The 141893-nt window shown below is 39.8% G+C and overlaps 12 protein-coding genes, 1 long non-coding RNA gene, 4 other non-coding genes and 1 pseudogene across 17 annotated transcripts; 10 read left to right on the top strand and 8 right to left on the bottom strand.

Annotated features, from left to right (window-relative positions):
* Positions 1–6936: 6936 nt before the first annotated feature.
* Positions 6937–7993, bottom strand: LOC104728152 (uncharacterized). Its single transcript, XM_010447181.2, has 4 exons — positions 7840–7993; positions 7608–7731; positions 7284–7496; positions 6937–7203 (listed from the first exon to the last, which is right to left on the bottom strand). The coding sequence occupies exons 2-4, from the start codon at positions 7725–7727 to the stop codon at positions 6937–6939; spliced, it is 600 nt and encodes a 199-aa protein (XP_010445483.2). The 5' UTR covers positions 7728–7731; positions 7840–7993.
* A 12494-nt stretch (positions 7994–20487) lies between these two features.
* On the top strand, positions 20488–20594 carry LOC147934255 (small nucleolar RNA R71). The gene has a single exon (XR_015573353.1). It is a non-coding gene; the product is annotated as a small nucleolar RNA R71 (small nucleolar RNA).
* Positions 20595–30997: 10403 nt separating this feature from the next.
* LOC104728151 (uncharacterized) lies at positions 30998–31469 on the top strand. Its single transcript, XM_010447180.1, has 2 exons — positions 30998–31144; positions 31230–31469. The coding sequence occupies exons 1-2, from the start codon at positions 30998–31000 to the stop codon at positions 31467–31469; spliced, it is 387 nt and encodes a 128-aa protein (XP_010445482.1).
* A 14819-nt stretch (positions 31470–46288) lies between these two features.
* LOC104723892 (glutamate--cysteine ligase, chloroplastic-like) lies at positions 46289–49109 on the top strand. The gene is made up of 8 exons (XM_087471305.1): positions 46289–46923; positions 47520–47764; positions 47857–48007; positions 48094–48294; positions 48393–48545; positions 48639–48709; positions 48797–48865; positions 48951–49109. Exons 2-8 carry the CDS (start codon positions 47529–47531, stop codon positions 49072–49074), a joined length of 1005 nt encoding a protein of 334 aa, XP_087327431.1. The 5' UTR covers positions 46289–46923; positions 47520–47528; the 3' UTR covers positions 49075–49109.
* A 2428-nt stretch (positions 49110–51537) lies between these two features.
* Positions 51538–53826, top strand: LOC104728150 (uncharacterized). Its single transcript, XM_010447179.2, has 4 exons — positions 51538–52017; positions 52147–52488; positions 52531–52863; positions 52981–53826. The coding sequence occupies exons 1-4, from the start codon at positions 51538–51540 to the stop codon at positions 53824–53826; spliced, it is 2001 nt and encodes a 666-aa protein (XP_010445481.2).
* Positions 52057–52163, bottom strand: LOC147934256 (small nucleolar RNA R71). Its single transcript, XR_015573364.1, has one exon. It is a non-coding gene; the product is annotated as a small nucleolar RNA R71 (small nucleolar RNA).
* A 5006-nt stretch (positions 53827–58832) lies between the features above and the next one.
* LOC104723891 (early nodulin-like protein 19) lies at positions 58833–59815 on the top strand. The gene is made up of 2 exons (XM_010442329.3): positions 58833–59230; positions 59428–59815. The coding sequence occupies exons 1-2, from the start codon at positions 59056–59058 to the stop codon at positions 59658–59660; spliced, it is 408 nt and encodes a 135-aa protein (XP_010440631.1). The 5' UTR covers positions 58833–59055; the 3' UTR covers positions 59661–59815.
* A 335-nt stretch (positions 59816–60150) lies between these two features.
* LOC104723890 (gamma-interferon-responsive lysosomal thiol protein-like) lies at positions 60151–61346 on the bottom strand. The gene is made up of 5 exons (XM_010442328.2): positions 61050–61346; positions 60891–60956; positions 60658–60783; positions 60478–60570; positions 60151–60373 (listed from the first exon to the last, which is right to left on the bottom strand). The coding sequence occupies exons 1-5, from the start codon at positions 61308–61310 to the stop codon at positions 60227–60229; spliced, it is 693 nt and encodes a 230-aa protein (XP_010440630.1). The 5' UTR covers positions 61311–61346; the 3' UTR covers positions 60151–60226.
* Positions 61347–73833: 12487 nt separating this feature from the next.
* Positions 73834–74730, top strand: LOC104723888 (calmodulin-like protein 2). Its single transcript, XM_010442327.2, has one exon. The coding sequence runs from the start codon at positions 74023–74025 to the stop codon at positions 74479–74481; it is 459 nt and encodes a 152-aa protein (XP_010440629.1). The 5' UTR covers positions 73834–74022; the 3' UTR covers positions 74482–74730.
* A 1402-nt stretch (positions 74731–76132) lies between these two features.
* LOC104728148 (uncharacterized) lies at positions 76133–78663 on the bottom strand (annotated as a pseudogene).
* Positions 78664–79412: 749 nt separating this feature from the next.
* Positions 79413–82684, top strand: LOC104723886 (uncharacterized). The gene is made up of 14 exons (XM_010442325.3): positions 79413–79679; positions 80127–80249; positions 80342–80401; positions 80505–80606; positions 80700–80774; positions 80860–80978; positions 81047–81148; positions 81247–81363; positions 81465–81530; positions 81634–81700; positions 81801–81854; positions 81943–82062; positions 82150–82182; positions 82308–82684. Exons 1-14 carry the CDS (start codon positions 79650–79652, stop codon positions 82404–82406), a joined length of 1167 nt encoding a protein of 388 aa, XP_010440627.1. The 5' UTR covers positions 79413–79649; the 3' UTR covers positions 82407–82684.
* LOC104723887 (uncharacterized) lies at positions 82533–85043 on the bottom strand. Its single transcript, XM_010442326.3, has 12 exons — positions 84697–85043; positions 84490–84600; positions 84302–84402; positions 84135–84204; positions 83984–84053; positions 83850–83906; positions 83698–83765; positions 83538–83618; positions 83386–83463; positions 83161–83316; positions 82917–83069; positions 82533–82823 (listed from the first exon to the last, which is right to left on the bottom strand). The coding sequence occupies exons 1-12, from the start codon at positions 84850–84852 to the stop codon at positions 82740–82742; spliced, it is 1185 nt and encodes a 394-aa protein (XP_010440628.1). The 5' UTR covers positions 84853–85043; the 3' UTR covers positions 82533–82739.
* Positions 85044–99829: 14786 nt separating this feature from the next.
* Positions 99830–99936, bottom strand: LOC147934257 (small nucleolar RNA R71). The gene has a single exon (XR_015573452.1). It is a non-coding gene; the product is annotated as a small nucleolar RNA R71 (small nucleolar RNA).
* Positions 99937–100477: 541 nt separating this feature from the next.
* LOC147934258 (uncharacterized) lies at positions 100478–101602 on the top strand. Its single transcript, XM_087472559.1, has 2 exons — positions 100478–101335; positions 101489–101602. The coding sequence occupies exons 1-2, from the start codon at positions 100478–100480 to the stop codon at positions 101600–101602; spliced, it is 972 nt and encodes a 323-aa protein (XP_087328685.1).
* Positions 101603–105798: 4196 nt separating this feature from the next.
* On the top strand, positions 105799–106197 carry LOC147934259 (uncharacterized). The gene has a single exon (XM_087472560.1). The coding sequence runs from the start codon at positions 105799–105801 to the stop codon at positions 106195–106197; it is 399 nt and encodes a 132-aa protein (XP_087328686.1).
* A 14137-nt stretch (positions 106198–120334) lies between these two features.
* Positions 120335–120440, top strand: LOC147934260 (small nucleolar RNA R71). The gene has a single exon (XR_015573419.1). It is a non-coding gene; the product is annotated as a small nucleolar RNA R71 (small nucleolar RNA).
* A 6793-nt stretch (positions 120441–127233) lies between these two features.
* LOC147934261 (uncharacterized) lies at positions 127234–129349 on the bottom strand. Its single transcript, XR_015571298.1, has 2 exons — positions 128640–129349; positions 127234–128070 (listed from the first exon to the last, which is right to left on the bottom strand). It is a non-coding gene; the product is annotated as an uncharacterized LOC147934261 (long non-coding RNA).
* A 1518-nt stretch (positions 129350–130867) lies between these two features.
* Positions 130868–132214, bottom strand: LOC104728145 (uncharacterized). Its single transcript, XM_010447174.3, has 2 exons — positions 132179–132214; positions 130868–131465 (listed from the first exon to the last, which is right to left on the bottom strand). The coding sequence occupies exons 1-2, from the start codon at positions 132212–132214 to the stop codon at positions 131016–131018; spliced, it is 486 nt and encodes a 161-aa protein (XP_010445476.1). The 3' UTR covers positions 130868–131015.
* Positions 132215–141893: the final 9679 nt, after the last annotated feature.

The following is a 141893-nucleotide window of genomic DNA, read 5'->3' on the forward strand; positions in this document are numbered from 1 at the left end:
AATACAAAAACGAATACATCATCAACACAATAACCTCCCTAACCATTCTATCCATCAACCTAGCATATCTCTACACAAGGTTCCAATAACATAACCAACATCACACAAACGAGACTCTAGATCATCCTCCTCCTCATTGCCATGATTCCACGTCACATACCTGCACACCACAAACAACAATTGAGATGCGTAAGTATTATCACAAATACTTAGTGAGGCAATCCTCCCATCTACTGGGTTATACACACAAGCAACTGAGATCCAATGTTTAACATACAACAAATAAACACAACCAACCAGGAAACCACATGCAACACACAAGTTGGTGTCGACCGACACCAGAGAGGTGTCAATCGACACTGGCCCAAACATGGTGTCGAACGACACCACCCTGGTGTCGATCGACACCGACTCCGCAAACGCGTTCTGCTCGAAGCCGATCGTCGAATCCAGTTTCCAATCATCTCCAATCCGTCCCAAACTCACCCAAAAGCTTTAGGAAACTATAATAACCAGAACACAACCACCACAAGCAGAACAACACCACAAAACATAACAAATCAAGCAAACAAAGGACTCTCAGACTTAGATAAGCCATGGTCATGCACTCACCTCTTTTGCAGGAAGATTGGGTTGAGAAACAGTGGAAACAACTCCTTAGGAAGATTCTCCTTCGTTCCCAGCAGCACACTCCTTCTCACAGTAACAGATCACACCCAAAACCACCAAGAACAAGCCAAAATCTCTCAAGAACACAAACTCTCACTTTTCTCTCTTTTCTTTTGCAAACGGTGACAAAACATCCAAAATCCAAACCAATTAACCCAGACAACCCAAAACCGCGAATTAAAAAAATCTGGTCGAACCAGAAAAGCTGGTGTCGGTCGACACCCATCCCCAAATTCCACTTTTTGGTTTGCGGATGTTACAATTCTCCCCCACCAAAAAGGATTCGTCCTCGAATCCCGTAGCACCGTCCATCCGCTAAGGACTCCCGTGCCACCGTCAACACGGCCCGCACGTCCTCCAATCGGACTGAACACCGTCAGCCAAGGTTTCCTGTGCAACTATCGCAACAGCCCGCACACCTCCGACTGAACCCTGAGGTCTCCCTCTAGTCAATATACTCACATCCAAGACGTTATTTGCTAACAACTCAGTGCTCCCCCCGTCCGTGGTCGAACAAACGAATCATGCCGGCTCGCTATCAGGTTAACCACCTTAAGCGACAGCATCCAGGAAGTCACTCACACACACTCCCCCCGCTCTCAGGTCGAAACCCTCGAGACATACCGGCTCACTGTCGAGCCACGACTCACCGCTACGGTATTCAGGGAGTCTCAAAATCCCGCTCTTGGGTCGTCATCCTAAAGCGCACTCTCGGATTGTCATCCAAAGCAAACATACCACTCCCACTCTCTGGCCACAAAGTCCATCGAGCTATCGGTATCACATGAGTTGGGCCCACACGGCCTTGAGCAAACAAGTCTGATCCCATCGAGTATCTCCCGACAAGATCTACCTCAACACTTCCGCAAGAACATCGCAATGTCCTACGGCCAACACTCGCCACAAAGGCTACCGAGACGTCACAAAGACCCTAAACACGTCACAAAGACTCCTAACACGTCACAAAGGCCACACCAACGTCCCGCAGGACCGCCACTAGGTCACGAAAATGTCCAAAAGAACCGCCACAAAGGCAACAAACGTCACCGGGACCACCGACATTATATCCGGCATCACTAAAACCACCACTAAGGTACACAACCCGTAGGATCATCACAATTTCCACAAAAACCTTTCCATTTTTAAAAACTTTCTAATTATAGAAACCCGAGCTACCTCTCTTAGCACCGTGAACTCACCAATCAAAAATCCTAGAGAAATGATCATCTCATCAGTGACCACTCTTCTGGTCATTCCCTCAACATTCCCGCTACCTCGGCATTTCACATCCTCTTCCCAAAATAGACAAGTCCTAACTATTCTTAGAACTTTCTATTTATGGAAACTTTCCTTTTCTGGAACTTCCTATTTAACGAAACTTTCCATTTCCAGAATTCCCAAGCTATTTCCTTTCCACACGACACAAGAGTCAAAAATCCAAACAAACTCCATTTGCAAAACATCCACTCCCACAAATCACCGCCAACAGTATTTCCCGATACCGGCGTGATCCACCACTTTCCAACAGCTTTTCAATAGCGAACTGCACTTCCCGCACAAAAGCTAAAAACACTACACATCTAACAACATACAAAACAACTTACCGTGGAATCTCATTGAAGGCTCGAAGAGGATGATACTTGGACTCCATACCACAAACAAATTGACTAACTACTCATAATCAATTTTCATCACACAAAATCATGCATCAACCAACATATAGATCAATTCAACCAATTAAATCCCTAAACCGCTCTAAACCATCCTAGAACCGTAAGGGCTCTGATACCAAAATGAAACAACCCGACCCGTTTTTTTTATATATAATAATAATATATAACTAAGCATCTCATACTATTTATTAAACGAACCAAAACACAATACCTCATTAAACCAGCAAATACCATAAAACACAGCGGAAACATACCAATAATACAAAAACCAATACATCATCAACACAATAACCCCCCTAACCATTCTATCCATCACCCTAGCATATCTCTACACAAGGTTCCAATAACATAACCAACATCACACAAACGAGACTCTAGATCATCCTCCTCCTCATTGCCATGATTCCACGTCACATACCTGCACACCACAAACAACAATTGAGATGCGTAAGTATTATCACAAATACTTAGTGAGGCAATCCTCCCATCTATTGGGTTATACACACAAGCAACTGAGATCCAATGTTTAACATACAACAAATAAACACAACCAACCAGGAAACCACATGCAACACACAAGTTGGTGTCGACCGACACCAGAGAGGTGTCAATCGACACTGGCCCAAACATGGTGTCGAACGACACCACCCTGGTGTCGATCGACACCGACTTTGCAAACGCGTTCTGCTCGAAGCCGATCGTCGAATCCAGTTTCCAATCATCTCCAATCCGTCCCAAACTCACCCAAAAGCTTTAGGAACCTATAATAACCAGAACACAACCACCACAAGCAGAACAACACCACAATACATAACAAATCAAGCAAACAAAGGATTCTCAGACTTAGATAAGCCATGGTCATGCACTCACCTCTTTTGCAGGAAGATTGGGTTGAGAAACAGTGGAAACAACTCCTTATGAAGCTTCTCCTTCGTTCCCAGCAGCACACTCCTTCGCATAGTAACAGATCTCACCCAAAACCACCAAGAACAAGCCAAAATCTCTCAAGAACACAAACTCTCACTTTTCTCTCTTTTCTTTTGCAAACGGCGACAAAACATCCAAAACCCTCGACCTGGGTCGCCTCTCCCCTTATATACTCGGTTTAGACAAACCAATTAACCCAAACAAACCCAAAACCGCTAATTAAAACAATCTGGTCGAACCAGAAAAGCTGGTGTCGATCGACACCCATCCCCAAATTCCACTTTTTGGTTCGCGAATGTTACAAAGATAATCTGGGGTTTAAAAACAAATCCTAAGTTGTTAATTTAACAATCAGAATAACATGCTTATTTGTTGGCTTAAAAAATAATTGATACCTGATTTCTTTGGTTTTGGTGTTGAACAATTTATATTTTTTTGCAAACGTGGCCAACCTCTTTTCTTTGGTTGAGGGATATTCTGATTTTCTGCTGCCTTTTCAATTGTTTTCTGCAACATTTGATCCACTTTAGCCATGAATTTTATATGTTCTTCACTTCTGGCCCTCTGATGTGATATATCTATGAGTTGTACTATAGCTCTCTGGATTTCTATATTAACTAGGCTTGGTATTTCAGTATCTTCATCAGTGTATTGATTAGTTTCATCGTCAGTAGTACTGATATAATAGGTCCGTTCCACTTCAGTTTCACTATCACTACAACTCTCATCATTTACAAGGTCCATGCTTTCATCATCAGTACTATATCTTGTAATGGTTCTTTCATAGAAGCAGAAGTTTGACCTATTTGACACCTTTAATAATTATCATGGTGTCGCATCATGGCTTATATAAAACATCATATAGTTTTAATAGCTATAAGAAAAAGTTATGTATATATAGATTACCTTCCATAAAAGTAGTGACAGATGCATTTTTAAATTCTTCCTGCAAATTTCTGATTGGAAACATATCCGCTTGGATGCCATGCTTAGATTGTTTCTGGCTGCTTATGCATGAAGTAGAAACAGCACAGTGGTTCACTTTATAACAAAGATCAATTGAGTTAATATATATGTATGAGTATGTACTGTAGTTAAGATTTGAGATATACATTAACCTTTTCGTTTATTGTCGGTATTAGCATAAGGAAGTGTCTTTGTGGGAGGAACCCCGCCACGTAGATTGGTGATGTTCGTGAGTATATCTATTGAAGATTTCTGAGTCAATCCGGAGCTGGTATTTCCAATTGAAAGCATGCCCGAGAAAGCACTTGAACCTGGTAATGACATTAGTTTACAGCTTTTAGTATATGGTTGTTGCAATGAAAAAAAATGCTAGTTTATTTTAAAAATAATACAAAAGTATGTGAGTTGTAATTCACCTAGAGCGTGTGGTGTTTGCTTTGCAAGAATGGATTGTTGAAGAGAATTTGGTGTCCTAAAATTACCAGTAGAGGAATTACCAAGGTTGGTAATATCATTTAAAACCCTACTAAAAAGTTGTACTTAGAAGAACATAACCATTAATATTAGATGCATTTGCTTGAGTAATCTGACTATGAGGAGTAGAACTTTGAATCAAACGAGTTTTTTTGGATGGGTTAGAATTAGAATCAAATTCCGACAGAGAAGGGTCCTGTTTCTTTTTCATGGTTGGCTTATATTTTTCTCGAAACAGGTTTTAGATGATCAGCTGTCGATGATAAGAGGATGTTTATTTCTGTAACATCTCGAACCCAATTTTGGGTGGGTGTCGATCGACATCAAGGAGAGTGTCGGTCGACACCACTAAATTGATGGTTATTCGACACCACTAAGTCTCGTTTTAAAGGGGCACGAGCAGCCTCTCTTGGGAAAAGGGGGGGTGGTCTTTGGTCGCTTCTAGGAGAGAAGGAGAAAGAGAGAGATAGAGAGAGATTGTGAGTTTGATCCTAAGAGCAAAGGGAGCCTTGAGGAGGGTCAAGAGGAGCAGAGGGATCTGATTTGGTGGTTCTAGAGGAGAGAAGGGGAGAGAGTTGTGGTGCTCTCACTTGGAAGGAGGAGAAAGGAGATCAAGAGGCTCTTGATGTGTAATGAGAAGGATTTGAGCTTGGTGGTGGATTAGGAGAGACAATCAGGCTTTCTCATGGCTGTTATCCAGGTAAGTCGTGTTGTTTTAGTGTTAGATTGAGTAGAGAATCAATGATTGTAGCGGATTAGAGATTTGTGGCGAGAAGGAGCTTGAAGGAAGGCTTCAATCGTGATTTCTAGGCTGGTGTCTTTTGACGGTATGTGGTAAGCTTGGGGTGTCGGGCGACACCAGCATGTTGTTGTATGTTTGGTTCCTAGGAGGAAAGCTGGAGTTAGGTTTGGATGAGGAGAGATCGATGGAAGTGATGTCGTGGTTGTTGGTGTCAACCGACACTATGAGAGTGTCGACGACACAATGAGTGTTGGTTCGCAAGTGGTGCGATGGGTGACATTCGACACTAGGTGGAAGTGTTGTTCGACACTAAAGGAGTGTTGGATAGTGAAATGAAGTGTTTGTGGGGAAGTGTTGTCCATAGCTGGACGAAATCAAATATTCTAGCCCACTTCTCTTGTTACTCGGTCGCTAGGGATGATTGGTTGTGCGACTCAGTAACTAGATGAGGTGGGGTTTGGTGTATTTGTGGGTGTTTTTGTAAGGAAAAATTTCTACGCCGGTTGTCTCGTCGGAATTATGAGGTTGCGATGAGATTGTTTCTCGGGGATCCTATGTGAGAATTGAGAATCCGGGTGCAGTTGTTTCAATTTCAGTTTTAAACAGGTTGGTTCTATTTATCAATATTTGTCTACTAAAGAGAGTTACGATTGCGTAGTTATAACAAAATATTTGATTGCTTAGTAAATATAGATAGGTTGTTTCAATGACAAGTAAAATGGAGCCAGTTATGAGATACAAATATTTTTTGAATTTGAGTTGAGGTCAAATTAGTTATTTGGTCAAATTTGATAATTTTATTTTACAGATTTCATGTTTTTCACGATTTATTCTGCTGATTGAGTATTAGCAAAATTAAATAATTAACCATCCTTTCCATATACTAACTGGTTAATCCGTTTTGCAAAAAGTAGATTTGGACATGTCAATTACTAATGTTTTAAATGGAATGGAGTACGATAGTGTTTTTTCTCTGAAAACATGTAAAGCTTCTATTTTACTATATATATATGGTTTATTATTTTACATAAATCGAAATTTAAGTGAGGGATGTTTTTAATTTTGTCTTATACGGAAACTTTTGTGTTTATGTCAGGAGGATTTCCCACATGGTGAGATCATGATTTCTTCGAAACATGCAGTAAGCAATAAATAAACAGAGGTCAGTTCTCTATGTATTTTTAGCATATTATATAGGTAGGATGTAAAGTTTCTATGATAGATAGAAATGGTTCATTATGTAGTTAGAATGCAATCGAAAAAGTTATTATGAATCAGAAATAGAAATTTTTTATTGAAGCAACTGAATAATTATAAAAAAGATCTAGAAAACAACACTTATTTGCGGCCAACCATGTGGCTAAGCTAAGAAATAACAAACTTCGAAAGTTTTAACATGAGAATGGAATAAAAGTAAAAAGCAAAGGCACAAATCATTCCTTCTTTTCAACCTTGCTCTTAACTCCGACCATTTTCTCTTTTCCCTCAAATGACTGAGTTGTCCACAACATTTCCATTATAGACACCCTTCTGTTTTCCAACCCAATCTTTGTCGTTTGATCCTTCAGCTTTTTCATGAAGTCCTACAACTCCAAATTCTGGATTAGACTTTTCTACGTCTATTGGTTCAATACAAAACTTTTTGGAAGTTGAGTTTTGATCAGAAATCCCTCCATTAGCAGGATAAACACGCTTGGAAGATGGAGTAATAGAGTCGGTAGTATCCGGACTGTTTTCTAACATGAAAGGTCCCTAAAAACAGCAAGTACATAGTTTTGAAAATTAAATATAAGCAATAATATTACTACCAGATTAAGGTGTCGATCAATTACCTGGTCACCAGATAAAATAGACGCTGCATTGACGTTCTCAAATGAATTCTCCAACAGTTGTTCTTCGATTAGGCCATCTTTCAAGAGGACTTTCGAGACCTTATAGGTGTCTTTACCATCCCATATGTTTGCTTTCTCAACATTCACCAGAAAGAGATAAGCCTTTCCAAGAAGATTTATCACAGGATAAGGCAAATTTTCTGGGTCTATGATCTACACAACAATTAAAATCAAATGATATTAGTGGATTGGGTTATCAAAACTAACAAAAATATTATCTTATGATACAAAATTAACGACAATATTATCTTTTGATTAGCATACCTCATCAATTGAGCCACCAAGAACTGATGGGGCAGACTCCTCAATAATCTCAGAGCAAATTGAATCAAACAACAGTAATTTTGCCTCACCAGTATTGTCCATGACATTAGCATAAAACATAAACCTTAATAATGATTAAATACAGTAATCAATAACAATAGTATTTTTTTTAACATCTATATACATGTTTAAAATAGATTTGGTCATAAATTGAGTGTAAACATTTCATTACCTTGCAATCACATTAGTGACAACAGTACTGCAAGTCTCACACCAAAACCTTGTGTTTTTTTCCCTTTGTTATTCACCCCATCGTGGATATAGGTAACTTTCTTATTGCAAGAACGACAACTAATTTAGTACCAAGTCCAGTCGGTGTCAATGGCGTAGACCATGCAATGAATCCTTGCCTTTCCAATCTATAGATACATGGTTTTTATAGATGAGTACCATAACTGTCAGAAAGTAAACCAAGCTTTACATACCTCAACATAATTCTTCAACTCTTTAACTCTTCAATTGTTTTCCTAGGAAAATCTTGGTAATTTTCATTTTGAGCAGCAACCATCTCCCATCTTGATTGTCTCTCAAAGGAAAGTTTCCTGAAGTGGAAGTTTGTATGTGGAAAATTTCTAGAAATGGAAAGTGCTAAAAATAGAAATTTTTATGAGAATTAGATTTTGTCTATTCTTAGTGGTTGCAAGCCCTGTCAGGACTGGTGGGGCCTTTCTTGCGGACTTTTGAGTCATTGCGTACCCCATGTGTTGCAGTCTTGCGAGACGTGTATGGCCTTTGTGGCAGGCTGTTTAGCCAATTGAGTGGTCTTTGTTGCGGGCAGTTTATCCAATTGTGTGGCATTTGTGACGGGCTGTTTTGCTAAGTGTGTGTCAGACTGTTTAGCCAATGTTGCCTGTTTAGGCGGCCTTCGAGATGTATGGTCTTCGTGACAGTCCTTCGGGACGTGTAGCCTGTTTAGGCGATCCTTCGGGATTTGTGGACTTCGTGATGGTCCTTCGGGATGATTGGACTTTGTGACGGTCCTTCGGGACAAGTGGTCTTTGTGATGATCCTTCGGGATGTGTGGCCTTGGTGGCGGTCCTTGTTTAGGACATTTGTTGGCCTTTGTTATGGTCCTGTTTAGGATATTTGCTTGGCCTTGGTGGCGGTTTGTTTAGACATTTCGGCCTTTGTGGTGGTTCTATTTAGGACAATTGTTAGCCTTAGTGGCGGCCCTTTTGGCATGTTGATGATCCTTGTGTGGTCATGAGGTATTCCAGTCAGGGAATATGTGTTTAGTATGACATTTTGATGATTTACGCAAACCACGGGAGGGAGACCTGGTTAGGAGATAGGACTCAGACGTCTTCAAAAATGTTTGCTCTAAGGACGGTTTGTCCTGAACGACTCTTGGAGGATTTTGGTTCTCCTAGTATCGTCATACTAAGAGACTTTGTGGCTTGAGAGTATGGCTGGTATATCGACTTCGGATGACGATCCGAGGCACGCTGTAGGGTAGCAACGCGAGAGACGAATATTAGACTTCCTTTTTATATCATGGCACATGATACTAGGATTTTTGTATGTCCTAGCAGGTTCAGTTAACCTTATGCAGTTGTAATACTTAAGGTGTCAATCCAGTTGGGAAACTTTACTAACAATTAAGATGCAATCAAGAAATTACAAGTTAAGCCAATTCAATAAGAGTGTTTTTATCTAACAGTCCTAGAATGATCAGAATGCAAAACAGAAATGTGTTCTAGAACTAGAAACGAGAATGTATGACGAGAAGCGAAAATGAATGAAAACAAAAACGAGTCTAAGCATGAACTGAACAACAAGAATCAAAACAGTCTCAGGAATGCAATACAAATCAGAAAGAAATAAGTCCTAAGGATGGGGGTAATTGATGTCGGTGGAGTATCCTAGTCTATAGAGTGTTTAACATGCCACAAGCAAACTATCCCTAAACAATGAACATCACGACTTAGCTAATTCAATCTCTTGACAGAAGCTACTCAGACTCAACCACTTCCAAACCTAGCTCTCGCTAGAGAAACATGATCAAGTGTGGCATGACAAACAAGTTCATTCACGTTAACAAACATCCTAGACAACTAATCTCTTAGGCTAGGAACGTGAGTCTCTGGCACTAATTGGTCAGACATTTCATCGAACACCTTTTGGGTGCGGAAATGTCTAAGACCTAGTTCCAATTGATCAAAGAAAAACTAGTATTTCTAACTCTAGTCCAGAAGGGATCATACAAATCAAAGCTTAAACACTCTACATCCTAAGATCCTCCACCTAATCTATCCCATCCTCAAGAACTACCACACTACTCAGATCCAAAAATCATCATCAAGGATGCAAACCCAAAAAACATTGAAACAAGCATTCTTAGATAGATAAAAATGAGATGAACAAGTTTGTAGAAGAAATCAAATGCAAAAACTCAATGAATTAAAAGATATCTGGATATAAAATCTCAGAACGATTTTGGAGGCTAGGTAAAACCTTAAAAACAAAATGAGATAAAAGATAAGATGTCCCCCGGGACAAAGACTTAACAAAATGTATTTATAGTAAAAAGAACATGTAAATCCCTAAAACTTAAAACGACAAGATAGAACGTCGGTTCGAGAATATCCTGAAGCGTGTAAGATGGAGCACCTTCCTGACATGCGCGATTTGGTCGGTGAGCAACCAGTGGCTCGATTGGCGATTCGAGAATGGCTCGAGTGATGTGTTCCCGACTAGTGACCTGAGAATGGCTCGGGTGATACGTTCCCGACTGGTGACCTGAGAATGGCTCGGGTTATGTGTTCCCGACTGGTGACCTGAGAATGGCTCGGGTGATGCATTCCCGACTGGTGACCTGAGAATGGCTCGGATGATGCGTTTCCGACTGGTGACTTGAGAATAGCTCGATTGAGTGTTCCCGACTGGGTACTTAAGAGTGGCTTGATTGAGTTTTCCCGACTGGTGACTTCAGAGTGGCTCGATTGAGTGGCTCGATTGCGTGGCTCGATTGCGTGTTTGAGAGTCTACGTTTCCGACGTCTCCTAGAAACCTGAAATACTCCGAGATGCACAATGTATGCAAGGATGATGCAAAAACTTCCTAAACATGAAAAGTGTATAAAAAAGGTTCTAAAATGATGCAAAACGACTAGTTATCCTAGCTAAATGTATGACAAATGCATGCTAAGGAGATGCAAAATATAGACATATCAACTCCCCCAAACTTATTCTTTGCTTGCCCTCAAGCAAATAATCAGGAACAAAGTATGGAAGAGAGGTGTGAAGATGGGGTCTCAGAACCTAAAACATGCTGAAAAGAGTAGTTAGAATCAAGGTCCTTGTTTTTAGTTCTATGATGCATGGTGAAGGAACTTTAATTATTTAATCTACACATGCAATCCTATCTATCATTCCCTTTAACATTCATTAACAGAGAACCGTGAATCAAGCTAAGCAATGTCATTGAACTCATTTGGCTAGGGCGAAAGGCCAAAGATGAAGATTTTCTCCTTCTCAAGTGGTTTTGTCAATACAGAATAAGGTTCTGTCACGAAAAAGAGTTGAGCTCAAAAGAAGGCTAAAGGTCGAAACCAACTGATACGTACAAGAGCAGCGCCCTGTCTACCCAAAGAACATTCCAAACTGAAGTTGATCCTATCTCTACCCTTCATCAGAAACTTCATCTCAAACCCATTCTTTCATTCTTTAGACTTGGTCTTAGGAGGAGTTCACTTATTATCATTCTAGCGGATTGGGAAATTTTTATTATTAGTAAGGTTCTTTTTTTTCTTCTTCTAAGGACTCTAGACATCTTAAACATTTTACTTTCTTTTCTTTGTCTAATCTTTTCGGTTTATGCCCAGAACCAGTAACTCAGTATTTTGCTCAACCCAAATCCTTTACTAGACTTGTAAACTTTGAGAACACATCCCCCTCCTAAAGACTTTCTACCCTTTACTTTATTTTTACTCTATCACTTTTCTTCGCAAATCCATACCCAATGCCCAAAATCGAGTTCTCACCTAGTCCTACTAGTCCGGATAACGCAAACTAGAACTACACAGGATCCTACTCTTGTCGGTTAGAACCTAACACTTTTTAACAAGCTCAACTCGGAAAAAGGCCTGACACTCAAGAATACAATTGGCTTGAAAGAAGGGTTGGTTAATGGTGCGGGGAACTGTTCCAAAGATGGGAATCAGCTACTTGGATTAACAAGGGTGGTAAAAAGGAGAAAGATAATCCAAGTATGTATGCGGTATCCATGAGTTCAATTTCAATGCATAACATGATAATTGCAAGTCAGCATTAGGTTCAGGTAGATAGGGAATGATGTCAATTCAAAACATGTTTCAATCTTACAATTTCAAGTTCAATCAACATGCATCAAAGAACTAATAACAAGGGCCCTGATCCTATCCTATTGAATCCAACATGCTAATCATCGACCCCTATGCTAAATGCAACAACCCTATATGAATAAACCTAAACTCAATCCTAATATGCAAGTTCAAACTACATGAACACTCTGTTTTTGTGGAAATTTTCGATTTTTTTTTTTTATGCAAATAGATGAATGCAAATTCAATCATGATATGATGCAAGAATTGGAAATAAGAATCACAAAAAACAACATCAGATACATCATCTCAAACCCTCCCCCAAACTTAAATTACATAGTCTCCTGTGTAAGAAAAATTTGCAGAAGGATTTAAAAATCACAACATAAACAATGCAGGATGAAATGGTATATACAAGGGAAGGTAGGAGTACCTCAATAGTAGAAGAAAGAGTCGGAGCTCGCCCAAGGAGTTGGTGCGTGATACTGGCTCTGTCCTTCACCGTGTGCGGGATCTGTGGGAGTGACCTCAGCTGGTTGGTCGAGTTGCTGCTCAACTGCTTGCGTGTTCTGATACATGTTCGGCTGCTCGTCACACTGCATGTCATCGACTCTTGACTCACCATGATCCGATACCAACACAACAACCTCCGTAGGCTGATAATCACCTTGATGTTCGATTGGTTGCTCAACCTCAAGTTCATGCTCATCTCGAGCTGCAGAACGACGCTCAGATCAACGACTAGAAGACGCTCTGGAACCTTGCGAACCGCGTCTCTATCTCTCCCTAGACTCGTGTGACGAGTGGCGTGAAGGAGCGGGTGAGGGTTGACGCTCCCGAGGCACATATGAAGATTGACGTGCTGGGGAGGGAAGCAGAGTGAGTGTTCTCTGACGAGTTATCTCAAGTGTCACGGAGGCTCGTCCCGGCATGGGTCTGGTGTCCTCGGGGATAGACCTAGGGACGACGGTAGTGGAAGTCGAGCAGCTAAACTTACGCATGAAGTTTGTCATTGTCTTGGTGAAGATGCTGAACGCCTTGTCTCTGGCCTTCCCCCATCGCTGAAGCTTGTTGAGGCGTTCATGAGCTGCTCTAACTCCCTTAGCCATTCTCGGGTCTGAGTACTCTTCGAAGTGAAACTGCTCAGGGCGGTACTCAACTTCGTCCTCCTCCATCGGGTCTGCTCCTGTTTCTGCAATCTCTACCCGCGGCATCTCATCCCCAGACTCGTACAGAGTGTCCGTGGGAGGTATGAACTCTACATTTTCACCCCTCAAGATAGTAGGCAGCTCGATGCAAGGCAGGAGTAATCTCGAGGGACCAACCTCCGGATGCACAAACTTGTAAATCAACCGTCCCTGCCTCAAACCCCGCTCCAGAGTGCGCAACTGCCACAAGTTGTTCGCGTCGATCCAGCATGGTGAGTGTGGCTCGGATAGTAATGGAACACCAGCTTCCTCAAGAAACCAAGTCGCCACGCCGCCCATACACATCACTCCGGGAGAGTTGTTGCTGTTGAGTCTCGAGACCCAAGTCTTGTATGACATCATGTAGTTGAGGAGGTAGAGCGAGATGGAAGTGTTACGTGTCACCTTGCAGCTCGGTGCCATCCATTGCCGTGAATGAGAGTCCCTTAAGTGCTAGATCTATCATCTCGAGCTCGTCTTTCGTGATGTATCCCTTAATCTCTTTGGCATAGAATGCATTGGCCACTGCCTTCTGGAAGTAACGCAACACTAGGCTTCTCAGGTTCGTCGCTTTCGTTTTTGATGAAGTGAATGTGGGCATGCTTCCAATCATCGCCCAGAGTGCTGATATTTCGTTCCTATCGAACTGCGGCGTAGTCCTCGTTCCGCTGGGAAATCCAAAGATCTCTTCGATGGTTCTGTAAGTAAGGGTGTAGAATTGACCATGAATGCGGAATGTAATGTACCCCAGCCCTCCATCAGACATTATGCCTGGCTTAACCGCGTATAAGTGCATCTCCAAAGTAGAGAGGAACTGGATAGTCTCCTCTTTGTACCCATTCTTGGGGGTGTTCATGAGTCGCTCCAGATGGCATCGCCTAAATAAGTACTGAACATCCTCCGCAATCCCGAGCTTCTCCATAGTCTCGACATGAGGGTATCTTGTTCTGCTGAACTCCAACTGCTGAAACAGCTCGTAATACTCCTTGGGAGTCAATTTCATCTCGGTTGATTTCCGTCTTACGGATTTCCTGGGAGCCTGTGCGGAACGCGACTTAGGTTCTTCCTGTTCGTAATCATTGCCTTCCTCTCTAGAGTTAGAAGTTTGTGTCGGTTTCTTCCTGCGACTCTTGCTCTTAGTGAGCGGAATGGCTGGTCTGCTTGACCCCGCCGCTTGGCCTGAACCCCCAACAACTTCGCCGACCATGTTTTTCAGTTCTAAGAAGCGCTTCGCCATAGACTTGGACGATGAGCGTTCTCCAGCCTTACACCCATATGCATCTCTCATCTCCTCTATTAACTCAGTACTCTTTATGCTCCGTTGAGACATGATGAACTCAAAGCTAAGCGCCAATATATTAGTTCACAAGTGACAAAAACAATTATGAAGTTTTAAACGAGAAAGTGCAAAGGGAAGTTAATCCAAACGAGCGTGTGTAGCGGAATTGGCTCGATTGTGGTGGTCGGACAGGCGAGAACAGTGCGGCTCGAGTGGGACACGGATGTGGTTCAAGATGTTGGCTCGAGTGTTCTTGTGAAACAGGCTCGAGAGATGCAGCGTAAGTGGCTCGGTGGAGGCAATGAGATGTCGGTGAGAATGGCGTGTTCGAGCAGCTCGATTGGCGTGGTTGAAGATGACGGTTCGAGCAGGATTTCGAGATTGGCTTGATTGCAGAGTCTCGGACGGGATGTTGGGTAAATGGAGAACGGCTCGATTGACGCTTCCCGGAGACGGCTCGATTGAGGCTTCCCGGAGAGTTGTGCAGCAGACGCGTCGAGTGGTCACGAGATCGGCTAGATTGAGTTGAGCGAATGGCTCATGCGTGTCGGGTGTGCGGTGAAGACGGTGAAGACGATCGGCTCGATTGTAGAGTTGAGAGGGTGCCGGATCGAGTGGTGCTTTGCGGGCTCGAACGGTGGTTGGCTCGAGTTGAGAATCACGGTCGAGTTGCAGAATGATACTGGTTGGTTCGACTAGGTAGAGTGAAACGTTGGCGAGAACGATACCGCGGCGGTGGTTGAGCTTCGACGGTGTGTGATGCAGCTGATCACCTTGTGAAATCGAGCAAAGAGATAGGGAGTGAAAAAAAATGAGTGAAATATTTAAGTGATTGTTGGTGGGTGAGAGTAAAGAGAGAGGTGAGACAACGTCTAAATAGAAAGAGAGTTGTGAGGGTGTAGTGGGTTGATGGGACAAAAAGATGATGTGTTTGGTGAGAGGGAACAAGGATGGGAGAGAGTGATATGATGGGCACATGGGAATTGTGAGGAAAAGAAGATTATAAATGAACGGTTGGGAGGAGTCAAAAATCACTTCTCTTCACTCTCATTTTCATTCTGTCTATACTCGATATTTTATATCTTATTTGCTGTCCTTTCTTTTCTTTCTTATGTTGCCCATACTCCTCTCTATAGATTCATGAACACTAGAAAACTAAAAACAAAAATTAAAAACATAAGGATCCTAAAAAAATATTTACAATGATACCTTTGGGACTTCCTCCCATGTGAGCTTGTTTAAAGTCCCTAACTTGACTTTTCAGCTTTTTATGCTTTTGAGGGTTCATAGAGGAGCACAGAAGACCCTTCTGGGCGGACTTGATCAGTTAAATATTTCTTGACTCTCTGACCATTTATAGTGAACTCACTACCATCCTTGTTCAGAAGAGTTATGGCTCTGTATGGCAGAACTTCCTTGACGTCAAAAGGTCCAGACCACCTAGACTTAAGCTTTCCAGGAAATAACTTAAGTTTGGAGTTGAAAAGCAAAACCTGATCTCCAGCCTTGAGCTCCTTGACAACAATTTTCTTATCATGAAAATTCTTGGTTCTTTCTTTATAGATCTTTGAGCTCTCATAGGCATCAAGTCTGATTTCTTCCAACTCATGTAGATCAAGAATCCTCTTAGCCTGAGCTGTATCAATATCTAAGTTCAGCAACTTGATAGCCCAAAGCGCCTTGTACTCAACCTCTACAGGGAGATGACATGCTTTACCATATACCAGCTGAAATGGTATTCTGCCTATTGGCATCTTGAATGTTGTTCTGTACGCCCAGAGAGTCTCATCCAACTTCACAGACCAATCTTTCTTCGAAACTCCAACAATCCTTGATAGGATACCTTTGATCTGCTTATTCGAGACTTCAACCTGTCCGCTGGTCTGAGGGTGATACGCAGTAGACACCTTGTGCTTGACCCCATACTTTCTCAGCATATTTTCAAATACCTTGTTGATGAAGTGAGTTCCACCATCACTGATCACCGCTCTGGGTATCCCATACCTTGGAAAAATTATACTTTTGAACAGCTTTAGAACAACCTTGTGATCATTGGTAGGACTGGCAATGGCTTCGACCCACTTAGATACATAATCAACTGCCACCAGAATATAGACATTACCATTTGATGGAGGGTTGAAAGGTCCCATGAAGTCTATACCCCAAATATCAAATATCTCTTCTTCCAGGATCGGATTCTGGGGCATCTCGTTCATCCTTGTGATGTTGCCCATCCTCTGACAAGCATCACACTTGGTGATGAAACTGTGAGCATCTTTGAACAAGGTTGGCCACCAGAGACCTGCTTGAAGAACCTTCTGAGCTGTCTTGAATGTGGCGAAGTGACCTCCATAGGTGGAACCGTGACAATGCTCAAGCACTCCCTGCACTTCCCCTTCTGCTATGCACCTTCTGAACAGACCGTCAGAACCTCTCTTGTATAGATAGGGTTCATCCCAGAAGTAGTGGTTAACCTCTCTGAAAAACTTCTTCTTCTTGTAGGGATCCATGTCATCAAGAACTTCTCCACAGACCTTGTAATTCACAAAATCAGCATACTATGGTGCAGAGTCTGAAGTGATCACTATACAATTGATTTTAGGTTTTCAACCCCTGTGTCATGCATCTGCTCACAAACCTGGGCGACCAAAAGTTGTTCCTCACGCATTGAATCATCTATTGGAACAGCATCTTTAATCCTCATTCTGGACAGGTGGTCCCAACTCCATTTTCTATGCCTTTTTTGTCAACAATCTCCATGTCAGACTCCTGAAGAAGCAGAATCCATCTCAACAGTCTTGGCTTGGTATCCTTCTTCGAGTATATGTGTCTCAGAGCAGCATGATCGGTATACACAATGACCTTCGAACCCACAAGATAACTCCTGAATTTTTCGAATGCAAACACAACTGTTAGGAGTTCCTTCTCTGTGGTAGCATACCTTCCTTGAGTCTCGTCCAAGGTGCCACTTGCGTAGTAAATGATATGAAGCTTCTTGTCGATGCGCTGTCCCAGAACAGCCCCAACTGCGAAGTCTGAAGCATCACACATGATCTCAAAAGGGTAATCCCAATTTGGAGCTTGTACTATGGGTGCTGAAACCAAAGCCTCCTTGATCTTGCTGAAGGCTTCCAGACATGCTGCATCAAATTCAAACTCAACCTCCTTGCACAGCAACCTTTTCAATGGTCTTGCAATTTTTGAGAAGTCTCTGATGAATCTCCTGTAAAACCCAGCATGTCCCAGAAAACTTCTTATGTCCTTCACTGTCTTAGGCGGTTGAAGCTGAACCATGACCTCAATCTTTGCCTTGTCAACCTCAATTCCTCTTTCAGAAATTTTGTGTCCCAGAACGATCCCTTCTTCAACCATGAAATGGCACTTCTCCCAGTTCAGCACCAGGTTCGTCTCCTCACATCGCGTCAATACCGTGCACAGATTTAACAAACAAGAGGAGAAAGTGGAACCGTATACAGAGAAGTCATCCATAAACACTTCCACTAACTCCTTAGTTAAATCCGAGAAGATCGAAGTCATACACCTCTGAAAGGTGGCAGGAGCATTGCACAAACCAAATGGCATGCGTCTGTAGGCAAAAGTGCCATAAGGACAAGTAAAGGTTGTCTTTTCCTGATCATTTGGGTGGATAGGGATATGGAAGAATATACCCATAAAGGAAACAATAATAAGGATGACTAGCTAGTCTCTCCAACATTTGATCAATGAAAGGCAGAGGAAAATGATATTTCCTAGAAACAGCATTCAACTTCCTATAATTAATGCACATCCTATGTCCTGTGATGGTCCTAGTTGGGATTAGCTCATTTTTTTCATTTTTGATAATAGTGATTCCTCCCTTTTTAGGTACACAGTGCACTGGAGATACCCAAGTACTATCATAGATAGGATAGATAACTCCAGCATCAAGCAGTTTTAAAATTTCTTTCTTTACTACTTCCTTCAGGTTAGAGTTCAATCTCCTTTGGGGTTCAATGCTAGCATAAGACTCATTTTCAAGATTGATCCTATGTGTGCAAAGACTAGGTGAGATTCCCTTGATATCATCTAAAGAATAACCTATAGCCTTTCTATATTTCTTAAGCTCAGTTACTAGCATCCTCAATTTATCATCACTCAACCTAGCATTCACTATGACAGGATAAGTAGAATTGGTTCCCAGAAAAACATACCTGAGTCCGGAAGGGAGAGTTTTGAGTTCTACCTTTGGAGCTTTCAGTTCCGACCAGTCGTCAGCATGGGAGTCTGGAATGTTCACGGTCGAGTGGGAGGGGTGCGACTCGATCGAGTGGGAGATATCACATTCTGAACTCTCTGTCTCAACTGCACATACCTCCTCTGCATTAGATAGCTGCTCGAATTTCTCTGGTCCATCCGTTTCTCTGTGGGCGTCTAGCAGATTCTTGTAACAAGTGGCTCCTCAAGCAGGAACCCTTCTTCTCCCCTTTTGGTCAAAGCAATCTTGAGATGATCCTCCTCAGCTAATTCCTCCAACAACTCATCAGCCAATTTATCCATCTCTTCAATGTAGAAGAGTTGTCCTCCTATCGTTGGCTTCTTCAAGGTATCCTTGATGTCAAACTTCATAATGAAGTCGTCGCCCAGATTGAGATCAATCTTGCCATTTCTGACATCAATGATGGCTCCAGCAGTCGCCAGGAACGTCCTAAGATCAGAGGATCTTTTGGTTCTTCATCCATCTCCAGAACCACAAAGTCGGTTGGCACTTCCACGTCTCTGATCCTGACGGGTAAGTCTTCTAAAATACCATTTGGAAGTCTCATTGATCTGTCTGCAAGGATGAGAGAGATGTCACAACCCTTGAACCTTGTAAAACCCAACCTCGTAGCAACAGAGAGTGGCATCAGATTAACTGAAGAGCCAAGATCACATAGACACCTATCAAAAGACATAGGGCCAAGGGAGCAAGGTAGAGTGAATGATCCAGTATCTTTGAGCTTCTTGGGTACAACCTTCTTCTGGATGATTGCACTGCACTCAAGACTTAGTACCACCATGCCTTGAATTTCTTTTGATCTCTCCATCACTAAATCCTTGAGAAATTTCTGGTAGTGAGGAACAAGTGCGAATGCATCCAACAATGGCATCCTCAACTCAATCTCCTTGACTTGTTTTTCGAACAAGGCTTTGTACTTCTCAGTAAGCTGCTTCTTGAACCTAACTGGGAATGGTAGAGGAGGCTTGTATGGTGGAGGGATGAACCTCGCAGGTTTGTCATCAGAAACAACAGGTTCCTTAACTGCTTCAGGTTCAGTCTGCTTCACTGGTTCGATTGGATCTTTGACTGCTTCGACTGGATCCTTGATCTGAGCTTCATCTTGAACAAAATCCTCCCCATCTAATTCCTCACTGTCCTCAGTGATGTCTAGAACTCCTTGCCTGGGAGGCAATGTTTCCCCACTTCTCAGTGTAATTGTGTTTGCAAACTCCTTGGGGTTTTGAACAGCCTTCCCTGGGAATTGGCCAGGCTTTGGTGCAGAACTAGAAGCGGATTGGCCTTCCATATACCTTATCTTCGAATTCAGAGCTTCAAATTTGACGTTCAGATCATTGTATGAACATTCCATCCTCTGACTAAGGTCAGCAAACTTATTAGCAGTATCCATAGATCCGCTAGCTTGACCCTGAAGAAGTTGTTGCATCATTTGCTTCAATCTTGATCGGGGGCTGAAGCAGGTTGAACTGGTGAAGGGCGGAATCCTGGAGGTAGTCCTGAGGGAGCTTGGTAACCTTGCTGGATTTGTTGTTTGGGTACGAATCCTTGATTGTAAGGCACAAAAGGTTTTTGCTGACCTTGTTGGTGCTGCTGAGGATGGTACACCTGATCCTGTGGATTTGCAACGTTGGTGCTCCGGTAAGACAAATTGGGGTTCGTCTTATAGGGGTTGTAGCCCTTGTTCCCATCCTTCATCAACGTCTTTGTTGAGGAAATTACCGTTAGAAGCAGTGTCAAGCAGCATGCGAATTTTTAGAAGTACACCACGATATAGAGTACTTAGCAGTGACTCATTGCTGAAACCATGGTGTGGACACTAGCTGTGGTAACCCTTGAAAAGCTCCCAGGCTTCACAGAATGATTCGGAGCTTTTCTGAGTAAAGTTAGAAATCTCATTCCTGAGACGTGTTGTTCTGGAGTTGGAGAAGAACTTGGCCAAGAATGCTTTCTTGCAACCATCCCAGGTGGTGATTGATCCCATGGGAAGGTTTTTCTCCCATTGATGAGCTTTGTCTCCCAGGGAGATAGGAAGAGGCGAAACTTGTAACCATCCTCACTCATGCCGTTGATCTTGGTAAGACTGCACAGACGGTCGAACTCGTCCAAGTGGTCGAGTGGATCCTCCATAGGCAACCCGTGAAACTTGTTTCCTTGGATCATGGAGATCAGACCACTCTTGATTTCGAAATTGTTGTTGTGCACGGCGGGAGGGACGATTCCAGCACGCTGAGTATAAGTGTTCGGTGCATCCCTAGCACCAATGTTTCATGGTCCCGGATTTGGTCCATTCGGTTGTTCCATAGCGATTGGTGCAGGATGATCAGTGAGTTGACGAACTTGTCGTGGTCTTTGTAACCGATTGTTGTCGTCGATAGCAGGAAGGAGATTCTGATGCCCTCTTGATCTGGTGTGCATGCAAGGTCGCAATCAACAGGTTCCTGAGATGCAAAACAAACAAGCAGACAACCTAAACAAGTCAGTACTCAGAGTGATAAGTGTAACAGAACTTAATCTTGCAAAACTTAAAATCTTAAATGTTGAAAAATGAATCCCAAATGGCAACGGCGCCAAATTGATACTAGGATTTTTGTATGTCCTAGCAGGTTTAATTAACCTTATGCAGTTGTAATACTTAAGGTGTCAATCCAGTTGGGAAACGTTACTAACAATTAAGATGCAATCAAGAAATCACAAGTTAAGCCAATTCAATAAGAGTGTTTTTATCTAACAGTCCTAGAATGATCATAATGCAAAACGGAAATGTGTTCTAGAAATAGAAACGAGAATGTATGACGAGAAGCGAAAATGAATGAAAACAAAAACGAGTCTAAGCATGAACTAAACAACAAGAATCAAAACAATCTCCAGAATGCAATAAAATTCAGAAAGAAAGAAGTCCTAAGGATGGGGGTAATTGATGTCGGTGGAGTATCCTAGTCTATAGAGTGTTTAACATGCCACAAGCAAACTATCCCTAAACAATGAACATCACGACTTAGCTAATTCAATCTCTTGACAGAAGCTACTCAGACTCAACCACTTCCAAACCTAGCTCTCGCTAGAGAAACATGATCAAGCGTGGCATGACAAACAAGTTCATTCACGTCAACAAACATCCTAGACAACTAATCTCTTAGGCTAGGAACGTAAGTCTCTGGCACTAGTTGGTCAGATATTTCATCGAACACCTTTTGGGTGCGGAAATGTCTAAGACCTAGTTCCAATTGATCAGAGAGAAACTAGTATTTCTAACTCTAGTCCAGAAGGGATCATACAAATCAAAGCTTAAACACTCTACATCCTAAGATCCTCCACCTAATTTATCCCATCCTCAAGAACTACCACACTACTCAGATCCGAAAATCATCATCAAGGATGCAAACCCAAAACACACATTGAAACAAGCATTCTTAGATAGATAAAAATGAGATGAACAAGTTTGTAGAAGAAATCAAATGGAAAAACTCAATGAATTAAAAGATATCTGGATATAAAGTCTCAGAACGTTTTTGGAGGCTAGGTAAAACCTTTAAAACAAAATGAGGTAAAAGATAAGATGTCCCCCGGGACAAAGACTTAACAAAATGTATTTATAGTAAAAAAAACATGTAAATCCCTAAAACTTAAAACGACAAGATAGAACGTCGGTTTGAGAATCTCCTGAAGCGTGTAAGATGGAGCACCTTCTTGACATGCGCGATTTGGTCGGTGTGCAACCAGTGGCTCGATTGGCGATTCGAGAATGGCTCGAGTGATGTGTTCCCGACTGGTGACCTGAGAATGGCTCGGGTGATACGTTCCCGACTGGTGACCTGAAAATGGCTCGGGTGATGCGTTCCCGACTAGTGACCTGAGAATGGCTTGGATGATGCGTTCCCGACTGGTGACCTGAGAATAGCTCGATTGAGTGTTCCCGACTGGGTACTTGAGAGTGGCTCGATTGAGTGTTCCCGACTGGTGACTTCAGAGTGGCTCGATTGAGTGGCTTAGAATGGCTCGATTGCGTGGCTCGATTGCGTGTCTGAGAGTCTGCATTTCCGACGTCACCTAGACACCTGAAATACTCCGAAATACACAATGTATGCAAGGATGATGCAAAAACTTCCTAAACATGCAAAGTGTATAAAAACGTTCTAAAATGATGCAAAACGACTAGTTATCCTAGCTAAATGTATGACAAATGCATGCTAAGGAGATGCAAAATATAGACATATCAGCATATGGGTTTAGGCCCGATGAGGAGTCAATATTATGGCATGCAGGCTTTAGCCTGATGACAAGCCTATTGAAACTCAAGGTTGAGACCTATGATTAAAGGAAAGTCCAAAAGATGAGAGCAAATAATGCCTGGAACGTGAGTCTATCACCTAGAGGCAACCTTCGAAGATCGGTCCGAGGAAGTGCGGGATATGGAAACATTTGCACGGAAGTTCTTGGTTGATAGTTGTTCAAGATTCGAGGACGAATCTATGTTGGAGGGGGAAAATTGTAACATCAGCTAACCGGAATCCCGGTTTGGGAGGTGCGTCGGTCGATGCAAGGCTAGTTTGTTGTGAGAAGACTTCATTTAAACGCGTGTTTGGCTGCATTTTGGGGTTCGGAAAACCCTTAAATCGAGCTTGTGTCGTCATTAGTGGAGTTTAGCCGCTTTTGAGAGAAAAGAAGTTCTTAAGTGTACTTGAGAGTTTTAGTGATTTGTGGTTGTTCCTGTGGAGATCTGTAGCTGCGATCGTTGTAGGAGCTTGCTAGGAGTGTAGATCTGTTGGTTTTGACTCAGAATCTTCTTTGGCAAAAGTGAGTGCACACCCATGGCTTATCTAAGCTTGATATTTCTCTGATTTTTGTGTTATGTGGTTGATTTCTTAGCTTGTTAGAGTGTTTATGTGTCACTTGAGGCTTCGAGAAGCTTCTTTGTGGCATTGGATTGTGTTTTGGTTGTTTAGGAATGGAGATCCGGCGAGGAGCTTCGGGGAAAATGATGCAATGCAAGGACAGCGCAAATTGACCTAGGAACATCGGTCAATGCCTTTTGGAGGTGTCGATTAATGCAATTAGGGATTTTGTGAAATGTCGAGCATGCATCTGTTGTTATAGTGTTGGTGTCGGTCAATGCAGGTGAGTCTTGCATCGGTCGATGCAAGCTTGTATCGGTTGATGCAATCATAGATGATTACGGCCAATGCATTGGTTGGTGTCGGTCGATGCAGTTCCTGATTTGTTTGTTGATTGTTGTTTTATGGTTAGAGATATCTCAATTGATTGTGTGTATAGCCCAGTTGATGTGAGGATTGCCTCACAGAGTGTTTATAAAATATACTCACACATCTCATATGTGTTGTGGTGCAAGTAAAAGCAAAATGTGATCGTGGAATCAAGGCGAGGAAGAGGAGGATGTTCTAGTGGTTCATTGATGTGGTCTGACTTCTGTTAGGTTGTTAGAGTTGGGTCATTAGAACATTGATAGGTTGTTGGTTTGATGTTTTATGATTCTGTTGGTGGTTTATTATTGCTATTGAATTATTGGATTATTATTTACTGGTTATTGGTTTAATGGTATCTGTTGATTATTTTCCGCTGTTTGGTTTGATTGTGGTAAGGTACCTAGTTGGTATGGGACTACAAGTTGAACTAATATTGTTATAATAATAATAAAAAAAAGGGTCGAGTTGTTTAAAGGATAAGCCGTATGTGGTGTATAGAAATGCTTCCAGAGTTGGTTTGGGGCGTGTGCTGATGCAGGAGGGTAAGGTCATTGCCTATTGATGCGGACATCGATCCTACCAACCATACCATTGAACCAGATCCTGTACCACATCCTGTACCAGAAGTACGAGAAGGCCCTATGACACGATCAAAGGCTAAACAGTTAAGGATGAGGATTAACCTAGCCGTTCAAGACATCGTAAGCTCTCTAGAGCTGAAGGACGTCAACTGGTCTGTACCACCATCATGCCGCCACAACATATATGATCACATTGCCGAGGAAGAGCTTGTTGAAACCTTCACCCAAATGAGCCTTGATCAAACCAGTTCCCCAGGTATGAAACTTTTTTTGGCAGGTCAAGGAACCTCAAGAAGCCAACAGAAGACATTAGAGCTGCAAGAGACGTGTGATACAAGCTACACCTCTAAAAGCGATCAAGATAGTGAAGATCAAGACCAAGACATAGAGGATGTGGACGAGCATCAAGAGACTGATCAAGATACTCTAGAGGAACTCCAGGAAGACCCCTACGTCAATAAACGAGCCAACAAACAAGTACAAGACAAGAACCCTGAAGTAGCTCATGGAGTAGTACAAGAAGTAGTTCAGAGAACGTCTATTAGGCCTAGATCGCATCCAGGTAAGTCCTATTCAATATTTTCGATCCTTGCAGGTTCCACCAACCCCAACAACGGTTAGAAGGCGTGCTCATCAAAAGAGATCAAGTCTTTTTTAGTATTTTCTTTAATTAGTTTATTTACTTTCAAAAAACAATGGTTTGTGTTTGATTTTATTTGCTTTCCTTTGTTACATTATTTTGCATTTATTTTCGGCCTTAGGGCTAGCTGAATGAATCTTATAAAGTCTCCTTGCAGCAGATGTACGATTTTCACCTTTTATATTAATAAAACGCTGAATTTTCTTACTTTTCTCCTTAAGTGTTCTTAAGAGAATAAGCTTGTTCTTTTTCTTGTGTGTGAGATTCCACAAGGCTAAGTTCGTGTACTGTATCAGAGACCAATCATGTCCGCAACGAGGAGGAAGAATCCCTTGACATGGATGACGATGATATTGATCCACCACCAGATCCATTACGGCGTCAACATCAGCGGAGAAAAGATCCTTTGATGCAAAACCGCGCTCTAGAGGTAGAACCACGAGAACAAAACCGAGATGTCAAACTAATACCTCCTACTTTTGCAGGAAAATCTAATCTGGAGGTTTACATGGACTGGGAGAGACGTATGGAATACATATTCCAATGTTATGGCTATGGAGAAGCTTGAAAAGTAGCCCTCGCATCAGCGTAACTCACCGACAATGCCTTGTCATGGTGGGATAGGACGGTAGCCGATATAAGGAGGCAGCTGTTTGCTACCATCAGCAGTTGGGGAGATATGAAGTACCTCTTGAGGTTGAGGTATGTCCCTGATCATTATCAACGAGACTTACAAAAACGTTTTAGAAAATTGTCTTAGGGAACAAGGACTGTGGATGAGTATTTTGAGGATTTTGAGAAGCTCATGAACTCTTTGGAGCTAGAAGAATCAAGCGAGTCCCTAATGGCTCAATTCATTGATGGCTTACAAGAGCGTATAGCCCGAAAGGTGGAGACATCGAACTACAGCAGCCTACATGAACTACTTCACAAGGTTGCAAGTGGAGCAGGAAATCCAGCGTAAGATGTCTTTAAGGAACCGTACTAGAAACAACACGCCTTGGAATGCAAGCAACAGCCGTAGCATGGACAAAGGCAAAACCGTAGACAACGACTCTAGGTTCAAGAACAAGTCTAGTGAGGCACCTAAAACCTCTAAATCCGAACCAGGTAAGTTCCCTAACACTAGTCAATCCCGTACCCGTGACATTATTTGTTTTAAATGTCAAGGCAGGGGACACATGGCGAGAGAATGTTCGAACCAAAGGGTGATGATTGTCACACCTAGTGGAGACTATAAGTCTCAAGATGAGCGAGATGAGTGCCAGACTGATCCGGAGAATGACGTGGAGTATCCCGACGTAGGAGAACTCCTTGTGATCCGGCGTATGCTAAGTGTACTTGTCGACCCCGAGGAGAAAGTAGAAAGGGAAAATATATTCCACACTCGATGCACAATCAAGAACAAGGTATGTAATTTGATTATTGATGGAGGTTCTTGTACTAATGTTGCTAGCAAGTATATGGTGGACAGGTTAGGTCTTCAAAAAACAAAGCACCCGAGGCCATACAAACTTAGGTGGCTTAACGATGACACCGAGCTGAAAATTGCTGAACAAGTTACTGTATCATTCAGCGTCGGGAAATACCAGGATCAAGTCATATGTGATGTAGTTCCAATGAGGGCCGGACATCTTCTTCTTGGAAGACCATGGCAGTTTGATCGAGCTACAAATCTCGACGGCCGAACAAACCATTACACTTTCACGCACAATGACCGTAATTTCAACCTTGCCCCTTTAAGTCCTTCTGAAGTTCATGACTTGCAAAAACACATGAACAAAGAGGTCGAGGTAAGGACTTCTAACCTTTATTTGAGATCCAATGAAATTTGTAAAACCATGAGTGCCCAAGGCACCGTGCTACTAATGTTGTTCAAAGAATGTTTAAGTACAGGTACAAGTGAGCTTGAACTACCCGCTGAAGTACAAGTTGTACTAGATCAATACAAAGACGTGTTTCCGGAAGAGATACCCCCAGGATTACCCCCTATTCGTGGCATTGAACATCAGATTGATCATGTACCAGGTTCTGCTCTACCTAACAAACCAGCTTACAGAATGAATCCAGATGAATCTAAGGAGTTAGAGAAGCAAGTACGTGAACTCATGGATAAAGGGTACATCAGAGAAAGCCTCAGCCCATGTGCGGTACCAGTTCTCTTAGTTCCGAAGAAGGATGGTACATGGAGGATGTTTGTAGACTGTCGAGCAATCAACAACATCACCATCAAGTATCGACACCCCATTCCAAGACTAGACGACATGTTGGACGAGTTAAGTGGTGCAATCGTCTTCTCCAAAATTGACTTGAGGAGCGGCTATCACCAGGTCCGAATGAGGGAAGGAGATGAGTGGAAAACCGCGTTTAAAACCAAGCAAGGTCTCTATGGGTTGCTTGTCATGCCATTTGGGTTAACCAACGCCCCAAGCACATTCATGCGACTAATGAACCAAAGTCATTTATTGGTAAATTTGTTGTTGTTTATTTTGATGACATACTTATTTACAGTAAGTGCCATTCTGATCACATTAAACATCTAGGGTTGATTTTGAAAACGCTTCGGAAGGAAGGCCTTTATGCCAACCTAAAGAAGTGCTCCTTTTGTACTGATAAGTGTGTGTTCTTAGGTTTTGTAGTGAGTAAACAGGGCCTACAGGTGGATGAGGAGAATATTAAAGCAATAAGAGAATGGCCTACTCCAACTTCGATTGGACACGTTCGCAGCTTTCATGGACTCGCAAGCTCCTACAGGAGGTTTGTCAGGGATTTTAGTACAGTGGCTGCACCAATAACTGCCGTGATCAAGAAAAAAGTGCTTTTCTCATGGGAAGAAGCTCAAGAACAGTCCTTCAACAAGTTAAAAGAGAGGCTCACACAAGCACCGGTCTTAGCCCTCCCAGATTTTGAAGTTATGTTCGAAGTAGAGTGTGATGCATTAGGCTTGGGAACTGGAGCTGTACTACATCAGAGAAAAATACTTGTGGCTTTCTTCAGTGAGAAGTTGAGTGGAGCTACGTTGAACTATCCGAGCTATGACAAGGAGCTTGATGCCTTAGTTCGAGCACTGGAAACGTGGCAACATTACTTGTTATCCAAGCAATTCATCATTCACACCGATCATGAAACCCTCAAGCATCTCAAGGGCCAGACTTCACTTAAGAGAAGACATGCGAAGTGGTTGGAGTTCATTGAGACGTTCCCATACGTGATAAAGTATAAGAAAGGCAAAGAGAATGTGGTTGTTGATGATTTGTCAAGGAGGCATGCTCTTATAGCTACTATGGAGGCTAAAGTAATGGGTTTTGAGCATATCAAGGAGTTGTACAAAAATGATCTAGAATTAGGAGAGTGCTACAAGGAGTATGGCAAAGGAGCATATCAAGCATTCTATCTGCAAGATGGGTTTCTATTTCGAGACAAGCGGTTGTGTATTCCCCAAGGTTCCATGCGAGAATTGATACTTACCGAAGCACATGGTGGAGGTTTTATGGGTCACTTTAGTGTCGACAAGACCTTGGCCGTGGTAATGGAACACTTTGTTTGTCCCCATCTCAAGAAAGACGTTGAGAGATTTTGTGCTCGATGCATTGATTGTCACAAAGCAAAATCCAGGTTACATCCTCATGGTCTTTACTTACCATTACCTATTCCTAACGCCTCTTGGGTAGATATTTCTATGGATTTTGTTTTAGGATTGCCAAAGGTTAAACACAAGGAATCAATATTTGTTGTCATGGACCGGTTCTCCAAGATGGCACACTTCATCCCATGTGACAAAACCAATGATGCGACTCAAACCGCAAATTTGTTCTTTAAGGAAGTGGTGCGCCTCCATGGAATTCCAAGGACAATAGTCTCTGATCGTGACACCAAGTTCTTGAGTCACTTTTGGACGACACTTTGGAGAAAGTTAGGTACCAAATTTCTATTCTCTACAACTTGTCATCCCCAAACGGATGGACAAACTGAAGTGGTAATCCGAACTCTCTCTACTTTACTTAGAGCCACTCTTGGTAAAAATATGGCAACATGGGTTGATTGCATTCCTTTTATTGAGTTTGCTTATAATTGTACTGTCCACTCGGATACAAAACTATATCCTTTTGAGATAGTCTATGGAATTAACCCTTTTTCTCCATTAGATTTAGCACCCTTGCCTCAGATAGAACATGTTTGCCAAGATGGGATAAGAAGAGGAGAAATCATCAAGAAGTTGCATGACAAAGCCAAAGCAAATTTGGAAAAGAAGAATGTCGACAACAAACGCAAGGCTGATCGGGGGAGAAAGGAGATGTTGTTCAAACCAGGAGATTCGGTCTGGATGCATATGAGGCCTGAGAGATTTCCAACACAACGAGCCTCTAAGTTATCACCAAGCGGCGATGGTCCATTTAAAGTTCTTGAGAAGATCAATGACAACGCCTACCGTTTGGAGCTACCAAAGGAGGTAAAAATTTCTAACATTTTTAATGTAGCTGACTTGTCTGCTTATGACCCAGGAGATTCAGTTTTGAGAACAAAACCTTCTGAAGAGGGAGGGAATGATGCGGACATCGATCCTACCAACCATATTATTGAACCAGATCCTGTACCACATCCTGTACCAAAAGTACGAGAAGGCCCTATGACACGATCAAAGGCTAAACAGTTAAGGATGAGGATTAACCTAGCCGTTCAAGACATCGTAAGCTCCCTAGAGCTGAAGGACGTCAATTGGTCTGTACCACCATCATGCCACCACAACATATATGATCACATTGCCGAGGAAGAGCTTGCTGAAGCCTTCACCCAAATGAGCCTTGATCAAACCTGTTCCCCAGGTATGAAACCTCTTTTGGCAGGTCAAGGAACCTCAAGAAGCCAAGAGAAGACACTAGAGCTGCAAGAGACGTGTGATACAAGCTACACCTCCGAAAGCGATCAAGATAGTGAAGATCAAGACCAAGACATAGAGGGGGACGAGCATCAAGAGACTGATCAAGATACTCTAGAGGAACTCCAGGAAGATCCCTACTTCAATAAACGAGCCAACAAACAAGTACAAGACAAGAACCCTGAAGTAGCTCATGGAGTAGTACAAGAAGTAGGAAAGAGAATGTCTATTGGGCCTATATCGCATCCAGGTAAGTCCTATTCAATATTTTCGATCCTTGCAGGTTCCACCAACCCCAACAACGGCTAGAAGGCGTGCTCATCAAAAGAGATCAAGTCTACTTTAGTATTTTCTTTAATTAGTTTATTTACTTTCCAAAAACAATGGTTTTGTGTTTGATTTTATTTGCTTTCCTTTGTTGCATTATTTTGCATTTATTTTTGGCCTCAGAGCTAGCTGAAGGACTCTTATAAAGTCCCCCTGCAGCAGTTGTACGATTTTCACCTTTTATATTAATAAAACGCTGAATTTTCTTACTTTTCTCTTTAAGTGTTCTTAAGAGAATAAGCTTGTTCTTTGTCTTGTGTGTGAGATTACACAAGGCTAAGTTCGTGTACTGTATCAGAGACCAATCACATCTCTGTGGTGTACTTTGCTCCGCCAACACTTCCCTTTATCGATCCCAACGAGAGAAGCGACCGCCATCGTGCCAGATCCACATCATCGACCATCTTTCCTTCACAAGAGAGAAGCGACCGCCAGCTTGTGAAGCCATCATCTCTATCCGGTACAAGTCTCACCACCGAGTCTTGTATCACCTATCCTTCGCGGCAGTTGCGGAAACATGAGGTCAACTACTCTAGCCATGACTTAGAGATGGCAGCTGTGATTTTCGTTTTGAAGATTTGGAGGTCTTATCTTTATGGCGGAAAGGTACAGGTGTACACAAATCAAAAGAGGCTGAAGTATATATTCACTATGCCTGAGATGAACATGAGGCAGAGATAGTGGATGGAGTTGGTGGAAGATTATGATCTAGATATAGCTTACCACCTCTGTAAAGCTAACTTTGTGGCGGATGCTCTGAGCAGGAAGCGGGCGGCTTCTTCTCAGGAGCAGGACATGGAGTCTCTAGTGAGTGAGATCAGTACTGGTGAGGTTATGTGCTGTTTCACAAGAGCCACTAGGACTAGAGGAAGATGATAGAGCAGACCTTCTGGGTACAGTGTGGTTGGCTTAAAAGAGTGATGTGGGGCTGGTGGACGCCTCTAAGGCTGCAGGCTCAGAGTATCATGTCTCTGTTAATGGGACTATCTTGGTGCATGGTCAGGTTTGTGTGTCCAACGATGAGGGTCAGAGACAGAAAATTCTTAAAGAGGTTCATTCGAGCAAGTTTTCTGTTTATCAAGGAGCGACCAAAATATACCGTGACCTTAAACGGTATTATCATTGGGCCGGGATGAAGAGGGATGTCGCTAGTTGAGTCTCGAGATGGGATACGTGCCAGCTAGTTAAGGATGAGCATCAGGTACCGGGTGGCCTGTTGTAGAGTTTACCCATTTCAAAGTGGAAGTGGGATATGATCACGATGGACTTCGTGGTTGGTTTGCCTGTGTCACGAACTATGGATGTTATCTGTGTAATTATGGATCGTTTAACCAAGTCTACACATTTTCTGGCCATTAAGAAAACTGATGGAGCAGAAGTTTTGGCTAAAAAATATGTGAGAGAGATTGTGAGGTTGCATGGTGGGCATGTGAGCATAATGTTAGACAGGTATTCAAAGTTTACTTCAACGTTCAGGAGGGCATTTTAGGCAGATTTGGGCACTAAGGTGGACATGAGTACAGCTTACTATCCCAAGACAGATGGGCAGTCAGAAAGGACGATTCAGACTCTAGAGGACTTCCTTAGGATGTGTGTGCTGGACTGGGGTGGTCACTGGGCCGATCACATGAACCTGATAGAGTTTGCTTACAATAACAGCTACCAGGCGAGTATTGGTATGACTCCTTATGACGCGTTGTATGGGAGGTCATGTCGCACACCTTTATACTGGACTCAGGTGGGGGAGAGAAGCAAATTGGATGCAAAAAATTTTCAGGAGACCACATAGAAGATTCGGGTGCTCTAGCTGAACATAAGAGAGACTCAAGATCGACAGAGGAGTTATGCTGATCAGAGAAGAAATGACATTGATTTTTAGGTGGATGACAGGGTGTACCTCAAGATGGCCATGTTGCAGGGTCTGAACAGGTCTATCTCAGAGACTAAGTTGAGTCTGAGGTACATGGGTCTTTTAAAGATTGTGGACCGGGTGGGACCAGTTGCATACAGGTTGGAGTTGCATGAGGTTATGCATGTGTTCCACAAGGTCTTCCATGTGTCGGTGCTGAGAAAGTGTCTTCACAAGGATGACGAGGTGTTGGCTAAGATTCTTGCAGATCTTTAGCCCAATATGACTCTTGAGGCGAGACCGGTGAGGATTCTCGAGAGGCGGATCAAAGAACTATGACGGAAGAAGATTACTTTGATGATAGTCCAGTGGGACTGTGAAGGAGAGTTAGAGGAGACTTGGGAGCCAGAGGAAAGGATGTAGGTAAGGTTCAAGAAGTGGTACGAACCTAACCATTTTGTATAGACTTAATCTATTATATAATTTTGTTTTTGTTGTAAAATCTAAACTCTAATCATTCTTTTAAGAACCCAAACTGATATATAATTTGGTTTTATTGTAAAATCTAAAATCTAATCCTCCTTTATAAACCCAAACCGACATATAAGTTTATTTTAATTGTAAAAGCTAAACCTTAATCTTCCTTTTTTTTAACTGAATATCGATTAAAGTAGAATTTCGGGATTGACAGCCCAAACTGGAGGAAAAGAGTGTACAAAGGTAACTTCAAAGATTGACGACCTGGACGACCGGACAAGACAATCCGCCTTCAGGTTCCCTGAGCGTGGGATCTTCGACAGGACGAAGAGAGGAAAAGTCTCGCAGAGAAGAAGGAAATCATCAAGAAGGTTAGAAAAAGCCGACCAATCTTTGGGTGCATGTACCATCACTACTAGATCTGCGCAATTCGTCTCGAAGTTCTGATAAGCAACACTGCCAGCAAGAATACTCTCCATAGCCCATAATAGAGCTTGATGTTCCGAATGAAGGGGGGATGGACATCGTCTGAGAAATTTAGCTCCCAACAATAAGGTTTGACCCGAATTGTTACAACACCATCATCCCAAATCTGAATAAACATCGGCGACTTTCTAGGACCCATCAATTTGACAACAAAAAGCCTGAGAATTCACGGAATCCAAAAGATCAGAGGTGTCCGGGACATCCTGTGAAAGAACCTATGCCTCCTCCTATCATGATTTTCACATAATGCCTAATCAGTAATATCCTTTGGCTTCAAGTGTGTACCTTAGAAGATTTTTTTGTTCATATCTTTTCAAAGCTACCATAAGATCCAAGGTAGCTGATGACGAGGATCTTCTTTTATAAATTCAAACTGACATATTATTTTATTTTAATTATAAAATTTAAATCCTATTGTTCTATTATAAACTCAAAGACATATAATTTTTGTTTAATTGTAAAATTTAAATTTTAGTGCCATTTATAAACACAAATGATGTATAGTCTCGTTTAATTGTAAAATATATACTTAAATTGATATTTAATCTTGTTTATTTTTTAAAAAAATACAGTTTTTGTTTCATTAATCTGTTTTGTTTTTATGATTTTGATTTATTTTTAAATATAATATGACATAGTCTATTTTCATTGGTTAAACTAATAATAATAGAGTATGACAGATTAAAACCAGATATCTAGATGGGAGAGTTTATATTATAGTAATAAATTCATTATGTATATTATATTTATAAATGTTTTTCAGTTTTTCTATTAAACAGTTTGTTATTATTTACATTATATTAATATAATTCTTTTTCCTCCAGATTAATAATTTTACTGGTCAAATTTCATTAAAAGTTACAAATAAATTCAGTTAAATTTAACAATTTTAGGTAAGATTTTTGTTTGGCTGTTATATAGAGATAATGAATATAATACGACTTTTGAAGAAATTGGAAAAGTGTTTTAAATGTTTTCTTTTTCAATCCTGCAATAATTGATTCAACCGGTGCGCGGTGGGTCGGTCAATCACGTGGTTTTGGAAAAACGTCAGAAAGGTTAGCATTTAGCAATAAAGAGCTACTGTGAAAATTAACTCGCGTCGGTCTATCTCTATATGTTTATTTTTTCACTTTTATTTTTATCTATCTTTATATGTTGGTTAACTTTTAACACTTTTTCAACTGTCAAAACGTGGGCATTATTTAACTTAATCGTATATTATGTAATAATCTTATACACAACCATATGTATTATTAATACAACAACAATTATACAAAACATTTTTTTTATACAACCCTAAAGACAAGACATACTGACTTACTCAGTACCTTGGTGTATGTATTTTGGGAAGCAAATAAAGCACGTTACGTAACTTTTTACTATAGTTCGAAGGGTCGTCTATATGTGCTATATGAGTATCAATTATAACTTTACTTAACACTACATATACGGTTAAAAAAAACAATAAATACGGAAACAACTAATGGTGACAGCTTCAACCTCTTTTTGCAATGTGATTAAACTAGAGGTCCAAAAAAAAAAAAAAAAATAGACGTCCAGTACTGTATAAATGTACAAGACCACTACTTCAACGTGCTATTGCTTCCCGTCTTCGCCAGGTCTAACATAGCCAAATTCAGGTGATTCTTCTTCTTCTTCTTCTTAGCTCTGCATTTTTGTGTTTTTCTTTGTTTATTGCTGAATAATCTTCACATATTTTTGGAGGAATAGTTTTCTTTATTCTTTTTTTGCCATTTTGATCCGTACGTTATTATTTCCTATCATATCTAGAATAAATTAATAAAAATATCATGAACAGTAAAAAACTTTAGTCAAACTGCCACTTTTTCTTTTCTTTTTCCACAATGCCACAACCTCTACTTAAAAAGATATAAATATCTCTCGATGAACACTATGTTATTGATAGACAAGAAACAGATGATGGACAAGATGCAGATGATAGACAAGATGTGAATGATGGAAAAGATGCTGATGATCAACAAGATGCATATGATAAACAATATGCGGATGATAGACAATATGCGAATGATGAACAAGATATGAATGATGGACAAGATGTGGATGATGGACAAGATGCGAATGATGGACAAGATGCGAATGATTGACAAGAAGGATGCCGGCGAGAAACTCAATCCTCCACATCATCTTTTGGTCCACCCTCATCCACATAATCCTCTTTATTCATCATACTCTTTTAAATCATCATTCTCTTTTAATCATCATCCTCGACATCTTCTTTTGATCCACCATCTTCTTTTGGTTCATCATCTTTGATATCTTCTTTTGGCCAACCATCTTTTTTTGGTCCACCATCTCGACAACTTCACTATTTTTGTCTAATTATCTTTCATAGACCACTTATCTTTAATAATATGGATAACTAATTTGAACTCGTGGACAACTTCGTTAATATAATTCTCATAGACAAGTTATAAAAACAAAATCCGTGGACAAGTCTATGACTTACTCTAAAAACTTGTCCATCCATCAGATTTTGTCCACGACAATCACTCTCTTTCCTAAAAAGGTATTTTCGTCTTTTAATCATACGTGAACAGTAAAAATGTGGCATTTTTAGAAAGATAGAAACAAATGTGGCATTCTCCAAAACTTTTATAAAAAATGTGGCATATTTGGTAAAAATCTCTAATATCTATTACCTGTCTACAGTGAAAAATAATCTCACCGAGTCGCCTGGAAGTAATGAAAAGAAAACAATAGTACTTTTAAAAAAAATGAATAAAAATTACTTATTTTTTATGTTTTCTAATTATAAAATGTCAAAACTAATAAACTAATCCATAGACTTCACGTACATAACTATAAAATTATGTTTTTTTATTTATTTATTAGTATAATGACTCACGTACGTCGCACATAGCATCGTGTTCACGTGGTATTGGCAAACATTGTCAATAAGATTTTGATGTTAATATTAGATGAGTAGTGGGTTTTTCTACTTTATTTTGTAAATGTCAGATTATATATATTTTTAATATATTTACAAACAGACGGTGAATTTTTTATATTTATTTTTTTACTATAGGTTTAAATTGTAAAATATTAATCCACATATTCTACTCTAACATATTTTTTTAATGTTAGCCATCTTTTATATATACTAGATTAGGACCCGCACGATGTGCGGGTTTTAAATTGTCAAATAAAAATAAATAAAATGATATATTAATATTTTGGTATAAATAAAAACTACTTTTCGAAAGTAAATATATATAAATATTTTTGGTTAGGGAAAAATCATATTCCCATAGATAAAATTTGTTTTTTCTTTAATTTTACATTAATACACTAATTTATACTTTTATATTTTAAATTTATTATATTAATTATTTAAATAAACTAAAACTAAATTATCAGCAACTAAAAGTTTTGCCAAACATTCATAAACATTCATAAATTTTTGCCAAACATTCATAAAGTTTTGCCAAACATTCAAAATGAATATCATTATTGCCAAATTTCAAAAACATTCCACAGCTTATTCATATAATAATTTACATGCAAACAACTCGTCAAAGCGTCATCTTATTAACATCCATTAACTCTAATTTTTACCATAAAAAATGTGTTCATACAACAAAAAAATATATTATTGTTAAAATATACTCTTTATAACCACCTATACAATGTGTCTATACAGTTTTAGTACAAAGGGTTATCAATCCAAATGGTTGTGTATTGCTAGCAGGAAGGATATGATCAGAACAATGCAAGCCAAGCCAAGCAATTAGGGTTTTGGTTCTAACGTTTCCTAAAATAAACAAAGTAAAAGAATATAAACAAGTAAACCACACGACCTAAGCACTCGATGCAAGCAATCGACTACAGGATCGAGTGGGGTGATCGAGTATGCAAGTGAGATATGAACAACTCAAGGTATTACTCGATACAGGTTATCGTGTACCTGATCGGGTAAGTAGTCGAGTAAGTGAAAGAAATGCAAATAAATAAAATATGAAAGTTCCTAAGGATGGAGGTAATCGAATTCTAAGTGTTCTAGACCAGTACGGATGCCTTAAATGCCTCAAGCAATTATTTCCTAGACAATGAACCTCTAAGACCTTGTCACCACACTTTCGCACTAGAATCAACCTTGAACACATTACCACACTGTCGCACTAGCAATATGAAGAAGCAGGCATTAAGAACGATTCATTATTGTCAGTAGACTTAAACTCATCTAATTTTGTTACTCAAAGTTAAGTAAACCTCTAGCATTGGCTAAATCAAGCATTTTATCTACTCCTTTCGGCCTGTAGCATTTGTAAACGCCCTAGATCTAATTTCAACATTTCGGTCTGTTGACAGCATTAAGAGCATCAATCTAGAAGGAAATCTATCAATCATTTACAATCAACTAAAGCATCCTAACCGATCAAGAACACAAAATCATCTATCTCATCCCTAGAAACTTTACTACACTACTCGGACATAGAAGCGAATAGCAAAGCAATCAAAATGAATGAAAATGGCATTGTATTAAAAGATAGAGTAGAGTAGAGAAAGTAAAGGATAGAAATCTAAGAAAACTACAAAATAAAAATGCAAAACAAGAAGAAAAATGTTGAGTCACCCAGTCCTCTCACAGAAGCTCTCGCTCTCTGGTTTAAGAGTTTGCGGCGTGCTCCTTTGCAAGCTAGGGGAAGAGGGGGTTTATATATGGAAACCCATTTGACCTAGCTTCCCAGACCTGCCCGATGATCTACTCGATGGGGTACACGAGGGTGAAGTCGGGTTACTCCTCGGGTGGATCTTCGGGTTGCTCTTCATGCTCTTGGATCCTCCTCGATCGTGTTGGGGTTCGGACTTGTTCTTGCAGCTCGATGGCTCCTTCGGGTACATGCTCGAGTTGTCCTTGTTTTCCCCCATTTTTGGCTCTTTAGCACTTGTTTTCATCCAAAATATGCAAATGCAGAAATGCAACACCCTAAATGCTCTAAAAGTGAATTCCTACAGTAAATGACCTAAAAATGCTAAGTTAGAGGTATGAACAATGCAAAATATGGACAAAAAAGGATGCTAAAAACATGTAAATTAGAGAGATATAAATAGAAACTAAAAACACTACAACATAATAATTTTTTTTTCAAAAAAATATTACAAAACTTTATTTTAAATCATCACAGATTTCTAATTTGATAATCAAATTGAAGTAAATAATGTAAAATCTAAAAATACTACATTAAAAAATAAAACATATTAAGAAGAAGGAATATAATAAAATACTAATCGTTCAAATCGTTTACAGAAAAAAAAAATTTGAATAAAAACATATAAAATTTTAATTTACATCATCATAGATTTATAATTAATTATGAAATTGAAATAAATAATATAATATTTTAAATTGAATCATGATACATGTTACAAACGTTTATACGTGTTGTAATCTCATATAAAATATTTATAAGAATATATAACATAAAAATAGAATATAGTTCCGATCATGTTAATGAGTTACTTCAAAACAAAGTTTTGTATAAATGTGTTGTTATTACGTTGAGAACATATTTTTGAAAACAAAAATTTATAATTTACATGATGAAATTGTTAGTTTTCCTTTTCTAAACTTTTTGACACGTGTAAAATCTTATCGATAGACTTGGTATAATCATGTTAATAACTAAATTGAAACCAACATTTATATATGTCTTACTTATTATATAAATACAAATAAAAATCTAGCAGAATTAGGTTAATAATAAGAAATTAGTTCAATTTTTTTTATAAATAGTTATTTCTTGTTAATTATGTATAAATTTTCTTTTTATGATAGGTTTAGAACTTTTAATAAGACATATGCTCAATTTACTTACGGTGATAAGTAAATTTTTCTTTTTTTCTTTTGGATTAGTTATTTTTTTGTTTGGTAAATATTTTTTTAACTTTTTTTTTCTAGCGATTGACTTAAACATGAATCAAAATCTAAGATCGTTAATTTGACACATGTCATGATCATGTTAAATAGTAATCTGGACAAATGTAAAAATCATAGATATACAACTAATACGTGTCACGATTTTGTTAATAAATAATTTTGACATCAAGCTTTATATAATAATTTGTTTAATCAGAGCAATAGCTGAAAAGTAACAACGCCTTTCTGGACACGTGTGGGTGTATAAAATATACAGCTACTATTTATCAATACTTCTATTAACTATGCATGCATGCTGAAACAATATGATACGTTTCTTATATATGACATAATTAAGCATCTTAATATATTTAATTAAACTAATCAGGTAAACATTACTAACCAACTACAATACCAATACAAACCAATATCTAATAATATACATAGCGGAAATATAGCTTATAACTAACTCCGATAAAATATTAAAACAATATCATTTCTATCGCCGTAATCTTAGATCATCTTTCCTCCTCATATAAACATAACCACAACACAATAACCAAGACCCTAGATCATCTATGACCCTAGATATAAACATAATATAAACATCCTCTAATGCATAAATATTATTACATCTAACATATAAACATAACCAGAACACAATAAACAAAACCCTAGATCATCATCTTCCTCATCGTCGTGATTCCACGTCAAAAACATGCACACCACAAATGCATAAGTATTATCACAAATACTTAGTGAGGCGATCCTCTCATCTAGTGGGCTATACACACAAGCGAAAAGAAAAATATAAATAACACAAAAACAAGCAAACAACACAATTCTAAATACATGCGTAACTCTGCCACCTTGCATCGGCCGACAACGCACCACTTGCATCGACCGATGCAACATCTTTGCGTCGATCGATGCAACGCCTTTTGCGTCGACCGATGCAACACCTTTTGCGTCGACCGATATACTCCTTCCATTGATCGATGCAACATTGTGTCTCCTCTAAATCTCTAACTGCATCAATCGATGCAATCCTTGTATCTACAGATGCATTCTTTACATCGATCAATGCATTAGCGCGGATCATCGCCGAAAACAATGTCTCTCGACTTCTCCCGACTTTTATCATCCCCACAGCATCCGTGACGCATAAACCAACCTCAACATGCAACAACCTCCACAACAACCAAACACAAACAAGCACACAAGCAGTCAATCACCCAAAATCACACAACCACACATCTAATCGCTTAGATAAGCCATGGTCACGCACTCAGCTCTAAAACAAGCAGATCTGACGAAGAACAATGAGATTAAAGCCTTCTAACAACCCCTAATCGACACCCTCGCTCAGATCTCCTTCTCCATGTTCCAAAAAACACCAAAAATGGACTTAGAAATCTCTAGAAACTCACAAAAACCTCTCAAGAACTTTTCTCCTCTTTCTCTTCTTCGAGAAACGAAAAAAGTGGCTAAAAGAATAAGTGGCGTCAAGTTCTCCCTTTAAACTAAACCGCGTCAAACTGGAGAAATTAGAACTAACTCGAACATCAATCGTGCGGTTGCATCGATCGATGCACTCAATAGCGTCGATCGATGCACAACCAGGATTTCCGGTTCGTGGCTGTTACAATTCTCCCCCACCAACAATGATTCGTCCTCGAATCTCGCAGCACCGTATAACTGCAACATGTTTCCTCTGTCGCAAGGGTTTGTACCACAATGTGATCCAATGGTCCACATAACTGTGACCCCACTGGTCAACACAACCCAAAACCCGAGATCACTCCCGACCTTTGAGGTCTACATCCAGACACCATACTCATATCCATGTTATAGGCATTGTTTGCTCCCTCACTCATCCATTCTCAGGTTACAACCTTCAAACTACACCGCCTGCACTCTCAGATCGTCGTCCTTGAGCCATACCGTCTCACTCTTGGATCGTCACTGTAACACCCCGACCACCACCTTTCAGTGGGCCCCATGTCCACTCCTAGTCCATGGGCACACATTCCTTAATGGGGCTCACATCCTCTCACTAGGCCCGTGAGCCCATCCATATCCTACAGTCGGTTTTCTATGTCCGGAAGGTTTCAAAGACTTGTTACCGTCCCTACAATTCACCACATGATCTTTTCCTGTGTTTCGTCTTCACTCGCACAGTTCTGACAGTCATTTCCCGGAAGGTCACACATCCTGAGACTACTACAACATAAGCACACTTAACTATGAAGTTTTCTCAGGACCTTTGACCAAAAAGATAAGTGCACTTTGGTGACATAGGTGGCCAAATCAATTATATTAAACCTCTACGCAAGTCTCTGAAACCAGGATGTCACAGTCACCCTCGAGATCTCGGAACTAGGAGAACTACTCATCTCCACCGAGGAACTTATCATCCCCTAGGAGAACTAATCATCTCCATTGTCGCTCTCAAGGTCACAACCCGTAGAGCTCGCATTGCACCAGGAAAGCTAATCCCTGAGGAGAACTAATCATCCCCTGAGGAGAACTAATCATCTTCTCCGGAGAACTACTCATCTCCTCTGGAGAACTACTCATCTCCACCGAGGAACTTATCATCCCCTAGGAGAACTAATCATCTCCATTGTCGCTCTCAAGGTCACAACCCGTAGAGCTCGCATTGCACCAGGAAAGCTAATCCCTGAGGAGAACTAATCATCCCCTGAGGAGAACTAATCATCTTCTCCGGAGAACTACTCATCTCCTCTGGAGAACTACTTATCTCGCGAGAAGAACTAACTATCTCCTGATGAGTAAACAAGTCATAACATCATTAAGCATCACCCGACCGGAACTACCTTCCGTGGTTTTCATAAAACATCGGAACGTCCTACAAACCTCCATATTCCCTCACTGGAATATCACCACAACCATGACCACTCGTCAGGCCAACTCTAAAACATCCCAACCACTCGAGTATTTACACATGCTCTTACCGAAATAGACAAGTCATAACTATTCATAAAACTTTTCATTTCCAGAATCGCATAATCATGTTACCCATTACACATCAAGATTCCATAAGAACTAATCATCTTATTAAATCTTCAATTGCAACAATCGTTTACAACTCCAAAATGAAAAAACTTAATAACCATTAAAAACCAAAAAGCTAAACTCCGGGATGAGTGCCCGACCCTTCCTTCGGTTGCACCATTGCCACCGTCGTCGACTGCAACTTAGGACACTAAGGCCTGATATGCCCCACCTCCCTGCATTAGAAGCACATTAAAATGTTTCCTTGCATCCCAATCCTCTTGGGACAGCTCGCCAACCTATGATCCATGCCCCCGCACCTGTAGCATCCCTACCCACCTTGATTTGTCATCGACGTGTCCTCCTGACTCTTCTTATGTCCTTGTACCGACTTGTTGTCCTTTGTCGGAATGCTCGGCTCTAGTGCCTCCTCTATATGAAAGGTTGGACTAACCACCATGACATGTCCTTGATCTCAGCCGCCGTCTCCACCAGTTCTGCCCTCGTGGTGTAGTTCCTCCCTCTGCAGTGGATCTTCAAGTTCTCACGAAGCGCCTTCATGAACCTTCTCACCAGAGCCACCTTAGACTCCATCTCTCCCCCATACACTAAGAGCCAACTGAACTCCACGTCCAGCTAACAAACCAACCGAGTCCTCTGAGACAACTGTAGGAACTGCACCTCCAAAATGAACCCAAGTCATCTCGCTGGGCACCCTTTTGGCAGCCACCGACCTCCACCACAAAGAGCATCGTCTACTAGGTGGTGAACCCCTATGTCCACTCAATACTCTTGAGGACATCTAAGAGACTGGAAGTTTCATTCCAACCTTGTCCTCCACACATTAGCCTTAGTAGGGTTGGCATCACCCAAGAAATGCACCGTACCAATTCTACACATCTCCCTCATCATGGTGACATACTGGGAATGAGCTCTTGCACCAGCAGCCACTGGCTACTACGCCTCCACCACCACAGGTGGCACCACCGGAGCTTGAGCCGGTACAACTCCCGACAACCGCTCCAACAACTACGCCAACAAGCCCGCTAGCTTAACATGTCCACCAGGGGCTTCGCCTACTATGACCCTGCACCCAGAAGTTCAGCACCACCAGCCAATGCGGCATCGACACTGACCACACTGGCGCCTACGGCCCTAATGACACCACCATCGGCCACACTAACGGACCCCTCCTGGAATGCTTGCGACTCCCTGACGCCCACTACCATCACACTCTGATCCACGTTATTACTAGCAACTAGGCCTTTGCCCCTACCACGACCACGTCCGCGTCCACGACCAGGAAAAGCTTCACCTCTATCCATCTGCACTACCAAGACAGAAGGTTAAGCACATAATTCAAACCGCATACCCAAACACACAACTTACCGAGGAATCTCATTGAAGGCTCAAAGATGATGATACTAGGACTCAATACCACATGAAAATTGACTAAGTACTCATAATCAATTCCATTACACAACATCAATCAACAGGAAAATAATTCAACAAATTAAATTCCTAAACTGCTCTAAACCATCCATTAACCCGCCCTAGAATTGTAAGAGCTCTAATACCAAACTAAAACAACGCGACCCATTTTTTTATATATAAAATAAGTAAGCATCCCATAATACTTAATTAAATTATCCACGTAAACATTACTAATCAACCATAATACCAATAATAAACCAATATCCAATAACATGCACAACGGAAACATCACTTATAACAACCTCCAATAAAACATCAACATGATATCATTCCTAACCATTCTATCAAACAACCTAGCCTACTTCTATATAAGGTTCCAACAACATATAAACATTACACAACACAATAACCGAGACCCTGGATCATCCTCCTCCTCATCGCCGTGATTTCATGTCACGAACCTGCACACCATAAACAACAATTGAGATGTGTGATTATTATCACAAATACTCAGTGAGACGATCCTCCCATCTACTAGGGTATACACACAAGTGAAAAGATAAACACAAACAACACAAAAACAAGGAATGGAGACAATTCTGAACACATGCGTAACTCTGCGACCTTGCGTCGACCGATGCACCACTTGCATCGACCGTTGAAACTTCTTTGCAACGACCGACGCACCACTTCGTCGACCGATACAACATTTTTTCGTCTACCGAGGCACTCCTCGCGTTGATCGATGCAACGCATTTTGCGTCGACTGATGCACTCCTTGCATCGATCGATGCATTCACGAGGATCATTGCAGAACACGATCTCTCTTGACTTCTCTCAACTCTAATCATCCCCATATCATTTGTGACGCCAAAACCGATCGATCTCAACATCACACAAAACACACATCTAATCGATTAGATAAGTCATGGTCACACACTCACCTCTAAAACTAGCAGATCTGATGAAGAACATCGAGATTTAAGCCTTCCAACGACCCCTACTGGACACCCTCGCTCAGATCTCCTTCTCCACGTTCCAAAAACACCAAAAACTGACTTAGAAATCTCCAGAAACTCACGAAAACATTTCAAAAACTTTTTAGAACTTTTCTCCTCTTTTTCTTCTTCCAAAAACGAAAAAAGTGGCTAAAAATAAGTGGCGTCGAGTTCTCCCTTTAAATACTTGAACCCTAGGTTTCCATCAACTAAACCGCGTTAAATCGGAGAAAATAAAACTAACCCGAACACCAATTAAGTGATTGCATCGATCGATGTACTCACTTGTGTCGATTGATGTACTCACTGGTGTCGATCGATGCACAACCTGGATTTCCGGTTCGCGGCCGTTACACAAGCTACCAATTATATTTAAAAAAACACACAGTTAGTCGAGTTCTAGATCAATGGTAATTTTTTTTTGAGTGACTAAAACAATGGGACATATAAATATTTTATTTAAAATATATATAAAAAAAGATTTTGATGAGAAAAAAAAATGGCATACACCAACAAAATGACATATTCTGTTTCTGTTAGATAAAAATTCAGGTTACTCTCTTTGTTTTTCTTTTTCTTTTTTTTTTTTTGGTTAAAGGCTCCTTTGTCCCCTTTGTTGTCTCTTCATGTATGCTTTATTTGTTGTTAGAACAGTCTTCACATATTTTTGGAGGAATAGTTTTATTTTAAGAAAATTATATATACCAACATGACATCAACTATAAGTCATGGCATGACATGATCATACATGTCAAGTTAATAAATATACTAAAATATATTAATTATATACATGGCATATATAGATATACCATTTAACATATGAAAATGGTGCTATACTATAAGAAAACACGTTCATTGCGACAAAACTCTTCGACAAAAATATGCCCTTACAAATTTGCTATGGATTTGCGAGTAATTTGCTACGCCATGAGTTATAGTTGATAACATAATAACCATCATATTTTTGGAGGAATAATTTTATTTTAAGAAAATTATATATACCTACATAAGAAAATTATATATACCTACATGATATCAACTATAAGTCATGACATGGCATGATCATACATGTCAAGTTAATATATATACTAAAATATATTAATTATATACATGACATATCTATATATACCAATTAATATATGAGATGGTGTTATACTATAAGAAAACATGTTTATTGCGACAGAGCTCTGTGATGAAAATATGCTTTCATAAATTTATTGTGGATTTTCAAGTAATTTGTTACACCATGACTTATAGTTGATAACATAATAACCATCATATTTTGGTAAATTCATTGAAGACTAATGTTGATCCAGTATTGATACAAATAAATAATAAAAATAGTTAATTGTATTTATAATTTTTTGATTAAGAAAAAATTGAGAAAGTTAATAATACAAAATTTAAAATAACTAAAATTAATAACACCTTAAAATACCGAATACTTTTTAAATTTTCAAGGTTGTAGAGATTAAATTAGTTATAATGGTTTATACCGACAATTTTGCTACACTAAAGATTTTTTGTAATTATCTATTCTATATATGTATAATTTTCTTTTTGAAATCTTCTTTTTTTCATCAATCATATACTGATTTCATTCCAATCGTCAGCATCATGTACTAAAACAGTGACTTCATTATTGCCTATTCTAGCAAAACCACCCTCATGTTTCTTTTGTTCAATATTTCATTTGAAAAAGCAAAATATAGGTGCACTAAAATCCAAAAAAATAACATGATAAATAGAAAAGAAAATAAAAGCTTTGGAAGCAACTTTGAAATCCAAGAAAATAACACGATAAATAGATTGTCTCAAAATCTCGCAAACTTTGAAAATGGTCTCACACTTTTTTTTTTTTGGCTAACAGTCTCACATTTTCACTACCACCTTAAAATGGTCTCACACTTTTTTTTTTCTCGTTCATACTAGATATTTTTTAAATATATATTTTTATTCAAGTGATAAGTCTCGTCTCCTTATTAGTCTTCTTTCTTCAACTAAAGTATCTTTTTTCCGATCAATATTTAATACAGAGTACGCTATTGTAATGACAACTATAATTTATTTTCCGATCAATATTTCCCACTTCTTATTTTGCCGTTACAATGATGAGATCTGAGGATTCTAAGGCTTATTTTTTTTAAGGGAGAGAGCAGCAAAAAAAAAATTGGACCGGATTTGGATATCCACGAATATCGTGGGTTTTCACGGTTATTCGAAAACCCAGATATCCGAGGTAATCGGATCCGGATACAGAGATCAAAACACATATCCGACTAGTGGGTTCGGTTAAAGATGCAGATAGCTCCAAAACCAACTTTTATATATATATAGTAATTAACGCCTTTCCGGACAGCGTGTAGGTGTATAAATGTACACAAGACAGCTACCAATACTTCTACTAACTCTGCAAGCAAAGCCTCCTCTGTTTGACGAAATTCAGGTTACTCTCCTTCTTTATCTCTTTTTTTATTATTTTTTTTTCGTAAAGACTCCTTCGTCGTCTTTCTTGTCTCTTCATTTATGCTTTCTTTGTTTCCGGAACAGTCTCACATATTTTAAAATTGATATCTTTAATTTGAGGTAATAGAGACTAAATTAGTTAAAATGGTTTGTACGGACAATTATGCAACACTAATTTTTTTTAATAATTGTTATTCTATGTATAATTTTTGTTTTGCTTTTTATTCATCAATCATACTGATTTCATTCCCGTAGTCAAAAATGATGTCATTTTTGGTATTTAGTCGCTAGCGATACATAATAACGGTGACATCCCAATTTTTTAAGTCGCTGTCGGAGTGTGTCACAGCGACACCTAAACGAACCATGCATACAAATGGGCAAACAAGTGTGCAGCTTTAGCATTTCTCGTACATACCATATTTTAAAAAAATATATATTAACCATGAAGAATTTAAAAATATAGACAGAAAAATAGTACCTACACGTACTCTTTTCTATATAACAAGACCAATTTTATGTGAAGACACAGATGACTAAAAATAAATATATGGGTTATAATATTGGTGCTGCTAGAAATAAACCATGGCGCTCTCACTCTCGCCTTATGGGGTTGGTGCTGTAATAAACTTGGGTGCTTTGAAAAGCCAAGTTAACTTCTCACCCAAGAGATCCCTTGCTTGTAAAAGAAGCAAGATAGTTGTATACAATCAAGGGAGAAAGGAAATCGCAAACACTTCTTCTGCAATTGAGAAGCCATTGACTAAAGAAGATCTTATTGCCTTTTTTGCTTCTGGATGCAAACCAAAGGAAATGTGGAGGTACCACTAATTAGTATCATCATCTCGTATGTTCTCTCAAACTACTTATTTGTTCTAACTCATTTTTGTATCGTTTTATCTCTTGGATACAGGATAGGTACAGAAAACGAGAAATTGGGTTTCGAGGTGAAGACTTTGTGCCCTATGAAATATGAACAAGTAGCTGCTTTGCTTAGTGGCATTGCTGAGAGATTTGAGTGGGATAAGGTTATGGAGAATGACAAAATTATTGGCTTAAAACAGGTAAATACTCTCTTCTCTTGTTTTAATAAATATCCAATTATGAAAACGAAATTTCAGATTTTTCTGTTTGGCTTTGATTACTACAGGGAATGCAAAGCATATCACTGGAACCAGGAGGTCAACTGGAGCTTAGTGGAGCACCTCTAAAGACATTGCACCAAACTTGTGATGAGCTCCATTCACATCTTTACCAGGTGAAAACTGTTGCTGAAGAATTGGAAATTGGTTTCCTAGGAATTGGCTATGAACCAAAATCTAGTCTTGAGGATGCAACCATTGTGCCCAAGGTTCCTTCCTCTACAAACATATACTCTCATATATTACTTGATGTACGTATCTTACATTAGCTAATTATCTGATGAGTCAAAGTATTTTACATGTGCAGAGAAAGTTTGACTTTGTAAGAGAGTACTTAGCAAGAGCTAGCTCATCAGGACCTGACGTGATGATGAGAACGTGTACGGTTCAGGTCAATCTAGACTATAGTTCGGAAACCGATATGATCAGGAAGTTTCGCGCTAGTCTAGCTTTGCAACCTGTGAGATGATTGATGCCCTCTTTTAATGTTAATGGTTTTTGAATTCATAACCAAAATTTTTTCTCACTTTGTTGTTATTTTGTTATCAAACAGATGGCGACTGCTCTATTCGCAAATTCCCCTTTTAGTAATGGAAAACCAACAGGGTGTTTAAGTTTTAGGAGGTTATTTTATACATTATTACTTGTTGTTACAGTATAATTTTACTTTTTCTTAGTATAATTTTCTCATCTATCAACATGCTGTGACAGTCATTTATACATAGATACTGATAAAGCCCGCACAGGGATGCTACCTTTTGTTTTCGATGACTCATTCGGGTGAGTATAAAATGTTTCTTCTAACTCTATGATCGATCTTTGTCCTTAAAAATATATATGTTCAACCTTCAATATGTTGATATAGGTTTGAGCGGTACGTCGAATATGCACTTGACCTTCCGATGTACTTCTTACATCGAAACAAAAGCTATCTCAACTGTAGAGGAATGACTATTGTAACAATCATTGATAGCTTTCTCATGTCCTGAATTATCTTTACCTTTAATATCGTTTTCGACGCACCTTATGAACCAGTAGTGCGACATCTGCATCCCAACACTATCAAATTTTCAAATTGAAAATTTCTAACAAACATTTTAATAAATATAAAATGACTAAATTCTAAACCATAAATCCCAAATAATAAACCCTATCTCCTAAAAATTATACCTTAAGATAAAGAATCCATTCCCAAAAATTAATTTTAAAAATTAATTTAACATATTGTAATTGTGTGAAAGAGGGTAAAAATGAAAATGTTCAAAAAATGGGATATTTTTGAAAAGGGGTATCTCCAAAATGGCATTTCTAACAAATTCTCATAACAAAAAATAAAAATTGAAGAGAGAAATAACTAATATCTAAATTATGAGATTTTCGGATCGATTCTAAATCAATAATGAACGCATGTGATATGTATATATTTTACCATGATTAACCACTGTTTATTCACATCTTTTGCATAGTTTGCTAGATAGTTTTGTCACTTTCATGTAGTTTAAAGTCTGTTTGTGCATTAAAATAGGATTTGCATTGCATTTGCATTGTTTCTTGTTTAAATAGGTGATTTGGACTCAAGGAGCATGGAAATGGTGCTTAAGAGGAGAGGAGTGCAACCAGTGAAGCAGATAAAGCTGAAACAAGCTGGAAACCAAGGTTTGGAGACCACTCGACCATGACACCCGGAGACACTCGACCGTGTGCTACTCAGGGACTCTACCGTGTGCTAATCAAAGACTCAACCAATAGGAAACAGAAGAATGGACCACTCGACCATAGCCACTCGACCGCTTGTGGTCGAGCACATCGAGCCGAGCACATCGACCCGCCTCTCTATTTTGTCAACTAGCTATTTTAGGCCGTCCCCCTTGTCCTATATATATCCAATGTATCCCATGGCCGCCCATAAGTTTTTTTAGGTCAGAAAACACATCAGCAGCCACAAAAACCTAGTTTTTATCCCTTTTGGGTTTTTAGCACTTTTATAACATTTGCCCCTTTTATTATTGATACTGCTCTTGCTTTTCTCCAGATTTTCATACTTTGTAAGTCTCATAACATTCTGGGTATTGAGAATCTGAGTTTGTTTCTTTACATAAAGTTGTTGTTATCATCTCATAAATCTTATCATGCTAGTTTCATCATTTTCTGGGTTTATGTTCATCATCATGTTTTGTTCATCTGAGTAGTGAGTTAGGATTCTGGAGATGGATTAGGCTGGTTTAGGGTTGTGGTAGTCTGGAATAGTCAAGCTTGATTGTTTAAATATCTCTTCTAGGTTAGATGTGCTCTAAGCTGTTCTTATATCTGAGAGGGTAAGATCAGATCCTAAGCTTCCTTGCATCACATCAATGTTAAGGTTGTTAGATAAAGCTAATACTGGAGATTATCATGCTTATCCCAAGAGATTGGTTGTATAAGGTGATTTTTGACAAGTAATGGTCTGATTCTTAATGCCTGTTTAGTATGGTTTCACCAATGAGAGTTGGGTTAGGATGTTACTTAAACTTGATCACTTCTGCCATGAGAGTGGATTAGTGAGTCATTAAGATCATTGTCTAGAGATAGCTCATGTTTGATTGAGGTTTGTTGACCAGTTTAGATAGCCACAGCTTGAACACCAGCCCATGAATCCATCTCTGGAAGCCTTCTTTGTCATTTGATTGTTTATTACCACATATTATCTTGTTTCATTGCATTTGTTTCTGTTCTAAGTTGTCAAGATTGCATATGTTCTTCGTATTGCATCTGTTTCGGTCAGGTGCTTGATCGAGCACCTTCGAGTTGTTCATTTACTTTCTGTTTCATTTCAGTTTAAATTGTGCATCTTTACTGTTTTGTTTACTGCTTTTGTTTCTGTTGGTTTAATTTCAGTATTGTTTACTTTGTTTCACTTGCATTTAGTTTCTGTTTCAAGCATTTTACTTTCTGCATTTGCTTTTATTTCATCAAACTGTTACATCAAAACCACTTTCATATTTGGCTTAACTTGAATCACTGTTTACATCTTGATTGCATGCATACACACACTTTATGGATTGACACCTCTTATACTACAACTGTATAAGAGAATTGAAACCTCTTGCACCTGATCATCATTGCTTATGTCTTTGTTTGCATGTTATCATACATTCATTGCATAAGTACACTAAAAGAAGCTTGTTTCAATTGGTGTTGTTGCCATTAGTGTGTTGATTTGTGTCATTTGAGATTAACAAAGATTCAAGATTAATTTTTGTTACTAATTGCTCACAACTGTCAAGTTCTTGTTTTGGTTGGTTGTTTTGAGTTTCAGGGTGCACTCGAGCTAGCACTTGGTCGTGTGCCCTTCATCTCATTGATCGAGTACCAACCCAGAAATCAGTCTGTCCTGCGTTTCAGTCAGTCAGTCGACCAGTAGCTCGAGCCAGCACTCGATCGTGTGTCAGTCCGAGCAGGGGTCGAGTTAGTTGATGCAGAAAAAATCAAATGGGAACCAGAACTTACAGAAGTATATAGACCACATAAACCGCCTACCAAGGGACTTGAGACAGCAGAAAACAAGGATCCTTCAAGAACAAGAAGAACAATTGCTGATGGATCCACCAATGCACCAGAATCAAAGGCCAATGCAGATTGGTGCAGGAGATGCTCCCAATACACATACACAGAGAGCTGGCATAGTACCTCCTACAGTGGCCAACAACAATTTTGAAATTAAAAGTTGGCTAATCAGTATGATCCAAGCCAATAAATTCTATGAATTTCCAATGGAGGACCCATTGGATCATCTAGATGAATTTGACAGGCTTTGTGGCCTCACCAAGATCAATGGTGTGAGTGAGGATAGCTTCAAACTCAGATTGTTCCCATTCTCTCTAGGAGACAAGGCTCACTTATGGGAGAAGACACTTCCAACAAATGCTATAACCACATGGGATGGCTGTAAGAAGGTATTCTAGGCAAAATTCTTCACAAATGCCAGAACAGCCAGATTGAGGAATGAGATTTCAGGCTTTGCACAGAAGAACAATGAGACCTTTTGTGAGGATTGGGAGAGATTCAAGGGTTATCAAACTCAGTGTCCACACCATGGGTTCAACAATGAGTCACTGCTCAGCACATTATACAGAGGAGTTCTGCCCAAGATAAAGATGTTGTTAGACACTGCTTCAAATGGAAACTTCCTCAACAAGCATATAGATGATGGTTGGGAGCTAGTGGAGAATTTGGCTCATTCTGATGGCAACTACAATGAGGACTATGATAGAACAGTGAGGTTTGTTGATTCTGCACTAGATGAAAAGTATAAGAAAGACTTGAAGATTGTTAAGGAAAAGTTAGAAAAGATTCTGCTTAGTCAACAGAAGAACATTCACTTTCTTGGTGAGGAGGATACAACAATTCAAGATGGGGAGAATGAGGTAACTGAGTTGTGTTATATGCAAAACCAATGTGGTTTCAAGCCCCACAACCAATTCAAGCCCAACAATCTGTCTTATAGGAGTACAAATGTGGCAAACCCACAAGACCAAGTCTATCCACCACAACAAGCACAGCAGCAACACAATTATGTACCTAAACAGCAGAACCAAGGTTATCAGGCTCAAATGTGTCCCCCACCAGGGTTTCAGACCACCCAAGCCCAGGAATCTGACTTAAGAACACTGATGCATAAGTTGTTGCTTAACCAAGCCACTGGTCAGATGGAAAGCACAAAGAAGTTTGCTGAGATCAACCAGAGGATAGATTCTACCTATAATGACCTGAATATCAAGTTTGAGAGCTTAGAATCAAAGGTTAAGTTCATGGAGAGCAGTATGGCTTCAACTTCTGCTCCTAAGCCTAATCAACTGCCTGACAAAGCTATTTAAAACCCAAGAGAATATACAGCCAAGACTATCTTTGTTACTTAGGAATATGTCACTAAGGACAGTGAAGTTCAAGTTGGGGAGGATATTCAACAAGTTTCAGCTCAGAAAGAAGCAGAGGATCAATCAGAAAAGACAATCGACAGTGTGTTCGATCAAGCACACGATCGAGTGCCTGATCGAGTCACTGTTCGAGTGCTCCCTTCTGAGTCTGATAAGCCCACCAAATACATTCCTCCAGCTTACAAACCACCTATGCCATTCCTAGGACGTTTCAAAGAACAAATGGTTAGGAAGCTCAAGGAAAAGATTGAGAAGCAGGAATTGATGGCCATTCAACATGAAGTGACTGTTGAGGAGACTAAAGAGGCCAGAGGACCAGCTTTGGAGCAGTATGAGCCATATCCACTCTATAAAGGCATGTTACTTGACATATCAAAGCAGAAGGCTAAGAATCAAGCCAAGAAGGATCTAAAAGACATTGGAACTGCTGTGATTCCAACTAAGCTTGAGGATCCAGGCTCATTCAACCTTCCATGCTCATTGAACTACATGCACTTCAACAAGTGTTTGTGTGACCTAGGAGCTTCTGTGAGTGTCATGCCCTTCTCAATAGCAGAGAACCTAGGATATGAAGAGTTCAGACCAAGCAACCTCTACATAAGTCTTGCTGATGGGTCTAGGAAGGATGTTGTTGGCAAGCTGGAGAACTACCCAGTAAAGATTGGCAAAGCCAGGATACCAACTGACTTCAACATCATAGAGATGGAGCAGGAGCAGGAGCTTGATGATCCTATTATCCTTGGAAGACCATTCTTGGCCACTGGTAGAGCTGTGATTGATGTTAAAAAGGTTATGATCAGTGTTCTTCATCGGTTACCTTGTTCTTAAATCTTGGTTGAATAAGACGAAGAAGAAGAAGAAATTGTTCTTAAATCTTAATTAGTGCTGAGTTGAGTGCTCATGACTACTTGCTTGTTGTATTCATTTATAGATAAGATATTTTTGACTTTTGTGTCCCTACTCCCTAGTTATCCTGTTTTAAAAATCTCCGCCTAATACCGATTACGTCCTGTAAAATCGCTAAACTCATCCTCTCCGCTTCGATTAATAACTAATTCTCGCCTAGCATCGATTATCCGATTATGTCTGTCTAATTTGATTGTAACCTGCTGATCCGGCTACTTTCCACTTAATTTTGTGTATATCAATTTCTTTTGAAGCCAAATATAAATCAAATATATATATTTTTTGTTATTTATACATTTAAATTAAGAGTTTACGATGTTTTACAATAACTAATGTACACACTTTTAATGAAAATAAAAAACAAATTTTTAAAATTACGTTTTGATGTGTTTACCGTAATTTTAATGAATACGATAGTTTTATATTTTACTTGATACTTTTCTTTTAACATAAACAGAATTATATATACATTTAGTACTATATATTTTTATTTTATTTTAAATTTCATAAAATAATCCTAAAATTAGTCCACGATTAATCTCCGTTTAATCTCAGATTTTCTTGCTAGGCGCTAAGCCCACCCGACCGCCTGACTAGCGCCTAGCAATTTCTAAAACAGGAGTTATCCATGTCTATTTATTATTAAATAAAAAAATTTACTTTTTTTTATAAGAGTTAATTATGTAGATAGTCAAATTTTCGCTCAAAATTGGTAACAACGAGTGGTAAACTTATTATATGACCACGTTCGAGGGTGATTTTAGGATCTATCTTAACATTTTTGAAGTACATTTTTGTGTCATCTTCTCTTATCTTTGTATCCAAATAAGTCTCAACTAAATTCTCTACAATCCTTACAACCAAACACAATCATTTCTTTATTTGATAATATTAATTTCCTAAAATATATCTATCTAATTTAAATAAATATGTTAAATTAAAATATAATTCTCCTTTCATTTTTATTTAATCTTATATTTAATTATTTTAATTACTATTCAATACATAAAGTTAATAAAATTTTAGATTTTTTTAGCATATAATGTGATTTGAATGTTTATAAACGAATATATATTAAAAATTGTCTTAGAATATTTGTAACCAAACAAGTATATCCACATATAGAGCTCGGAATACATTTTTGGAGTACAATAGGATGCCATCACTTTTTGCCAACTTCGGGTCAGGTTTTTAACTAAAATTATAACCAATTCAATTATCCGGATACTCCTTAAGATTGCCGAATATTTTGGGCCGGTTTTTAATCCATAGCATACTTATTTACATCCAATTAATGCCAATTAATGCCCAATGTATCTTAGGAAATATCTAATTTGCATACCAAATGTTTAGGACCGAGTTTGACAAAAAGAATTGATAACCCAATTTATGTAATCACATCCCTATAATATAACAACTAATTCAAGATGAATACATCTTAGGAAATATCTAATTTGCGTTTAATAAACGATTACATATTTGGTAAGATCTTATTAGCTTTAAATGTACACTATTAATCCAATAATATCAATTGAGAATCATAATAATAATATGCATGATCATTCATTCCTAAATCATAACTAACAAATCGTAAAATGTATATTATCAACTTGCAAATCAAGAGTTTCTACAAAACTCTACTTACAACCGTTAACAGTATATATATCAACAAAATAATAGACCTGTAGTGTACCACGGGGTAAAACCTAGTAATGTATATAAATTGCATGTCATTTTGAACAAAAAATATATAACGGATTAAAGAGAAAAATATTGAAATGTTGAAAAATGTCGTGCACATTTCACCTGCTCATATATATTTTGCAAATTATTTTTCCAATAGCATGTGACAATTTAAATAAAAAAATGAGTTATCTCTGCAAGATATGATAGATTTTTTCAACTAATGGTAAGAAATAAAAGTGGGTATATTTTCTATTTGATGTACACAAAAGAAAACTGGAGGTGATAGATAGGCTGGTTTGGCATTATTCAAAATCTGGGAAATATTCGGTGCGTTCGGAATATGGGTTGGCTAGGGAGATGGTGACTGAGGTTGAAATTGGCCCAACATGTACGACTTTAAGAGCCTAAGCATGGAAACTTCATGCTCCGCCTAAAATTAAATATTTCTTTTGGCAAATTGCCTCTGGTTCTCTCCCAGTGACAGATCATTTGGCTCATCGAGGGGTTAAGTGTGATATTAAGTGTAAAAGATGTGACTTAGAGTGTGAAACAATCAACCATGCTCTTTTTGAGTGTCCTCGATCGCGTCAAATTTTGGAGGCGTCTCCGATTTAGGTTACGCCAGGAGTTTCCCTTATGAGTCTGTGTTTACCAATCTGGATTTCATCTATAGGCGAGGATCCTCTCAATTGGATGCTCAAGATTCTCTTCATCGGTTACCTTGAATTTTATGGTCGCTTTGGAAGGATATGAATAAAAAAATCTTTCAAGGCACGCAGTTAACGCCTGAGGAGGTGATCAATCAGGCTGTAAGTGATCAGATATTTTGGGAGGATGTACATGTTCAGGTAGTGGATCTCGGATTCCCTCGGCTTCTTCGAGTCAGGATCTTTGTTGTCCAATTGATGGTTCGTGGAAAGAATCTGACCCCAACTCAGGCTTGGGGTGGTGGTGTGATAATGTTCATGCTAAGACCCTTTTCTTGGGTGCTCGATGTTTTCGGCGAAGTCCTTCCCTGATTTATGCAGAGTTAGAGGCTCTGATTTGGGCCATAGAGTGCCTCCTTGCAAACGGAGTTGTTTGTCAGTGCTTCGCAACGGGCTGTGCAGAATTAGTAGCGATGATTTAAGCTCCTGAAGATTGGCCCGCATTTTCAAATATTTTAGACGATTTCCAAATGCTTAGGACAGCTTTTCTACTTTTTGCCTTGTCGAAGATTTCACGTTTCTCCAATTTGAGTACAGATTGCCTTGCACGGTCATTTAGATCTTTATTTTCTGAAATTTCTTTTATAAACATTTTCCCATCGGTTTAGATTAATAACCGTGGTGTTCCTTTCTAAATAGTATTTGGTTGACAAAAAATGGTGAAGTAAAGTAAAAGAAAAAAAAATATTATAAAGAGTCGAGTCCATGCTTAGTCGAGTGTCATAATGAACATTTTACACTCACTGACTCGCAATAAGCTATTTGGTTACGTAAAACAATTATATCATTTTTAAGTCACCTACTAATCACCACTACAAGTTAACTCAAGATGCCAACGTATGCAGGCCTGAACGTATGGTGTCATTCGAATTTGAGTCTGGCCACAGACAAAAATTCAAATTACTCCACATTAAAAGCAAAAAAAAATAAATTCAAATCAGTCTCTTCCTCATTTATGAACAATATTTGTCGGATTGCATCTGTTGTCAATTCAAGATGGTTTGATGGTATCTCATTAGTAAGCTTGTTTCTAGCTAGAGCAAAAAAAAAAAAATTGGAAAGTTTAATTCATTTTGTAATTCTAAATTTCGAATTTCTTATGAAGCTGTCCTCCAACTAATAACTTGTAGAAATGGTCTTAACATAGGTCAGTTTAGGTTTTTTTCATTAGAAAGGAAACTAAATATATCAGAAAGAAGGTTCATGAACGCGTAAACATAAAACTAAAGAAAAATAAAAAGTCTTTATTTATCATTCCAGTTATAACATTAAGCTTTTAGTGATCCATCTTAGTAGACTTAGTAATTTTTAGCTTCATCGACATAGGAGACTTGAAGCTTCGACACTTTCCTCTCAGACAGGGTAGAGGAGCTGCAGATTTTTGGGAGAACCTTTCCTTTGTACACTTTGCAGATTTGCTTGGCCAAATTACTGTAGTTCTGCATCCCCCCAATAACAGAAAATGACATTTTTAAATGGTTAAAACATGTAAAACAAAAAAACAAAAAAAAATTGAAATAAAGAGTTAATTATATATACGTCATAGAGTGGTTTGTCGTTGAGTGTGACCCATGGTACATATTCATGTCGTTGAGTGCCACAGTTACTGTAAATGCTTTTTTTTTACTAGTTAATACTTAATAGTAACATTTTTTTTATCATGGGCCGTTTTTTTTTACTTTTGTGTTCATGTTAATGGTATATAACTTAAATGCCAATATCTTACTCATTTCCAGAGTGAGTTGGTAGAGCTGGTAGTGTATTTCAGACTAATTAGTTCTTTTTTTTTCTAGTTCAAGAATATGTATTTAACAATTTAACATATCATTATATATATTGAATATCTAGTTTATAAGTTTTTTAATTTTTTTTTAACGTTTATAAGATGTTTATTAGGAGTATGTTTTAAAATATAATCACACCAGCTGTCGTTTCCTACTTTTACCAGTCTGAGTAGGTCTGATGCGTCTTTCAAACTACTATACTTTTAATAGTTTTGGGAATCTCAATCATTTTTATGTGAGTAAACTAAAGTAGATGGCTAGCTAGAACCAAATAGAGGTCTAATTTTTTTTTTTTTTTTTTGTGCACAAATAAGCACAATAGAGGTCTAATTTCCTAAAGGATTTTCAATAAATTCAACTTTTCGTTTCATCAAAAGAACAATATTGAAACAATAGTAAAAGTACAACGTTCCGGCTAGTAAAACTGTAAAATTATTAAATCTTGATACGAGATTAAAAAGGTTAGAGAGCAAATCATTAGTTTATTATATCCAATTGGAAATGCGTGTCGGTGACATTATAAGTTTTTTTTTATGGTAAAGAAACTCAGGGCATCTCTAATCCTACTCTATTTTAGAGCTAAATCTTTATTATAGAGCAATATTTGTTCAAACCCTACTCTATATTTTACTTTAAAATAGAAAAAATAATATGATTGCTTTATATATAGAGCAATTCTATTTTCATCTCTATTTTTTTACACTAACTCTTTTAGAGTTGAAAATAGAGTAATATATTGAAACAAAACAATGCTATATTTTTTAAAAAAAATAGAGATATACATTGAAGATGGTGTGACATATAAATTAATAGTTTTTTTAATAATTTAACTCAAGTTGCACTATTCTGCTGCCAATCATTTAATGGAACTGCGTGATTTTTTTATGTAGCAAATTAATACCAAAATCACAAACTAGGCAACTACGTCTAGAAAGAGCTGAGAGAGAGAGAGAGTGAGTTTTGTTAGAGAGAAAATGGCGAGATCTACGGTGGTGATTGCGGCGGTTGTACTGGCTTTTCTAGTGGCGGTTCCGGTACCGGAAGTGACGGCCAAGAAATATTTAGTCGGAGACAAAAAGTTCTGGAACCCCAACGTTAACTATGCCGCATGGGTTCAGGGCAAACATTTCTACCTCGGAGACTGGCTATGTAACGTTCTCTCTATCTCTTCTTTCTCAATCTACACTCTCAGATCTGTTAGTATTTGATCTGATCGCAAATGGGTTTCACTTTCAATCTTGTAATAAATTCAGATCTGGTTAGAACACAACTTCTTAAGATCTTGGTTCTTAATCAAGAATATGTCTTATGGAGTTGATGTGTGTGTTTTTTTATTATGGTCTCAGATTTCGTGTTCTACAGAGACCAACACAACATTCTTGAGGTAAGCAAGGCTGACTATGAAAGATGTATCTCGGACCACCCACTACGAAATTATACACGTGGAGCTGGGAGAGATATTGTGCCTCTCAATGAGACCAGAGCTTACTATCTACTTGATGGAAGAGGTGGCTGCTTTCACGGCATGAAGCTTTCTGTTACTGTTGAGACGCCTCCTCCACCACCACCACCAATGTAATAAAAATATATATATTACTCTATGTATCTCTAAGAGTTGTTTTGGATTTGGCTCAATTTGTTGGGCAAATGTCGATTTCGTACTAGAACTTGATTATGTTGCTTTTGTTGTAATGCCATGTTTTCAATATTATAATTAATCTGTTTTTATTATAACTAGTCCTTCGTGAACCGACCACAAAGGTCGTCGGTGGCTTATTTAATTACTCAAAAAAATGAAATTAGGAATGCGAACGGACCGGATAGAGAAGGAAACCAAGAGTGAATGATCTTATGGTCCTAACCTAATAATCCAAATTATGTATGAGCTGTAATTAATTAGTGAGTGGTTAAAGCAATGAATTAAGAAAAGCAAATAATAGTGATTAATTCTGGTCTGATGACATCGATATAGCCTTCATATTAGTTACTTGTAGGAGTGGTCTTACTAGTTAATAAAGTTCCATTTAGGCGTTACTAGTCAGAAGGTTCATGAACACGTAAACATAAAATTCTAGAAAAAGATCTTTATTTAATTATTTCACTGACATAAGCTTTTTAATCCATCTTAGTAGATTGATAATTAACTTAGTACTTGATAGCACCATTGGCATAGGAGAACTGAAGCTTTGACGTAGTCTTCTTCTCAGACAAAGCAGAGGGATTGCATTGTTTGGGGAGTGGAGCCTTTCCTTTGTACGTGTTGCAGACCTGGGACACCAAATCATCTAGCTTCTGCATCCCCCAATAGACAATAATACATACATACAAAAAGACAGTTTTAAATTGGTTCTAAAAATGTAAATATGAGTTATTAAAAGAGTTAGATATATACGTACGTCATAGAGTGGTTTGCCGTTGAGTGTGACCCATGGTACGAATACATGTTTCGGCTTCAAACTCATGGTCTGTTTTGCGTTCTCAAGTATGAGCTGTAATTACAACAACGAATAACCAAAAAAAAAAGTTAGAATGTTTGATAACTATGCAATGTATGTTTTTATTATAATTATGCAAACCTTTTTAGAGAGATCACTGTTGTAACAATCATTGACGTCTTTCTCATCTCTAAAGCCTTGGAAACATTCTTGTTGAAAGTGTTCCGTATTGTTTTCAACGCAACGTATGAACGTGTACTGCGATTTCTGTGTTCCGAAACCATATCACCATTTTACAAAAGTTAGAAAATATTGTAACAATCATCAATTTTCCCTAAATTCACCAAAAAAAAGTTTAGAAATAAATGCAAAACCGGTTTAGTCAAAATCTTTATAGCACAAGCCTCAAAGGCGTTAAGTTTGCATTCCTCTTCACCATGCTTCACAAAATTTCCCAAACAATAGGACGTTAATTAGAAACTGAGTTTAACCATAAAAGTAAGACACAAGAAGAGTGAGAAATTGAAATGAACCTGGCAAGTGACGGTCATGTTATCGGAGACTTTAGCATTACCAAATGGAACGAGCTTCACATCGGTGATCGTCTCGAGATCGGAGTCAAAGAATTTGACTAGGTCATCAACGATGAACATCTGACAACCGGGGCAAAGTGATTCGTAGTAAAGATAGAGCTGAACTTTGTCGGATTCTTCAGCCAAGAGTTTGTCTGAGAATGTGAACAGAACAAAGCTAGCTAAGAAGACAAGCTTAGTTAAAGAAGAAGGAGAAACCATTGTTGAAAATATTTGTATGTACTAAGAGAGTAAGTTAGTGAGTTGAGTGGCACTACGGCCTTTTATAGACAAGATATTCATTTTTTACCGTTTACGTGCTTTTTTACTTTGGTAACATTTTTTCTCGTGGGTCCTTTTATTTTTTGAACGTTTGTGTTCCAACTATATCGTAAGTGGAGCATACACGTTAAAAATTTCAAGGGTCATAATTTATTCATCATTTAAATCAAAATTTATAAAATTTTATAATAAAGGGTTCCAAAACAGTATATAAAACAAATTATTGGTAAAATCGTGATTAAGAGAGAATGTTTACAAATAGCATAGTTAGTATATAAATTTTGCGTCATATTGAAGAAATTATAGCAGGTTAAGAATGAAATATATAGGATCAGCGGAAAAAAAAACATGAAATTATGAAGAATCTCAGACATTTTCATCCACTTGAAGGTATGTTATAAACAAAAATATTCTATAATCATTATTTGGAAACTTGAGTAAAATGTTTAATACCATGTAGTGAAATTATTCAATTTATAATGAGACTCTCATCACATATTTTCTATTATGTGTACACAACATGGTTGATATATAAATTCACTATAAAGAGTCGACTCCATTGCTTTAGTGGAGTCATAATTAACATTTAAACCGTTTAATCTAACACACACATGACTTACATAAGCTTATATGGTGAAGTTTATTGCTAACTAGTTATCTAGATTCGTCATTACAAGTTAACCCAAGATGTCAATGTATGACGTTATTTCTAGAGCGACTCTGATCGCAGTTGTGTTAGTGAAGACAAGATTCTACGCCTAGTTTATAAACTCTGGCAGTGAATCATAATTCTTATTTTAAAAAGGTATAGAATTGTAACAAATAATATAAAATAAAGTGATCTTGAGGATAGTTAGAAGCTACTCGTGCTTCTACTTAAGTAGCTAACTAAGTGATCTTGAGGATAGTTAGAAGCTACTCATGTTTCTACCTAACTAGATCTTGATGCATGCATCTTTCAAATTGCAATATATAGTTACTCAGTTTAATATTGATGGAAAACAATTAATGTCAATATGCGCAAGTGGGTGTCTAGTTTGAGAACCTAATAGAGTCTATTTTCCCTCTTTATATAATATCATCAAAACTAAGATTGAATAAATCCAACTTTCTCGAAAATTATGAGTTTGCTTTACTAATTTTAGTTCATCTTCTTAATTTAGGTAGCAAACTAATTCTTTAAAATGAGATCAATAAAAGACGAATGGTTAGTTCTCACAAGCATTTTCAAACATACTGACTAGTTTATATCTAAAATAAATGAAAAGTATATATGCCGCTGGAGAAATCAGCTAGCCGTTGAAAATATGTAAAATATTTAAATAGCATTAAATTAGTTTTGTAAGTTTCTGTATCTCTCATTGTATATGTTATTGACTATGAATGAGAATTCACTATAATGTTAATAGGGTATTAGAGGACCAAAACATTAGTGGTGTTGCAGAAATAATGGCGCAATGTGGAGGTCCTTAATTTTTTGATCCAACTCTAGTAATGAAGATAAGTTGAGTTATGATAAATTATAATTGGCCAATTTGTGAACATAAACCTGAATGATTTTTGCTGAAAGATAATTACTATGCAGGAAGAAAAATGTGGATGTAAAGACTTTGTAACCATGAAGAAGTATTAAACAAATCAGAATAAGAGAATGACTTAGTTATTCAAATAGTTCATAAAAGTATGTTAATGACTCAAATAGCACATCCAAGAATCTGTTTATATTACTAGAATAACACATAAAAGTTAACAAAATATTATTTAACCTTTTTAATATCTATATTTACAATTCATACCATTTTGATTTAAAAATAAAGAGAACAAAAAGAAATTAAAAAAAAAACCGTAAAGACATAAGAATTTCTTTATTTTTGGTTTGAAAACTGATGACCATTGTTTCGGTGATATATCCAGAAGATCTACTTTCTAGTAGCCAAGACGAATATGCTTGACGAATAGTCAAACTCAAAACCTTTATGACCTTGAAGATATGAGCAATAAGACCACACTTGAAGAAAATTTAAACTGAACACTAATGAACATGAAGATATAACAAATATAAAAGAGGATAGACAATGAAGTTGAACAATGCATATGCATGCATGATTATCAATACCTTTCTTATATTAAAAAGCTACCAATTCGAAAGCAAAACGAATAAGTAATTCATTCATTGATATATCTTTTCTCACATCTTATCTAAAAGAAATCCTTATTTTCCCTTAGCTTTTCATCATTTTTACTCATGTTCAGACCTCTAAAGGCATATTTGCATTGCACTTGTTACTTACAGGTTCATGGAGTGGAGCTCAGAGATTTTGAGGCATTTTGAGCAAAAAAAGAGTAAAAAGAGTTGAATTAGACAATACATATCAATGATGGATCAAGATGTGAACAAATATTGCAAGTAGAAGTGAAGAAAGAGATCATCAAGGGAATAAGCGTGTACAATCAACCAACGGGTCGATGTGGTTGATTGAAGCAAGAGCTGGTCACAGACAAATGGCCAATCGTTCTAGTGATACATTAATCGATTAATACTTAAGGTTTCAGGACGAAATAATCAATCACCAGGTAGGTTGTCGATTGACATACTAGTTGAGCTACGGACTAGGAAGCAATAAGGCTTGTTATCGATCGATTGGATCAGAGAAAGTGAGAAACAATCGAGCAAGTGGTTGAATACAAGACTTCTTCTCATTCAAAACCGGGTTTGACCTATTTTGTTTCGGGTTGTCCCGATTAAGTTTTATTTTCTATTAAATTACACTAAGCCTACTTAGAAAAAGTTTATGCTTTCTTTTAGATCTAAAAACACTATACTAAGGTTTCTTTCTATGTATTTTATATGAAACTCGACAGCTCGGACGCCGAGTTCTTCTGGTGAAGTAGGTCAGTGTTCTTCCTTTCCCTTCTTAGAGCATAACCCCCCCCCCCCCCCCACATGACACCAGCTCCTAGCTTAGCTCATCCAAGCTCCAGAACACCTCATTTCACCCCATATGCATGGATATATGCAAACAATGATGCAAAACTACGTAAATGTGAATTAACTAGAACCTTGAATACTACAACTAGAACACCAAAATATAAGTAACTTGAGCTTTATTAAGAATTTCTCAAACAACTATCTTACAAGCTTGTTTGATCAGTTTTATGCAACACCACAACATGTAGTTTGCCACTGAATCAATCCTAATCTACCCAACCTTACTTATACAACAACAGCTGTGCTCTCTCTCGTTTGTTCACTCACCAATGAAACTCTTGAGCAGAAAGCTTTTCTTTGCTCAAATCTAACCTCACACTTTTCTCTTCCTAAAGTGCTGACCCTAACAAAGAGTGTTTCTTTCTCTTATATAGAGTTCAACCAATGTCTCACACTCCACTTTATTCAGCGGGTTCTTCCATGCTTCATGTCCTTTCACAGAACTTCTCTTTACCCAGCAGATCCTGAGAAGTTCTTCATCATTATGTTGACTTTAGCAACCCACTTGTTGTAGCTTCCAACAAACACTTTTTAGGCTGACACCTTTTTTCGCCCATGCTCCCCATCTCCAAACTCGATGTGTCGCACTGTCTCCAATGTGTTGTGCTGGCAGAAACCACTTGACACTTTCCCACTTTGTCTGAAGTCCTTAAAGTACATTCCGCCACAGCTTGTAACTCTTACAGATACTCTGTTTCTTCAATCTCCCCCTTTTTATCTGAGTGTGTGCCTCAAGCTTCCTATAACAGGTTAGTAGTACAGAAAAATGACAAGAGCAAGACTAAAACCAAGTACCATAAAAATTACTCAAATACTTCAGTGCAGAAATAGGTTCAATACATAACCAAGTAGGAACAAAAGAAAAGAGTTCTGCAGCCATAGGTGCAATACATAACCGTTAGAGAGTTTCAGACTAAAAACAGCCAATAAGTCCTACTCCTACTTATACTACTCTCCCTACATACGAGCATACACTATCAGCCGCTCTCGGTCTCATCACCATCTTCCTCATCTTCTGGGTCACCCTCACCCTCAGAGTAAACAATATCAAGGTAATCTATCCCTGCTTGAGTGCACAGACTCATGTAAAAACTAACGATATGAAAACAAAGAGAGTAAGAGAGTAGAGAGAGACTTACCTGCAAGACGCTCCATCATGAGTTTGGTGAAGTCATGCAAGTGGCGGACGTCCGACAGCAGTGTGAGTGGAGTCTGAGAGGACAGAAGCTCCTTTGGTTCAATCTTGAACTTAGAGGGTGCAGCCGAGGTGACATCAACAAAGAGAGCTGGAACAATGCGCTGAAACCGCAGGAGCTGATCAATCACGTTCGGGAGGATGAGGCGAACATTGGATGAAGCATTCGCAATCACAGAGTTGCAAGCACATATCTCATCGAAGACCAACTTTCCAAAGTTAAACTTACAGCCTTTGAGAATCATGAACAAAAGTGTAAACTGTTCAGCGGACATCGAGCTCGGGTTCATGGTTGGAATCCAGTTTTGGCAACAGATCTTTTGAAGCATTGCCACCGTGTCTCCCATCTCCTTTTTGCTGCAAAGATCCCAAGCATGAATCTGACCATTAGTCGGGAGAGTGACAATGTCATCAAGGCTTTCATGGACTTGGATCGGAGTCGCATTCAGAGGGTACGACTCATTGGGCAGTTGATACATCCGATTAATGATAGATGGAGAGAACTCATACATGGACCCATGAACGAAGACCTTGAGCGTGTCGACCCCTTCCATCTCAGCTTCAGCAAGGTTTGCATAGAATTCCTTGACAATATTCCCAACAAAGGAATCAACTTCAGTGACTGTAGGAAGGAGACCAAAATCGGAGAGGATTTTGTACGCATCACCACCGTGAGGATTATCAGCAGCAAGGAACCCCATCTCATTGAAAAGTCGACCCGAGATAGTTTGGAAGCGGCGGATGGTGAGTTCAGAGATGAACTGAGAGGAAAATGGAGGAGAGGAAGGAGACTTCAATTCAGGGTAGTTTCGGTCACGACTTACCGTCAGACGTTGGTGGAGGGACTTCAGCGACATCCTCTATAGCAAGATCAGACTTGGAGGGAATAGAACCATCAGTGATATCTTCAAACGAGTGGAACCACAGAGAGGCAGGCGATGAGTGGGAGCCGACAGGGGCTTGGTATTTCCCTTAGATCCAGATGCATGAGTACACGATCTCTTAGATGGAGGAAGAGGAGGAGGCTTTCGCTTGGTCTTCTTAGATTGAGAGGCTCCAGGTTCTGTTTTTGTAACAACCGGTTCTGCTGAAAGAGGAACAAGAGCAGCGGAAGAATTTTCAGCAGCAGAAGTGAAGTCGTCAGCACCAAGATCCGAGGAAGGAGGATTGTTGTGGTTCATGGTCACAAGAAGAGAGATCGAAGGGTGAAAGTGTGTTGAGAGCACAAGGAAAGGAGGCGGATGAAAGAGAGAAATGAGATACGACACAAAGGGAAGTGAATTAGGATTTAGGGTGTTACCCTAATAAATAACCACATGCGACACTTAACACACAAATGAGATACGTCTATGGGCCAGAAAAGACATTCAAATAGGCCAAACAAACATATTTCTACTAAAACGACTACAATGAGCAAGGAGAAAGAATTGAGACTATAACACATTCGGTAATATCAATATTCAGTTTAGAACTGTGATAGCAAGAAATGTGAAATCTCATCAAGGCATCCTCAGACCAATCTAAAAAAAAATTTGTTTTTTTTAAAGAGGAACCACACCTCAGTCCTGTGTCTGAGGTCAAACAGACAGATTCCCAAATAAAGGGTTACACAGCTACTGAAGTTTTGATAGGTGAAAGATAGTAACTGCTTAGCTCAAAGAGTTGACAAACAAGCTCAAAGATCTCCTCAGACTAGACTACACTCATCATACTCAACCAGAACTGATCCTCATGATGTGAAGCAATATTCACGGCGAGGGGAGTTGATGGATTGATGTAATGAAGAGTATAAACAGAGACTTATATGCAGAGAATTGTAGCCCCTCCCCCCCCCCCCCCCCCCCCTTTTTTTTTGTTTTTTGTTTTTTTGTTTTTTTTTTCTTTTTGTTTTGAAACATAGACTAGAAGAAAGAACATCAACCCTTTTCCTGCCCCTTTTTTTTTTTTTTTTAATCTTCATGCATCCTTTTTGGAAAAAATTGCAAAGGAAGAGCATGATGAGCAACTGTTTTTCTGAAGAGACTTGCCAGAACAGAAATTTTAAACTGTATATATATAGATAAAAAGAAATAGCTGTGCAAACCTGTACAGGGAACATATTGCATGAGTCTCAAACACACAAACACATTAGTGATCACACAACCCAATTGAAGTTTGCAAGTGTGTGAAACTGTTCAAATCCAAAGGTTTAGTAAAAAATTCAGCAAGTTGCTTGGCTGAGGACACATGAGAGATCTCAATGACCTTGTTCTCAACGAGTTCACGGATAAAATGATGCATAATGTCTATATGCTTAGTGTGTGAGTGTTGAACATGGTTCTTTGAGATATTGATAACACTTTCATTGTCGCAATAGACTAAGAGGGTAGAGGAGACAATACCATAATCAGAAAACATTTGTTTCATCCACATAAGATGAGTGCAGCAACTCCCCATGGCAATGTATTCAGCCTCTGCAATAGACATAGTCACACAGCTTTGCTTCTTGCTATGCCAGGCAATGAGATTGTTCCCAAGAAAGAAACATCCTCAAGATGTACTTCGTCTATCATCGAGATTTCCTGTCCAATCTGAATCACATAAACTTGCAAGATTTGAATTAGTTTGCTTAGGATAGTACAGACCTCGATCAAATGTTCCCTTGACGCATTTGATGATCCTCTTTACAACATTGAGATGAGACATCCTTGGATCAGCTTGATATCGCGCACACACACCAACGCTGAAGCACAAATCTGGTCGAGTGGCAGTGAGATATAGTAAGCTCCCGATCATAGCTCTGTAGAGTCTTTCATCAACCTTTTGACCAGTTGAGTCCTTTGATAGCTTGGTTGTAGCACTCATGGGAGTTCTAGCAGACTTGCTTGTTTGCATTCCAAATCTCTGAACCAAGCTCTTGGCATATGTTGATTATGAGATATGAATCCCATGATCACTCTGTTTGATTTGTAACCCCAGAAAGTAGTTCATCTCACCAACCATGCTCATCTCAAATTCCCTGGTCATTTCTTTGACAAACGTCTTCACAAGCTTTGGATTAGTGCTTCCAAACACACTGTCATCCACATATATCTGAACAATAAGGATATTTGCACCTTCTTCATAGATGAACAATGTCTTTTCTACACTGCCTCTCTTAAATCCATTTTCAAGTAAGAACAGAGTGAGGCGTTCATATCATGCTCGTGGTGCCTGCTTCAATCCATACAAAGCCTTATTGAGTTTGTACACATGATTTGGAAATTTTGGGACTTCAAAACCCCTTTGGCTGAGAGACATACATTTCTTCTTGAATAATCCCATTTAGAAAAGCACTTTTCATATCCATTTGAAACATCTTGATGTTCAGAAGACATGCCATGCCCAGAAGCAATCGAATGGATTCAAGCCGTGCTACAGGTGCAAAAGTTTCATCAAAATCAACTCCTTCAACCTGAGAATAACCTTGAGCAATTAGCCTTGCGCGATTTCGAGTAACATTCCCATCCTCATCAATCATGTTCTTGAAGATCCACTTAGTACCAACAACATTTACTTGAGGAGGCCCAGGAACAAGATCCCAAACCTCATGACGATCAAATTGGTTGATTTTCTCATGGCAGGCTGCAAACCAAAACTCATCTTCTAAGGCTGCAAAGATGTCAGAAGGTTCCAGTGTTGAGACAAAGCATGAGTGTTGCAGCATTTCTCTGAAGTTTATATGGACTCCTCTTGTTTCTTTGACCTCTTAGATTTCCAATCACATCTGATTCTGAGTGATTTTTAGGAACCTGCAAGAGTACTACCCTTGTATCTGCAGCTAATCCTTGAGCGGCTTTTCTTTCTTCTTCTTGAACATTTTCTGTCTTTTCTTGCTCAAGAGTTAATTGGTCTTCATCATCATAAGCAACAAGAAATTCCTGAGTAGGTGTTCTATCATCGAACACCACATTGACAGATTCTTCAACTCTCTTAAGACGTTTGGCCATACTGTTTGTAGCATATCCCAAAAAAATCCCTCATCACTCCTAGAATCAAACTTCCCCAGATGATCTTTGTCATTCAGAATGTAACAGATACACCCAAATGTGTGAAAATAGCATAGATTTGGAGTTTTCCCTTTCCATATTTCATATTGAGTGGTGTTGGTGTTTGGCTTCACATAAACACGATTGATGATGTAGCAAGCAGTGTTTATAGCTTCAGCCCAGAACCTAAGAGACACATTGTTGCCGTGAATCATGGCTCTTGCCATTTCTTGAAGCGTTTTGTTCTTCCTTTCAACAATCCCATCTTGTTGTGGTGTCCTTGGAGCAGAATATTGATGGCGTATCCCCTGTGAGTTGCAAAATTGTTCAAATTCTTCATTCTGAAACTCTCCACCATGATCACTTATGATTTGAACAATGGGTCCTTTTTCAGTCTGAAGTTGCAATGCTAAGATCCTGAAGCTCTCAACAGATTCTAATTTTTCTCTCAAAAATCTAACCCAAGTGAATCTGGAGAAATCATCAACAAGTACAAAAGTGTACCTTTTCCATTCACGCTCCCAGTTTGTACTGGCCCCATAAGGTCCATGTGCACCAGCTCCAAAATCCTTTTCGAACCAATCTCAGTGACTTTCTTGTGTTGTTGTACCTTGATTTGTTTTTCTTTACTGCAGGCATCGCAAATAACATCAGATTTTCCATCATGTTTTGGTACTCCTCTGACAACATTAGCCTTTACAATCTTGATTAAACTCTTAGTGTTGATGTGGCCAAGGCGTCTATGCCACAAATCAAGTTTTGATACTGTAGCCGATAAGCATGTCTCTGACTCTCTCCACATGTAGTAATTGTTTCCTGATCGGACCCCAGACAAAACCTTGTTTCCATTCTCATCATACGCATTGCATTCAATTTTTGTGAATGTGACCATAAGTCCATCATCACAGAGTTGGCTGATGTTGATCAGGTTTGCACGAAGTCCATCAACAAAGTACACATTCGCCAGTTGTGGTTGGTTTGATCTATCAATCATCCATTTTCCTTTGATTTGACCATTTCCTCCATCTCCAAAGGTGACTTTTCCACCTAGAATAGGTGTGAATTCATCCAAAGCAGCTTGATCTCCTGTCATATGTCTTGAGCATCCACTGTCAAAGTACCAAAGTTTACTTCAGATGATCATGTCGATGAGTATGCTACATTGGCTTGAATGTCAATTTCTTCAAACTCGATTAGACTTAGATTGCACCTCAAGTTTATGGACTCAGTGACTTTTTCTTCAGACCCACCAGTGATACTCCTGAGATTGCATCTTGAGTAGATCTCATCATCCTCTTCATACATCTTCTTTAACTCGAGGTTCGATGATTCTGTATTAAAGTCACTATACAGATCTTTCTTTGAGATCCATACAGAGCAGAACTTTGCTGGTTCCAGATAACACTTGTTGAGATTCCACAGCTGATTGACCTTTTTCTTAAAACTGTAGCAGTGTTCTATTCGATGACTGCCTCTACACTGATCACATCCATATGTCCTTCTCCTTATGACCTTCCTGAAATCATCCTTAGGAAGATGATTCTGTCTCTTTTCTGATCTCTTTGCCACTGAACCTTCTTCCTTTGTGTTGGTGGATGTATCTGCTTTTTCTTTTAAACGGCTAGCACTTACAAAGTTGACAGGTTGAACAGTCAGATTACTTGAGACTCCAGAATTTCCTTGATATCCTAGACCTCTATGTGAGACATTTATCCTTCCCATAGACAAGATCTTGTCCAGATCCTTAGTTCCACTGTTCAGCATCCTGATCTGTTTGTGTTTTTCATTTAACTCCTTTTCAAGTACTGTGGCTCTTCCTTTTTCTTTGTAAAACTCTTCTTGTAGGTTGCTCAGCTTCTGAAGAAGTCCTTTAGTTGATTGATCCTTTTCACTAAGAGAAGCATGATTAACCTTTTCAGTTGCATCTTCATAAGATGATTCAAGTTTAGATTCTAAAGTGAGCTTTTCTTAAATAAACTTAAGTTTATCCTTGCTTAGCTGAACCCAACTATCATATAGAATTTTGTATTCCTCCTTAGGATTCACTTCTTCATCACTCTCTGAATCAGAATCAGCTCCAATCTGGACATTTTCACCACTGGCTGTAAAAGCAACAAAGTTGAGAAGCTCTTCTCCTTCTTCATCAGATTCAGAGTCACTGAAGCTCAACAGAGATTTCTCCTTTGACCTGGTTTTATTAGGACATTCAAACTTTGTGTGTCCCATATCTTTGCACTCAAGGCATTTTAACTCATTTCGTTTGGTAACTGGACACTCAGGTTTGATGTGACCATAACCTCCACACTCATAGCATTGAATCTCCTTTCTCTTTGCTGAGTAGTCAGCGTTTGGTTTTGATGCTCTACCACTGGGTTTTTCTCCTTCCGAATTACTCCAACATCGCCCATCTCGGTTGTTGTTTCTCTCAACCTTTTTTAGTGCTTTACCAAAGTTTATGGCCAGCAAGGCCATGCTATCCTTGATTTCCTGAAACTGGTCAGGTTTTTGATCAGCTTGGAACGCAATGCTTTTAGATGTTTTAGCTTTGTCTTCATCAGCTTCCATTTCTTCAGATTTCAGTAAACCAACCAGTTCAGCAAACGTCTTTGATTCAGTATTACCAGCTACCCTCATTACAGCCTTCTCAGCAGCATATTTGGCTGGAAGACACCTCAGTAGTATCTTTACTAGTTTTTGATCCTTTTAGGTCTTACCAAGAACTTCTGCTTCATTGGCTATGGCGCTGATCTTTGAGCTAAACTTCACAATCGTTTCATCAGGAGCCATCTTCAAACATTCAAACTGGGTAGCCAACATATCAAGTCTCGTTCTCATGACACTTGATGTTCCTTCATGAGATTGTTGAAGAATATCCTAAGCTTGCTTTGCAGACTTACACCAGAGAAAATCGCGTTCATGGCTCTTGCGTTGAATTTTGATAGATTCTTCTCGTCAGTAGTCCATCTGGCTTTAGGTTTTGGAATTTTAACTCCATCTTCTGTTATATCGTACGGAGCTTCCCAACCTTCTTCCACCGCTGTCCACACATCTTCTCCTTGGCCTCTGATGAGTTGTGTCATTCGAACTTTCCAATATCCATATCTTTTAGTATCCAACACGATGTTCTTACTTGTACCCAACCCATCAGTATTCGATTCCATAACTTAGAATCTAACCTGTGTAGAGACGACATGCTCAGATCGGTTTCCTGCTCTGATACCAACTGAAATAACTAGAACCTTGAATACTACAACAAGAACACCAAAATATAAGTAACTTGAGCTTTTATTAAGAATTTCTCAAAAAACTATCTTACAAGCTTGTTTGATCAGTTTTATACAACACCACAACATGTGGTTTGCCACTGAATCAATCCTAATCTACCCAACCTTACCTACACAGCGACATCTATGCTCTCTCTCGTTTGTTCACTCACCAATGAAACCCTTGAGCAGAAAGCTTTTCTTTGCTCAAATCTAACCTCACATTTTTCTCTTCCTAAATTGATGACCCTAACAAATAGTGATTCTTTCTCTTATATAGAGTTCAACCAATGTCTCACACTCCACTTTATTCAGCGGGTTCTTCCATGCTTCATGTCCTTTCACAGCACTTCTCTTTACCCAACATGTCCTGAGAAGTTCTTCATCATTATGTTGACTTTAGTAACCCACTTGTTGTAGCTTCCAACAAACACTTTTTAGGCTGACACCTTTTTCGCCCATGCTTCCCATCTCCAAACTCGATGTGCCGCACTGTCTCCAATGTGTTGTGCTGGCAGAAACCACTTGACACTTTCCCGCTTCGTCTGAAGTCCTTCAGGTACATTCCAACACAGCTTGTAACTCTTACAGATACTCTGTTTCTTCAAAATGCACAAAGTAGGAAATAAAGACTCTAAAACTTAAGAAACAGAAGTCCTAACAGAGACCAAATGCAAACTAAAACATGGTAAAATAAAGGAATATCATTAGGTACCTAAAAAATACTTGAGGTTCATAAACGGCCTCCTTTTCCCAATATTACATGGAAAGTTGAATTCAAAAAATTTACAGTTTAAAGGTGCTATTTTGCAAACAAAAAAAAATGCACTAAGTTCTACTTACATTGCTCGGCGAGTGATTATGGTTAATAAGCTTTTGAGGTTCTCCTTAATTGTAAAAAAATTAGATGGTTCACGTAGTCTATTTTAGGGAATATATAACTATTTTTATCCAACGACAAAAATGAAGGATCCAAAAGTATTGAATTTATCAACAGAACCCGTTAAGCTCTCTCTCATCTCATTCTTTTTTTTTTGTTGTAAATTTTATGTCATTTCACGATATCTTTTGCTTAACTTTTTTTTTCTGTTACAAAATTTGACTTGATTAGGGTTTCCTTTTAGAATTTATGTCTAGATCTTAATTTTTCTTCTCCATTAGTTTTTTGGCTTAAAAATTATATAGGTTTTCAATAAACATGGATCGTGGAGAACTAAGTAGAGTATTCCAAATGTTCGATAAGAATGGAGACGGGAAGATTGCAAAGAACGAGCTGAAAGATTTCTTTAAAAGCGTGGGAATCATGGTCCCCGAAAATGAAATCAAGGAAATGATAGAGAAGATGGATGTGAATGGAGACGGGTTCATGGATATTGATGAATTTGGATCGTTGTATCAAGAAATGGTGGAAGAGAAAGAGGAAGAAGAGGACATGAGGGAAGCATTTAGAGTATTTGATCAAAATGGTGATGGATTCATTACAGATGAAGAGCTGAGGTCAGTGCTTGCATCAATGGGGTTGAAGCAAGGAAGAACACTTGAAGATTGCAAGAAAATGATAAGTAAGGTTGACGTTGATGGAGATGGTATGGTTAATTTTAAGGAGTTCAAGCAAATGATGAGGGGTGGTGGGTTTGCTGCTCTTAGCTCCAATTAATGATTCTTCTTCTTAACAAAAAAATTTGTATAGATAACCATCAAAGCCAAGACGTTTTGAATTTATCTAATTAACACTAGTTTCATACCAAAATAATTTAATGTCCTATGTTAGTTTTCTAGATACGTCATATTGTTTGTTAATTGAGAGATCATTACCAGACATGTTTTCTTTAGAGGTATCTAAGATTTTTCTTGTTTATTTTCTTCTTGTGTCAATCTATATATAATATAGAATGAATTGGATCTAGATATGAGCATATATAAAAGAAAAAGGAAAAAAAAATAATGGTTCATATTACAACATTTGATCATACGATTGAGATTCAAGTTTTTTTTTTCCTTCGTTTAATTGATTCCACATCTTCTAATCACCATCATATTATGAGTATGTTTAATATTTTTTTAATATAATTGTAAGATTCCATTGAAGAGAGAAGAAAATAGTGTCTTGGGAGAAAACACTAAAAATATCTCTTTAAGAAGTTTTCTACTCTACATATCACTTTTATATTATTTTAATTATATTTTAATTTATTATATAAGTTTTTAATCTAACTAAAACATGACATTTCTATCATTAATAGAGATGTTCTAAATCATTTTACGAAGAGATCCACAATCAATAAACCTGAAAGTTCGACTACAAATTATATTTTTTATATTATAAATTATGTTTTGGAATCTTTATAAACCAAATTTCGTGTCTCTTTAATTTAAGTGTAAATGAATCTGTTTTCTTAATTAAGACAATTTATTATTCCAGAAATAAATAATTGACAAAGATACTGTTTGTATGATACTAAAAGGTTTGGAAAAAAATGTACTATTTATTATTAAAAAATTGTTCAAAATTTCCAAAAGTTGATTGTAAAAATATGGGACGCCTGTTTTTTCCCCCCTCTACATATCGTATTCTCAGCTTTCCACCCTATACTTTTTGGCTTTGAGAATAACAACTTAAACAAAAAAATTCTACACAGAACAACTTAAACTTTTTTTTTACCCAATTAACTATGCATCCCTTTAAACCAATAATTACGATGTATAAACCGGATTTAATCATGAAATCGCGTTTACTGTATTGCGTTTAGATAAACACGATCATAAACCTTACAACTCGAATTTAAACGACGTTGTTTTGTTTTTGGGTTCAAACTTAAGAAACAAATCGAGAAACAAATCCTGTTTGTTCTCGTGAATTCTATGGTGAGACGACGGAGACGATGGAGACAATGAAGGAGATGGCGGAGCTGAGCGAGAGAATGATGAAGACGTTGATGGAGAGGTTGAAGCGACAGTTACTACGGTAAATCCAAGAAAGAAGAAACAAAATAAAGCAACTGTGGAGAAACCCAGAAAATGAGAAAAAAAAATCTCCGGTGAATGATGATGAAACTGATGAGAGAGAGAATAATGGAGGAAGAGATGATTAAGAAGATTAAGAAGATGTTCATGTGAAGTTGTTGTTGTTTAAATCGTTTTTGTTGCGCAAGACATGTTTTAATTGGGTTGAAACTGAGAATGAATATATATGAAATTTTAAAATTCAAAAACAGAGAGAATGCATCAAGTTTACAACATCCAAAATGAGAGAGAAACCAAAACAGAATTCTGAATTTCATCCAAAGAAAAAAAAAACAACACTTGTTTCACATGCTTCCTTGTGTGAGTGTGAGTGTCTCTGGCTGAGATTTTTGTGTCAATGTGTCTGGTGGCTGAGATGTTTGTGTGACAGTCTCGGGTCCCTGAATAGTAGATCCACCAGCCTGAAACACAAAGAGAAATATATGACCAAACACAAAGAGAAATATATGACCAAATAACTCAACCAAACATCATTTAAAAACTTACCTCATCTTTACTCTTTTTGCTCTTCTTCTCCTGAGGAAAATTCTTACATCCTGCTGCATTGTGCCCTGCTTCACCACATGAGCGGCAATGCATTATCCTTCCTTTCCTAGAAAGTTTGAGTATTTTTGGTTCGTTTTTTCCGTTCTTCCCCTTCTTCTTCTTTGGGGACTCAAGCTTACCTTTGATTCGATCATAGTTCTTTTTCGATCCTTTCTTTCTACCAGGTAGGATTGGTTCTGGAGGTGCTTTTAACAAGACGTAGTTGTTTGTCATCCAGAACCGTTGACCTCTCACTGGATAAGGACCTGTTTCGTATTGTTGTAGCCATATGTCAGTAGTAAAGTATGGAGATACAAAATCTTCAACATCCTTACCAACATCTATGATTGCTGCATAAACATGCATGCATGGAATCCCTGTAACTTGCCATTTGCAACATGAACATTCCCATTTCCCTCATGTTAAGTTCAGCGCATTTGAATTCCCATCAACCCATATCTCAAAGGTACCGTGGGTTCCTTTTGTGACTTCACATCTAAGAGCGTCTTCCTCCTCCTTTGCCAGAATATCTGAAACGTATTCAGATATTTTTTTCTTCCATTTGAGTATTATATCCTTTCTCTTGGTTATATGTGTCATTGCTTGCCTTCTTATTGTCTCCATCATTGGAACCAATGCTTTTGCCCTTGCTTTGACGACTGTGGCGTTAAAGGACTCTGTTGCATTGTTGTCTACATCCTCACAACAACTGCCAATCTTGAAATAAGGTCTACACCATGTCTTTGGTTCCTCCTTCATGACATCTTCATACAAAGATAAACTGTATGCTCTCATTGCATTCAAGTTAATCTTATATTCAGCTTCACTATAACTCCAAGCTAAGTTCCACACATGCTTCTTCAAATAGTCTTTATTGGCATGTTTCTTCTTCAAGTTTTCAACAATATGCTTCACACGCGGTCTGTTCTCAGCATTTGGTAATACACTTTTCACCGCACTAATGATTCCCTACATAAACCAAACAAATAAGATAAAACTTGTATTATAAACGTTTAGTAACCAAAACAAACGAAATAAGGGACTAAAAGCTTACCTTGCAATGATCTGATAGGACTACATAATCACTCCCATCTTTTAGATTCAAGTCGGCCTTTAGTTGATTTAAAAACCATAGCCAATTGTCTGTATTTTCAGATTGCACAGTTGTCCAAGCAACAGGGTAAATCTGGTTATTAGCATCATGCCCAATAGCAGTCAATAGACACCCTTTAATAGCATGCTTCAAGAAGGTTCCATCAATCCCAATGATTGGTCTACAATAGTAGAATGCATTCTTCATTGCTCCAAGACATACATATATCCTGTCGAATACATCTTCTCCAGCAGCATTAGAAATGGTGTCAACAAATGCAGTTGAGTTTTGGTTGGACTCTTTGAGTTCAACAACATATCCTCGTAGGTGAGCAAATTGTTGATCATATTCATCCTTTAGCCATTTCAGTCCTAGAAGTCTTCCTCTCTGAACTTGTCCAATGGTACTTACTACTTTCCATTGCTCTTTTATATGGCGTTGAATATCAAGAGGCATGAAGTTAGGCTGCAACCTTAGTTTGTCCATGTACAATCAGCCAATAACTGCACTCTTCAGAAGCTTGCATTTCCCATTAGAGCTACACGTATGATCAGTGCATCTAGTTCTCAAAATCCACAGTTGCCTGGACGCACCATATGCAAAGTATACCCTCCAATCACATTTCTTCTTTACAGCACAACTAAAGCTGATTTTGTTCTTCTCCCACCTATTTTGTTTCAGGTTTTCTCTATTCTTCAATGCATAATGCAACATAGTCTCTTTGATTTCAAAAGCAGTGAAAAATGTTCTACCAATAGCCAACTTATCATGCGTTCCCAACCTAATTTTCCTCTCTCTAGTAATTACTGGATCCTCATCCTCATCTGAGCTATCTGGAATCTGGTTTTGGTGAATCTGATACTCATCAATCCAATCTTCTACAGCTTCCTCTATTTCGTACTCAAACCTCTCTAATATGTCTTCTTCACTTTGCACTTCATCATTGGCTTCAACATCTTCATCGTCTCCATTATTCTCTCTCTCATCAGTTTCATCATCATTCACCGGAGATTTCTTTTTTTCTCTCTTTCTGGGTTTCTCCACAGTTGCTTTATTTTGTTTCCTCTTTCTTGGATTTACCGCAGTAACTGTCGCTTCAACCTCTCCATCAACGTCTTCATCATTCTCTCGCTCAGCTCCGCCATCTCCTTCGTTATCTCCATCGTCTCCGTCGTCTCTCTCGGCCTCCTTCACCATAGAATTCACTGGAGATTTTATTTTTAACTGTTTAAAAAGCTCTTGCATAAACATTATCTCCTTGACGTCTTTGTATCAGAAACCTAAATCCTCAATTTGAGAACCCTAAGTTTTTTATGTCGATTGGGGATGGAACAAACGAGATTTGTTTTTTAAGTTTGAACCCAAAGCAAAACAACGTAGTTTAAAGTCGGGTTGTAAGGTTTACTATCGGGTTAATCTAAACGCAATACAATAAATGTGATTTCATGGTCAAATCCGGTTTATGCATCGTAATTATTGGTTTATGAGGATACGTAGTTAATTATGTAAAAAAACAGGTTTAGGTTGTTTTGTATAGAATTTTTTTGTTTAAGTTGTTATTCTCCGAGCCAAAAAGTATAGGGTGGAAAGCTAAGAACTTGCCATGTAGAGGGAGGAAAAAACGGGCGTCCCTAAAAATATTGATGCAAAGGCCAAAGCAAGTCGTCACATGGAAATTGCATCGCAATGTACGTTATATAACTTACATGAAAACGGAGGAATCCGAAATTCCGAATGATACATACGAGACAATACACGTGCGACCTTTAATGACATTGGTCTCACTGATTTTAAGCCATTCAAAACCTGATTTTGCGACGATGCACACACGTTTTTGCAAATTCCGATTTTAGTAAACGTTGTTGAGTACAATTCTTGTTTAAGCGTTGACTACCTTCTCACAGTATGTAAGTATAAGTAGTAAATGCTTTCATACCAATTTTTTTATATATTTTTATTAAATTTTCTATACGAAGCTAACTTTAAGGAATAAAAAAGTGGTACTTATAATTGTAAAATAACCAAACTTGACGGAAAGCAAATTAATTTTCAGACAAAAATAAGGTATTATAACACTAATGTATATGATGGATGACTCAACACTTTACTTATTATTTGATTTTTTTTTTTCTTTTTAATTTTTATAAAGAAAGAGCTTAGCTTTAGACCACTGTTCTTGAAAGATGAACAAGAAACCCAAGATTTTGAGCTCCGTAAGTTTTTTTCCTCGCTCTTTGTTCTTTTCTTCTTGTCTTGTTCCATTACAATACCTTAGTTAAGTTCTTTTGTTTATTTCTTCCCATTTTGTCATTTCTGGGTTTCAAGGGTTTTCGAAGTAAATCAAAAAAAAAAAGTTATGAAATTTTAAGTCTTTTATTTTCTTTCTATGTTAGTGTTCTACTTGTATAAATCATTATGGGAAGCCGAACAGAATTTGTTTGGGTTGTCTAATTCGCAAATCCGTAGCTCTGCAATGTCTGTTGTATTCAGACAGTTATTAGTTTTATAGTCTTCTTTCACAATCTTGAATCTTTATTGCTATTGAATGAGATCATACTACTTGTGGTGATATAATAAATACTAGTGATTGCAGATTGAGGTACTTGTGGTTTGAGTTTAATTGTGTGTTATGGATCTTCTTATTTCGTTTTCTTTTTCAGGTATCATTAAGTATGAATCACAAACGAAAGGGCTCGTCTCTTCGTCGCTTGTTCTCTTTAGTGTTTTTTCTTGCAATGGTCTTCCTTTTAGGGAATGCATTTATTACAGTAGACTATAAAGAGGTATTATTTTCTTCTTAGACTGCAATTATTCTTTGCATTATATTGAATCTGAATTATGTTACAGAACAGTTTAAGTATGATAATTTTGACAGGGAATTGCGGGATGGAGTTCGATTTTTAGACTAAATCTTGCAAAACTGCAGATGTGCAAGGTCTGTTGCTTAAAAAGTTGCTCAGTTTCTATGCTTAAAAACTAAGTACCACTGTCTATCTGAATACAGTAATGACATGTTTTTTTTTTTAATGTTCAATTAGACACAACTCAGGCCTCCTGGTAGCGAGACGTTACCGAGAGGCATTGTTGCAAGTACATCTGATTTGGAAATGCGACCATTATGGGGAGCAAAGCGCAATAAGGTATTTACCTGTTTGCCAACGGTTCCCGAGTTTCTCTTCTCTGCAGTCATTTTTAATTACGTCTACATGCATTTTCTGTTTCTATGTGTTCAGAAACCAAAGCCCAACTTATTAGCTATGGCAGCCGGAATAAAACAGAAGGAAAGTGTTAACAAGATTGTCAAGAAGGTAAACCTCGGACAATGCCTTTTCGTTTCTCGGTAATGAAACAGTTTTGATGTGATATTTCTTTCTTTTTATCCACTTGTGGCAGTTTTCATCAAGTGAGTTCGTTGTGATGCTGTTTCATTATGATGGCGCCGTGGATGAATGGAAGGAGTTCGAGTGGAGTGAAACTGCTATTCATATTTCTGTAGTAAACCAAACCAAATGGTAAAAACTGCTTTTTGATTTATAGCATTCGGCTTGTACAGTTTATATATGTTTATGACTCTTTTTAGGTGGTTCGCTAAGCGTTTTCTTCACCCGGATATTGTCTCAACATATTCCTATATATTTCTATGGGATGAAGATCTTGGTGTTGACCATTTTGATGCTAGGAGGTAAAAATGCTATGCAAAGAATATAAAAAGTTGTTTCTCATTTGATAAATGATGTAAAACTTATATTTGTTGTATCTAATGCAATTGCAAAATGTCAGGTATGTTTCAATTATTAAAGAAGAAGGGCTTGAAATATCACAGCCTGCTCTTGATCCCAATTTCTCTGAAGTGCATCACCAACTTACCTCCCGGGACAGCAAATCAAGAGTACATAGGTACTTCTCTCATGTTCCAATAGAAATTATTTAGCAAAGAGTAGAAAAAGATTGGAAGAATGACATAATGAATCTTATTGCAATGTTTTGGTGTTAACCAGGAGAACATACAAAGTCATTGGTCGGGCTAGGTGCAACGAGAATAGCACTTCACCTCCTTGCACGGGGTAAAAAATAACTAAATCTCCATGTCCTTCTTCAGTGGAACCTTTACCATTGTAATTTATAGTATTTATTCAGAAAACTCATTAAGAAACTCTCTACCTACAGATTTGTTGAAATGATGGCTCCTGTGTTTTCCAGAGCAGCCTGGAGGTGTACATGGCATATGATTCAGGTATTGCACAAGTTTGAACTAATTATGTCACAGACCAATGAAGACCATCAACATCTAGATACTTGACTTTGTTTTATTGATGCTTTATATTCTTTTACAGAATGACTTAAACCACGGATGGGGTATAGATTTTCAGCTTGGATATTGCGCACAGGTAAATTGTGACTGAGCCAACCCAATACGCACCCTTGTTATTTGTTGGTTTTGTTTTTCTCTCAGTATTGTCTTGTTGCTTTGAATAGGGTGATCGAACCAAAAATATCGGCATTGTTGATTCTGATTATATACTTCATATGGGTCTTCCTACATTAGGAGGTTCAGCTGAAAACAAGACCAAGACTCAGCATGATTCAGACATATCTGTATGCAGTTATTTACTATAAGTTGCTCTCTTCTTTTTGCCCTTTAAGATATTCAGAACATTGTCTTATATTACTGTTATCATGCAGAAACCATCATCAACATCATCTGGTAGATCTGAGGTAAGTTTATAACCAGTTTGGTATTTTAAAAGATGATATCAGTTGTCTAATCTTAATATCCATAGAGTGCTTTGTATGACTTAAAACTCTCTGTTCACATAATGTTCGTTACCTTACCTATATAGGTTCGGAAACAGACTTACGCCGAATTAGAGACTTTTAAACATAGATGGAAGAATGCTGTGAAGAATGATGAGTGCTGGATAGACCGATTCCAACCATGAGATATGGTACACATTTATATACATATAGAAGCACATAAACACCATGAAGACCCCAAGGAAGGAGTGATGATTACCAGACATATCAGTGATGTACTGAATTTAACCAAATTACTGAAGGTATACATGTAGCTCAAAGTTAAATTCTTTTATAGGAGGTTACAAATTTGTACTATATCTCACTTTATAGAGCCTCAAAGTTTAGCACAAAAATCTTACTGGTGAGTTATATGTACCACTGGAACTACAGAAGGTTTTGAATAAAGTTGAGTTTTTACAAATGGTTTGTTCATGACTGTTTTAAGTTTTCTCAATCTTCTTGCGGAGTAGCTCGAGTTAGAATAGAGCAGATTTGCTTATGATTCTTGAGATTATTCGTCCAAGTTCCTCTCCACAATCTTCTTGTACGTGATGGCCAGCCTGATAAGGGGAAAATATCAGTTCCAGTTAGTTTTGTTTTTTAGCAATGTCTCAACAGATATATAAAGGAAATAGCTGCCTAGCTGGTACTACATTTGGCATTTCAACGAGGTTGTGTCCTGAACTCTTGCAGAACTCTTCAACTCCCTCATAGCTTAGCCACCTGTCTCGTTGTCCCCAGCACACGGTGGTTGGGATTTTCCAGCTTTTATCCATCAGTGATGTCCTCATCTCTTCTGCATATTTCTGTCAGGTAAAAGTTTCAATGAAATGCCAATCTTTCTCTGACAATATATCTAATAAGATGAATGGGGAAAGGAAGGCTTTATTAAAGAACCTTAAGCTCCTTCTTCATGGCCCTGCTGATGGCGTTAAGGGCAAAACCAGAAGAACCTGAGGTGAGATAAGGTCTTCGGTAAACCATTGCATCGTCTTCTTTCATTTTGTAAGGACCGCAGCTTGTCAAAGGCTTGTCACTTGCTCTTAGAGGGTCCTATTACTTTAATAAATCAGGAATTTGTTGTACAGAACATTTGCAGAAGCAAACTTTGATGAAACCAACCTGAGAGAATATCTCCCCGAGCAAAAAGTTGCTGAATACAGACAAGGTTGATGGAAGTTTAGCATGTTCGGGTGTGAGCTGAAACCGCATATACAAGTTCTAAGTTAGTTTTAATAAAGAGAAGAAAACGTGGTAGTATGTTCCTCTCTTACAGGAGGGTTCAAGAGTATGAGATTCTTGATCTTGTCAGGTCGGGTTCTAGCATATTTTACAACAGCAGTTGAGAAGTATCCCTGACAAGAAGTGAAACACATGACAAAATAATATTGCTACTTCAGTGAGAAATGAAGTAGTGATGCTACTACTACCTACCTGCACCACAAGTGACACCTTACTGGTAGTTACTTCATCAATGAATGACTCAAGCGACGAAACAAACTCTGCAAAAGCCACAGATCACTCTGATAAATCTTGAAACTCTCTCGGTTTCTTGATCGGATAAGCGGGGTTTAATATCATGTTACCGTCCATTGAATAGTTGAATCCATATCCAGCCTGAGGCTTATCAGAAAATCCAAATCCTATTATGCAAACAAAAAAACATCAGCAAATGGGTTCTATAACAAAGAAAGAAAGAAAACTCAAGAAAAGTAGTCACCTAGCCAATCGAAAGCAATGGCGCGGTAGTTCTTTGAAAGCACAGGAAGAGTTTTCCGGTAAGAGTAAGCCTAGTCACACAAAAAAAAAAAACATCCTCAAAAAATATGTAAGAAGATGATGTGTTTGAAGGGAATACTATATTATATTACCTGAGAAGGGAATCCATGGATGAGTATAACAGGAGGACTATCTACACTTCCGGATTCTACACAAAACCATCTATGGAAACACACAGAATCATAGACGCCCTAAAGCCATTACTGTAAAGATAAAAGACTAAAAAACTTTTTTCAGTACTCTCAAAGTGTGTTTTTACCGGAAAAGGTCTTTTGAAGCTTGAGAGCTAGCTCCCATTGTTAATCCGAAAATCGGATCTTTTGCTTCTACACCTGATCCACCAACTCTATGAGCTTTAACCTGAAAACTTGCAGAGTCAAAATGTTCAATCAAAAGCTATGTATGTATTATAGCAAAGTAGATGGATCCTCTTTTATTTCCCTCTACCCATTTGCCTTGCTTGAGCCACTCATCTGATGGACTCGGTTGATCTGAATACTTCCCTCCACTGAAAGAGAAACCATCTCCAACAGAAACAGGAGCATCAATGAGATAATCCTGTTGCAAGAAGAAGAAGAAGAAGAAGAAACCATTCAATTATAGCTCTTTATTGTAAACACTGATAATTCTGATTTATAGGAAGAGAGAAAATACATCTTTGTCATTGGATTTGCAGATGAAGCTGTGATGATATTTTGAAGAAGAGTGTCTGGGAAAGAGATATGAGGAAGGTGATGCAGAGGATGAGGTTAGACGTGATCGGAGATGATGAGTGTAGAAAAAGTTAGGGTTCTGAATATGAACAGCCATTTTTTAGCTTTCTTTGGTACGGATGAGAATTAGAGAGAGAAGAGAGAGAGAGAGTGCAAATTGGTGGTTTAAACCGGTTGCTTCGCGGCAGGAGTCAGATAAGGCTTTATGTGGTTGACTGGCTTCCTCGTTTTGCCGTGACGGAGGATTCAAAGATTTTTCTTCAAAAAAGTTAAAACAGTTTTTTTCTCTCACTAATGTCAGCAAAACGCTGCGTTTTAATGCTTGATCCCATATTCCAAAACATAAAATAAAAAAAGGTCAACAGATCAGAGTCACAATGTTGGGCATAGTTTTTCAGGGACAACTATTTTTGCCTAATAATTTTCCCCAAATTTTTTCATCTTTACCATTTTTTTTACTATTTTTCCAGTTAGAAAATGTTATTAGATTCTAATTTATAAAAAATTGTGAAGACGTCAACAAAAGGCGTATTTTTTTGTTAATCCTTTTGTTAGTCGCTAGACTAGCGATACCGACAACAAAATAATAAAAGGCCCATTAAAAGTCCACCTACTGTCTTCTCCATTGTAATTGTCAGATGAAGTTTTTTTTTACAAATTTTAGAGATGTAACGACAGAAATAAAATCTCTCATAGTCGCTGCATATTTCAGCGTCAAATCTCATAGCAGTACTTGCCATCAATTTGGTCGATGAGTATCGCTGGAATCGTTTTTCTGCCATTAAAACAATGTAATTTTGTTGTCGCTGTCACCATTTCTATGATTGGAAAAAGAACACGCCCAAAATCATCAAAAGTGAATAAGTTTTGTTGATTTGTTTTCTAAAATATTATAAAATGCTCCAAACAATCTTTGTATTTCTGTGATATTTTCATGACTTTATTTTGTGAAGAAAATGTATAAAATTATGAACCAATAACATAGTAATTGAATTCATTAACGATCCTAATTTTTTTTTTAATTGAATAACACAAAACTATTAATGATTTTGTAAAAGTCTGAATCTATAACCCAGATTTGTTAAGATTTTAAATGAATTTTTATAAATCACAGACTAATAACATTAAATTTTAGTAGAGTTTAACAAAATCTTAATCTAATAACAACATATTCTACATAACATTTAAAATCTTTAAAACTTTATTCAAATCTCAAACCAATAACCCGCACTTAAAAAACTAAAAATTTGGAGAATGTTTTTTCATAAAATACATTCTTAGTAACAAAAACTATACCATACAAGAAAATGAAACCAAATCAACCCAAATATTATGTGTAAAATTGTGTGTTTTAAATATAAAAAATAGCAAAATTTAAATTAATTTTAAAGAAATGGCAAAATCTAAAATGCCACTAAACAAGTCTTTATCTCATAGCTAACTCTAGTTTTTAATCATTGGGTCAGCCTTTGTATAAAATCTAGTAAAGTGGTGTCTATTATCTAGTCACAAGAAAAAAAAATGATGTGAATCAATTACAACAAAATCAATATTTCACAAATTTCTTATGGATTTAGGACTGAAATTTAGCAGTTCTATTTACTTACAAGTACATTTTTGCCTTAATATTCTTTTTTGGTTTGTGTTTGTCAAACCTAAACGAAAAACAATGGATCTGATGGTGTTGACGATGAGATCAAATGATGTTTGTGATTGGAGTCCTTGGGTTCAGTAGATATTATGTCCTTATGGTTTAGTTTCTTTTATTTAAAAAGCAATTAATTGAAATCATTGAACTCATTGGATCAGAGATGGTGTTGGTGATTGATGTTTCAAAGGCGAAGGAGTTGTGTTTCGACTTTTGAGTGACAGAGATAATGTTGATGGTTAGAAGCAAGGATTATGGCCGAGAAAGCGAGGATAGTGGTTGGGAGAGGAAGCAAAGGTTTTGGTCTAAAGAAGAAAAAGGTTGTGATCGGTAGAAGAATGAAGGAGAAGCTATAAAAGGCAAGAGCATAACAGTCATGTTCCATATCCTAAAAATGTCTAAAATCATAAAGCAGGAAAATAGTTCCCAATTTACAAGTTTGGCCCATAAAACTCTAAATCAATAATTAATCGCAATGAAAGATTGAATTCCTATTTTCAAGAGGACTAGTGTAACGACATCTAACCCTTGACAATATGAGAAAAATCAGACATGAAAATCATACCATACTAAAGAGTAAAACACAAGTAGATATTGAATTTTGAGCATCGACAATAACAAGAAATATAAGGAAACAAACACTTTATTGAATCAGGTCAATAATCTTGGCATGATAAACTTTCAATATCAACTATAATTTCGAAGATTATAATATTATAGCTTCTGTTATAAATATTTGAAAATTCAACAACTAGGAAAAGGTATATCACTGAAATAACCCGACCCGTTTTTTTTTAATAATCTAATATCTAGTGATCCCATACTCAATAGCAACCTACCCCAATCATCAACAACAACAGATAACAAATAAATCAACTCTAATAATCAATAACCAGCAAAGAAATAACATAACATCAATTCCAACAATAATCCAAAACATAACCAATAATGAAACCAACATTCCTAACATCCATTCTAGACCACTAAGTTCCACTCTAACATCCTAACAAAGACATAAAGCAAACAACCAAGCCTCTAGAACATCCTCCTCTTCATAGCCTTGAACCCATGATCACACTTTGCCTTTACCTGCGCCACAACACAAAAAAGAGGCGTAAGTATTACCAGAAATTCTTAGTGAGACAATCCTTTTATCTACTGGGCTATACACACAAGCAATAAGATCTTTCATGCTATAAACAACAACAATAAAACAAACTAGGAAACATGCACAAAGCAACACGACATAAACCGGTCCATGTAGAAGGGTGTCGACCGTCACTGGTCATCTGGTGTTGACCGACGCTCGCTAAGTCCCCGAGCCGTCCTCGCGTTGGTGTCGACAGACACCGATGCCGAGCAGCGATTTCCTTCGAACAGAACCTCTGAATCTCGCCTCCAAGCTTATCCTTTTCGTCCCACACGATCCCATAAACGAATCCAAGCCTCAGGAGCTACGAAAAACTCACAAACAACCAAAGAAACAACTACACAACACACAAAATCACAGAAACATAGATCTTAGTTTAGATAACCCATGGTCATGCACTCACCTTTGTCAATCAATGAGAAAATCGACAACCCACGACCAGAAAGCCCCACAACAAGCACTTTTCACGTCCTTAGCCTTAGACCTCACTCCCCAAGCACATATGTCTCAAAAACAAGCAAGGAACCTTACAAGAACTCACTGAAAGGTTCTCTCTGCAACAAAACGGGTGAAGAAGAAAGAAGAAGTCGACTTTTCCCATTTATAGTCGAGTTTAGGGCTTCCCCTAACCAACCACGCAAACCATAGAATTAAAATCGAACCGATTTGACCAACTGCGCACGGTGTTGACCAACACCACAAGCAGTCGACCAACACCACAAGCAGTGTCGATCGACACCCCTACCAAAAACCCAATTTTTGGTTCGCGGGTGTTACAATTCTCCCCCACCAACATAGATTCGTCCTCAAATCTAGCACTAAACCAATAGCCAAGGATCTCCCGTGCCACCAACACTATGTCCCACACATCTGAAAGACCCTGACCCGGACGTCCCAGCGTCCGCGGTCACGGCTTCCATTCGGCCCCATTCCCGGCCGAATATCCATTGATTCGGTCACTCAGCTTTGGCTCGTGGCCTTGCTTCGTGAACCCCCTTTACGCAGCGCAATATAAATTTACCCTTGACCCATCCCTTTGTGCTTAGCCATACAACCAACCAACCCCATAGGCTTGCACACATTAGGGATGGGGACATATAGTCCCTTCGGTTCACAGTGAACGGTTACTCTATCGTCTTCCCGAACCACTCGTGTTCCTGAAGCTTGGCATCGGACGTGCCATTAGTTGACCCATCAGTCATACCATTGAATGCCGTCGACTTGTCGGTCTTGGTATCAGAGCCAGGTCCGATCGAACATTCCGACCCCATAATCGAATCGCCGATTAACAACAGACCCATGCCGATACTTCCGACGAACTTGTTGACCACCCGACCGATCAATCCAACCTATGGCTCGTATCGTCGATCCTTTGATCACCCGATCCGACTAGCGATTGAATCACCGATCAACCCTCGATCGATCCATCCATAGACGCAGATCGTCGATGACCTTTCGATCGGTCCGACGCTATGATTGAACTGTCGATCATCCTGCGATCAGTTCGACTATATTTCCGAACCACCGCTTATCCTTCGATCGGTTCGGCCCGATTGCCGACCCGTCGCTCATCTCATCGTACCTTCAATAGAGAGGTAGCATGCACATCAGTTTGGACGAATATACTCGCCGAGCCGCACCCCCTTTTCTTCTTAGGCTTAGATGGACGATGGATGGATGATGGTGTGTTGAAATGAAGGTCTTGCCATCTATTTATAGTGTCCTGGCCTAAGTCTAGGCCACAAAAGGCACCTGTCCGTCTAGGCCCTTCATTCATGCACGTTCAGACGTGCCTGTCCGGCCGTGCCTGTTCGGCCATGCCCGTTCAGTCATACCTGTTTGGTCATGCAGTCCCATGACCGTCCACGAGCTCCCCAGCTGGCCCGCACACTTTCCACCACTGTCCAGCTGGTCGAGCTTCGTCGAGCTGACGCTAGCTGGTCGAGCTGACGTTAGCTGGACGCTAGCTAGACGAGCTGACACTAGCTGGCCGAGCTGTCCACAGCTGGCCGAGAGCTTTTCGCAGCTGGTCGAGAGCTGTCTGCAGCTGTCCGCAGCTGTCTGCAGCTGAACTAACTTGTTCATCGAGCTTGTTCAGCTCGTATTCCAGCTATTTAAGCTAGTCTCTTGGCCTTTTAAGCTCATTTAGCTCTTGTTTTTTCTTAAAACAAACTGTCCCCCTTTACGATCGCAGGACGCGGGCGTTACAAGTCTGCCCCCCTTAAAATGAATTCGTCCTCGAATTCGGTGGGTGTAGAGATTCCCGACCTTGGTCCAGTTGAGACTTTATCTATTCCCGATCATGCTCTTTTTGGGACTTGGTCATTTTTCCTTGATCTACGTCTTTCCCGACGCAATCTTTTCCCTTGATCTTGGACAATCTCCGAATAGATCAAGTCTTTTCCCGTCCTAGTTCCATCCCGACTAGGACAATTTTTTAACGATGGTCCTCCCCGGACTCGATCGTCATTCCTGACCATTGGTCGATCCTTTGCCGACCTTTGGTCGTTATTTCTTTCGACTTTTGGTCGACACTTCAAGACCCTTAGTCCTTCCCGGACGCGGTCGTAATTCCAGACCTTTTGGTCATCACTTCCCGACCTTTAGGTCGATATATCCCGACCCTTTGGTCGATGTGCTATGTGTTCGACGTTTTTGAACAATCGCTCGATTCACGAGCGCATCTTGGCAAACACATTCCCGACTAACTATGAGGACTAACATCCTCCGACTAACTATGAGGACTCAATCCGGCCAATAACCCACGTCTCTGACATTATATGCTCTCAACTCATGCATCTCCCTCGCTCTCAGGTATCAACCTTCGAGTTTTACCGGCTTGCCATCGGGCCTTAGCCCTCCAGCTATGGTATCAGGAAGTCAAATCTTGCTCTCGGGCTATCACCCTACAGCGTGCCTTCGGATTGTCACCCAAAGTTGATATACCACTTATACCCTCAGGCCACGAAGTCCCATGAGATAACGGTACACAAGAAAATAACCGTCCCCTCATGAGTTGTTCGAGATCTCATATCCTAGAACAATAATTCTAAGTTCGACCGAGTACCACGCTAACCAGATCTATCTCTATGGCTCTCGCAGGAACATCGCAATGTCCTACGGCCAACACTCGCCACTAAGGCTACCAAGACGTCACAAGGACCCTAAACATGTTACAAAGACTCCAAACACGTCACGAAGACCACACAAACGTCCCGCAAGACCGCCACTAAGGCCACAAAAATGTCCTAAAAGGACTGCCACTAAGGCCACAAACGTCAACGGGACCGCCACCATGGTATCCGGCGTCACTAAGACCACCACCAAGATATCCGGCGTCACCAAGACCACTACCCCTGACCGGCGTCACCAAGACCACCGTCAAGTACAAAACGGCACAAAGACATACTACCACTGACAAGCGTTACCAAGATCTCTGTCACCAAGACCACTGTCAGGGTACAAAACATCAATAAGACTCCTATCAAGCACAAGCGTCACCAAGACCACTAAGTGCCATGATACTAAACATCACAAAGACTGCCATCCAGGCACACATCCCGCATAATCATCACGAAGATTACCACACTTTCCACAAAATCTTCCATTTTTAGAAACTTTTTAATTATGGAAACCTCTTTTTTATGGAAACTTTCTATTTATGAAAACTTTCTATTTATGGAAACATCTAATTATAGAAACCTGAGCTATTTCTCTCTTTCCATGACAACACCAGTCAAAATAAAGAAATACTCATCTTATTAATCTTAAAATGTCATAATCGTTACAAGCTCAAAGAAAATACGTAAGAAAAATAAAATACAACAATACCGAGCTTACGACCCGCATGTCGAGCACCACCTCATCTTGGTACTTAGTCGCACAACCAACCACCCCTAAGCGACCAGGTATCAAGAGAGATGGGCTGGAATACTCTGTCCGCTCCAGCCACGGTCTTGAACCATCACGACACTGGGACCAATGTGTTAGGCAAGCTCAAGCCTCGACCTGCTTCTCGAACTACTTCTTGAACCTTGCCTTCATCCTCGTCTTTGGCTCCCAAGTCTCCTCTAACACACCATCACAGTCCCACTGGACTCTCATCAAAGGAATCTTTTTTCCGCCGAAGTTCCTTGATCCGCCTCTCGAGTATCCTCACTGGTCTCACCTCAAAAGTCATGTTGGGCTGATGATCTGCAGGAATCTTAGCCAACACCTCGTCATCCTTGTGAACACACTTTCTCAGCATCGACACATGGAAGACCTTGTGGAACGCATGCATAACCTCAGGCAACTCCAACCTGTATGCAACCAGTCCCACCCGCTACACAATCCTGAAAGGACCCATGTACCTCAGACTCAACTTAGTCTCTATCAATGACCTGTTCGGACCCCACAACATGGCCATCTTGAGGTACATTCTATCATCAACTTGAAACTCAATGTCCTTTCTCCTCTGATCAGCATAACTCCTCTGCCGATCCTGAGCCTTCCTCATGTTCAGCTTGAGCACCCGGATCTTCTCTCTTGTCTCCTGAATACTTTACTCACCTGAGTCCAGCATAGAGGTGTGCGATATGGCCTCCAAGAGACTGCCTCATAAGGAGCCATACCAATACTCGCCTAACAGCTGTTGTTATAAGAAAACTCTACCATGTTCAGGTGATCGGCTCAGTGACCACCCCATCCAGCACACACATCCTCAACAAGTCCTCCAGAGTCTGAATCGTCCTCTCTAACTGCCCATTTGTCTGAGGATGGTAAATTATACTCATATGCACCTTAGTGCCCAACTCTGCCTGAAACTCTCTCCAGAACGCTAAAATGAACTTGGAATCCCTGTCTTACACTATGCTCACAGGCACACCATGCAACCTCACAATCTCCCTCACATATTTCTTATCCAAAGCTGCTGCTCCATCAGTCTTCTAAATGGCCAGAAAATGTGCAGAGTTGGTCAGACGATCCACAATCACCTAGATAGCATCCATAGTCCGCGACACAGGCAAACCAACCACAAAGTCCATCGTGATCATATCCCACTTCCACTCTGGAATGGGTAAACTCTGCAACAGGCCTCCCGGCACCTGAGCCTCAGCCTTCACTAGCTGGCATGTGTCACATCTCGATACCCAGTTTGCGACATCCCTCTTCATCACGACCCAATGATAATACCGTTTAAGGTCACATTACATCTTGGTCGCTCTAGGATGAACAGAGAACATGCTCGAATGAGCCTCTCAGAAATCTCCTGCCTCAAGCCCTCATCCTTGGGCACACAAACCTGACCATGCACCAGGATATTTCCATTAACAGATACCTGATACTCTGAACCCTCAGCCTTAGAGACGTTCACTAGCCCCACATCACATTCCTGAGCCAACCGCACTCTACCCAGAAGATCTGCTTTGTCAAATGCCTCCACTCCCAATGGCTCTTGTGAAATAGCACGTAACCTCAAAATACTAATCTCACTCACTAGAGACTCCATATCCTGCTCCTGAGCAGAAGCCGCCCGCTTCATGCTCAAAGCATCTGCTACCAAGTTAGCTTTACAAGGGTGGTAAGCTATATCCATATCATAGTCTGCCACCAAGTCCATCCACCGCCTCTGCCTTAAGTTCAACTTAGGCTGAGTGAAGATATACATCATGCTCTTATGATCTGTGAACTCTTGTACCTTTCCGCCATAAAGATAAGATCTACAAATCTTGAAAGAGAAAACTACAGCTGCCATCTCCAAGTCATGGACATGGTAGTTGCCCTCATGCTTTCGCAACTGCCGCGAAGCATAGGTAATAACCTTCCCCTCAGGCATCAGCACACACCCCAAACCAACTCTGGAAGCATCTATATACACCACATATGGCTTATCCTGCTCCGGCAAGGCCAATACTGGTGTACTCGTCAACATCTGCTTTAGGCTCTCAAAAGCGGTCTCGCACTCTGGCGACCACACAAAGGAAATATCCTTCCGAGTTAGCTTAGTCATCAGTTGTGCCATACACGCAAAACCTCTCACAAACTTCCTGTAGTACCCTGCCAACCCAAGAAAACTCCTGATCTTTGTGGCGTTCTGCGGTCTAGGCCAACCCCTGATGGCCTGAATCTTCTGTCGATCCATAGAAACTTCTGCTGCAGAAACAACATGACCCAAGAAACCCATCTCCCTCTACCAGAAACTACACTTGCCCATCTTAGTGGAATTTTTTTGCTCCTGCAACTTCTTCAGAACTGCCCTCAGGTGGATCTCATGCTCCTCAGGACTCTTGGAATACACTAGGATGTTATCAATGAAGATGATGACAAACTCATCAAGAAACTCCTAGAATTCGCTGTTCATCAACCTTTTAAACGCAGCTGGTGCATTGGTCAAACAAAAGGGCATCACCACAAACTCATAGTACCCATACCTCGTCCTGAAAGCTGTCTTCCAGACATCCAGCTCATTTATCGGAATCTGGTGGTAACTCGATGCCAAGTTAATCTTGGAGAACCAAGTAGCACCCCTCAACTGATCTAACAACTCATCAATCCGCGGTAGAGAGTACTTGTTTTTCACAGTGACTCGGTTCAGACCCCGATAATCTATACACAAGCGGAAAATTTCGTCCTTTTTCTTAACAAACAACACCGGCGCTCCCTACAGTGAAGTACTAGGATGAATGAATCCCTTGCCCAACAAATCCTCCAACTGCTTCTTCAGCTCCGCCATCTCTGTTGGAGCCATCCTGCAGGGTGCCATAAACAATGGAGTAGTCACTGATTCTAATTCAATCGTGAAGGGATAAGACCGAGATGGTGGTAACCCCTGCAACGACTGGAAAACATCCTCAAACTCCTAAACCACAAGGATCTCACCCACACAAACCTGCCCCACAGACTCCAGCATCGAAATTGTAGCCAAATACGCTTCCCGCCCCTTTCTGATCATCTTTTCTGCCTGCACAACTGAGATAACCAGACTCCCTGAAGTTAGCCTCACTCCCTCATAAAACCAACTCCTCGCTTCGGGCCTCTCAAACACAACTATACCCCGATGGAAATCCATATGTACTCTATACCGGTGCAACCATTCCATGCCCAAAATCACATCATACAGCTCCACAGGACTGATGACCAGATCTGCCAGCATCGACTCTCCGGCCACCTGTATATCCACATCTCTCGCCCGTCCATAAACTTGTATTATCCCACCTGCTGCACTCATGTCTGCACAGCCACCACAACCATCAGATGTAGCTTAGGACACGACGATCTGAGATGCCCCGCCTCCCTGCAATGGTAATACACACGAGTCGTCGGCGGTGTTGGCTGGTTGTCCCTCTGTGGATTTCTCGCTACCCTGTGTTCCAGACTCCCACTGTAGTGACCCTCACTAAGGGTAAAAATCAAAAATAAAAATTTTGGAGAAAAGACCCGGAAAAGACTTAGAAAGAAGGAGAAGAGAAAGAAGGAGAAGAGAAAATAAAGAAGAACGACCGAAAGAAGTCCAAAGAAATATCAACAGGTCGGAGAATGGCCAATGGCCGATGGTTAGGAGACTAGATCTATAAGAAGTCCTAAAAAGTAAGTAAGAAGAAGAATGGCCAAGTAAAAAATCAAAATAAGCCAAGGTACGATCGAGACTTCGTGTTCCGATCAAAAACCAGCATTTTCACGAGGAATTATAGACATGATGTACGCGGGTTGGAGACGGTACGAGCAAGATGGACATACGCGAGATAGAAATGGTACGAACAAGACATACGCGGGACGTACGTGGTACGTGCGTGGGATAGACACGATACTTATGCCAGACGTACGCCGGACAATCGAAAGAAAAAAAGACGTAGAAAAAAATCGGAAACTCTCCATTTAATCGCCCAAGATCAACGATTTATATAGGAAAGAGAAAAATTGTGGCTCAAGCAATTAGCTTCGCCATTTGTCACGCGAAGTGCTATTTGTTGGAGGAGAGTTGCCAAGTGTTGAAGAAGTGTGACACTTGTGCGGCGAGTGGGCTTCACGCAAGCCATGCAGCGCATGCAGCGCCAAGTATCTGGCGATTGCAATGCACGCGCGCCATGCAGCGCCAAGTATCACAAATTTTTTGCCATTTGTCCAGCGAGTTCAAAGGGAAGAAGAAGGCATGCAAGGCTATAAATATGAGCCTTCCTCCCTCATTTTCGTCATTCTCTGCTCAAAGAAAGAAACCACCAAAATTTCTCTAAGTGTTTGATTCCTCTAAGAAGAAGAGGCCAGAGCTTGGAACGCTGAAGGATCGCCGTCTGGACGCCGAAGGGACGCTGTCTGGAGGCTAAGGGAGCGCTGTCTGATCCATGGTGTTGTGAAGTCCAACTGTCAATCTTCTGCTGAATCACTGTGAGTCTGTGGTAGTTTGTCTGGGGTACTGCATGGACTCTAGGGTTCATGTAGATACATGTTGCTTGCTGCATTTATACCAGGATTATTGGTAGAATCAGTTAAAGTTGTTGCATGCTTAAATTGGTAGGATTCATGCTAGATTCATGTTTAAATCACATAGAATTTATGCTAGGATCACAATGCATGTTGAGAATTGAAGAGAAATGGACTTCATGTTTACATGATGAAATTATGTTTACTTGATGAATATTTTTAGCAATTTGGCTTGCTTAAAAATTGAACCATAGACTTGCATGCATGATTAATCTGATAGATTTTTATTCGCAATATTTTCTTGCATAAAAATCGGATAGGGTGGTTGCATTCATGTAGAACCATCTAAGATGCTTGAATTTTTATTCTTGTTTCTTGTTGATTGTTGCTTGATTTTCTTGCTTTAATTGCTTGTTGTTGTAGTACTAAATTCTTAGTTTTTTTACTAACCCTTTGAATTGTAATACTTATTTTAGCTAGTTTCTTGAATTATTATTATTTTCCCTGAGTCCTAGCTAGAATAGAGTGGTCGATCTTATGTTCCAAGTGTAGAAAGAATGTCTAGTGAGATTTCTCCTTATGGATACTTGCACTAAGGGACAAGTTGACGTCTAGCTCGCTACTAGACCGACCGCTGCATGACGATGTTGCTTTATGATGGCTCATGCTGGTTACCTTTGTGATTTCAGCATGGGAAATGGTATGGAACGGAACAGATTATCGAGGGCCCATAGGTGAAAGAGTCTAGAGTAGTCGAGTTATCTTGATTTATTCTAGTCGTCTTTGTTTGTCGTGTAGGATTTAAGTGTCTAGGTTTATCGAGTCCAGTCTTGATTGATCTAACCTTCATTGCTTGCTTGTTTGTTTGTTTTTCTGCTTCCGCTATGTTTCTGTTTGTGCTGCTTTGTTTACTTTGCTTGCTTGTTGGGGTAGTTGGGGTGGGAAAATTAGAATGCATGTTTAGGAAAAGGGGTACCCAGCTCACTGAGTAATCTTAGATAACTCATGATAAATATTTGTCTTGCAGGAAGCCTAGGATGAGTCTAGAGCTGGAGCAAACATTAGGGTGCCGGATGGGGATTTGTAAAACCCTATATTTTCCGACTATGTATTCTTTGAAAGTATCCGACTATTTATGTGTATTGCTTTGGTAACTTATTTTCAATGTAATAAATTACTATATGTAATATAATCAGTTTTTGGGGAAATATGACAACTTGTATTTGATACTTGGCCTTGTCCAGGCCAACACAACGCACCAGGACGCGAGGGTTGCAAAGCCTAAGCAAAACCTCGGCCACAGGCGGAGTCGCGTCCAGGGAGGACTGGTCGGGAAGCTGCACCTTCCGTCCCTCAGCCGGACCACCCGGGTGCAGTTCCCATCGTAGTGTATCGTGGCTGTCCTTGTCCTTGTCCAGGCCTAGGGAGGTTCCGGGGCGTTACACCCACACCCGAAGCATCCAGCACCACTGGACCCCGACCTCAACATAGCATCAAACTTCCTCTTCTGTCCCTGTGCAGGCTTTCCGCCCATTCCAGTAGCAGAAACTAGCTGAGTCCGCTTCAGCTGCGCTGGAGGACTGACCACCACAACTTGTGACCTCAAGTTATCCTCTATCCCAGCTGCGGTGTCTACCAGCTTCACTGTCGTAGCATAGCTCCTCAATTTGCATCGAGTCCTCAAGTCATCACGTAGAGCCAACAAGAACCTCCACACTTGAGTCGACTCTGGCTTCAAAGCCCGGCATAACTCTATGTCCATTGATATATCATGGTTTTTTGTGGTTTTTAACCATGGTATAAGTGTGTTTTTGATTTTTTTTTTCTAGGTTGTTTTTGAGTCTTTTTAGGTTTAGGTACTCATTGACACGGATGGAACACAAGGGAGGTAAAAGAGGATGATTTGGAGCATAATCAAAGCATGAAGGCTGATCAACGATGCTCGGAGACGAGATCAAGACTATGCATCGACCGATGCAATCTCAGCATCGATCGATGCAGTTGCCACAAACCAAACAGAAGTTGTTTCCAGAAGCTTTAGAAGATTTACAAAATTTGCCCAAGTTTCTCTTATTTGCAATTAAGGCCCAAGACGTGTTTTAGAGTATTTATAGGATTTTTATGGTCATTGTTTAGACCTAAGTTTTATTCTGCAACCAAAAGAGATATTGAGAGCTTTGGGAGAGACAGATCTGATTTCATCTGTAGAGAGAAGATTCTTGAACTCCTTTCTTACTTCTTAATACCAATTGCTTATTATTCAGAAAAGATATTTTGTTCTACATTGAATATGTATGAGTAGTTTGTTTGTTAGGTTTAGGGTTTTTCATAGGGTTTTTATGGTGAATTAGATCTGATATTTTAGGATTCATTATCTTCTATGATCTTCATCTTAGGTTGTTCTTCATATTAATTTTTGATTGATCACCTAGAATTAATACCTAGGAAAATAAATTGATACGAGAATATAATTGATTTTTCTGATAAAACCTTTTGATGAACAAAATTATATCTTGCAAAGAGATTTCATTTAATAATTTTGTGAACAATCTAAACTTGTTTTTAAAGCTGATTTTTAACCTTGAATTTTGCAAAGAGATTTGAATTTTCTGGTTTTAAATTTTGATAATATTTGTAGTGAGAACTGATTCATTTTATAAGAGTGTTTAGAGTTCTAGATCTGATTTTTAATTGCTTGAATCCTATTATTTGACTGATTTAATATTTCATAAATTCCTGAGAATTTCCCTAGGCCTAGCTCTTTGATCCCTTGAATTTACAACACCTTTAAATTCTGTTTTTACATTGTTTTTAATTTAATAATTTGATTTAGCATAATTAAAAGATTAATAAGTCTATTGTGTGATCTAGAGTCTCTGTGGATTCGATCCCTAGAATATTACAACTACAAGGCTGTTAGTATCATTAGGGTATTACAATTTGAGCATATTAAATTTTGGCGACGTTGCCGGGGACTCTTTTGATTCACCATTAGATTAAAATCTTTGATTTTGTCTATATTTTTATTTTTCTGTTTTACTCACACGCTTTTGTTTCTTTTCTCTTGTGTGTTTCAGGTATATGCCTAAGCCGCACACCAGGAAAAATCAAACAGGTCCTACCTTGAATCTTACAAACCAAGAGTTAGGAAGACTAGAGCGTGACAACAAGAAAGCAGCCAAGTCATCAAAGATGGTCAAAACACTCATATTGAGACCTGATGAGGCTGGAGTTTTGAGGGATCAAGACGGCAATGTGTACAACGAGCAAGGCCAGAAACTTGATGCTGAGGGACGAGTTATTCAGGAAGAACTCGTCGTGGTTGAGGATGATGCACGTGGCATTGAGCGACGCAACGATGGCATCGATCAACACAACCAGGAAGGCATCGACCGACGCAACCTTAGCGTCGATCGATGCAATGCCAGAAACGGTGCGAATGGTGCGGATTTGGATGGTAACAACCAGCAGAACCTTCATCCTAGACAGGATAACAATGGAGAGCTTGTCAAGACTCTTGCGGACTTTAACAGACCAGATTTGTTCTATGAGAACCGCTCCGCAATTGTCCCTCCTCCATTCCCAAGGAATGATTTTGAGCTGAAGCCTGCTTACTTCGCTCTTGTCGGCCAAAGACCTTTCCAGAACCTACCGCATGAGAAGCCTCTAGACCATATTGAGCACTTTGAGGATATAGTCACCAGCATCAAGGCTAATGGAGTCACAGAGGACTATCTTTATTGCAAACTCTTCCCCTATTCTCTTGCTGGGGAAGCTTCTCATTGGCTAAGGCAACTCAAACCGGGATCTTTGACAACCTGGCATGACATCAAGGTGGCATTCTTGAACTACTTCTATGATGATGTGATGTCTGATGAGCTGAGGATTAAGCTCTCCACCTTTAGACAAGGACCTGCTGAATCTTACAAAGCTGCTTGGGTGAGGTTTAAGGCATATCAGAGAGACTGTCCGCATCATGGGTTCTCAGAGGTTCAGTTGATTAGTATCTTCTTCAGCGGGATTAACTGGAGGTATCAGATTGCTTTGGATGCTGCTAGTGATGGGAACTTCAAGACAAGGTACCCAGATGAGGCTGAAAAGTTGATAGAGAGGCTAACATCCAGCAACAGTACTAAGAATGCGGACTTAGAACGGAAAAGAGCACATGAAGGGTATGATTCAAATCAGTTTGCTACAGTGAATGCCAAATTTGATATAGTGCATAATCTTCTTGTTGGGAAGAAATCAGTCCATTTTGCTGAAGATGTTGAGATTTTTGAGCTAGAGCCGCAGAATGTAGAAGAAGATGTCAACTTTGTGTATGGTAATCAAGGCCAAAGGTTTGGAAATCAGCAAGGCAACAGGTCTTTCAGTGGAAACAACCAGCACAACAACTATTAGTCTAGTTCTACAGGCTTCCTTCCTAAGCAAGATTATCAGAAACAGCAGCAAAGCAGTGGTTACACCACGACTTATGGCAACTCCTCTTACCAATCTCCTCCTCCTAAGACAACTGGAAGTAGGATGGAGGCAATGCTTGAACAGATTCTTCAGGGACATGAGCAGTTGACAGTGACATTCAATGGGAAGATTGACAAAGTCTATACTGAGCTTACTGGCAAATTTGATTCATTGAATGTCCAAGTTAAAAAGCTGGAGAACCAAGTTGCACAAACTGCTGGAGATGTGAAAAGGCAAGAAGGATTCTTACCAGGAAGAACTGAATCAAATCCGAAGCACTCTTGCAATGCTATGACCTTAAGTAATGGTAAGCAATTACAGTCTGAAGCTGAGAAGAAGCAGAGAGCCAATGAATTGCAGGAGCTGATCGATGAGGATGATGAGCTTGATGATCCGGAACCAGCATCGACCGATGAAGCTGCAAAGCATCGATCGACGCAACCCTCAGTGGTCGTAGAAGAATTGACTTTGCAAGATAGCATCGACCGATGCAATTCAAGCATCGACCGATGCAACGTCCAAACCGAGAAAGAAGTTACGAAAGCTCCGATTCCAGTTGCTGAGAGAGTTTATAAACCCAAGGTTCCTTTCCCCAAGAATCCAAGGAAGTCTAAACAAGAGCTTGATGATGCTAAGTGTAAGGCTATGATGGATAAACTTATTGTTGAGCTGCCATTGATTGATGCGGTTAGAACTTCTCCAATGCTTAGGAGATATGTTAAGAGGATGGTGACTAAGGATTTGAATGCTGAGCAGGGAGTAATGATGATTTCAGCCCAAGTTAGTGCCATCATTCAGAACAAGATCCCAGAAAAGCTTCCTGATCCAGGTAGTTTTGTTCTTGATTGTACAATCTTTAGTGAAAAGTTTGCTAGATCTTTGTGTGATCTTGGTTCCAGTGTCAACCTAATGCCTAGATCAGTAGCACTCAGCCTTGGGATGACAGATTTCCAACCCACCAAGATTACTCTTATCCTTGCTGACTGATCAGTTCGTATTCGTGATGGTATTCTTGAAGATGTTCCAATTAAGATTGGTAATTGTTTGATACCTACTGATTTTGTGGTCTTGAAGTATGAAGAAGAGCCTAAGGATCCTTTAATCTTGGGAAGATCATTCTTAGCTACTGCTGGAGCCATTATTGATGTCAAGAAAGGACAGATTGGTCTTAATGTTGGAGATTTGTAGATGCGTTTTGACATGGATAAGCTGGTTAAGAGGCCAACCATAGATGGTCAAACTTTTTATGTGGATACATTGTATAATCTTGCTGAAGAGATTTTCAAGGAGCTGCATCCTGAAGATCCTCTTGAGAGAGCATTAGTTGCTTCTACTGACGAAGCTGAACATTTAGATGACATTGCTGCTGGGTATGTCAAGCTACGAGATACTAATGAGCAAGTAAAGAAGTTGGTTGCACAAGAGGAATTGGTTGGTACTTCTTCACAAGCTGAGAAACTATCTGATTGGAGTCTAGAGAAAGATCCAAAACTTGATCTCAAGCCACTTCCTGCAGGTTTAAGGTATGCATTTCTAGGTGAGAATTCTTCTTATCCTGTTATTGTTAATGCTTCCTTAAACAATGCAGAACTCACTTTATTGCTAAGCAAGCTGGACAAGTTTCGCAAAGCTCTTGGCTATTCTCTTGATGATATTGCAGGGATTTCTCCGGACTTGTGCATGCATAGGATTCATCTTGAGGAGGGAGCTAAGACATCTATTGAGCATCATAGGAGGCTAAATCCGAATTTGCAAGATGTTGTCAAAAAGAAGATCATAAAATTGCTGAATGCCGGGATTATCTACCCAATTTCTGATAGCAAATGGGTTAGTCCAGTTCATGTTATTCCGAAGAAGGGTGGAGTTACAGTGGTGAAGAATGACAAGAATGAGCTGATTCCGACACGGACAATCACCGGACACCGGATGTGCATTGATTACAGAAAGCTGAATACCGCAACAAGGAAAGATCACTTCCCGCTGCCCTTCATTGACCAGATGCTTGAGAGGTTAGCTAACCATCCATACTACTGCTTTTTGTATGGTTACTCCGGGGTTTTCCAGATTCCGATTCATCCCGATGACCAGGAGAATATGACTTTCACTTGTCCATATGGTACTTTTGCATATCGCAGAATGCCTTTTGGTCTCTGTAATGCTCCTGCGACATTTCAGAGATGTATGATGTCCATCTTCACAGACATGATTGAAGATTACATGGAGGTTTTCATGGATGATTTTTCTGTTTTTGGGTCTTCATTCAAGAGCTGTTTGGATAATCTCTGCAAAGTGCTAGCTAGATGTGAAGAGAAGCACTTAATTCCTAATTGGGAGAAGTGTCATTTTATGGTTAGAGATGGTATAGTGCTTGGTCACAGGGTTTCAGAAGCTGGTATTGAAGTTGACCGCGCTAAGATAGAAGTGATGACATGTCTTCAACCACCAGATAGTGTGAAGTTGGTAAGGAGTTTTCTTGGACATGCCGGGTTCTATAGACGCTTCATCAAGGATTTCAGTAAGATAGCTAGACCACTTTCAGCTCTACTATGCAAGGATGTCAAATTTGAGTTTACTGATGAATGCTGATTAGCCTTTGAACGGATTAAGCAAGATTTAGTGAGTGCTCCAATTATTCAACCACCAGATTGGGATTTGCCTTTTGAGGTAATGTGTGATGCCAATGATTTTGCAGTAGGAGCAGTGCTAGGACAGAGGAAGGATAAGAAACTTCATGTTATTTACTATTCTAGTAGAACACTTGATGATGCTCAAAGGAATTATGCAACAACAGAGAAGGAGCTGTTAGCAGTAGTGTTTGCTTTTGAGAAGTTTCGTTCTTACTTGGTTGGATTGAAGGTCATAGTTCATATAGATCATGCTGCACTCAAATACTTGATGCAGAAGAAGGATGCTAAGCCAAGGTTACTAAGATGGATTCTTCTTCTTCAAGAATTTGACATTGAGGTTAAGGACAAGAAAGGGATAGAGAATGGAGTAGCTGATCATTTATCAAGGATCAAGATAGAAGATGATGTTCCAATTCATGATTCACTGCCAGAGGAGAATGTCTACTTTATTGATATTGGTTCTCAAGTTACATTGCTGCAGTCTCGGGAAATTTTGCAGAGTCGTGGCAATGCATCGATCGACACATCTGGTGCATTGATCGATGATTCATCTCGATACGAACAGGACTTGGCGATTGCATCGACCGATACATCACTAAGCATAGATCGACACTTGGTCCAGGAATCGTCGGGTTATAAGTTTGACGAAGACATAGCTGCTGTAACTACTTCTGATCAACCATGGTATGCTGATATCGCGAATTACCTTGTTGCTGAGGTGGAACCAGACAAGTTTACAGGGTATGCTAAGAAGAAGTTCTTGAGAGATCTTCGGAGATACTATTGGGATGAACCTTACTTGTATAAGCATTGCAGTGATGGAGTTTACAGAAGATGTTTAGCAGAAACTGAGGTACTTGACGTTTTGTTTCATTGTCATGCATCTGACTATGCCAGACATTTTGCTACATTCAAGACAGTTTCCAAGGTTCTCCAAACAGGCTTTTGGTGGCCAACGATGTTCAAAGACGCTCATGAGTTTGTCTCAAGATGCGATGCCTGTCAGCGGAAGGGTCAAATCAGTAAACGGCATGAGATGCCACAAAACTTCATTCTTGAGGTTGAAGTGTTTGATTGTTGGGGCATTGATTTTATGGGACCATTTCCTTCTTCTTACAAGAACAAGTACATCCTTGTAGCTGTTGACTATGTCTCCAAGTGGGTGGAAGCTATTGCAAGTCCCAAGAATGATTCTTCTGTGGTTCTTAAGCTGTTTAAGACCATTATCTTTCCACGGTTTGGAGTGCCCCGGATTGTTATCAGTGATGGAGGTAAGCACTTTATTAATAAAGTGTTTGATAAGTTGTTAAAGAAGTATGGAGTTCAACATAGAGTGGCCACCCCATATCATCTCCAGACTAGTGGTCAAGTTGAGGTTTCTAACCGTCAAATCAAAGAAATCCTTAAGAAGACAGTGGGTGTTACTAGAAAGGATTGGGCAGCCAAGTTAGATGATGCACTTTGGGCATATCGGACTGCATATAAGACACCACTTGGATCTACACCTTTTCATCTGCTTTATGGGAAAGCATGTCATCTTCCATTGGAGTTAGAGCACAAAGCAGCCTGGGCTGTTAAATTGCTGAATTTTGATGCCAAGACAGCTTCTGAGAGAAAGTTGGTTCAGCTGAATGAGTTGGATGAGTTTAGACATCATGCATTTGAGAACTCTAAGCTATATAAGTAGAGAACCAAGGCTTATCATGATAAGAAGATCATCTCCAGAAATTTTGAGCCTAATGACCAGGTACTTCTGTACAACTCTCGCTTGAAGTTGTTTCCAGGAAAGCTTTGTTCTCGCTGGTCCATACCATTCACTATCCAAGATTAATAATGCTGCTTAACTCCAAGGGTGAGAAGTTTACTGTCAATGGACAGAGGGTGAAACATTATTGGGCTGAAGCCGAGATACCAGACAGACACATTGTGCGTTGGGATGATGCACCCTCTGCCTAATCCGCTGCCAAGTCAAGCTAATGACTTAAAACAAGCGTTGAGTGGGAGGCAACCCACCGGTAGGATTTTAATTATTTTTATTTTTATTTTTAGGATTTACTAACATATTAATTTTTAGTTTTGAGTTTAAATGATACAGAAACCGTAAAAAAATCAACGGAAGTGGCACTACATCGATCGACCCATATGGTGCATCGGTCGATGCATAGCTCGATGATGTTAATGGATCAGAGGTTTAATGGGCTGATGGGTTTGAAGATAATCGGATTTTGGTGGGCCGGACTGAGCCCAGTTGCATTGACCCAGTATCGACCAACATTTGCATCGACCGATGCAACATAAGCATCGATCGATGCACGTTGACCTAATGTCGCGATTAAAATCTCTCGACTTCGTCTTCTTCGCCATTTCCATTAGAGCTCGAACCCGAGAGAAACACACACTCAGTCGACCATATCTCCCTCATTTCTTCACCAAATCCAATGAATCAAGGCTCTATCTGCTCGATTTTGTCTCCTATACTCGATCCCCACATCCGCTTATCGATTCAGAGCAATGTCGACCGGCCAACGAACGAAGCGACTTTGCCGCTCCAACTCCTCCGCCGCTCAGCCTTTGCAACCGCTGGCGATTCCTCCACCTGTTCCACTGAGCCCAATCCGACCACTTCCAACTCCTGATGCACCTTTTCAAGCCACATGTCCTGACCCATGGCCAAGAAGAGAAGGATTACGGATTCCGCCACAGCATGTTTGGCCAGGACGTCCAATTGAAGAGGTTAAAAAGCTTTAATATATCAACATGCCGCTACTTGATGCTTGGGGAGAGTATGAGACTATGTTTTACAACGCTTGGCTGAAAGTTGAGATCAAGCCAACTCGGTTTGTTGATCCTGCTACTATGCAGAGGCTTGGGATACATGATGAGGTACTGAGACTTCTGGAGAATATTGGACTTGGGACCATGTGCACTCACCACTATGACTTGTATCCGGAGCTGGTCCGGCAATCCATGGCGTCAGTCCGCCTTCTCTTCCAGAACGAGCAGGTCCCGAAAGCTAGTGAAGGAAGGCTATCTTTCTTCATTAGAGGAGTTTGGTATGAGATTTCTTTACGCGACCTTTGTGACATTTACGGTATTAGTAGAGAGCCAGAGGGAGTTTCACTTCCAGGAGAGTTTGTAGATGTTTCGCATCTCTAGTCCTACTTCGGTACTGGCGATTATGATTCCCGAAGTTCCACTATGACTGATGTGCGGCATCCAGTGATCAGGTACATTTTTAGGGCCATAGCCAACACTATTTTGTGTAAGATGGAGCCTGAGAAGATGAGAGTGAGTGCGCTGGAAATGATGGCATATGAGATTTATGATTTGATTGCTGAGGATGATAGTTGGGTTGACCCTGAGAGGGTTAACTATGGTGCAATGTTTGCTTCTCATTGGATCTCTTTGAAGGTCAAGACTTTTGGGCGTGGGAAGACAGAGTATGTTGGGAGTCTGCTTACTCCTATTTTCCAGCGACTGTGTATTTCTACTGATTCGATTTCCGTTTGTACTGAGAGGTGCGTTATTGATGAGGAGCATTTGAGGAACTCTACATGGATGAAGAGGGAGATGCTATGGCGTTTTAGGGATTCTACTGGTACTCATCTGATCAGATTGCCACGACCAGACCTCACCACTATCGGAGAGGATGCAGAGCAGTTGCGTTTTCTTCCTCCTGCTTCTGATTTTGTTATACCATCACCTTCCCGTCGTCAGACTGCTGAGCCACCTGCTGCCGGTTTTGCTGATGATCACCCTGCTGGGGGTTTTGAGTTCGGTTCCTCCTCTGGCACTACAACGATAGATTTCCCTGAGCCACCACAGCCTTCTACTACTATGAGTCGAGGAGCCTACCAGGAGTACCAGATATCCACCATGCGTGCCATCTGGAACGCGATTGCTCGATTGTCTCGGTGTGGCTGCGTCCGTCCCACTAGGCGCAGATCACGTTCTCCTCCCCTTGATAGAGCGACTGGTAGCGATACTGACCCTGCTGATGGTGATGCTGGTTCTGAGGGTTGATTCTACTTCTGTTTACGGTTTCTTTTATCTTTTTTCTCTTTCACTTTGAGTCATTTTTATTTTTCCTTGAGTCAGTTTGTCCTTTGTTCCAGATTGAACTTGTATTGCATTTTGAACCATTATCTATCATGTTGCATTTAGTGTTGTGTTTGATTGATTCTTAACAGAGCTGCCTTTTATGAGAGAAACACAATTAACATGTGGCTAACAGGATTCAACGTCGGACTATTGGACGTTTTGGCTTTGCATCGATCGATGCAAACTCTGCATCGGTCGACACAGAGGCTAACAGTTGGTAACACGCATCTGGTTCATTTGTTCACTACTTTTTCAATTTGATTTTTGTCTCTTTGTCAATCTCAGGCTTGATAACACTGGGGACAGTGTTGTTTAAGTCTGGGGGAGGCTAGTTACTAACTAACTACTTTTTCTTTCTTGTGTCTGTTGTGTGTCTGTCAAAACCATACTTTTGAGTCAAATTTTTAAAAATTTTCTTTTTGGAATTAAGATCTCTAACTAATGGTTTCTGTTCTTTGGCTAACACTCTTATGAATCTTGATTATGCTTTATCTCGGAACTGAAGTTTGGAAAAGCTATGAGCTGTATCAACAATCCTGAAAGCCCTTATTCAAAGGATATCTGGTTAAACTAACGTTGTCTCAACTTTTATCAGGATTTTAACCAGACTTAATCTCTTACTTTGGGGTTGGAAATCAGTGGACTAGACTTCTTCTTCGGGCCATACAAGACAGTGCAATTTTTCAAAGTATGTCTCCCCTCTCTCTTCCCTTCAGTACTTAAAAAAAAAAAAGATGAGATGATTTTGATCAGTTTAGAGAGGTAGGTAAATTACCTGTGACCTCATTATTCTATTATTCAGTCAAATGATCACACAAAGCTTGGAAGCGAAGGGTAGGTAAATTACCAATGACCCCGATATTCGCTTACATCTTTGATTTTTTTTAAGAAAAAAAAAAAAAAAAAAATCAATCCCTTGGAAGTGAGAAAAGGGAGAGGAAAGGAGATGTATGAAGAATATCTTGACCTGAAGAGAGTCCATATGCCACTGATCGATACACCAAGGTAAGAACTCACATGTATTTGCTTTAATTTATGTAATAAGATGACAATGGTGAGACTAGAGATTCCTAAGGATTGTGGGATTTGAGTAAGGAATGTTGATGCTTCTCAATTGACAAAGTATATGAAGTAAGTTCTGAAGATCAAGGCGATGAAGAGTGCGGAAAATGTTTACCTGCAGTTGAGTGAATTCCATGTTTTCAAACCTCTTTCAAAGGTCTAAGTTTCTGTTTTGCTTGAGGGCAAGCAAAGGCTAAGTTTGGGGGAGTTGATATATCATGGTTTTTTGTGGTTTTTAATCATGATATAAGTGTGTTTTTGAGTTTTTTGATTTTTTTTCTAGGTTGTTTTTGAGTCTTTATAGGTTTAGGTACACATTGGCACGGATGAAACACAAGGGAGCTAAAAGAGGATGATTTGGAGCATAATCAAAGCATGAAGGCTGATCAACAAAGCTCGGAGACGAGATCAAGACTATGCATCGACCGATGCAATCTCAGCATCGATCGATGCAATCTCAGCATCGATCGATGCAGTTGCCACAAACCAGACGGAAGTTGTTTCCACAAGCTTTAGAAGATTTGCAAAATTTGCCCAAGTTTCTCTTATTTGCAATTAAGGCCCAAGACGTGTTTTAGAGTATTTATAGGATTTTTATGGTCATTGTTTAGACCTAAGTTTTATTCTGCAACCAAAAGAGATATTGAGAGCTTTGGGAGAGACAGATCTGATTTCATCTGTAGAGAGAAGATTCTTGAACTCCTTTCTTACTTTTTAATACCAATAGCTTATTATTCAGAAAAGATATTTTGTTCTACATTGAATATGTATGAGTAGTTTGTTTGTTAGGTTTAGGGTTTTTCATATGGTTTTTATGGTGAATTAGATCTGATATTTTAGGATTCATTATCTTCTATGATCTTCATCTTAGGTTGTTCTTCATATTAATTCTTGACTGATCACCTAGAATTAATACCTAGGAAAATAAATTGATACGAGGATATAATTGATTTTTCTGATAAAACCTTTTGATGAACAAAATTATTTCTTGCAAAGAGATTTCATTTAATAATTTTGTGAACAATCTAAACTTGTTTTTAAAGCTGATTTTTAACCTTGAATTTTGCAAAGAGATTTGAATTTTCTGGTTCTAAATTTTGATAATATTTGTAGTGAAAACTGATTTATTTTACAAGAGTGTTTAGAGTTCTAGATCTGATTTTTAATTGCTTGAATCCTATTATTTGACTGATTTAATATTTCATAAATTCCTGAGAATTTCCCTAGGCCTAGCTCTTTGATCCCTTGAATTTACAACACCTTTAAATTCTGTTTTTGCATTGTTTTTAATTTAATAGTTTGATTTAGCATAATTAAAAGATTAATAAGTCTATTGTGTGATCTAGAGTCTCTGTGGATTCGACCCCTAGAATATTACAACTGCAAGGCTGTTAGTATCTTAAGGGTATTACAATTTGAGCATATCATCCAGCTCCCTCAATATACGGTTCCCCTGAGTCAACCCCAAGAACCGCGCCTCCATACGATTAAGTGCCTTATGCGGAAAATACTTGGCGTTGAACTCTCCCACAAAATCCATCCAAGTCATCTCACGCTGCACTCTCCGTGCCGTCACCGACCTCCACCAGACCCTCGCATCCCCCAAAAGGTTGTGCGCTGCCAAGTTTACCTGATAATGGTCGCGACACTAGAGCGACTGGAAAATATCTTTCATCCGCTCTCTCGACTCATCCGCTGCACTCAGATCTATGCCTCCTAGTAAAATTTCCGCACCCACATGTCGTAGCTGCACCAGCATCTGAACATACTGAGCATCCACTACCTCGGCCCCCGGCTGCACACCTACCTGCACTCCAGCTACAGGCTGCACCGCTGGATCCTGCCCACCAACCACTGGCGACACTACTGGAACCTACCCACCATCCACTGAAGGCACCACTGGAACCTGCCTACCAACCGCTAGAAGCCGCGCCAACACCTCAGCTAGCAAGCCCGCCAAGACATCGTCTCTACGTGGAGCACCCTCTGCTGAAAACCCCACTCCTAGGGCAACACATGTACCGACACCGATTGAGCTTGATTCACCTCCCATTTGCAAAAATTCGCCAAACACTTAAATGAATGTGAAATAGATGGTCTTTGGAATTGCAAGTCTTTACTTTTAGTTGGAGGTTGAACTAGATCGATGCATGGTAATAAGCATAAAAAAATATTTGTAAGTATGTTGATTGATCTTAGCACCATTAAACTATCTTTAAGGACTATAGCTTGAATCCTTCGCTTAGCTCCAAAGGTTATGAGTCTGATGTTCATATATTTTATCCTGTTTTCTCTTAATATATTCACATCTTTTGCATCTTTTGCTATCCATTTTGACCATTATTGCATAGCTTTAGGACTGTTCTTGCATTAGAGTTTAGTTGCATTGCATTTGCATCTTTTCATGCATAAACAGGTGATTTTGGAGCTTAAAGAGCATGGAAGAAATGCTGAGGAGAAGTGAAGCAATCATGAGGAGAAAGCAAGAGAGTTAAGGCTGAAGAACCAAGTTCTGGAGTCCCACTCGACCGCCCACTCGACCAGACACTCGACCGTGTGCAGAGAGGGACTCGACCGAGTGGAAGGAGCATAAGAGGAGCCAACTCGACCGGTCACTCGACCGAGCACCGGGTCGAGTCGGCCGAGCCGCCTGGCTGTTTTGTCTTTTATCGTTTTTAGGGCTTCCACTACTTTTTCTATATAAGGGCTTGTACCTGCAGCTACCAATGAGTCCAGTTTTTTAGAGAGTCAAAAAACCTAGTTTTTACCTTTTTGGGAATTATTCCTTTTGCACTTTTATTTTTAGATCTTGTACCTCCTTGAAGGAGAAAAACAAAGAATTCTTGGATTTTGTTGGTTCCATAACTTTCAAGATATTAAGAATTCGTGTTTGATTCCTTCTTCAATATTGTAGATCTTTGCTTTATCTATCTAATCATGCAATTTTCATCATTTTCTGGGTTTATGACTTTGTTGTTCATCATGTGTTCTTGTGAGTAGTTGCTTAGGATCTTGAGGATGGGTTAGGCTGGGCTGTGTTTGTGGTTTGTTTGATTTGGTCAAGATTGATTGTTGTAGATCTCTTCTAGGCTAGATGTTCTTAATGCTGGTCCTATATCTGAGAGGGTAGGATCTGATTTCAAGCATCTTAGCATCACACTAATGTCTAAGGAGCATAGATAAGGCTAGATCTAGAGACTATCATTAGGCTTGCTAAGAGATTAGAAGTCTTGTTTGATTTTTGACGTAGTGCTTAATGCCTGCTTGTGTAGATTCTTTACTTTGTGAGAACAAGTCTAGAGATGCATGAGTTTGATTGTTTCTTGCCATGAGAGTGGATTAAACATGTCTTAGAAATATATGTCTAGAGATTAGCTCAAGTTGTTTGAGATTTGTTGACCAAGTTAGATGACCTCAATCATTAGTCCAGCCCATGAATCCCTCCTCAAGACCTTCCTTGTTTATTGATTTCTTAGCTTAAATCCTGTTGTTTGATCGTTGTTTGATTCGTTTTGGTATTGCTCTGTTTTTCTTGTGTTGCTCTGTTTTGTGTATTTGTCCAGCTAGTCCCTGCACTCGATCGAGTACTTGCTCGAGTTCCAACCCAGAACTTGTGTTTATGATTTGTGTTTGTCCTGTTTCACTCTAGTTGCATCTCTGTTGCATTCATTTAGTATCATGTTCATTACTTACCTTGTATTAGTTCAATACTTGCATTACCATAGTTTCTATTTCTGTTTTAGCTTCATAATTGTCATAATCATTCTGTTCCATTTGCATTTAGCTCCTAGTTCTTGTAGTTTTACTTTCTGCACTTTACATTTCATCATAGGATTGTTAGTGACAAACAACCTTTATATCTGGCTTGACTTAGACTCATATGCACATCCTGATTGATTGCAAACACTCAGATTGGATTGACACCTCTTATACTACAACTGCATAAGGGGAATTGAAACACCCTGCCATCCATTCATTCATAAGTCATCATTCCATACATCATTCATCACCATACCAAAAATATGTGTTTCAATTTGACGCCATTGCCCATTTGAGTTTATTTGTGACAATTAGGGTCATTATTAGTCTAAGATTAAGTTCTATTGCTACCTTGATCACTACTAATCTCGATTCTTCTTCTGCTTGTCTGTGTTGAGTTTCAGGTACCAACTCGACCATCAACTCGAGCTAGCACTCGACCGAGTGCTGATCGAGTACCTGATCGAGTCACAACCCGAATACATTTGTCTTCTCATCTCAGTCAGCCCGACCTTCAACTCGAGCCTGTGCTCGACCGAGTACCTGTTTGAGTCAGTAATGATGTACCACAACAGTATGTTCAATTACATACCCATGCAACATCAACCAGTATACCAGGCTGAATTGTATCCCTCTCCATGGTTCCAGACCTCACAAGCTCAAGAACCTGACTTAAGAGCTATGATGCAACAAATGTTGCTTGGGCAAGCCACTAAGCAGATAGAGGAAACAAGACAGTTTGCTGAGCTGCACCAAACGTTGAATTCTTATTCTACTGGACTGAATATCCAGTTGGAGAGACTGAGCTCTACAATCACGAACATGGAGAGTTGCATGGCTTCTACTTCCTCTCCTACACCAAACCAACTTCAACACCCAAGGGAATGCACTGCTAAGGCCATTCATCTCAATGAGGCAGTTGTCACTGAGGACAGTGAAGTTAAAACTGGGGAGGATTGGTCATTTCTTGAAGCTCAAAGTGAAGATTGTGCAAAACAAGCTGAAGGTGACAAAGAACTCGACCCCCCACTCGAACACACACACGATCGAGTGACTGATCGAGTTTCTAGTCGAGTGAAACTGACTTTTTTTTGGTGTATGAATGAATGATGTATGGAATGATGATGTATGGAATGAATAGAAGTCAAGGTGTTTCAATTCCCCTTATGCAGTTGCAGTATAAGAGGTGTCAATCCTATCTGAGTGATTGTGAACAATTAAGATGTGCATATGAGTCTAAGTCAAGCCAATTGTAAAGATTGTTTGTCACTAACAATCCTAAAATGAGATATGAAATGCATAAAGTAAAAACAACTAGAACAAGATACTAAATGCAAACAGAACAGACAAATTAAAGCTATAAAGAAACTAGAACAGAGATAGACACTATGCTAATGAACTAATGCAAGACAAGTAATGAAGAGGAAACTATGTGAATACAATGGAAATGAAACAGGAATGAAACAAGACAATCACAAATCAAAAACACAAGTTCTGGGGATGAACTCGAGCAGCACTCGACCGAGTGTAGGTCGAGTACGTGGTCGAGCTAGAGTTAAACGTGAAAACAGAGCAACACAAGAAAAACAGAGCAATGCTAAAACTAATCAAACAACAAGCAAGCAATGATATTTAGACTAGGATTTCAATAAACAAAGAAGGCCTTGAGGAGGGATTCATGGGCTGAGCTAATCATTGTGGTTATCTAACTTGGTCAACAAATCTCAAGCAAACATTGAGCTGATCTCTAGACATACTATTCTAAGACATGTTTAATCCACTCTCATGGCAAGAAACAATCAAACCTATGCAATTCTAGACTTGTTCTCACAAAGAAAAGAATCTACACAAGCAGGCATTAAGCAATACATCTCAAACCAAACAAGACTTCTAATCTCTTAGCAAGCCTAATGGTAAGCTCTAGATCTAGCCTTATCTATGCTCCTTAGACATTGGTGTGATGCTAAGATGCTTGAAATCAAACCCTACCCTCTCAGATATAGGATCAGCATTAAGATCATCTAGCCTAGAAGAGATCTACAACAATCAAGCTTGACCAAATCAAACAAACCACAAGATCAACCCAGCCTAACCCATCCTCAAGGTCCTAAACAAACTACTCACAAGAACACATGGTGAAATATGTCAAAAACCCAGAAAATAGTGAAACTTGCATCATTAGAAAGATGAAACAGAGATCTACAATATTGATGAAGGAATAAAACTCGAAATCTTAATACTTTGAAAGTTATGAAACAAACAAAATATAAGAATCTAGTCTTTCTCTATCAAACAAGTACAAAATCTAAAAAAATAAAATAAAAGTGCAAAAGGAATAATAATCTAAAAAAGGTAAAAACTAGGTTTTAGACTCTCTAAAAAGCTGGACTCTTTGGTGGCTGCAAGTACAAGGGCCTTATATAGGAGGTGAGGTGGAAGCCCTAAAAATACAAAAAGTCAAAGTGGTCAACGGCTCGGTCAACTCGACCAGTGCTCGGTCGAGTGGCTGGTCGAGCTGGCTTCTCTCGTGCATTCTCCACTCGGTCGAATCCTCCCAAGCACACTGTCGAGTGGTGGTCGAGTGGTGCGGTCGAGTTGGACTCCGGACCTTGATTCTACAGCCTTAACTCTCTTGTTTTCTCCTCAGGACAGCTTCACTTCTCCTCAGCATTGCTTCCATGCTCCTTAAGCTCCAAAATCACCTGTTTATGCATGAAAAAATGCAAATGCAATGCAACTATACTCTAATGCATGATTAGTCCTAAAGCTACACAATAATGGCCTAAATGGATAGCAAAAGATGCAAAAGTTGTGAATAAACTAAGGGAAAACAAGGTAAAATATATGAACATCAACACCCCCAAACTTAGTCTTTGCTTGCCCTCAAGCAAATAATCAAAGACAAAAGAAGGTAGGTGAGGTTTGAAGTGGGATCTCAGCTCCTAAAGCTTGCAAATAGACTATCTAGAATCAATGTCCAAGTTACTAGTACTATGATGCAAGTTGAATGAGCTATACTTAAAGACTTTAGACAAGCATATCACAACCTTCACTGATTTGAGCCTTAGACATCCACATGCATTCAAATCAACCATTTCCTTTAACATTCATTAATCAAGAACATGAATCAATTCTATGCAATGCTTAAACTCATTTGGCTTGGCAGTAAAAGGTTTAGAGACAATGATGGTCTCTTTTTAGAGTAGGGCTTATCAATATCAAGGTTCTCTCATAAAAAATGAATTGAGCTTTTGAAGAATGCTAAAGGTAAGAACACTTAGACACATACAAGAACAAAACCTTGTCTACCCAAAGGTACCCAAAGTGTTTATCCTATCAATCTAAACCCAATTGATCCTAGTGCTACCCTTTAACTTCTTTTCTTCTTTTTCACCCTTTTCTCTTTTTGGTTTTAAAGTCTTAGGAGAGGTTTCTTATTTGATCTTTCTAGTGGAATGGGGGATTTTTACTTATTTGCTATGGTTCTCTTTTCCTCTTATTCTTAAGACATATAAGCATTTTGCTAGACTTCTCTTTCCTTTCTTTCTTTTCTTTAACTAGAACCATCTTTAAACAACCTTATTCTTCCCATTCTTTCACTAGACTTTAAATTTTCTTAAACACATTCCCCTCCTAAAGACCCTAACCTTTTCTTTCTCTTTTTCCTCTTTTCTTTTCATAATAACCAAGTCTCAAACCCAACAAGTGAACCACCTAGTCCTATCTAGTTTGAAAAATGCAAACTAGAACTACACAAGGCTTTACTCTTGTCAGTTCAAACCTAACACTTTCTACCAAGCTCAATCCCAAAAATAGGCCTCACACACACAAGAATAAACATGGCTTGAAAGAAGGTTTGGTTTAGGGGTAGGGGAACTGATTCTTAATGAGGAAATAAGCTACTTGGATCAACAAGAGTGGTAAAAAGGAAAAAGATGATCCAAATATGTATGTGGTATCCATGAGTTTAAAGCATTGCACACATTGATAATTGAAAGTCAATATTAGGTTCTTATAAATAGGAAATGGTTTCAAATCTCAACATGCTTCAATTTAGACCAAATGCAATGTAGGAATTCAAGGCCTGGTTCAATCTTATTCTAACCACTCAACTAGCATCAAAGTACTATTAACTTGGGTATTGATCCTAGTCTAGTGAATAAACAAGCTAATAAGGGAATACTCATCATAGATCCCTAATGCAAGTACTATACAATCCTACACGAAACATGCTAAACAAGATCCTAATGTGCAGTGCAAACTACATGAACACTCTTTTTTTTATAAAGATTTTTGCAAAAATTTTCAAATTTTTAGGGTTTTTCTATGCCTTAGATGCTATGCAAGTATTAACATGATTATGCTAAAAATTTGAAATAAGAATCACAAAACACAATGTCAAATGCTATCTCAAACCCTCCCCCAAACTTAAATCACACAGTCCCTGTGTGAAAGAAATTTGATTGAGGATTCAAGATGAAAAACAAAAAACAAAACAGAATGTCAAATGCAATGATATCTACAAGGGAAGGTGATAGTGGTACCTTAGGGATTGTGGAAGTAGTTGTCCACATCCATCTGCATGCTGTCATAGGAGTAGTTGGGGTCTTGTTGGTGACTTGGAGGTGGAGATTGGGGCAGCTCGACGATGGGGATCGACCGAGACTCGGTCGAGTACGTGCTCGAGTGGGGGGGTCGAGCTGGACCATGAGTGTCAAAATGCGGTCCTTGCTGCTGGTAGAACTGCTGGTAGAGTGCTGGATCCATGAAGTACTAGGGTGGGATGGGAGGGTAACCTTGATATCCTGGATAAGCAGCTGGAGGTGGGAAACCATAGGGTGATCTGGGCTGGAACTCGGCCGAGTGCATTGGGGGTGCTCGGTCGAGTGGGTGCTCGAGTGACCCGGTCGAGTACCTTGAAAAGGGTTGTTCTCGGGTACTTGAGCTCCTCTTCCTCTGATTTGGCTCATACATTGAAGCCCTAGCTGGTTCCACAGGGTTCGCAACTATAGAAAGTGCTCTAGTTGAGCTACTCCTCCTCAAAGGGCTTGATGGTGTAGGTGAAGAATTCCCACTCTTCAACTCAGCAATCTCCTTCTTTAAGCCCTTGATGCAAAGCCCCATAAACTTGGTTAGGTTGCTCTTCTCAAAGAGGTACTCCACATCTTCACCAATGGCTAGCTTCTCCATGGTTTCCTTGTGTGGATATCTAGTCCCTAAGAACTCCATTCTCATGAAAGCATCATAGAGTTGCCTCTTTGACAACCCACAAGACTCAGCTTCTCCATCATCCTCTATCTCTTCTTTTTCACTTTCTTCCTCACTCTCATTCTCACTCTCCTCTTGTTCAACCTCAACTGCTGGCCTCTTCCCTTTGGCCTTGTGTCTCCTCATGAACTCATTGAGAGTTGACTCCTTTTCCTCCTCACTCTCAGTCCTCTCAGGATCTTCCTCAACTCTCTCTCTCCTTGGACGCGGCATCTGGCTCGACCGGCTGCTCGAACCACCACTCGGTCGAGTGCATGATCAAGTGGGGCGTCGAGTGGCCCTTCCAGCTTCTCCTCTTGATTCAAGGCTAGCATCATGACGTTCCATGGAGGTTGCAGCGTTTTGTTGAGACTTCCTAGTGATTCTTGAAGACATTTTTTCAAATAGAACTGAAGGGAATAGACTCAAAGCTCAAAGTTAATAGGTTAGTGAACCAAAAACTTGAAAGAACTAAGTTTGAGCAAAAGATAAGCTATGAGAGAGACTTTAAAACTTTAATTCAATGGTTTTGAGCAAATGAGAGAATGTGAGAGGCATAGTTTCGTGCAAGGTCTATATAAAGAAGCTAAGGGGACAAAGAGACAAGGGTGGAGCGTCCATACCATTCAAATTTGAAATGGGAATCTTTGACCTGCTTTTTGCTGCCACTCGACCCCACACTCGACTGTACACGGTCAAGCACCTTGACCAAATTTTGAAATTTCAAAATTTTTCTTCTTGTTCTTCCCTCCACTCGATCGTTCTAGTGATTTGAAGATCAAATGGGCCTCAATTCCTTTCCAGCTCGGTCGAGTACCTCTCGTGGGTAGGTCGAGTGGGCTTGCGAGTCTCCTTCTCCAAGTCTAATTCCCTCCTTACCCAACTACATTCTCACCTAAAGGCCTGTCCAACACAAACAAAAAAAGAAAAACACATCAAAACTACAAGGAAAATAAACCATATTTACAAAGGATACCTTAGGGACTTCCTCCCTAGTGAGCTTGTTTAAAGTCACTAAGCTTGACTTTGGTGTCCTTTTTAGACTTGGTTTAGATACCAAGGAGGTGATGAAATCCTCCCTGGAACCTCTTGATCACTGTGAAGTTGATCCTTGATCACCTCACCCTTAACACACAAACCATGTTTCTTCTTGATTTTGAGCCTTGGTCTTGCCTTCCTTAAGGACCTCTTGTTCAGCTTAACTTGAAGATCCTCAACCATACTAGTCAACTCTTGAACTGACCTCTTAAGCTTTTCCACAGAATCATCTTGAAAGGAGAGCTTAGCCTTTGGAGTTGCTTCACCACTTGAACCTTCTTGACCTCCTTTGTCCTTGATAGTAAAAGGTTGATCATCAATGGTAGGAAGGTTGGTTGGGTTATAGATGTTAAACTTCATGGCTATATCTTCAGCAATGTTCAAGGTCACAAGACCCTCTTTGACATCAATAACTGCTCCAACAGTGGCTAGGAATGGTCTTCCAAGAATGATTGGATCTTCTGGTTCCTTGTCCATCTCCAACACCACAAAATCAGTATGAACCCTTGCCTTCCCTATCTTGACTGGGACATTCTCCAACCTTCCAACTATCTCTTTGTTTGACCCATCAGCTAAACATATATGAAGGTTGGTGGACTTGAAATCAGTTCTCCCAAGCTTTTGTGCTATGGAGTATGGCATCACACTTGTTAAAGCTCCCAAATCACAAAGGCATTGGTTGTAGTGAAGATAGCTAAGTGTGCAAGGCAGATAGAATTGACCTGGATCCTTAAGCTTGATTGGAATGATAACTCCTCCAAGGTCCTCAAGATCCTTCTCATCTTGAGCTTCAGCCTTCTTCTTTGACAAATCAAGGAAAAAGTCTTTGTAGAGAGGATATGGATCATACTGTTCCAAAGCAGGTCCTCTCTCTTCTTCTTGGTAAGCAATGGTGATCTCTTGTATGGCCAACACTTCCTCAACCACAGCTTCTTCCTTTAAAACCATCTCTTCTTCTTGTTGCTTAGCCATCATCTCCTTTCTCTCAATGATTTCCCTAAGCTCCTTAATCTTTTGTGCTTTGAAACGTCCTGGGAATGGAAGAGGTGGCTTGTAAGCAGGAGGAATGTACTTAGCAGGCTTGACAGCTTCTGAGTCTGCAACTCGATCGACCACTCGAGCATGCACTCGATCGAGTGGCTGTTCGAGTACTTGGTCGAGTGCAATAACGGACTCCAGTTGCTTTGCACAAACGTCACTTGGGGCTTCAGTAACTAATGAATTCCCCCAAACTTGGACTTCACTGTCCTCAGTGAATTCCACATCAGAGATATGAATGGCTTTTGCAGTGAACTCCCTTGGATTTTGAACAGCTTTTCCAGGGAGTTGGTTGGGTTTAGGAGCTGAAGTAGAGGCAATGTTACTCTCCATATACTTCATTCTGGAGTTGAGACCTTCAAACTTCAAGTTCAGATCATTGTACTGTGATGTGAGCCTTTGATTCAACTCAGCAAACTGCTTGGCTTCCTCAATCTTGCCTTGTGTTTGCCCAATCAACAACTGTTGCATCATTGCTCTTAAGTCTTGTTCCTGGCCTTGGTTAGTCTGAAACCCTGGTGGGGGACACAATTGGGGCGGAAACACTTGGTGTTGTTGCTTGGGGATGTAGTTTTGTTGCTGTTGAGGTTGAGGAGGTGGATAGAACTGGTCTTGAGGGTTGGCCACATTGGTGCTCCTATAAGAGAGATTGTTGTTCTTGAAACCTCCTTGGTTGTAGCCTTTGAATCCTCCCTGGTTCTGCATGTAGCACAACTCAGCAAATTCAGGCTCCCCCTCTTGAACTGGAGCTTCCTCTTCACCAATGAAGTGAATGGACTTGGATTGGCTGAGGAGGATCTTGTCAAGCTTCTCATTGACCATCTTCAAATCCTTCTTATACTTGTCCTCTTGATCAGTTGAGGAGCTCCTTATGGTCCTATCATAGTCCTCATTATAATTGCCATCAGATTGAGCAAGATTCTCAACCAATTCCCATCCTTCTTCCACATTCTTGTTGAGGAAGTTGCCATTAGAGGCTGTGTCAAGAAGCATTCTTATCTTGGGAAGCACTCCTCTATACAAGGTGCTTAGAAGTGACTCATTGTTGAAGCCATGGTGAGGACACTGAGTTTGGAATCCTTTAAACCTCTCCCAAGCTTCACAAAAGCTCTCATTATTACTTTGAGCAAACCCAGCCCTTTGGTTGTGGGTATTGGGTGCATCTCCTGCACCAATGTGCCTTGGTCTTTGCTCATGGATAGCTTGTTGCTCCATGATGTCTTGACCTTGTTGTTGTTGAACTACTCTTCCTTGCTTATGTCTCAAACCCTTCTGTAGCTTGTGGATGTTGTCAATAGGCTGTTGAAGACTATCTTTGCCTTTTGACCTTGTGTGCATCAACAAACTCTACTACGGACTCGAACAGGTACACGGTCGAGCGCAGGCTCGAGTGGGTGGTCGAGTCGACTGGGAAGTAATGGCTAATTTGATCCGGCTTCTGGCTCGATCACAACTCGGTCGAGTGGTGGTCGAGTAGGTGGCCGAGTGGGTACCTAAAACACTAAACAGCCAAGCAAAGGAAGATTCCAGTTAAGTAACTTCACAAGTGTTGAAAACGAACTTAATCTTAGACTAATAATTATCCTAAATGTCACAAAACACACTCAAATGGGCAACGACGCCAAATTGAAACTGACTTTTTTTTGGTGTATGAATGACTGATGTATGGAATGATGATGTATGGAATGAATAGAAGTCAGGGTGTTTCAATTCCCCTTATGCAGTTGCAGTATAAGAGGTGTCAATCCTATCTGAGTGATTGTGAACAATTAAGATGTGCATATGAGTCTAAGTCAAGCCAATTGTAAAGATTGTTTGACACTAACAATCCTAAAATGATATATGAAATGCAGAAAGTAAAAACAACTAAAACAAGATACTAAATGCAAACAGAACAGACAAATTAAAGCTATAAAGAAACTAGAACAGAGATAGACACTATGCTAATGAACTAATGCAAGACAAGTAATGAAGAGGAAACTATGTGAATGCAATGGAAATGAAACAGGAATGAAACAAGACAATCACAAATCAAAAACACAAGTTCTGGGGATGAACTCGAGCAGCACTCGACCGAGTGTAGGTCGAGTACGTGGTCGAGCTAGAGTTAAACGTGAAAACAGAGCAACACAAGAAAAACAGAGCAATGCTAAAACTAATCAAACAACAAGCAAGCAATGATATTTAGACTAGGATTTCAATAAACAAATCTCAAGCAAACATTGAGCTGATCTCTAGACATACTATTCTAAGACATGTTTAATCCACTCTCATGGCAAGAAACAATCAAACCTATGCAATTCTAGACTTGTTCTCACAAAGAAAAGAATCTACACAAGCAGGCATTAAGAAATACATCTCAAACCAAACAAGACTTCTAATCTCTTAGCAAGCCTAATGGTAAGCTCTAGATCTAGCCTTATCTATGCTCCTTAGACATTGGTGTGATGCTAAGATGCTTGAAATCAAACCCTACCCTCTCAGATATAGGATCAGCATTAAGATCATCTAGCCTAGAAGAGATCTACAACAATCAAGCTTGACCAAATCAAACAAACCACAAGATCAACCCAGCCTAACCCATCCTCAAGGTCCTAAACAAACTACTCACAAGAACACATGGTGAAATATGTCAAAAACCCAGAAAATAATGAAACTTGCATCATTAGAAAGATGAAACAGAGATCTACAATATTGATGAAGGAATAAAACTCGAAATCTTAATACTTTGAAAGTTATGAAACAAACAAAATATAAGAATCTAGTCTTTCTCTCTCAAACAAGTACAAAATCTAAAAAAATAAAATAAAAGTGCAAAAGGAATAATAATCTAAAAAAGGTAAAAACTAGGTTTTAGACTCTCTAAAAAGCTGGACTCTTTGGTGGCTGCAAGTACAAGGGCCTTATATAGGAGGTGAGGTGGAAGCCCTAAAAATACAAAAAGTCAAAGTGGTCAACGGCTCGGTCAACTCGACCAGTGCTCGGTCGAGCTGGCTTCTCTCGTGCATTCTCCACTCGGTCGAGTCCTCCTCAGCACACGGTCGAGTGGTGGTCGAGTGGTGCGGTCGAGTTGGACTCCGGACCTTGATTCTACAGCCTTAACTCTCTTGTTTTCTCCTCAGGACAGCTTCACTTCTCCTCAGCATTGCTTCCATGCTCCTTAAGCTCCAAAATCACCTGTTTATGCATGAAAAGATGCAAATGCAATGCAACTATACTCTAATGCATGATTAGTCCTAAAGCTACACAATAATGGCCTAAATGGATAGCAAAAGATGCAAAAGTTGTGAATAAACTAAGGGAAAATAAGGTAAAATATATGAACATCATCAAGTTGATGTCCCAGAAGCTGTTAAGCCTGCTAAGTACATTCCTCCTGGTTATAAACCACCTCTACCATTCCCAGGACGTTTCAAAGCACAAAAGCTGAAAGAACTCAGAGAAATTATTGAGAAAAGGGAAAAGTTAGCTTTGCAACAAGAGAAGGAGTTAGCTTTACAACAAGGGGAAGTCATTGAGTAGGAAGAAGTCATGGCTTTTAAGGAAGAGGTTGTGATTGAAAAGAAGGAAGTGAGGGTCATTCAACAGGAGGAAGTCATTGAAGAGAAGGTAGAGGAGAGAGGACCAGCTTTGGAACAATATGCCCCATATCCTCTCTACAAAGGCATGTTACTTGACATATCCAAGCAGAAAGCTCAGAATCAAAACAAGAGAGATCAAGAAGAGATTGGGACAACTATTGTACCAACAAAACTTGAAGATCCAGGTCCATTCAATCTACCTTGCTCCATCAGCTACCTTCACTTCAACAAATACTTGTGTGATCTTGGAGCATTTGTTAGTGTCATGCCCTACTCTATAGCAGAAAAGCTTGGACACCCTGAATTCAAGCCAAGCAATCTCTACATAAGTCTAGCTGATGGTTCACACAAAGATGTAGTTGGTAAATTGGAGAGCCTCCTAGTCAAGATAGGCAAGGCAAGAATTCCCACTGATTTCATCATAATAAAGATGGATAAGGAGGTAGAGGATCCAATCTTGCTTGGGAGACCATTCCTTGCCACAACAGGAGCAATCATTGATGTTAAGGAGGGGCTGATAAGGTTGAACATATCTGAAGGTTTGACCATGAACTTTGATATTACAAATCCATCTAACCTACCAACCATTGGGGGTCACCCATTTAAGATTGAAGATAAGGCTGATTTTGGGGTTTTGAGAGAAGAAGAGACTTCAACAGCTAAGGTCACATCTCATGAGGAATCAGTTCAACATCTTAAGGGTTCAGTTCAAGAGCTGACTGATCTGGTGAAGGATCTTCAAGTTCAGCTCAACAAGAGGTCTTTGAAGAAGGCAAGACCAAGACTCAAGTTTAAGAAGAAGCAAAGCTCAAATGTTAAGGAGGTAGTGATCAAGAAACAACACCAAGGTTATCAAATAGAAACAGGGGGGATTTCATCACCTCCTTGGAATCCAAACCAAGCCTGACTAGGCATCAAAAGTCAAGCTTAGTGACTCTAAACAAGCTCACTAGGGAGGAAGTCCCTAAGGTATCTATGTACATATTGTTTAAGGTTTTTGGTATTTTGATTTTTGTTTTGGTATTTTCATGATCAGGGAAGCAAGGGAGGCCAGATAGAAGAGGAAAAGAAGACTCGACAGCCAGCTCGACCCCCCCACTCGACCAGGCACTCGACCGAGTACCAGTCGATGGCCATAGTCGAGTTGCCCCAGTCTCCTCCTCCAAATCAACAAGACCCCAACTACACTTTTGACAGCATGCAAGAGGATGTGGACAGTTTTTTCTCCAATACTTGAGGTACCACTATCACCTTCCCTTTTAAATACCATTGCATTTCATATTGTGTTTTGTTTTTGATCTTGAATCCTCTTACAAATTTCTTTCACACAGAGGACTGTGTGATTTAAGTTTGGGGGAGGGTTTGAGATAGCATTTGATATTGTGTTTTGTGTTCTTATTTCAAATTTTTAGCATCATCATGTTAGTATTTGCATAGCATCTAAGGCATAGAAAACCCCTAAAAATTTGAAAATTTTTGCAAAATCTTTATAAAAAAAAAAGAGTGTTCATGTAGTTTGCATTGCATAATAGCATCTTGTTCAGCATGTTTCATGTAGGATTGTATAATATTTGCATTAGAGATCTATGATGAGCTTTGCCTTGTTAGCTTGTTTTATTCACTAGACTAGGATCAATGCCCAAGTTAATAGTACTTTGATGCTAGTTGAGTGGTTAGAAGCATAAGATTGAACCAAGCCTTGAATTCCTGCATTGCATTTGGTCTAAATTGAAGCATGTTGTGATTTGACACCATTTCCTACTTATAAGAACTTAATATTGACTGTTAAATATCAATGTGTGCATTGCTTTAAACTCATGGATATCATATACATATTTGGATCATCTTTCTCCTTTTTACCACTCTTGTTGATCCAAGTAGCTGATTGAATCATTAAAATCAGTTTCCAATACCCTTAACCAACCCTTCTTTCGAGCCATGTTTATTCTTGAGTGTGTAAGGCCTATTTTGAGATTGAGCTTGGTAGAAAGTGTTAGGTTTGAACTGACAAAAATAATGCCTTGTGTAGTTCTAGTTTGCATTTTCCAAACTAGATAGGACTAGGTGATTTCATTGTTGGGTTTGGGATTTGGTTGTTTGAAAAAGAAAGAAAAGAAAAGAGGAAAAGAGAAAGAAAAGGTTAGAGTCTTTAGGAGGGGAATGTGTTTAAGTAAAATCAAAGTCTAGTGAAAGAATGGGAAGTATGATATTGTTTAAAGATGGTTTCAGTCAAAGAAAAAAAAGAAAGAAAAAGAAGAGTATAGCAAAATGCTTTTATGTCTTAAGAATAAGAAGAAAAGAAAACCATAGCAAATAAGTAAGAATCTCCCATTCCACTAGAAAGATCAAATAAGAAACCTCTCCTAAGACTTTAAAATCAAAAGAGAAAAGGGTGAAAGAGAAGAGAAGAAGTTAAAGGGTAGCACTAGGATCAATTGGGTTTAGATTGATAGGATAAACACTTTGGGTGCCTTTGGGTAGACAAGGTTTTGTTCTTGTATGTGTCTAAGTGTTCTTACCTTTAGCATTCTTCTAAAACTCAATCCATTTTTTATGAGAGAACCTTGATATTGATAAGCCCCACTCTAAAGAGAGACCATCATTGTCTCTAAACCTTTTCCTACCAAGCCAAATGAGTTTAAGCATTGCATAGAATTGATTCATGTTCTTGATTAATGAATGTTAAAGGAAATGGTTGATTTGAATGCATGTGGACATCTAAGGCTCAAATCAGTAAAGGTTGTGATATGCTTGTCTAAAATCTTTAAGTACAGCTCATTCAACTTGCATCATAGTACTAGTAACTTGGACATTGATTCTAGATGGTCTATTTGCAAGCTTTAGGAGCTGAGATCCCACTTTCAAACCTCACCTACCTTCTTATGTCTTGTTCATCTGCTTGAGGGCAAGCAAAGACTAAATTTGGGGGTGTTGATGTTCATATATTTTACCCTGTTTTCCCTTAATATATTCACATTTTTTGCATCTTTTGATATCCATTTTGACCATTATTGCATAGTTTTAGGACTGTTCTTGCATTGCATTTGCATCTTTTCATGCATAAACAGGTGATTTTAGAGCTTAAGGAGCATGGAAGCAATGCTGAGGAGAAGTGAAGCAATCATGAGGAGAAAGCAAGAGAGTTAAGGTTGAAGAACCAAGGTCCGGAGTCTCACTCGACCGCCCACTCGACCAGAAACTCGACCGTGTGCATTTAGGGTGTTGCATTCTTGCATTTGCATACTTTGGATGAAAACAGGTGCTTTTGAGCCTAAATTGGGGAAAAACAAGGACAAATCCGAACGTGTACCCGAAGGAGCCATCGAGCTGGAAGAACAGTCCGAACCCCAACACGATCGAGGAGGATCCGAGAGAAGGAAGAACAGCCCGAAGACCTACCCGAAGAGTAACCCGAGCACATCCTCGTGCACCCCATCGAGCAGACCCTCGGGCAGGACTGGGAAGCTAGGGTTAATGGGTTTCCATATATAAACCCCCCTCTTCTTTCTCTCGCCCTAGCACGCTGCATACCCTCAAACCAGAGAGCGAGAGCTTCTGTGAGAGAACTGAGCGACTCAAAACTCTTTTCCACTTTTATTAGAATTTACTTTTATATAATTTTGTTATTTATTTAGATTTCTACTTTGTACTCTATTTTCTCTACTCTATCTTTCAATACAATGCAATTTTCGTTTATCTTTGTTTCTATGTCTTTTGTAATGATTTCCGAGTAGTGCAGTAAAGTTTCTAGGGATGGGATAGATGATTTTGTGTTCTTGATCGGTTAGGATGTCTTAGTTTGATTGTTTGTATTTTATAAATTCCCTTCTAGATTGGTGTTCTTAATGCTGTCAACAAACCGAGAGGGTGAGATTAGATCTAAGGTGTTTTACCACCGAGAGGTGTAGATGAAATGCTTGAATCAACCAATGCTAGAGATTTACTCACTTAGCCTAAGAGATTAGATGAGTAAGGGGTTTATTGACAATAATGAATCGGTTCATTATTGCCTGCTTGGTCATGTTTCTCCAACGAGAGTTGGGTAGGGGAGTGATCAAGATTGATTGTTTCTATCACGAGAGTGTTTTAACAAGATTTTAGAGATTCATTGTCTAGGTAATATTTGCTTGAGGCATGTAAGACATTTGTATTGGTCAGGAACACTTAGGAGTCGATTACCCCATCCTTAGAAGCTTTTGTATTTTAATTGTTTGCATTTTTATTCATCACTCGATCCCTTACCCGAAGAGGTACACTATCACCTGCTTCGAGTAACCCCTCGAGTTGTTCATACCATCTTTGTTTACTCGATCACCCCACCCGATCTTGTACTCGAATGCTTGCATCGAGTGCTTAGGTCGTGTGGTTCCTTGATTATATTCTTTTCTTTTATTATTTTAGGATTTTTAGACAAAACCATTTATTGCTTGGCTTGACTTGCTTGCTTCTGATTGCATCCTATCTACTAGCATAACAACCATTTGGATTGATAACCCTTTGTAATACAACTGCATAGGAAATTGATACCCTGGGTGAAAAACCTTAATATCACACACTCACACTGACCTCGTACCTGTCCCCGCCCACTGCCACGCCCACGCCCATGCCCACAACCACGACCATGACCTCGACCACGACCACGACCACCCCCGCGACCAGCAGCTCCCTCACCTCTAACCATCTGTATCACCAAAAATAGAAGGCTAAGCAAACAAAACGACCCTAACTACACAAAGAACACAACTCACCGTGGAATCACAAAGTACGCTCGAAGAGGATGTTCTAGGACTCCATGCTACACACAAGCATTCAATCCAACATCCACAACGCAAAACACACAACAACCCCTTACCTAGAACCGTATGGGCTCTCAAACCAAACTGAAATAACCCGACCTGTTTTTTATTTTTAATAACCAAATATCTAGTGATCCCATACTAACTAGCAACCTACCCCCAATCATCAACAAAAGCGGATAACAAATAAATCAACTCCAGTAATCAATAACCATCAAAGAAATAACATAGCATCATTTCCAACAATAATCCAAAACATAACTAATAATGAAACCAACATTCCTAACATCCATTCTATACCACTAAGTTCCACTCTAACATCCTAAGAAAGACACAGAGCAAACAACCGAGCCTCTAGAACATCTTCCTCTTCATAGCCTTGATCCACGATCATACTTTGCCTTTACCTGCGCCACAACACAAAAGAGAGGCGTAAAGATTACCAGAAATACCTAGTGAGGTAATCCTTCCATCTACTGGGCTTTACACACAAGCAATAAGATCTCTCATGCTACAAACAACAACAATAAAACAAACCAGGAAACATGCACAAAGCAATACGACATAAACCGGTCCCTGCAAAAGGGTGTCGAGCGACACCAGGTGGTGTCGACCGTCACTGGTCATCTGGTGTCGACAGACACCATATTGATGTCGACCGGCACCAGCTCGACACTCCCGAAACCCTAACGGTGTCGATCGACACCTCCACATGGTGTCGACCGATGCTCGCCAAGTCCCCGAGCCGTCCTCGTGTTGGTGTCGACCGACACCGATGCCGAGCAGCGATTTCCTTCGAATAGAACCTCCGAATCTCGCCTCCAAGCTTCTCCTTTTCGTCCCACAAGATCCCAAGAACGAATCCAAGCCTCATGAGCTACCAAAAACTCACAAACAACCAAAGAAACAACCACACAACACACAAAATCACAGAAACATAGATCCTAGCTTAGATAAGCCATGGTCATTCACTCACCTTTGCCAATCAATGAGAAAATCGACCAACCCACGACCAGAAAGCTCCACAGCAAGCTCTTTTCATGTCCTTAGCCTTAGATCTCACTCCCCAAGCACAAATGTCTCAAAAACAAGCAAGGAACCTCACAAGAACTCACTGAAAGGTTCTCTCTCTTTCTTCTTCTCTCTGCAACGAAAAGGCTGAAGAGGAAAGAAGAAGTCGACTTTTCCAATTTATAGTCGAGTTTAGGGGTTCCCCTAACCAACCACGCAAACCGGAGAATTAAAATCAAACTGATTTGACCAACCGCGAACGGTGTCGACCGACACCACAAGCAGTGTCGATCGACACCCCTACCGAAAACCTAATCTTTAGTTCGCGAATGTTACAATCACAAGCCGCTTAACCTCTTTTGCAGCTTTAATATACTTACCAACCGATGGATCTCTCAAGAATCACATAAACACGGTTGTTGTTCTTTCAGTTTTGCACAACATTCTTTTGAATGTGGGGTTTCGGTTGTTACTGCCAACTTGCATATTTGAAGATCTGCCGCAACACATGCTGCTCTCACTTCAGCCCCCCAAAATTGTTGTTTTGGTTAGAGCAAGAAACGACAGAGCGAAGACCTTGAACATTATTGTAATGAATTTCATGTCTTGAAACTATAATGACTTCGTTCTATATAATTTTATTTCAATTTCTCGTAGATGTTTGAGATTTTGATTATGGAATATGTTCACAGGGCGATGAAGTTATATAGGAGTATGGAGAGATGGAGTAATGTTTTGCAATAATCAAGTGAATTTTTTATTGGGTAAAAAGCAAATTTCTTTTTTCTTTTTATTCAGCTTTAGTTTATTTCATATCTATGTGATACAATAATTAATAAAAATGTGTATGATTATCAAAACTTTTAAAACAATGTCATTTTGTATTAATTATAAATATATTTATATACATATATAATTTATATTTTTTTAGCATCATATATATAATTTATATTTGTGTACATGCAAATGTATATAGATATTAAAAAGTATCTTTGAATATATTCAAACAGTAATTGTAAAGTAAATAATAAAATAATTTGTAAAAATAAATAAATCAATCTATGTCAAATCTGTAAATTTTTGTAATCTGGGGCACTAATTTAGATTGAATAAAACAAGATTAAAGGAGTGATTTGGAGAGAATTTATAAATTTTAGATTTAATTTAAAGTTTTAACAGCAAAAAAGTTACCAATCATGTTTTTAGAACTTTATTTGTTATTAACAGTTTTTGAAGTCTAACTGCTCACTTTTTATTTATTGATGTACATTCAATTTTTTAAAGTCACAAATGTGAGACTTTTTTAGACTGTAGAAAAAAATAAGATAAAATTATGTGTTTTTTCTAATTTTATTCCCCATAGGTGTATAATTTAACATTAACTTTATTTTTTGTTATTTTGATATCCATTTTTCATAATTATATTGTATTAATGACCATCATAAACCATTATCAATTACATTCGAGTGATGGTTGTTCGATCCACAAACCTAACCATATCTTTATATGGATTAATTATTTTTTATTTCTCGTTAATGAATTTTACTATTTCTTTAAACTTTTATTTTAAATAAAATTTATTATGTTGACAAATAAATTGAGTTTTAGCACAAACTTTATTTATAAAAAAATGTAATAAATATAACAGACACAGTTTCTACAGTTTTTTTATTACCAATCGTATTTTAACAGTCAATGATTAATAACAGTTTATACAGTTAAAGTTTCTACAACACAAGTTTATGCAGTGAAAGTGACTACAACCAAAAGTAATTGTCGTTACTAATTGGTCCCTAAGAATATGGGTCGTGAAAGTGAACTGAAAAAAGTGCAATTTTTTTCTCTCTCGCTCATGTCAACAAAAACACTAAGTTTTAATGCTTATCTCTTAGTCATTAGAGACAAATACTAAAATCTTCATATTTTCTTAAAAATGTTAAGTCTATTGAAAATGAATAATAACAGCCTTACAAATCACATTCACAATAATGAACAACATCATTTGATTCATCCTAATATGTTGGGCATAGTTTAATCATTGGGACATGCCTAATATGAAACTCAAAATCTAGTAAAGCGGTATCTCTACCTATTAACAAACTGAAGAATGAAAAATACTTAATTCTCAAGGTGACTAGGTTTACGAAATCCTGACCCTTGTTGATATGGGAGAAGTTAGTCACAAGATAATACTTTACCAAAGAATAAAAGGCAAATCAATATTGAATTTTGAGGATTGACAATAATGATATATATTAGAAACGAACACTTTATTGTTTCAGGTCAATAACCTTGACAAGATAAACTTCCAATCTCAAATATGATTTTGATAACTATAACATTAACAACTAGAGAAAGGTATATCACAAGCTGCTAAGACTTTTTTGGCAGCCGTAATATACTGACCAGCCGATGGGTCTTTTAAGTAATCACAAAAACACGACTGTTGTTCTTTTAGTTTTGCGCAACATTCCTTCGAAGGTGGACTTTTAGTTGTTACTGCAGATTTGCATATTAGAAGATCTGCCGGAACACATGCTGCTTTCTCTTCTTCCCCCAAAATCAATGTTTTGGTTAGAGCTAAAGACGACATAGTGAAGGCGATGAAGGCGATGAATACGAATGTAATGAACTTCACGTCTTGTAATCTTAGTGACTCCCTTCTATGTACTTCTATCTTGTTTGAAAATATTTGAGAATTTGAATATGAATTATTAAAAGGATGGTGAAGATATATATAGAGGGTATGTAGATGTGGGCTAATGTTTTGCAATAGTTTGCTTTTTCTTTTCTTTTTTTTGAAAAAAGATAATATCTTTTGTCGTTTTATTTATATTTAATGATTTCAAATCTATGTGATACAATTATTAATAAAAATTTTGTTAATATAAGTGTGCTTTTTTAAATGAAAGTTTATTTTTTTGGGGTAAAAGACAATGTCTTGTGTCTTTTTAATTTAACTTTAGTTCATATCATATCTATATGATATAATTATAGATGAAAGAGTCTATTACACAAGCTAAACTAAGTGTGCTTTTTTTGTTGGATAAAAGCTAGTGTCTTTTTTCTTTATATTTACTTTCTAGTGCATTACATATCTATGTGATATAACTATTAATCAACATGTGTAAAATTAGCAGTTTTTTTGAAAAACAAAGTTATTTACGATATTAATTGTGAATATTTATTTATATATAGTTTTTAGATTTGTGGACGATACTAATCTATATAACTTTTTGATATTAAAAGTATTTATAGAAATTTGAAAATTTTCAAAAATTAATTGTAAATAGTAATATAACTTGTAAAGTATTAAATAAACAAATTAAAGAATATCTATGTCAAATAATGCAACGCCCGTAAACCGGAATCCCGGTTTTGGAGGATGCATCGATCGATGCAAGGCTGCATCAGTTGATGCAAGGTATTCTTCTGCGGGAAAACTTAATCCAAACACACGTATTGCTGCGTTTTGGATTTTGGAAACCCTAGGGGTCGATATACAAGGTTATGTTGACGCCCTTGGCCGAGTTGAGTCATTTTCCCTTCTGCAAAAGAGAGAAAGCTTCCAGAGAGTTCCTAGATAAGTTTTTTGCTTGTTCTTGAGAGATTTGTTCCTGTGGTTGGAGATCGGAGGCTGTGAACGTGTTAGGAGCGTGTTGTGGGCTGTCTCTCGTCGTGTGTGATCTGTTATCTCTGTTTTGCAAAGATGAGTGCATGTCCATGGCTGATCTAAACGATTATATGTGTATTTTGTATGATTTTGGTTGTTGATTGCTTGTGTGCTTGTTTGTTGTTTGTCTTGGTATTCGTGGCCTTTGGAAGGCGTTTCTAGCATCAAAGAGCTGAGAGGAGTCAGAGGAGATAGGGTTTGGCGATAATTCGCGTAACTACATCGATCGATGCAAGGAATGCATCGGTCGACGCAGTTAGGGATTTGATGGAGACGAGATGTGTTGCATCAGTCGATGCAAAGAGTGCATCCGTCGATGCAAAGAGTGCATCGGTCAATGCAGGAGGCGTTGTATCAGATGATGCAAGGAGTGCATCGGTCAACGCATGGGCATTGCATCGGTTGATGCAAGGAGTGCGTCAAACAACGCAAGGAGTGCGTCAAACGACGCAAGGGCGTCATGCCAGCGCATGTGTTCAGAGTTGTCTGGTTTGCTTGTTTTTGCGCATTGATTATGTTTGTCTTTTCGCTTGTGTGTATAGTTGTAACGTCCGTGAACCGAAATCCCAGTTTGGGATGTGCATCAATCGATGCAGGTGTTGTATTGGTCGATGCAAGATCTGTTTTTTGCGGGAAGACTTAAGTGAAATGCTCGTTTGGTTACGTTTCGGGTTTAGGAAAACCCTTAGAGTCGAGTAGAAAATAATACTTTGACTTGCTTGGCCCAGTTTAGTTGTTTTCTGTGAACAAAGAGAGAAAAGGAGGAGAGGAGCCGTTCTTAAGAGAGTTTGGAGATTTTGGTGCCTATTCTTGAGAAATCTTGCCTGTGGAGTGGAGATCTGAGGCTAAGATCGTGGTAGGAGCTTGCTAGGAGACTTGTTCATGAGATTAGATATATTTTTCGTCATTCTCAAAGGTGAGTGCGTGGCCATGGCTGAGTGAGAAAATCATAGAACCGGACTATTAAGTGAGAAAAACGACCTAGGTCGTGTTTTATTATTGTCTCGCCGCTGAAACAGAGAGAAACAGAAGAGAAGAGTTTGTTCTTGAGTTTTGTTACTTTTTGTGAGATTTCAAGGCTTTTTGGGTGAGATCTTGTTGTGGGAGTGAGGATCCAAGGCTAGGAACGCGTGAGAGGCTTTCTGGGAGTGTGGGATTCGTCATTGTTTGTCAGAATCTTCCTACAGAGAGGTTAGTGCATGACCATGGCTGATCTAAGCCTGTGATTCCTTGTTGCTTGCTGGGATTGATTGCTACAGGTTCCTACGGACGTATATGGCTTGGGTTTTGAGTATTGGGCGATTTGGTGGAGTTTGGGAGCGAGATTCGATTCTCGGCTTCATGCAGATCGCGGTTGCAGAGGTAGTGTCCATCAACACCAATTGGTTTCGGTCGACACCAGTGAAGCGGCATCGATCGACATTGTGGGATAGTGTCGGTCGAAACCAAGAGCCAGTGTCGGTCGACACTTGGCTGGTGTCGGTCGAGACCTCCCTTCCAGCGAGATGATGTTTGTTTTCCTAGTTTGTATGTTAGTTTGTATTGATTGTTTGGACATTGGTATCACAGTTGCTTGTGTGTATAGCCCAGTAGATGGGAGGATTGCCTCACTGAGTGTTTATCAAATACTCATGCATCTCAATTTGTGTTTGTGGTGCAGGTAAAGGCAAAATGTGTTCGTGGAATCAAGACAATGAAGAGGAGGATGTTCTAGGGACTCGATTGGTTGTTGTCTGGCATTGCTAGGTTGCTAGAGTTGGGTCATTAGAAACATTTCTAGGTTTGGTTTTGTGTTTCCCGTTTTTTGGTATTTGGATATTGTTTATGTTATAACATTGGTTTATTATTGGATATTTATTGGATGTTGGTATTGGTTATTTCCGCTGTTGAATGTGATTGTGGTTAGGTAGCTAGTGGGTATGGGACCACTAGTTGTAGTTTTATTATTATTTATTATTTATTATTTATTAAAAAAAACAAAAACGGGTCAAGTCGTTTCAGTTTGGTATCAGAGCCCTTATGGTTCTAGGTTTGGATTCACTAGGCTATGTGTTGTACATGTTTGGGATTGCATGTCTTGATTGATTATGTGAGTCAATTATGTGTGGCATGAATTCTTAGAACATCCTCTTCGAGCCTACAGTGTGAATCCACTGTGAGTTTATGTTTCTTTGTGTTATGTTAATTGTTTTCTTAGCCTTTTGTTCATGGTAGTGCAGATGGTTAGAGGGGGCGCTGTTGCTGTTCGTGGTCGAGAACGCGGACGTGGTCGTGGACGCGGACGTGGTCGTGGTAGGGTCAGAGTCCCAGCGGTTAGTGAGACTGCGGACTAGAGTGTGACAGCTGAGGGTGTTAGCGAGTCGTAGGGTGTCCAGGGGGATTCCATGAGTGTGGCCAGAGGGGGCGGTGTTGATGCTCCAGTGGTCAATGATGATAGGGTTCCGGGTGTGGGAATTCCAGCGGGTGGAGTCCCTGATGTTGATCTTGCGGGCTTGTTAGCACAGGTGTTGGAGCGTTTACCAGTAGTGGTACCGGCTCAGGCTCAGGTAATGCCACCAGTGGTGGCGGAGGAGCGGCAGCCAGTGGCTGCGGATGTGGGAGGGCATCGTCGTTATTTGTCTATGCTCAAGGAGATGCATGGCATCAGTACTGTACGGTTTTTGGGTGGTACAGACCCTACTGTTGCAGATGCGTGGAGGACGAGTGTGGAGCATAACTTCCGCACTCTGAGATGTCCTGAGGAGTTTTGGGTGGACATAGGGGTCTACCACTTGATTGGTGATACTGAGGTGTGGTGGAGATCAGTGGCTGGTAGGAGAGTGCAGAGGGAGATTACTTGGGCTGACTTCGTGGGGGAGTTCAACCGCAAGTATTTTCCGAGAGTGGCATTGGACCGGTTGGAGGTGCAGTTCCTTCAGTTATCCCAGGGGACGCGGTCAGTGCGGGAGCTTGATTTGGAGTTCAGTCGACTTCTATGCTATGGGGGGTCGGGCTATGGAGTCTGAGGAGGCTCAGATCAGGAGGTTTTTTAGGGCCCTACATGACGATTTGAGGGTTCACTGTAGAGGGCGGAGTTATGCTACGCGTGCAGAGCTGGTTGAGACTGCGGCAGAGATCGAGGAGGATATCCGGGCACAGTCAGTGGCGGTTAGTCCAGCAGTTCAGCCTGGTAAGGCTCAGCATCAGGGAGGTTCTAGCAAGGGCGGCAAGCCTGTGCAGGGAACCAAGAGGAGGTGGGAGGCTATGCAGAGGCCGAGTGGTGCGAGTTTCTTCGGTTGTGGGAGCAAGGATCACAAGGTTGCTAGCTGTCCCAAGAGGAGTGCTCCGACGACAGCGGCTCGTGTATGCTATCATTGCAGAGAGCCAGAGCACATCAGGCCCTTGTGTCCCAAGTTGTAGCCGGTGGCAGTGGCAGCGTTGCAGCAGGTGCAGCCGGGAGGGCAGCAGGTTGCACGGATTTAGCAGGCGCCACGGGTTTACACGACTGCAGAGACTGGTGGAACTAGTGCCGGGACGATCACAGGTATAATTTCTAGTACTCTGTCTTTGTGAATTCTTAGTAAGTTCAGATTTTATGCTTGCTTGTGATAAACTGTTAGGTTCTCAACACATGAGGTTTGTGTAGGGACCTTGTTGGTGGGCGGGTTTAAGTCCCATGTTATGTTTGATTCTGGAGCTTCTCATAGCTTCATTACTCCGGAGTGTGCAGAGAGCGCGGGAATCAGAGGGGATCCCAGGGAGCGTACATGAGTTGTTAGGGTTGCGGGTGGCAAGTTCATGAGAGTTATTGGACGGGCTAGAGGGGTGGATATTCAGATCGCAAGAGAGTCTTGGCCAACGGATTTGCTTATCAATCCAGTGGAGTTGTATGATATTATTCTTGGGATGGATTGGTTGCATCGGCATATGGTGCATTTGGATTGCCATCGGGGTAGAGTGGAATTTGAGCGTCCAAGAGGGAAGTTGGTTTTTCAGGGTATCAGACCGACTTCGGGGAGTCTCGTGATCTCAGTCATATAGGCTGGGAAGATGATCGAGAAGGGTCGTGAGGCTTATTTGGTTATGATATCTATGCCAGAGTCAGTGGGGAAGTCGACGGTTAGCGGTATTCAGGTTGTGGAGGAGTTTGATGATGTGTCCTAGTCATTGCAGGGATTACCACCATCTCGGTCTGATCCTTTTACGATTGAACTGGAACCAGGGACGACATCGTTATCCAAGGCTCCTTACAAGATGGCTCCAGCAGAGATGGCATAGCTGAAGAAGCAGTTAGAGGATTTGTTGAGCAAGGGATTCATCTGTCCTAGTGTATCACCGTGGGGAGCACCGGTGTTATTCGTTAAAAAGAAGGATGGGAGTTTCCGCTTGTGTATTGATTACAGGGGTCTCAACCGGGTCACTGTGAAGAACAAGTACCCTCTTCCCAGGATCGATGAGTTGTTGGATCAGTTGAGAGGTGCTATTTGGTTCTCCAAGATAGATCTGGCGTCGGGTTATCATCAGATTCCGATAGATGAGGCAGATGTGAGGAAGAGTGCTTTCAGGACGAGGTATGGGCATTATGAGTTTGTGGTGATGCCGTTTGGGTTGACTAATGCACCAGCAGCGTTTATGAGATTGATGAACAGCGTGTTTCAGGAGTTTCTGGACGTGTTTGTCATCATTTTCATCGACGACATCCTGGTTTATTCTAAGAGTCCCGAAGAGCATGCAATGCATTTGAGGGCAGTTCTGGAGAAGCTGCGGGAGCAGAAGTTGTTTGCTAAGTTGAGCAAGTGCAGTTTTTGGCAGCGTGAGATTGGTTTTCTGGGTCATATTGTGTCTGCAGATGGGGTTTTTGTAGGTCCAAAGAAGATTCAGGCTATCAGGGATTGGCCTAGACCGCAAAGTGCCACAGAGATCAGGAGTTTCCTTGGTCTAGCGGGTTACTACAGGAGGTTTGTGCAGGGGTTTGCGAGCAGAGCACGTCCGTTGACTAAGTTGACAGGGAAGGATGTTCCTTTTGTTTGGTCACAGGAGTGTGAGGAAGGTTTTACAAGCCTCAAGGAGATGTTGACTACTACGCCAGTGTTGGCTTTGTCTGAGCAAGGAGAACCCTATGTGGTTTATGCAGATGCATCCAGAGTTGGTTTGGGATGTGTGTTGATGCAGCATGGGAAGGTGATTGCCTACGCTTCGCGGCAGTTGAGGAAGCATGAGGACAACTATCCTACTCATGACTTGGAGATGGGTGCTGTAGTTTTTGCCCTGAAGATTTGGAGATCTTATCTTTATGGTGCAAAGGTATAGGTGTTTACAGATCATAAGAGCCTGAAGTACATATTCACTCAGCCCGAGCTGAATTTGAGGTAGAGGCGGTGGATGGAGCTGGTGGCGGATTATGATTTGGAGATAGCCTATCATCCTGGTAAGGCAAACTTGGTTGTGGATGCTCTAAGCCGGAAGAGGGTAGCTTCGGCTCAGGAGCAGTAGATGGAGTCTCTGGTAGGAGAGATCGGTGCTTTGAGTTGTGTGCTGTTTCTCAGGAACCGTTGGGTTTGGAGGCGGTTGATAGAGCAGATCTTCTGAGCAGGGTGCGGTTGGCTCAGGAGAAGGATTTGGGGCTGGTAAATGCCTCAAAGGATGTTGACTCAGAGTATCAGGTCTCAGATAATGGTACTATCTTGGTGCACGGTCGGGTTTGTGTACCCAAGGATGAGGAGTTGAGGCAGGAGATCCTGAAAGAGGCTCATGCGAGCAAGTTTTCTATTCATCCAGGAGCGACTAAGATGTACCGTGATCTCAAGAGGTACTATCACTGGGTCGGGATGAAGAAGGACGTGGCTAGTTGGGTTGCGAGGTGTGATGTTTGCTAGCTAGTGAAGGCTGAGCATCAGGTTCCAGGCGGAAAACTGAAGAGTCTACCCATTCCCGAGTGGAAGTGGGATATTATTACTATGTACTTTGTGGTGGTTTGCTAGTGTCCAGGACGTTTGATGCTATTTGGGTCATTGTGGACCGGTTGACTAAGTCGGTACATTTTCTGGCCATTAAGGAGACTGATGGAGCAGCGGTCTTGGCTAAGAAATATGTGAAGGAGATAGTCAGGTTACATCGGGTGCCAGCGAGTATTGTATCTGATAGGGATTCTAAGTTCATTCCGGTGTTCTGGGGAGCATTTCAGGCAGAGATGGGCACTAAGGTGCATATGAGTACAGCTTATCATCCCCAGACAGATGGACAGTCAGAGAGGATGATCCAGATGCTGGAGGATTTGCTGAGGATGTGTGTGTTGGGTTGGGGAGTCCATTGGGCAGATCACTTGAGCTTGGTAGAGTTTGCTTACAACAACAGTTATCAGGCGAGTATTAAGATGGCTCCTTATGAGGCTTTATATGGGAGGTCATGTCGCACACCGTTATGCTGGACTCAGATGGGGGAGAGGAGCATTTACGGGGTAGATTTTGTTCAGGAGACCTCAGAGAAGATTCGGGTTCTCAAGCTGAACATGAAGGAAGCTCAGGATCGGCAGAGGAGTTATGCCGATAGGAGGAGGAGAGATCTTGAGTTTCAGGTAGGAGACAGAGTGTACCTCAAGATGGCCATGTTGCGGGGTCCGAACAGGTCATTGACTGAGACTAAGTTGAGTCCGAGGTATATGGGTCCGTTCAGAGTGAATGAGCGTGTTGGACCAGTGGCATATAGACTGGAGTTACTTGAGGTTATACGTGCCTTCCACAAGGTTTTCCATCTGTCTATGTTGCGGAAGTGTTTCCATGAGGATGATCAGTTGTTAGCTAAGATTCCTGAGGATCTTCAGCCTAACATGACGTTGGAGGCGAGTCCAGTGAGGGTTCTCGAAAGGAGGATCAAGGAACTTCGGAAGAAGAAGATTCCTTTGATGAGAGTCCTTTGGGACTGTGATGGTGTTGAGGAGCAGACTTGGGAGCCTGAGGCGAGGACGAACGCACGGTTTAAGAAGTGGTATGAGAAGCAAGTCGCGACTTGAGCTAGTCTAGCCTGGTCCCATCTGTAATCCGTGGCTGGAGCGGGAATGGAGTATTCCAGCCCATCTCTCTTGTTTACTTGGTCGCTTAGGGGTGGTTGGTTGTGCGACTAAGTAATAAGATGAGGTGGTGCTCGGGGTACAAAGTTTCCTGAAATAGAAGTTTCCAAAAGTGGAAAGTGCAAAAAATGGAAAGTTTTATGAGAGTTAGAATTTGTCCATTTTTAGTGGCGGAGAGCCTTGGAGGGGCTTGTGTGGCCTTTGTGGCGGGCTGTTTAGCCAATTGTGTGGCCTTTGTGGCGGGCTGTTTAGCCAATTGTGTGGCCTTTGTGGCGGGCTGTTTAGCCAGAGTGTCTGTTTAGGCGGTCCTTCAGGAAAAAGGGTCTTCGTGACGGTCCTTCGGGGCAGATGGTCTTTAAGACGGACCTTCGGGACAGATGTTCTTTATGACGATCCTTTGGTACAGATGGTCTTTGTGACGGTCCTTCGGGTTGAGTGGCCTTGGTGCCGGTCTTGTTTAGGACATTTGTTTGGCCTTGGTGGCGGTCCTGTTTAGGACATGTGTTTGGCCTTGGTGGCAGTCCTGTTTAAGACATTTGTTTGGCCTTTGTGGCGGCCCTTGCGGCATGTATATGATCCTTGTGTGGTCATGAGGTATTCTAGTGAGGGGATATGTGGTTGGTAGGACATTGTGATGTTTTACGCAAGCCACGGGAAGGATACCTGGATAGGGATAGGACTCAGACGTGTTCAGAATTGTTTGCTCGCGACTCTTGGGGGACTTTGGTTCTCCTAGTACTGTCATATTCTGAGACTTTGTGGCTTGGGAGTATGGTTGGTATATCGACTTCGGATGACGATCTGGGGGCGCGCTGTAGGGTGGCAACCCGAGAGACGAATATTGGACTTCCTTATATATTATGGCATGTGGGCTTAGGCCCGATGAGGAGCCAATATTATGGCATGCAGGCTTCGGCCTGATGAGGAGCCAATAAAAACTCAAGGTTTAGGCCTGTGAGTAAAGGAAAGTCCAAAAGTCGAGAGCAAATAATGCCTGGAACGTGAGTCTATCGCCTAGAGGTGACCTTCCGTAGATCGGTCGGAGGAGTGCGGGCTGTGGAGATGGTTGCACGGGAGTCCTTGGATGATGGTTGTTCGAGATTCGAGGACGAATCTAGGTTGGTGGGGGAGAATTGTAACACCCGCGAACCAAAACTGTGAGTTTTGGGGGAGGGTGTCGATCGACACCATAGTGGTGTCGGTCGACACCAATTCTGTCTGGTTCGACCAGAAGATTTTAATTGGCGATTTTGGTCTGTTTGGTTTAGGTAAAAACCATAGAACCGGACTATTAAGTGAGAAAAACGATCTAGGTCGTGTTTAATTGTTGTCTCGCTGCTGAAACAGAGAGAAACAGAAGAGAAGAGTTTGTTCTTGAGTTTTGTGAGATTTCAAGGCTTTCTGGGTGAGATCTTGCTGTGGGAGTGAGGCTCTAAGGCTAGGAACGTGTGAGAGGCTTTCTGGGAGTGTGGGATTCGTCATTGTTTGTCATAATCTTCCTGCAGAGAGGTGAGTGCATGACCATGGCTGATCTAAGCCTGTGATTCCTTGTTCATGCTTGTTTGTTCCTGTTTTTGTGTGTTTTGCTTGCTGGGATTGATTGCTACAGGTTCCTACGGACGAATATGGCTTGGGTTTTGAGTATTGGGCGATTTGGTGGAGTTTGGGAGCTAGATTCGACTCTCGGCTTCGTGCGGATCGCGGTTGCAGAGGTAGTGTCGGTCGACACCAGTGAAGTGGCATCGATCGATACTGTGGGGTAGTGTCGGTCGACACCAATAGCCAGTGTCGGTCGACACTTGGCTGGTGTCGGTCGACACCTCCCTTCCAGCGAGATGATGTTTGTTTTCCTGGTTTGTATGTTTATATGTACTGATTGTTTGGACTTTGGTATCACAGTTGCTTGTGTGTATGGCCCAGTAGATGGGAGGATTGCCTCACTGAGTGTTTATCAAATACTCATGCATCTCAATTTGTGTTTGTGGTGCAGGTAAAGGCAAAGTGTGATCGTGGAATCAAGGCAATGAAGAGGAGGATGTTTTAGGGACTCGATTGGTTGTTGTCTGGCATTGCTAGGTTGCTAGAGTTGGGTCATTAGAAACATTGCTAGGTTGCTGGTTTTGTGTTTCCCGTTATTTGGTATTTGGATATTGTTTATGTTATAACATTGGTTTATTATTGGATATTTATTGGATGTTGGTATTGGTTATTTCCGCTGTTGAATGTGATTGTGGTTAGGTAGTTAGTGGATATGGGATTACTAGTTGTAGTTTTCTTATTAATTATTATTTATTATTTATTAAAAAAAACGTGTCGGGTCGTCTCAATATGGGTCGAGATAGCGAACTCGAAAAGTGAACAATTTTTTCTCTCTCGCTCATATCAACAAAAACACTGAGTTTTAATGCTTATCCCTTAGTCATAGAGACAAATACTAAAAAAGTTCTTATTTTCTTAAAATGTTAACTCTATTGAAAATGAATCATAACAGTCTTACAAAT

Source organism: Camelina sativa, chromosome 11 (genome assembly GCF_030686135.1).
Source record: "Camelina sativa cultivar CO46 ecotype springtype chromosome 11, ASM3068613v1".
Lineage (NCBI taxonomy): Eukaryota > Viridiplantae > Streptophyta > Magnoliopsida > Brassicales > Brassicaceae > Camelina > Camelina sativa.

Bases quoted from the DNA above. Each gene is read 5' to 3' on its own strand.
- LOC104728150 (XM_010447179.2), top strand. From the start codon at position 51,538: ATGCAGAAAAAATCAAATGGGAACCAGAACTTACAGAAGTATATAGAC. The intron at 52,489-52,530 runs GTAACTGAGTTG...TGTGGTTTCAAG, and splicing joins TTCAAGATGGGGAGAATGAG to CCCCACAACCAATTCAAGCC. The intron at 52,864-52,980 runs GTTAAGTTCATG...TTTGTTACTTAG, and splicing joins TTGAGAGCTTAGAATCAAAG to GAATATGTCACTAAGGACAG.
- LOC104728151 (XM_010447180.1), top strand. From the start codon at position 30,998: ATGGAGTTGGTGGAAGATTATGATCTAGATATAGCTTACCACCTCTGT. The intron at 31,145-31,229 runs GTTATGTGCTGT...TTGGCTTAAAAG, and splicing joins GTGAGATCAGTACTGGTGAG to AGTGATGTGGGGCTGGTGGA.
- LOC104723888 (XM_010442327.2), top strand. From the start codon at position 74,023: ATGGATCGTGGAGAACTAAGTAGAGTATTCCAAATGTTCGATAAGAAT.
- LOC104723887 (XM_010442326.3), bottom strand. From the start codon at position 84,852: ATGGCTGTTCATATTCAGAACCCTAACTTTTTCTACACTCATCATCTC. The intron at 84,403-84,489 runs GTAGAGGGAAAT...GCAAGTTTTCAG, and splicing joins GGCTCAAGCAAGGCAAATGG to GTTAAAGCTCATAGAGTTGG. The intron at 83,464-83,537 runs GTAAGAGAGGAA...ATGCGGTTTCAG, and splicing joins TCATACTCTTGAACCCTCCT to CTCACACCCGAACATGCTAA.
- LOC104728152 (XM_010447181.2), bottom strand. From the start codon at position 7,727: ATGTTTTATGCTAATGTCATGGACAATACTGGTGAGGCAAAATTACTG. The intron at 7,497-7,607 runs GTATGCTAATCA...ATTGTTGTGTAG, and splicing joins TTGGTGGCTCAATTGATGAG to ATCATAGACCCAGAAAATTT. The intron at 7,204-7,283 runs GTAATTGATCGA...TGCTGTTTTTAG, and splicing joins CTATTTTATCTGGTGACCAG to GGACCTTTCATGTTAGAAAA.
- LOC147934258 (XM_087472559.1), top strand. From the start codon at position 100,478: ATGGAGGCAATGCTTGAACAGATTCTTCAGGGACATGAGCAGTTGACA. The intron at 101,336-101,488 runs GTAGCACTCAGC...GTGGTCTTGAAG, and splicing joins TCAACCTAATGCCTAGATCA to TATGAAGAAGAGCCTAAGGA.
- LOC104723891 (XM_010442329.3), top strand. From the start codon at position 59,056: ATGGCGAGATCTACGGTGGTGATTGCGGCGGTTGTACTGGCTTTTCTA. The intron at 59,231-59,427 runs GTAACGTTCTCT...TTATGGTCTCAG, and splicing joins CTACCTCGGAGACTGGCTAT to ATTTCGTGTTCTACAGAGAC.
- LOC104723890 (XM_010442328.2), bottom strand. From the start codon at position 61,310: ATGGTTTCTCCTTCTTCTTTAACTAAGCTTGTCTTCTTAGCTAGCTTT. The intron at 60,957-61,049 runs GTTCATTTCAAT...AATTTTGTGAAG, and splicing joins ACATGACCGTCACTTGCCAG to CATGGTGAAGAGGAATGCAA. The intron at 60,374-60,477 runs GTACGTATATAT...TGGGGGATGCAG, and splicing joins ACGGCAAACCACTCTATGAC to AAGCTAGATGATTTGGTGTC.
- LOC147934259 (XM_087472560.1), top strand. From the start codon at position 105,799: ATGCCGCTACTTGATGCTTGGGGAGAGTATGAGACTATGTTTTACAAC.
- LOC104728145 (XM_010447174.3), bottom strand. From the start codon at position 132,214: ATGACTCAACTCGGCCAAGGGCGTCAACATAACCTT. The intron at 131,466-132,178 runs GTATATCGACCC...TTCAAAAAAAAG, and splicing joins AAGGGCGTCAACATAACCTT to AAAAGAAAAAGCAAACTATT.
- LOC104723892 (XM_087471305.1), top strand. From the start codon at position 47,529: ATGGCGCTCTCACTCTCGCCTTATGGGGTTGGTGCTGTAATAAACTTG. The intron at 48,008-48,093 runs GTAAATACTCTC...TGATTACTACAG, and splicing joins AAATTATTGGCTTAAAACAG to GGAATGCAAAGCATATCACT. The intron at 48,546-48,638 runs GTGAGATGATTG...GTTATCAAACAG, and splicing joins CTAGTCTAGCTTTGCAACCT to ATGGCGACTGCTCTATTCGC.
- LOC104723886 (XM_010442325.3), top strand. From the start codon at position 79,650: ATGAACAAGAAACCCAAGATTTTGAGCTCC. The intron at 80,775-80,859 runs GTAAACCTCGGA...CACTTGTGGCAG, and splicing joins TTAACAAGATTGTCAAGAAG to TTTTCATCAAGTGAGTTCGT. The intron at 81,149-81,246 runs GTAAAAATGCTA...GCAAAATGTCAG, and splicing joins GACCATTTTGATGCTAGGAG to GTATGTTTCAATTATTAAAG.